Raw genomic sequence first — 105324 nt, 5'->3', positions numbered from 1 at the left:
TATATATATATATATATATATATATATATATATATATATATATAAACTTATAGATATCTACTACATATTATCTATTATATCTATATAGATATAGATATACCTACCATGAGCCAGGTGTATCTCCAAAATGTGTTGAAAAAATCAGTAATTGAGCGAATTCTTATGAACTTTGGAAACTTAAAGAGAAAACAGTGGTTAAAACCCTGGACTTTAAAGTTAGACATACCTGGGCTTGAGAACATTGCTGAACTTCACTAAGATTTCTTATCTGTAAAAGGAGAACAGTAACACCCACCTTTTAGGATTTCTGAGAATTAAATGTAAAATAATGACAGGCTTTGCACACTTCCTGGCACATAGAATGTGCCAATATGTTGTAGCCGTTATTAGCACTGAGCCTTGGGATCATTTCTCTTGGCATCAATTCCTGTAGAACAATCCTATTAATGTTGAAAATGTAGGTGATTAAGTTGAATCTATAATGACACTCTGACATACCCTGAAATTACATCTTTGAATAATCCTTGGGATCAGTTAGTTTATTCAACACGTCTCTAGGGTACAAGAAAATGTTAGTTATTTGAGCTTTCTAAATTTAGAATCCCAAACCAACAAACACTTACTACTTATCCAAAAGAGATTTTGATAGTATTTTCTATTACTCAGAACTGTTGGCAAGTTACTTTTGCTTGTACCAAGTTGATCATTCTCACCTCTAGATGAAAAACAATATCCAAAGATCTTTTGGTTGAAAATAATAGAAATACAACTCAAATTAGCTTAAGTAAAAGGGAATGTATTGCCTCCAGTAACTGAGGACTTTAAGGGTTGATCTAGCTTCACATGGTGCTAAATGCTGACAAAGCTCTAGTTCTCTCGTGTGTTGGCATCATTCTGCAGAGAGCTTCTTCCATGAAACCTGAGGCTAGGACCATAAGCTTCAGGCAAATACGGTTCTTTCAGCTTGAGAACCCAGAGAAAAGGAACTCCTCTCTCTCCTAGAAGCTATAAATCTTACAGAAACAAATCTTAGAGAAGATTCTTCTTGTTTCAGAGTAGGTGGGACACTGTAGTCATTCCACTAGGACCACATGGCCTAGGGAGAGGTGATTCCCAAAAGAAAATCAAGACCTGATTCCTGACGAATGAAGATGGTAGAATGAGCAAGTAAAAACGTTAGATGCCCAGAGCAGAGAGTAAGAGTTGGATTGTCTGATACCAAAGACCTCAGCATGGCCATCATGGCAACTATTAAAATACGCACTATTTCATGGAACCACATAAAAATGTTTCAAAAGGGCATTGGGGTGGGACATTCTTGATTCATGCTTATTCTTCATGCTAAGCTCCACATGTGGTAAACATCTGCAAAAAAAAAAAAAAAGAACAGTTATCCTCATATGTTCTACATCCTAAGCAGTATAGTATGTGTAATTACATGAAAAGGGGGGAAACCTATCTTCCCATATTGAAAAAGCAAGTAAGAGCAGTAATAAATAATAATGTACAGTTACATGAAAAAGAAAGGAAAAAATTTCTCCGGATGAAAAAGCAAATCAGACAATTGATAAAAAATAGTCTAAAATTTTGCCTGTTTCAAAATAAGAACAAAAGAGTTAACATTCTCTAAGCAATTTACATAATACTAAAAAATAAAGTAAAAGGAAGACATTAGCATTACTTGCATTAGCAAATGACTATTGACTAAATTTTTCTAAGTGAAACAGAAATACATTTGCAACAGAAAATGTTATTTTGAATATTAAAAAATACAAAAAAGGAAAGCCCTATCTCCTTTGTTTAGTCCTGATGGTGAAAATAACTTTTAAACTCCTGATTTCATTCTTCAGCATTTCAGCACATGAATGCATAAAATACTGATGCCTCTCAAATTAGAAGATTCTTGCTGAGACCTCAGTGTGCACTGCAAACATGAGCTCATCTTTTAGCTTGGTTATGTTCCAAATCCAGGAGTGAGGGCAAGTTTATGATCAGGGAGGAGAAAAAGGAAAATATTTACATAAGCTCCATAATACAACTTTTTTTTTTAAGCCCAAAAGAAATCCTCTCTCTCTATATACATATATATATATAAACTCTCTGAACTTCACATATGGGGGTACACAACCCAAACAGGGAATAGTCACAAAATATGGGGAAAGAGATAGAAAAAAGCAAAGTCATCCTCTGCAATGGAAACACAAAAAGGAATGAGATGAGCCATCTGAAGATATCTTCCCAAGAGTGACACACCCAAAATTTGAAACCTTATTACTGATAACATTAGAGTATCTTCCTAAATCACCAGAATATTGCATAAAAAAATCTCATCTGATCCATTTTTATATTGATTTCTTATTTTACAATAAAACTTTGCTACCAAAAAAAAAAAATCTCATCTGATGCCAATCTCTTAACTTGAAGTTGTGTAGAAAACTGTTCTGTAATGAGGGATCTTCACTGGGGAATTGAGCAGGATTTAATAAGTCTGTGTTTGTATTTTGCCTTAACAACCACAACAAAATCTCATCTGGAAGGCATCAAATTCAAACATTAACTAATTAATTAATATGTAATAAACTGGCATCCGAGAAATGAAATATCGTCAAGACTTTTTTGGTTTATATCCAAAGCCCTTTTGAAGGAGAATGGACATGGTATGCCATATTATACGTGGTAGTTAACTAGAATCACTTTATTAAAATCTAATTTTTCCTCTAATATTCTTAAAATATTTACTAAGTTCTATCATGAGAGTTTCAGGAACTCACCTGTGCCATCCTAATTTACCTAAATAGGGTATAAGTGTAATATCCTTCAGTGATGATATTCATACAACCAAATGTGAAAAGTTGACTGTGCAGTCTATTCAGTCAATATAATTAAGATAGATATTTATTCTATTCTGGATAATTCTATGTTAGATCTCTGTTTGAATTATCAAGTTTCTTCTCTAAACATTCTAATTTCATTGTAAACTCCCTCTTTCATTTTTTATTTAGATTGTTGAATTCATTTAGATTTGGCTTAAGATCCAATCTGCCTTTTTTCACTTCCAATCTCTTGCAAAGTATGACGTGTCCCCCACTTTACCTAGCACACAGCCACTTATGCACAAGGTGTTCAGAAAGTTTGACTTAAATGAATGAGTAAAAGCTCTGAAAAGTTACCAAAAGGAGATACTGTCCCCAACACATATTTTCAGCCAGCATTTACACTGCTGCCAACTCCCATTTTGCTGTGCAAATGTGAGGAAACCATTTTTTGTTCTTTCACTGGAGCATTTAGGAAATGCTCATGACTCACGCAGAGAACTACTCCTTTCTGTTACCTTCCAGGTATACTCATTATAGATCCTCACTTCACCCACCCAATCTACTACAGCCAGTCTCCAGCTGCAGTTTCCTTTCTTTAAGTCTCCTTGAGTCAGATCAACGAATTTAAGGGTTGGAAAGAAGGGGACAGCCCACCTCACTGTGCATCCTACTGGGGATTTTCCTACTAGGGAAGAGGTTGTCCCAGCATGTGTGATGTTGTCCCAGAAGTAGCAGTGCTCCCTCAGTTGGCCCCTCTTTCCATTTCCTTTGGGTGACATTTACTGAAGAAATCAGTTGAAGTCTGGCCTCTAGCGCGCAACAATCTCAAGTTTGAATCCTGACTCTACTAACTGTGTGACCAAAGGTCACTTAACTTCTCTAAACCTCACTTTCCTCATCCATAAAAGTGGGATAATAATTGTTGCTGTGAAGATTAAATGATACATTGCATTTCATTTAAAGCACCTAGCACAGCACTTATTAAATGTTAGTTATCATTAGAATCTGTTGTTAGACATTAATTTAAAAGTTGATTATTATTCCTATTTTGGATTCAAATTTAAACAGATGTACGGTTTTCATTTAGCCCTAGCTTGGCACAGTAGAAAGCTAAAGGCCAAGGTCCAGACTTCAGCCTTGCTACCTATTAACAATTTGTATTCAGAGAGGTCTCCTCCTTATGAGGAATTATGAATTATGTCCGATCATACCTGCTTCTCTACATATGTCAAGTACCTGGCTCATAGTAGATACTAAATAAATGTCAGTTCCCACTCTCCAGTTCAGAACAGATCACTCTAACAAGGTTCTAAATTTAAAGTAAAGTGACTAATAAGATCAAAGGGTATCAGATAAAACATCAAAATATATTACCAGCTCTGCCACTAACTAGTTAGGTAACAAACATTTTGGTTTTCCTTTGTAAAATACAGAGAAAAGCATAATTTTCTAAGATGTAGACAAACTCAATCATAAAGAAAGTTACCACTTATACGGCAAACTTTAAGTGAGCTAACAGGATGAATTTCATATTTTTTTAAAACAAGAAAAGTAATATATTGTAGTATAATATTTATCTCATAGGTGTTCTTGAACTTAATCCATGATGAAATCTAGGGATATTTTAATAACATGTGATTGATTATTGGATTAAGAAAATATATGGTTAAATGTTAAGCATTTCACTTCCACCTAGCAGGATAGAAGATCTCTGAGGCTGGATTTTAAACTCTTTAGTTCACTTCTGTATCCTCAACACCTTGAACAGTGGCTGATATGTAGGAAGCACTTAAGCACTTGCTCAGTTAGTGAATAAAAGAGGGATGAAAAATGGTTCTTTATGACATGCTGTCAGAAATCCTATTTCAGATTGCCTGATGTTTAGAAGTTGTTATCCTTCCACTTCTAGGCATTCTCTTCAATCTTTAAATGGTCTGTTAGGCTAGAGTGTCTACGTCTCTGTAAACCTAGTAACACAGGTGAGATCTGTTGAAGTACTGTTTTTTTTTTAAATAAACTTTTGTAGGTACAAATTATAGTGCAATTTTAACAAGAAGCAAAGATTTGAGGCTTTGACTCTGCAAAGTCAAAACAACTAATTAAAAAATATACTTTTAGGGACTTCCCTGGCAGTCCAGTGGTTAAGATTCCACGCTTCCAATGCAGGGGGCACAGGTTCGATCCCAATCCCTGGTCCAGGAGCTAAGATCCCACATGCCCCACGGCACGACCAAAAAAAACAAAAAACAAAAGACAAAACTTTTAGTTTTAAAAAGATGGCATTAGCTTATCTCAATCAAATGCTTTGACTTGTAGCTCTACTAAATGCCTTCTTGTTTGGGCAGGGCATTAAAACTACCTTAGTTATGCCTATTTTGAGACTGTTAACCCAAGAATTCTATTTTGTTTGAGATAAACAAGATGTCTTGTCATCCAGAAGACAAGACATCTTGTTTTTCTGTTCAGGCAATTATGGATAGGTAGCCTGCTATTTATCCTCCAAATACTTTAAATACGCCCCAAACAATGAGATCTATGAAACTGGAATGAACCTTTAAAAAATATGAATAGTAAAGATAATTATGATAATAGATTCTGTTGAGTACGTTTTCAATATTTTCTCATGCACACCTTTATTTTTTAAAGTACTCTACTAAAAACACACGCTTGAAGTATCAAAAAATATCAATTAAGACAAAAAATAAGCACTTTCATTTATTTGCCTTTTTACATCCACAAATACATAGAAAATACAGCATCCACATACAGAATTTTTTAGAGGGATGAAATATGTTCGCAGTGGAATGTCTCTGATGTTTACATTAAAATGAATGCAGATACCAATCTCTCAAACGTTCTCAAGACTTCCTTTATGTCCTAGACAAAGAAGAATCCTCTGATTTAATATTTAGTTTGTTCATTAATCATCATAGTTCCGCATTAAAAAAAAAAAAAGCCCAATATATTTTACAAGGTAAGAACTGCTCATTCTTGTTTACTTAAAATACGGTAGAAACAAGCATGAACAAATCATAGGAAATACATTTTAGTGATCAAAATATGAAAGATTAAAAACATACTCTGGCTACATTAATAAAACTTTCAAAGGGATTGCAACCAATTCTGTCAAAGCCTCAGAAGTTCCTGTTTTGGCAGTTAAAAGAGAAGAACATGAAACATTTTGTGAATCTTTTTTCTTTGTGGATAATTAAACACAAGCCATGAGAAAACAATTGTACAGATGTACACCATATTTTCATCACTCTGCGGACTAGAGCCATGTATTGGAGACTTAATATTCAAAAGAAAGAGCATTTGAACTACATTTGAGATGTCACTGGCTTTTTTCCCCTTAATTAATGTTTTTTGGTAGTTTTATCACGTTTAGCCCCTGTGTTCTTTTTATTTAAAGTGATTGAGTTTGGTTATCATCTTCTTTCAGGGAGGCCAAACATTCTCAAATAACCACTGCACATTGTTAAGGTGTGAGGGCGGGGTGGGGGGGGGCAGGAGGGCCTCCAGAGGCTAGGAGGAAAAGCAAGCCCTTCACTGGGCTTTCTTTTCGTTCAAAAGTGACTGTCACAGAGCAATTCGTCCTGCTGGTTGCTATCAAAAAGCGACTCCATTTCTCCTGGGACCAGCAAGAATTTCTCTCCTTTCATTCGGGGGTGTGAACTGATGATCATAAGTGAAAACTGATAGATAACATTATGCTCCTTCCTGCTGTCTGGGAATGAGCATTCTCCCCGAGCAAACAATCAGACTCAATATTATTACGAATCACTTTTCAAACCCTAAAAAGCCACATGGAAGAGACCCATCCTGACAATTCTTAGAATTCATCTAGCAGCTCAGTAATTAGTGGCAATATATGTCCATTCATTTCATCTCTTCAGCCAACGTACAATGTGACCCTGTCACAGGCTAAAGGTGGCTGGATGCTAGGGATGCCACTATGAACGAGCCACCTGCCCTGGTGAAGAATTAAGTCTAGTAGGGAGAGACATTAATCAAATAATCTCACCAAAGGACTTCCCTGGTGGTCCAGTGGTTAAGAATCCCCCTTCCGGTCTTCCCTAGTGGCGCAGTGGTTGAGAGTCCGCCTGCCGATGCAGGGGACGCGGGTTCGTGCCCCGGTCCGAGAAGATCCCACATGCCGCGGAGCGGCTGGGCCCGTGAGCCTGTGCTCCGCAACGGAAGAGGCCACAACGGTGAGAGGCCCGCGTACCACACACACACACAAAAAAGAATCCGCCTTCCAATGCAGAGGAGTCGGGAAACTAAGATCCCACATGCCTCGGGGCAACTAGGCCCACGCGCCACAACTAGAGAGAAGCCTGCGAGCCGCAAAGAAGATCCCGAGTGCCACAACTAAGACTCAAGGCAGCCAAAATATAAATAAATAAATAAGCCCACTAACAAAAATGCAAATATATTTTTAAACAATTATTAAATACACAATTACAACTATCAAAAGGACTAGGCAGAAAAGGTATACAGAGCTATAAGGCTGAAAATAGGGGGATTTGATATGGTGGGTAGAGGGAGCAGTTAGGACAGCTTCCCTAATGAAGTGTGTGATTCTGTGTTGGGGCAGGGGCTAGGGGCGGGAAGGCCTGTAAGGGAGTGGGAGGTGGAGGCAGGGAGAACATTCCAGACCAGGGGGCAAGGAGAGAGCTATGGAGCTGGAAAAACTGAATGAAAGTCCTGCAGCTGGGTCTCAGAGAGCAGAGTGTGTAGGGGCGGGAGATGATATGAAGCCGGAAGTACAGAATAGTTAGATCAAGCTTTATAGTTGTTTTATCCAAGGATTAGTGGGAAGACACTGAAGGGTGAGAAGCATGCTTCATGTTGAAACCCTCCCTCCAATAGCAGAGCTAGCAAGAAGGTCCAGGGCTGGTGGAGGGGCTGCAGGGAATCTGGCCTTGTGTGGGTATCTGATGCGGTACCTCAGGAGTCCCAGTGGGCTGGTGCTGGACTGATGATGGTAGCCTTGGAGACAAGAGGAGATAATATCAACAGGCCAGTGAAAGTAGCCCTTGCCTTGGAAAGAGGAGAAACTTCAGAACAGCCCTTACCAGAAGGCTGCAAAGTCCATGCCATAGATTTCTTCTTATAATTGTGGAAAACCATCTGCTGTATACCACTGGTGTTTCTCTGACTTCTCATACTGGAGAAGGGCATGTCAGCTCCGATTCCATCAGGGGTACTCCAGGGGGTGAGGGAAAGAAGTTTGAGCATGAGTTTTAGGTAGAGAAGGGGAGAATCTTTCTCTCGCTGCTTTCCCCCTCACTGGCAAAGCACTGGAGCAGTCATGGCCAGGCTTCAGGGTCCCTGCGTTCTCTGATTGCCTGTTTGTACTCAGCTGGCCCAGCTTAAGCCCCAGGCTTTATGCCTTTGTTCTCTCATACTCCTATCACCACCGGGTGGTAACCTGCTCTGAGGAAAGCATCTGATTGATAAACAAATTCTCACTGAGGTAGATGTAAAGAAAAAGGTGGTACATGACTTCTCCAAAAGAATATTTACATTTTAAGACCTAAAAAATCTCTAATCATGGAAGGCCAGCCATCAGTCAACAGATAAATTATTTGGGAAGGCATAATGGCATTGTTTTGCCCTGAAGTTACACTACCATCCCAGTCAGCCATGCTCTTCCTATAATTTTCCTCTCTTGCAGCATGTGGGCAGTAGAGGTGAGAAAAGAAAAAACATAAGGCAAATATTGAGAAGTTTCCCACAGATGGACTGAACTATTGCATGCAGCCGTTCACAAATTTTTCGAGGTTCTACAATATGCTCTCTTTCTAAAATAATGCATCAGTTTCTGTGGTTTAAATGTAATCTGTACGCTGACGAGTTTATACCTTCCCTCCCAATCCTTCCTCTGAGCTCCGGACTCCTCCATCCAGCTACGTACCGACCTATCTCTGCTTGGACATCTCACAAGCATTTCAAATTTAACACATCCAAATTAGAACTTTTTTTTTTTGGATCATATGATAATTTTATTTTTAATTTTTTGAGGAAGTACCATACCGTTTTCCGTAGTGGCTGCACCATTTTACATACCCATCAACCGTGCACAAGAGTTCCAATTTTCTACATCCTTGCCACTACTTGTTATTTTTTTGTCTTTTTTAAAAAATTGAAGTCTAGTTGATTTACAAAGTTGTGTTAGTTTCAGGTATACAGCAAGGTGATTCAGTTATACATATATATATATTCTTTTTCAGATTCTTTTCCATTATAGGTTATTACAAGGTATTGAATATAGTTCCCTGTGCTATACAGTAGGCCTTTGTTGTTTATCTATTTCACCTAACTAGAACTTTTGATGCCCCCTGGACCCCCTCCAAGCCCATACGTCCGAAACTCAGTAAATATCAACACCAAACACCCAGAAACCTGAGGGTCATCCTGGACACCTCCCTTTCTGTGTTAGTTTCCTGTGGCTGCCTTAACAAATTACCACAAACTTGGTAGCTGAAAAACAACAGAAATGTATTCTCCCACTACCCTGGAGGCCAGAAATCTGAAAACAATGTGTCAGTAGAGCTGTGCTCCCTCTGGAGGCTATAGGGGAGAATCCTTCCTTGCCTAGTCCAGCATCTGGTGGCTCCAGACATTCCTTGTGGCCACATCACTATAATCTCTGACTGTCTTCACATTGCCTTCTCCACTTTTGTCTGTGTCTCTTATAAAATCTCTTGTCATTTATGGCCCATGTGGATAATCTAGGATGATTGCATTTGGAGATCCTTAATTACATCTGCAAAGACCTTTTTTTCCAAATAAAGTCACAATCTGAGGCTCCAAGGATTAAAACATGGATGTATCTTTTTGAGGGTCATCATTCAACCCACTACACTCTCCATTACCCCTCACAGCCAATTCATCAACAAGTTCTGAAGAACCTACCTTCAAATCTTCTCCCTCAGCCAAGCCCATCTATCTTCATTGCTTTGAAGATGCGATGTTTCATTGCTTCATTGCTTCATTGCTATGACCCTAACTCAAGGTACCTCCGTCTTTCTTGAGAATTTCTGCCATGGCCCCCTAGCAGCACTGGTCCCCCTGTTTCCACTCTGGTCTCCTCCCCCCTCCATAGTTCATTCCCTATAGAGCAGCCAAGAATGGCTTTTACAGTTTTTACGTCAGACTATATCACTAACCTATAACTAAACTTCCAGCACACTTAGAACTCCCTTTGCACTTAGAACAAAGTCCCGCATTACCCAACCCAGCTCCCTTCCCCAGCCTGTCCTCCAGCCCCACACTAACAGTGTTCTAGCCACGTGGGCCTCTTTACTCGCTCAGAGAGCCTGCCCCTGGCTTCCCTGTGTAACAAGGCATTCTCCCCTGCTCTCTAAGGCAGCACACTGTCCAGGACTTCCATTGGCATTTCTCAGTTTTTATTGACTTACCAGTTTATTGTCCATCTCTCCAAACTAGATTAAACGCCCCCCGAAGGTAGGGACAGAGCCCCTTTTGTTCAGCACTATATATCCAGTGCCCAAGTGAACACAGCGCACGGTAGATGCCCAATAAACCTTTGTCAAATACCTGAATGAATTGCTTAACTAACGGTTCTCATTGATTATAGGATTAAGAACAAACCTTGCCTGGTATCCCAGGTCCCTGGCCTCTAGTCCTCACCTACCACCCATCCTCCCTCGTTTGCAACTTCTCCTTAAGGGGAAGCTTTGGTGCCTGCAATTTCCATATTCTTATCTTCCTCCCCTCTTTGAATTACGCCATTTTCTCCTGCAATACCTATTCCCTCCTTTTGTTTACCACATCCTAGTTGTTTTTCTACACCCAGTTCAAATCTCTTCTCCTGCAGGAAGCCCTCCACCTCTGTTATTCTCTCTTACCACTCTGCTCTCTCCCACAATTTCATCGCTACTCACCCCTCCAACCATACTAAAAGGTACAAGAGTAACTCTCCGTTTTGCATTTCTTTGTATTGACATTACAGGAATTGAGACAATGAAATGCCCTGGAAACCAGCCACTGGCTATTTTCTAGTCTCAGCTGCCCTCACAGCTAACCAGGTGACCTCAGCACTTTACCTCATCTCCTGAGTGTATTTTCTTCATGAATAAAACAAAAGGGTAGAGCACATTAGTTAAAGACTCTGCTAGCTCTGATACGCCAAGATTTTAATAATCAATCAATTTTAACAAAGCCACTTCAGAAGTAGGTATAGAGATTAAGTCAGTTATTATGTCAGGAACTTAGACAAGCGTCGGGCACTTAGGAAGTCCTCCATAAATGAGTTGTTGATTATTTCACCATCCACCCCTACACACACACACACATGAAAATGGAGGCTCAGCAATTTGAATAAAGTAACCCAAGGTCAACAGCTAGTAATGACAAAGCCCAAGACCTCCAGTTTTATTAAAAAAAAAAAAAAAAAAAGGAAAGAAAAAAACCCCCAAAACAATGAAACAAAACGAACAAACAAAAAAACATGCTTTCTCCCTGCCTCTCTGATAAAAACAATAACTTTGTATACAAGGCTTTTAGTTTATAAACCTTTTTCATAATTACTATCTCATTTCATCTTCATACTGCCTCTGTGAAGCAGTTATTATACTCATTTTACACAGGAGGAGTGAGGTTTAGAGGGGCTGAATCACTTGCTGAAGATCACACAACCACTAAGTAGCTAAACTAGAATCGCACCCCAGAATTTAGCCTCAAAGCCTAAGTTATTTCTAATATGCCACATGGCACTGTAGCAAGGTGCAATTAGTAAAGGAGACTTTGTTACATCCCATTTCTGTCAATAGAAATCTGTGCTAAAAATACACCAGTAGGTTGCTTATGATAAAGCTAAGAGCAATATTTAATGAATTTAAGTGATACTTTTTATGTGCAGGTGATTTTTTTGCTATTCCACGAGTGTTCTTCCAGATCCATCCAGGGCTCAACACATGTGCAGTTCCCATTGATGCTAATGGGGATCACACACCCCAGCTCTTCACAGAAAACACCCCCCAAACCACTCAACCATTTAGGAGGCAGAAACTTCCAAGAAGCAGGCACATGTTGTCATGTGCCTAGGCGCCCTGCTACCCACCGAGACTGTCTGCTGACACAATGTGGAAGCTTCATAACTTAAACTATTTTTTCCCCTAAACGTATTTTGAAGTCTGGGGAGATCCAAAAAGAGAAGCATTTCAGGATCTATCCCAAGTCAAAAGGGAAGGTTGGGGGAATTCCCTGGTGGTCCAGTGGTTAGGACTCAGTGCTCTCACTGCTGGAGCCCCGGATATGATCCCTGGTCGGAGAACTAAAATCCCATAAGCCGTGCGGCGTGGCCAAAAAAGAAAAAGGGGGGAGCGGGGAAGGTTGGAAAGCTTTTATGGTTCATTTACTTTTTAAAAGCTGGAAATTATTTGTATTTTCAGGCTCTTTCATCACGGCAAGTTTAGACCCAACAGCAAATTTCCAGGACTCAAATTTCCCATCTTTGAGTGGAACTGTGAAAAGATCCCTGGACTAGGAGGCCCAGGATATGGGTTCTAGGCCTAGCCCTGCTCTTTACTCCCTTGGGCAAATCCCTTAAACTCTGAGCCTCAGTTTTCCTATTTAAAAAAAGGAAACGGGGCTTCCCTGGTGGCACAGTGGTTGAGAGTCCGCCTGCCGATGCAGGGGACACGGGTTCGTGTCCCGGTCCGGGAAGATCCCACATGCCGTGGAGCGGCTGGGCCCGTGAGCCATGGCCACTGAGCCTGCGCGTCCGGAGCCTGTGCTCCGCAACAGGAGAGTCCACAACAGTGAGAAGCCCGCATACCGCAAAAAAAAAAATTAAAATATAAAAAATAATAAAAACATTAATAAAGGAAACGGATTAAAAGTAAACAAACAAACAAACACCTGTCTTCCCTATTTCACAGGGGCTTCGTGAGATAGTTTTTGTGAAAGTGTTTTGTCTACTATAAAGTACTCTTCAAATAGAGGAGATTAGTATCGCTGCTCCCTAAAGGTGAACCCGAAGACAAACTTCCATTTTCAAAGTATGTGTGTATATTCTGTCACCTAGTGGCCACACAAAGAATTCATTTTTAACTATGCTAATATTAAGAAAATTAATGAAACAAATCTTGTTATTATTTTTAGGAACTTTGAATCAGTCTTCTCAATTTATCAAATTTTTATCAACTTTTACTGACTTGATCAATGCTGTATCACAGAGCCAGCAGAAAAAACAGCACCAGCAACATAATTACATAAGTGTAATGTACTCGAACTAAAATTTGTGATCTAACACCACATTTTTTCAAGTCAGATCTGGGTTTTTTTGTTGTTTTTTTTTTTCCAGCACATAGTCATTTAACATGCGAGTAATTATTGGGTGCTACTTTGTGCCACAGTTACAGCAGAGAAACAAGCCAAGTTCCTGCTTTCAGTGGAGCTTACGGTTGTAGTGGGGGAGAAAATTAGTAGATGAATATGAAATATATTAGTTGATGATGAGTTCCATGAAAAGAAATAAAACAGAGTCGAGGGACTTGAGAGTGAACAGAAGGGTGATGTGTGTTCCACTTCAGGTAGGGTTATCAGGGAAGGCCACTCAATAAAGAAAATCCTGAAGGAAGTGAAGAGGCAAAGCATACTGATATTTGGGGGTCAAAAGTATTTCAGGCCAAGAGGACAGGAAGTACAAAACCCTGGAGGTGGAATATGTTTGATGTCATTGAAGAACAGCAAGGAGGCCCGCGGAGCAGAGAGTAAGGAGGCGGTAGGTATCAGGATCAGAAAGGTGGTAAGGATGACAGCTCCATATAGGCCATGGTCAGGAATTCACATTTGGCATTGGGAACTCTGAGTGAGACGGGAAGGCACTGGAGGGTTTCTTTGTTGTTTTTTTTTTGCGGTACGCGGGCCTCTCACTGTTGTGGCCTCTCCCGTTGCGGAGTGCAGGCTCAGAGGCCATAGCTCACGGGCCCAGCTGCTCCGCGGCATGTGGGATCTTCCCGGACCGGGACACGAACCCGTGTCCCCTGCATCGGCAGGCGGACTCTCAACCACTGCGCCACCAGGGAAGCCCACTGGAGGGTTTTAAGTAGTGGAACGACCTAATAATTCTGAGTAACTCTCTGACAAAACAACATAAAATACCAAATAACCTGACACACAAGTTTAATGGAATGCCTGGGGAGAAATGTTTCCCATAAGAACATAAATTTTTCAAAACGTTTATAAAGACAGTTCTTTTAGGGGAACTCACAAGGAGGGTTATAGAGGAAGAAAGCATAGTATCTTTACACTGAAACAAGTTAACTCAGGCAAGCCAGAGCTATGCTATTTTTACTAGCTTGTCTCAAAAAAAAAAGCTTTCATAACAATGGTACATAAATTCTCAAGACACTCTTCAATGAAGAAACATTTACTGAATGTCCACTATAGGCAGGTGACCTGGAAAGGTCGGTTTGGGTTACAAGTCAGGGCTCTAACCTTAAAAGCACTTAAGATACACCTGAGGAGATAAAAATGCATGCACATAAAAAGGTAACACAAGGCAACGTATAAATGCAGGAGAGCTGGAGCCAAGCCCATAGCATTTGGGAGAAGAGGCTGTGCTCATGTATGAGCCGCAGAGGGACACACGTCAAGCAGGAACTGAGGCAGGGGAAACAGGGCAGGGGCAGGTTCCAGGAGCTGTGGCCTGGCTCTAGGACAACACCCAAGAAAGTCAAAAGGTTATGCCTGGGATTGCTGACTCAGAATTTTAGGTCTGAAAGGAACTCATCATAAGGAAAACATTTTTGTAACTATGTATGGTGACGGATGTTAACTAGACATCTTGGGGTGAACGTTTCGCAATATTTACAAACATTGAATCATTATGTCGTACAGCTGAAACTAATATAATGTTTCACGTCAGTTAAAAAAAGAAGAAAAGAAAAGAACTGGAAGGAAATTTGGAGATGATTGAATCCAGTGCTCTTGTTTTACAAGAGGAAAATCAGATCAATTAAGGTCCCACTGGTTAGTGAAGCTGGACCTAGAACAGAGGCCCCTGTCCATTGCTTTTGCACATCACCATCAGGAAAATGAGTGAGCCTATGGGATTCCTAAAATTACTAACCAAATTGGGATGGAGCCTTATGGAACCATGGGACCATGGTTTAATATAGTCTAATACAGTCTTTAATATAGTCTGATTTATCTACATTCTCTTTTTATAGATAGTGTTTTTTATATCTTAAGACATTTTTCCCTCAGATGACCTATATTTTCTATTAAAGTTTTGAAGTATTGTTTTTGAGATTTAACTTCTTAATCCATCTAGAGTTGATTTTTTTTTTTTTTTTTTTTTTTTTTTTCCCACACTGTTTGACGTGGGATTTTAGTTCCCCAACCAAGGATTGAACCCGTGCCCTCTGCATTGGAAGCTCGGAGTCCAAACCACTGCACTGCCAGGGAAGTCCCTAGAGTTGGTGCAAATTAGAGATCCAATTTCATCTTTTTCCAAATGGACAACCATTTTTCCTCAGTTCTATCTATTTACTAATACACTTTAAAACCCTCTTATTAAGTTCCATAAAAAATTTTTTGAGATGTTGATTGGAATTGCATTGAAACTTCAGAGCAATTCGGGAAAAAACGACACCATTACTATACTGATCCTTCTTCCTTTCTGTGGGCATGTTTTATCTCTACACTTATTTGAGTCTTCCTTCCTTAATGTCTCTTAGTAAAGTTTTATAATTTTCCCTTTAGCAGTCCTATATGTCTTCCCTAAGTATTTAATATTCTCTGACACTATTGAAAACAATGTCTTCTTTCAAAAACATTTTCTAGTTGCTTATTGCTGTTGTATAGAATCTTGTATTCAGACACCTTGCTAAAATCTATTATTAATAATGACAGATTTATTTCCTCCTTCCCAGTCCTATGCCTCTAATTTCTTTCTTTTAGCATATTTCACTGACTATGCCCTACAATGGAAGTGATGGTGAGGACATTATTATCTTGATGGGGTCCAGGACATGCTACCACAAAATATGGCACCTTGGCACATTGAAGATCTTAAGCTGAAGAAGTTTGAGAAGAAGGCAGAAGAAACAGGAAAGTCACGCTAACTTCACCCTCTTGCCCTTCTTCCCTGAAACAGGTCTTAAAACTCCCAAGTGAAATGTACCCTCCCTCTACCAGGAGGAAGGGAGAAATTCTTATCACCAGAATCAGGGAATTTGGGGCCAAGAAATCTATATAAACAAACCTCTCATTAAATTAACCCCTGTCCTCCTAGTTACTTCTTCACCACTTACTACCCCTAGCTCAAACCCCTTTGTCTTGTCAATTCTACACAAATTTCTGGTTTCTTTGTCTAAAGGTACAAAAGCTTCCTGCTTTGGTCACTTCCTTGGGTTTTCACTCTCATGTGAAGGCTCCCATGTACATGTAAAAATTCGGTAAAATTTGTGTGCTTTTCTCCCATTATCCTTTGTCATTTTAATTTCCAGAACAGCCAGGGACCCTAAATCGTGGATTGAATTGCAACTCCCAAAAAGATATGTGTAAGTCTTAAGCACACACAACCCCCCATATCTGCAAATGTGACTTTATTTGGGAATAGGGTCTTCGTAGACATAATTAAGAGGTAACATGGAATGTCCATAAGACAAGGAATGCCAAAGATTGCCGGAAACACTAGAAGCTGAAAGAAGAGCATAGGACAGTTTCTCCCCTGGAGTACGTCCCTGTGGACACCTTGATCTCAGACTTCAATCCTCTAGAACTGAGAGAACACATTTCTGTTCTTTTAAGTTACCCAGATTGTGGAACTTTGCTATAGCAGCCCTAACAAACTAATGCAATATCTTTTAAAAATAACTATCTTAAAAAAAGTAACGACTGCACAAGCCAGAAAAATTCCCAATTTACTTTGAAATTACCATTCCTAGCTTGCTATATAAAACATTTCATTTTGTCAAATAAATGTCACATAAATAACCTTAAAGATCAACCAGACAAGAAGAAAACATCACCTTTATTTATGGACTCACAACTTAAATTTACTCTTTCTGAGGAGTGTTTTAACCTACTGATAATGGCTTTTATAAGGTCTGCCTTAGAAAGTACTATTGCTTCGTCTTTTATTCCTGATAGTGTTTTATATCCTTCTCCACTTTAAGAAAATTGTTATGTTATGGACATTTGCTAGCCAAGTACCAATCATGGTAAATCAGTTAAAATTAAAGCACTTCTTTTGATTATGGTTCATATAAAACACTCATTCTGCTTTTGTTTTTTTCTTTTCCTTTTTTTTTTTTAAATTGAAGTATAGTTGATTTACAATGTTGTGTTAGTTTCAGATATACAGCAAAGTCATTCAGTTATACATATATATACATATATATGCATATATATATACATATATATGTATATATGTATATATATATGATCCTGCTTTTAAAATGAACTTTGCTTGGACAAAAATTTCTGAATCAGTGAAAGGTAGACAAATCACTACAGCTGCAGTTTCATGTTACATAGCCACTTGTTAACTTTCACACCCAAGAAGACAGATAAAATTTAGAGGAGGAGGACCTTTCATTCACAAAACCATGACAAATTTTGTATTTTTTAAATGAAATTATGGTACAATAAAAATTAAATACTTGGTCTTTGTTCCAGTTCCTGGCACAGAAGTCCTAAAACCCTTGGAATCTCTGGATTGATAAGAGTATCTTTTGTATGATAATGAAATATTTCGGGTGGGTGCCCCTAGATAGCTCCAAGATGGGGTGCTGATCGACAGAAAAACCAACCAGGTGGCGAGAGGGTTAGAAATTTCAGCCCTACTTCCCTGACTCCTGGGAAGGTGAGAGGGATCTGGAGTTTGAGTTCAATCATCGATGGCCAGTTATTTAATCAGTTATGCCTGTGAAATGAAACCTAGTTAAAAGCCCCTAAATGATGGGATTAGGGAGCTTCTAGGTTGGTGAACACGTTGATATGCTGGGAGGGTGGTGTGCTCCCTACCACCACACTTTGCCCTATGCACCTCTTCATTTGGCTGTTCCTGGGTTGTATCCTTTAGAATAAACTGGTAAACATAAGCAATGTTTTTCTGAGCTCTGTCATTTAATAAACGCTCTTCCTATTTATTAGCTAGGGTGGATTCTGTTCTTTATAATTAGAAACCCTAACTGGTGCAGTGAGGTATCCTGGGCATAAGTGGGAGCTAACAGAGGTACACTTACCCAATTGTTCACTTTAAGTACATCACAGTTGCAATTTACGTGGGCCTGGTTAAGAGTCATATAGAGTATTACGTGGTACAATATACATATTTATATAGTATATATATATATAATACATATAATATATATTATTATATGTATTATATATATATAATAATATATATATTTGGTCTTTTTCTCCCATTCTTAACACAGAGCACCTAAAACCCTTGGAATTTCTTCAGTGACAGAAGTGCCTTTTGTTACTCACAAGAGGCCCCTGGGACCACACCTGAGTCTATGCTAATAAGGTGGCTCAGGGTGAGGCCCCTTAGATCGCTAGGAGCTGGTCACTGGAAAGACCAAACACTTGATGAGAGGGTTGGAACTTTCAACCCATCCCTGGCCTCCAAGGACGGGAAGAAGGACTAAAGATTGTATTCCTTAAAGACTCTTAAACAAGGAGATACAGAGAGCTTCCCTGTTAGTCAAAAGGTGCTGGGAGCATGGTCACTGGGAGAGGGCATGAAATCTTTGCGCACCCCCTGCAATACCACAAGTCCCCATATCTCACCCTATGCATCTCTTCCTTTTGACTGATCCTGAGTTGTATCCTTTATAATAAACCTTTAAACTTAAGTGTTTTTCTGATTTCTGTGAGTAGTTCTAGTGAATTACAAATCTGAGGAGGGGGTCATGGGAACCCCCAAATTTGTAGTTGGCTGGGCAGAACTGTGGGTAGCCTTGGTCCCCTATTTGTGGATGGCATCTGATATAGAGGCAGTCTTGTGGGACAGAGCCCTTAACCTGTAGGGTCGGTGCTAACTCCAGACACTTAGTGTCAGAATTGAATTAAATTATTGGAAACTCAGTTGGTGTTGGAAAATTGGAGGACTGTTTGTATCAGGAAACCCACACAGTATATTATCTAGTGTGACTTTAAAGTTTCCTGCAAAGTAGACACATATTGAAAATAATAATAATGCAAACAGAAGCTAATAAGAAAATGACAAAACTGACATATTATGAGCTTTCCATCAGGCAGGCAAAAGAGTGTGTCAGTCTAATTAGATATTACAAGCAGTTATCCAATGAATAAGAAAACATCTGCTTTTTAAAAGAAACTCACGTTATTGAAAGAACATTTGAAAAGTGATGTGTGAAATTATTTCCGTTGTTTGGTAATTTTTTCCCCCAAAACAATGTAACTATCTAAAGCTCACCTGCATGGTAAAAAGACTTGGAGACATAATTTATCATTTGTTTAGAAATTTCAATGGGTTTTGTTAAAAATATTACAACCTATTTGTTAAAAATATTAAAAATGGGGCTTCCCTGGTGGCGCAGTGGTTGAGAGTCCGCCTGCCGATGCAGGGGACACGGGTTCGTGCCCGGGTCCGGGAAGATCCCACATGCCGCAGAGCGGCTGGGCCCGTGAGCCATGGCCGCGGAGCCTGCACATTTGGAGCCTGTGCTCCACAACGGGAGAGGCCACAACAGTGAGAGGCCCACATACCGCAAAAAAAAAAAAAAAAAAAAAAAAGCACAATCTCCCAGTTCACAAAAATATTGATTGACACCAAAAAAGAAAGAAATTTACTAGCCAGATTTTAACAAAACCTGAAAAATTGGTGAACTGAAGAATGAGTATCAAGATTCAGTAAGTACAGACAACTGTGTATTTCCATTTGACTCTTTGTATCTTGATGGGATAGCTTTATCAGCTAGGGCTGTCATTAAAACTAAATACCAAAGCTGACTGAACTAGATCTTTATCCCAAAGCATTAACCAAAAAAAAATTTTTAACTAGCAAATATGTGTAAATGCTACATTGCTTTCACTATATCACTCATTACATTAAATATTGTGGGTTTTGCTAAACTTATTTTTACTAATGGGGTATTTGATCATGCAAAACAATATTGTATTTGTCTAGGCCAGGGTTTTCCAAAGTGCAGTCTATAGACCTCTACACCAGAATCCCCCAACAGTACTCCTTAAATGCTGTTGCCTGAGCCTTGTGTTCAAGACAAACAGCTTTCAACAAACGGAGGTATTCTCCTGGAGGTATAATCAGAATGACTGAAAGAGAAACGTGGAATAATTTTATGACCATGTGATTCCCTGTAATTTAATGCTTTGTCTGTGACGCATTTCAAGGCAATGGTGAAATGCTTCCCATAATTTAATCCAGATTTGCAGCATTTCAACATAGACTTCATGATAAATTAAAACCAGCATTAGTGAAAAACCTGGATTTCATACCACTGGCTACTTTATTTAAGGGGTTTTGTCTACTTAGTGAACTGGAGGAAGAAACTAGAGGCAGAAGACATGGATGGAAGGAAATGAATGAATATGGCCAGAAGGAAAGCAGCAGAGATGGCCCTTCTACAGGAGACTCTTGCGTCCCAGTTTCTGAATTCCCTAAAAAGAGACTTTTATTTCCACTGCTTTTTATCTACCTCCCTTGTGTTACTGAACCAAACTTGGCTCGCCCAATGCACAGCAAAGCCAATCTACTGACACTGGGTTGTGGTGAAGGAAAGTATAGCACTTACTGCAAGGCACCCCACATGGGACCAAGCATGGAGAATGAGCAGCTACTGTTCAAAAGACCCAAACTCCCCTATAGGTTTCAGGGAAGGATTTCTAAAGACAGTGTGAGGTAGAGGGTCACAGGGTGTGTGATCAGCTTGTGCACAATTCTCTGATTGGTTGATGGTGAGGTAACACGGTGATGTTTCCGGAATCTCAATCATCAACTTTCTGATTCCACCTGGTCTGCGGTCTACTCGCTGGTGGTCAGCAAGCAGTTAACTTTTTCCACCTAGTAGGGGTTTTAGCATCTCCAAAACAATTCAAGGATATTGTTCAGGATATTATTTACAGCCCTTGAGGAGGAAATAAAGGTCCTTGACTTTGTTTTATGGCTAAACTATTATTATTTTGTTTTGTTTGACTATTTTCCTTTGTTTCTGCATTTTCTCACTTCTCTGATTAAATTTGTTCTTTAGAAATCAGGGGAGGGGGCTTCCCTGGTGGCGCAGTGGTTGAGGGTCCGCCTGCCGATGCAGGGGATGCGGGTTCGTGCCCCGGTCCGGGAGGATCCCACATGCTGCGGAGCGGCTGGGCCCGTGAGCCATGGCCGCTGAGCCTGCGCGTCCGGAGCCTGTGCTCCGCAACGGGAGAGGCCGCAGCAGTGAGAGGCCCGCGTACCGCAAAAAAAAAAAAAAAAAAAATCAGGGTAGGCCTAGGAGGCTAAAGCTTTTCTACAAGCAAGAGGGAGGGGACACAGTGGGTAGGTGGGGAGGTTGTCCCCAGGAAGGCCCCACAGGGTCCTGCTAGCTGTTTCAGTTGGACTGGTCCTCACTTAGAACTGCATGACCGCCAGGACCTCAAAGGGAGCTTTCTTCCTCTGTTCACATCCCTCTCCTTTCCCCACTCCCTCAAGCTTTTTTTTTTTTTTTTTTTGGGGTGTTCTAACCACTGGACTGCCAGGGAATTCCCCCCTCAAGCTTCTTGAACAGTTCTTTCCTCTCATAACTTATGGTCCCTTGCCCTTGTCTTTCTATCCACCCAGCAGGGCAATCTCATTTCCGGTTTCCCTTTCCCTGACCCTTAGCCTGGAAGGGATCTAATATTGGGAAAGGTTATAGAACCCTGTTCCAACTGCTTCAGAGCCCAAAGCCCTTCATGCTAGTGACCTCATTATTTTGTGCAGAGTGCCCTGCAGGTCCTGGTTAGAGGTTTCCAACGTTCCCAGGACAGACACTTTGGCAGGGGCACAACCCAGGGACATGATCCAAAGCTCTAAAAATTGAAACCTCCCATCTGGAATTCTAAGATGTTTTTTGAAATTGACCTTACTAAGTTACTCGAATGCAATCCAAAAGCATAAAAAGGTAGGTATACCAATTAGATTCTATACTCAAGTATTCGTTAAATAAATTATGGTGGAAAAAAACACCCAAATTATTCATTCTTCAACAATTGTATTGAAGACTTACTTTTATAAAAGAGACAGCAACAGCATTAAGTAAAATAAATGGAAAGGCACATGTTTTCCAGATTAGTAGCATTGGTAATTGTATCTCTGAATATTACATTACCTTACTGTGCTTTTGAGAGACAATTTGTTTATTAACCTAAGAGATGTTATAACACATTATCTCATCACTTTTAATTTGAATTGCATCATTTTCTGGTGAAACTTATGACCAAGAAACATAAGCATTATTGATTCTGACTTATTTGCAAATCCCAGCCTTTCTAGGTAAATAAATACATAGAAGTTATATGTTTGAGGTTTTAGCTATACAAAAATTTTTTTAGTCAAGAAATTTTATCATGTTAAATATGGTCAAAAATCTTTTCACCACTAGTAACATTTTAAAATTTACCTATGTGTTAATAATCATCCCTCAAAAGTACAGTAAAACAAATTCAAAGGAAAACAAAGCAAAATGAATAAGAATTTCTTCCCCTTTCATGATCTGTGTTCCAGCTTGTCAAAATAAAATTCCCCTATTGCTTATTTGTTTCTTAGGAGCCTTCATGTACATTATAAATTTTACCTATGTGTCAACAACAATTTAAGAAATGGCCAAGTTACATGTACAATTCTCCAATAGAAATGCATCCTTAGAATTTGTTAAGCCTAAACAAGGGGTCAGAATTCACTAAAATTAACAACACAAAGCCTCCTAAGAAACAAATGAATAAGCAATAAAAGAATTTTGACAAATTGGTTTGCTTTCCTTTGAATTTTTTTTTAAACACTGTAACTAATTTTGCTATCATGCCTCTTTTTCTGATTTGGTCAGGGGAGATTTTTCCCCCTTATGAACCACTATTTTAGTTCTGATCAAAGAATTCAGACATTGGAAGGACTCATTGGATTACTGAAGGAATCTTCTTCTTTTCCATTACATGGATCATGACTGCCAAAAGCAGCCAAAAGACAAGGTCATTGCTCCATGTGTAAATTTTTCCTTTGGTTTGTTTGCTTTTTCAATGCAATAGACAATATATTTGCCAATTTTCAGCCAATTATTAGAAGTTTAGATACATAGGGTTTATACAATTTCAACAATATTTGAAAGCTAGTTGCCCGTTTAAATTGCTGGGCAATCCCAGAAAATATATAGGAGCTCCCTAATCCACTCTTCAGTACAAGAATATCTCTTCTGCAGTCAATATAGAGCCTTGTCAGGGAACTTCAGGCCTCTTCTCAGGCCAGTTAAGGGCACTGTCTCCTACTTTTCACTTTGGCAAGAGGATTTCTCTGTTCCTTTTACCTCTTTTGTCCCCTACATTCTCACCTTTGGTGAAGGGTGGGTCTTTACCTGAAAAGACATTTTTCCAAAGAAGACATACAGATGGTAAACAGGTACATGAAAAGATGCTCAACGTCATTAATCATCAGGGAAATGCAAATCAAAACCACAAATCTCACATCTGTCAGAATGCCTATCATCAAAAAGACCACAAGTAACACATGTTGGTGAGGATGTAGAGAAAAGGGAACCCTAGTATACTGTTGGTGGGAATGTAAATTGGTGCAGCCACTATGAAGAACAGTATGGAGGTCCCTCAAAAAATTAAAAATAGAATTACCATACGATCTAGCAATTCTACTCCCAGGTATACATCCAAAGAAAATGAAAACACTAATTCAAAAAGATAAATGCACCCCAATATTCATAGAAGCATTATTTGCAATAGCCAAGATATGGAAGCAACTTAAGTGTCCATAAACAGATGAATGGATAAACAAGATGTGGTGTATAAACACAATGGAATACTACTCAGCCATAAAAAAGAATGAAATTTTGCCATTTTCAACAACATGGATGGACCTGGAGGATATTATGGTAAGTGAAATAAGTCAGACAGAGAAAGACAAACACTTATAAGTGGAACTGAAAAAACAAAACAAACAAATGAATATAACAAAACAGAAACACAGATATAGAGAACAAACGAGTGGTTACCAGTGGGGAGAAAGGTGGGGGGAGGGGCAAGATAGGGGATTAAAAGTTACAAACTACTATGTATAAAATAAGACACAAGGATGTATTGTACAGCACAGGGAATATAGGCAAAATTTTATAATAACTTTAAATGTAGTATGATCTATAAAAAATATTGAATCACTGTGTTGTATACCTGAAACTAATATAATATTGCAAATCAACTATACTTTAATAATAAAAAAGAGGAGGTCTTTAGGAACAAATCATTTGTTCATTATTAGATCACTATTAACTGAACACCTGCTATATGCCAGATACTCTACTAGGTTAGTGAGCAAAACGGACAAAAATCCATTCTCTGAGTTTCCATTCAAGGAAGAGATAGATATTGAACAAACAAACAACTATATTACGTGTCAGATGGCTATATATGCTATGGAGAAAATTTGGGAAATGGACAGAGTATAGGGGTGGCAATGGTGCTTGCTCTTTTAAATAGGATGGTGAGAAAAGCTCTCACCAATAAGGTGAGTAGAAAAGTCATGGATTAAGAAATACAGTACAATTGGCCATTAGCGTTCGTGGACATACATTTAAAGGAATACTTAACCGCACAGTTGTGCATTTTCCTTTAGTCAAACGGAGCTGCAAGGCAGAGGGCAGATATAAGCTTAATAAGGATTTAATTTAAGTTTTAATAAGGGTTTAATAAAGGTTGTGACCTTGCCATGCATGAAATGAGGAGGAAGCAAGAGGAGACAGAGGAGCTGAGGGTGATCACAAGAAGGGATTATCATGATTGACCACAGCATTAAAGTTGGATAATAAGGGAAGAGAGGACGTAGGTAAGGGATAGTGAAAATGTGATAGGGTTAATGGATTACTGATCCCAGTGGAGGTGAAGGATTGCTGGATTCTGATTCTCTTCTCGGATTGAAATCAGAAGCACACTGGGGTTTGATCCTCTATTTTTTTTTTTTTTTTTTTTTGCAGAACATCCGTTTATTAATTTAAAGGGATATTTTAATTTTCCAGAAAACCAGATAATGATTGCAGCATGACATAGAATTCTCATTTTCCTGTTTATCTGTGAGGAAGAAATTTTTTTAACATATTTATTGGCGTATAATTGCTTCACAATGGTGTATCAGTTTCTGCTTTATAACAAAGTGAATCAGTTATACATATACATATGTTCCCATATATCTTCCCTCTTGCATCTCCCTCCCTCCCATCCTCCCTATCCCACCCCTCCAGGTGGTCACAAAGCACCGAGCTGATCTCCCTGTGCTATGCGGCTGCTTCCCACTAGCTATCTATTTTATGTTTGGTAGTGTATATATGTCCATGCCACTCTCTCACTTTGTCACAGCTTACCCTTCCCCCTCCCCGTATCCTCAAGTCCATTCTCTAGTAGGTCTGTGTCTTTATTCCCGTCTTACCCCTAGGTTCTTCATGACGCTTTTTTTTTCTTAGATTCCATATATATGTGTTAGCATACGGTATTTGTCTTTCTCTTTCTGACTTACTTCACTCTGTATGATAGTCTCTAGGTCCATCCACCTCACTACAAATAACTCAATTTCATTTCTTTTTATAGCTGAGTAATATTCCATTGTATATATGTGCCACATCTTCTTTATCCATTCATCCGATGATGGACACTTAGGTTGCTTCCATCTCCAGGCTATTGTAAATAGAGCTGCAATGAACCTTGTGGTACATGACTCTTTTTGAATTATGGTTTTCTCAGGGTATATGCCCAGTAGTGGGATTGCTGGGTCATATGGTAGTTCTGATCCTCTATTTTTATTTTAGAGGGTGGGGCTCACCAATACCTCTCTTCAGTTCATTTTCTCAGGAGGTGACTGAAAATGCAGTCAAGCCCAAACAACAGAAATCCAGTTGACTCAAGAGGGCTAGGAATTTCTGAGGACATCCAGATTAGGTTATAGTGGTTTCACAGAGACATTTTCTGTAACTTTCTACTGTACATGATTTATATTTTTTATTGTGGATAGAAATTCTCTGTGTCATATAGTTTTACCATTCTATATGCAATTAACTTTCTTTTAGTGTTTTCCAGTGTTATTGTGCTATTTACAAAATCTTGATATACAGGATTAATGGGGAACAATTTTACAAATAAATTTTCTTAGGCTGATTAACTAAATTCTTAAGTTTTGTGGTAGTACTATACAAAATTTTTGGCTTCTCTTTTCACAGATGGAGCCCCTGTCTACTGCCCAGCCTCCCAAAATTATTTATGTATAATCTTTACTTATTTGAAATGAATATATTAGAATAATTATTTACTATACATGTTAATTCGCATTCAAATTTGAAACTTCTATACTTTAAGCTCTACCTGAGGAGCATTATTTAATTGTATTTAATACTATTTCCAAAATAAATAAATTTGTTAGAGAAAATTGTAAGCTTATATCTATTGGTAAATGTCATACATTTTATTGTCAAAATAATTTAAAAACTGGTTTAATTTCACTTTTTAAAAAATGAATGATATATAAGAGCTGAAAAGCTGCTAATAAAAATATTAATGTCTAAGGCAAGTAAGAAGTCAAAATTTTAAACCATGAAATTGAATAGGCAGAAAGCAAGACTAGGATTACAAGTCATGTCTCCCCTTGAAGTTAGTATATGTGCTATTTGACTCAAAACCTTTTTTTCATGCTTTGTCAACTAATTGGCTCTGTTTCTTCAAACATTTATGGAGGAACCGACGCATCACAAGTATTATTCTTCTGTCTTCTCTCAAAATCATATTTGTAATTCTTAGCATTTTGCATCCCCCAAATTTACTTATTCTTAATATATGACTCACTAAGTAGGTCTACCCAGGTAAACTTACCTATGATGATGTATATATAAACACAGGTTATCCTAGTTCTTTATTTCAACTGTCTTTTTTCCTGTTATATGGTCATAGGTACATATCTTCTTTCTGTGATAGAGAAGAACAATCCAAACATGTATTAACTAATTCAATTATCAAATAATTATTAAGGGTCTGCTATATGCCAGGTAGTTTTAGGTACTTGGGACACATCATGAACAAAATTGATAAAACTCCTTGTCATTATGGTGTTTACAATCTAATAGGGTAAGGAGACAATAGATAAGATAAATAAGTACAAATATACAGTATGTTAGTGACTAGAATTAAGGAGAAAAGTAAAGCAGGATGGAAATAAGAAATACATGTATGTGTACCTATATAATGCTTTAATTTAGATAAGCTAGCTATGGAAGATATCACTGAAAAGCTGACAAGATCTGAAGAATTTGAGGGAGTAAGCCATTCAGCTCTCTGGGGAAAAGGCCTCCCAGGCAAAGGGAACACCTAGAGCAAAGGCTCTGAGGCAGGAGTGTGGGTAGGGTGTTCTAGGAGCACCAAGTCTGGCTGCAGTGGAGTGAGCATGGGAGAGAGTAGCAGGCAATAAGATCAAGTATTAATGGTGGGGTGGGGGGGGTAGGAAGGAGGAGGATAAAGAGCAGTTAATGTTGAGCATTGAAGACCATTGCAAGGACTTTGTTTTTTACTATGAGGGAAGTGGGAAGCCATTAAAACATTTTGAGAAGTGGAGTGACATGAATTGATTACCAACATCATTCTATGGCTGTGTTGAGTCTAAACTGAAGAAGGCCAAAAGGAGAAGCAGAAGCATTGGAGATTAGTTAGAAGTCTGTTGCAATAAACTAGATGAAAAATTATATAGACTCAGAATAGTTTGGATTCTGGATAGGTTTTGAAAATGTAACCATAAAGATTTGTTGATGAATCAACTCTTTTTGGACTTCATTAGCTGTCAGAGGTGAGAGAGAGAATGACTGAAATTTTTGGCCTGAGTAAGTGTAAGATTGCTGTTGTCATTTACTGAGATGGGGAAGACTGAGAGGAGAAGTTCGAAGGTGGATATCAAGAGCTCAGGTTTGGATATACCACGTTTAAGATGCTCTGTAGACTCTCCACATGGAAGTATCCAGTAGGCAGTTGGGTGTATGAGTCTGGAGTTCAGGAAAACGTTCAGGCTAGAAAGATGTAAATTTGGTAGCCAAGAGCAGATAAACCTTGGGACTGGATACACCGACAAATGTATCAATTGGGAGAAGGTCCAAGGACTGAACATTGGAGCATTTCAACACTGAGAACAAGGATGAAGAAGGAACCAGCAAGAACTGACTTTTAGATTTAGCAACACAGAGGTAACAAATATTTTTATTTTTAGTGATGAATCAACTCCTATGTCTATATGTATTTTATTGCCTCCAAATTCCTATACAAAACCATCTGTAAATTTAAATTCTTTTAACTCTGAGTTCTGGGGATACTTGTGAATCCATGGAAGACCAGAGAGCTAGGCTTCCTCTTGTTGAATCTGATGCTAGAATGAAGGATGGAAACTTTAAAATGTCTTTTAGCTATGTTCATGTGATATCTGGATTTAAACTAAAATGCATATCTCATGGAACTACATTTGATGCTTTTCTTAAAAAATGTAATTACAACTATTTACATTTGTCATAGAATAGTCCTGTGATATCCTAGTTTTACTATACTGGTCTTCAGCCACTTTCTTTTCGATATTTTAGAAGCTACTTTTCTCTACATGTCTATGCCACACATCCCTGGCAAATCTCAGTGTTGGATAAAAGCAACTATCTTACTTCTCCATGAACAGTCACCAATTTCTGGGTCTCAACTGTCTCAGATATGTCTTACTAACACCTGTCCCCAGTCAGCTTTTTCTCCTGTTCTCTATAATTATTTTAAACCTTTTTCACCCTCCTAACCTCCTTCTTGCATTCCTCTCCCATCTTCAGCCTAGATTGTATTTTGAACTCTATAATAAACTCCCTATTCAAAATCTCTACCCAGATATCTTACAGGCACCCTGAATTCATCATGTTCAAAACTGAAAGATCAGAAGGAGAAATTAAGGAAACAATCCCATTCACCATTGGAACAAAAAGAATAAAATACCTAGGAATAAAGCTACCTAAGGAGGTAAAAGAGCTGTACTTAGAAAACTATAAAACACTGATGAAAGAAATCAAAGATGACACAAACAGATGGAGAGATATACCATGTTCTTGGATTGGAAGAATCAGTATTATGAAAATGACTATACTACCCAAAGCAATCTACAGATTCAATGCAATCCCTATCAAATTACCAATGGCATTTTTTACAGAACTAGAACAAAAAAAATCTTAAAATTTGTATGGAGACAGAAAAGGCCCCAAATAGCCAAAGCAATCTTGAGGGAAAAAAACGAAGCTGGAGGAATCAGACTCCCTGACTTCAGACTACACTACAAAGCTACAGTAATCAAGACAATATGGCTCGGTACTTTGTGACCACCTAGAGGGGTGGGATGGGGAGGGTGGGAGGGAGACGTGGGAGGGAGGAGATATGGGGATGTATGTGTGTGTATAGCTGATTCATTTTGTTGTAGGGCAGAAACTAGCACACCATTGTAAAGCAATTAATACTCCAATAAAGACGTAGAAAAAAACAAGCCTTGAAGGAAAAAGACTGAAGACAGTATATGCAAATCAGATGAACCATTGGATTAAGAAATAATATAGTATGGAATAGGCAAACTGAAACCACCATGGATTAATAATAAACTCTGTGATGAGCAAAAAAAAAAAAGACAATATGGTCTTTTACAGAAAGACCTGTATATTTTTATATGCAGAAATATAGATCAATGGAACAGGATAGAAAGCCCAGAGATAAACCCACGCACCTATGATCAATTAATCTATGATAAAGGAGGCAAGGATATACAATGGAGAAAAGACAGTCTCTTCAATAAGTGGTGCTGGGAAAACTGGACAGCTACATGTAAAAGAATGAAATTAGAACACTCCTAAACACCACACACAAAAATAAACTCAAAATGGATTAAAGACCTAAATGTAAGACGGGCCACTATAAAACTCTTAGAGGAAACATAGGAAGAACACTCTTTGACATAAATCACAGCAAGACCTTTTTTTGACCCACCTCCTAGAGTAATGGAAATAAAAACAAAAATAAACTAATGGGACCTAATGAAACTTAAAAGCTTTTGCACAGCAAAGGAAACTATAAACAAGACGAAAAGACAACCCTCAGAATGGGAGAAAATATTTAGAACCAAATCAACAGACAAAGGATTAGTCTCCAAAATATATAAACAGCTCCTGCAGCTCAATATTAAAAAAACAAACAGCCCAATCAAAAAAATGGACACAAGACCTTAAAAGACATTTCTCCAAAGAAGACATACAGATGGCCAAGAGGCAAATGAAAAGCTGCTCAACATCACTAATTATTAGGGAAACGCAAACTGAAACTACAATGAGGTATCACCTCACACTGGTTAGAATGGGCATCAACAGAAAACCTACAAACAATAAATGCTCGAGAGGGTGTGGAGAAAAGGGAACCCTCTTGCACTGTTGGTGGGAATGTAAATTGATACAGCCACTATGGAGAACAGTATGGAGGTTCCTTAAAAAACTAAAAATAGAATTACCATATGACCCAGCAATCCCACTACTGGGCATATACCCAGAGAAAACCATAATTAAAAAAGACACATGCACCCCAATGTTCATTGCAGCACTATTTACAATAGCCCGGTAACGGAAGCAACCTAAATGCCCATCGACAGACGAATGGATAAAGAAGATGTGGTACATATATACAATGGAATATTACTCAGCCATAAAAAGGAACGAAATTGGGTCATTTGTAGAGACGTGGATGGATCTAGAGACTGTCAAAGAGAATGAAGTAAGTCAGAAAGAGAAAAACAAATATCATAGATATATGTGGAATCTAGAAAAATGGTACAGATGAACCGGTTTGCCAGGCAGAAATAGAGACACAGACGTAGAGAACAAACATATGGACACCAAGGGGGGAAAGCAGGGGGTGGGGGTGTGTGATGAATTGGGAGATTGGGATTGACACTAATTTGTATAAAATAGATAACTAATAAGAACCTGCTGTATTAAAAAAATAAAATTAATAAAAATCAGTAGAATGAATGGGAAGATAAAGTTAAGGAGAACTCTTGAAAGTAAATCTGCTAAATGATAGAAATTCCACTAAGAACAGAACAGAAGGAAAAATAAACTGCCCCCCCCCAAAAAAACTGAACTAATGCTCTCCCCGCTCCACCAGACTTGCTTTCCCCTCCTACAATCCCCTTCCCCGTAAATGGTGCCTTCTTCAAGCCAGAAACCCCAAGTCATCTTTACATCCCATCTAACACCAAATCCTGGGGAGTCTACTCCCAAATAAATCCATTCTCCATATCTTTTCAATTTTGCAACCATTTTAAGTTTTTCAAAAACTCAAATCTGGTTTTGTCACACTTCCTTTCCCCACCCATCCCCACCCTTAATTCAAATGTGATTTTGTCACAGTTCTTAAAACCCAGCAGGATCAAAGGATAATATACTCAATGATAATACACTTTAGATGCTTTTGATACCTTGCACTCATGGTGCTTACTGCCTAGTGGGGAAAATAAGACATGAAATATAACCCCAGCTATATAAGTACAATTTAGTAATAAGTGCTATGTAATTAAGTTGTAATGAGAGTATAATGAGTGTAAAAGGAAGACCTAATCTAGTGGAGGCCTCCTTGAGGAAATGACTTTAGGTTGACACCTGAGTGTGGGATGGAAGAAGAAGAGAGAAGAGCCCAGCACAGAAGCAGAGAGAGAGAGGAAACAGGGTACTGGGAAGAGCTGAAAGGTAAGTGGCTGGAGATGGCAGCATTGCTGGAGGGGTGGTTGCCGCTGAAGATAGATAAATCACGCAAGACCCTGTAGTTCATCCTAAGAGTTTTGATCTTTATCTTTAAAATAATGGAAAATAATTGAATGGTTTTAAGAGTGTTAACATGATGAGATTTAGCTTTTTTAAAAAGATTACTCAGGCTTCTCGGTGGAGTGTGCCTTTATCCCTTCCACTGGTTCTCAGGAGGAGAGCCAAAAAGTTGACAGTGAGCAAGATTTGCACTGTCATTCCTGGGTTTTATTTCCTTTGACCTCCCTTAGCTCTTTTTTTTTTTTTTTTAAACATCTTTATTGGAGTATAACTGCTTTACAACGGTGTGCTAGTTTCTGCTTTATAACAAACTGAATCAGCTATACATATACATATACCCCATATCTCCTCCCTCTTGCATCTCCCTCCCACCCTCCCTATCCCACCCCTCTAACCTTTAGCTCTTTCATGGTGTGATGGTAACACCAGAGGTCTGTACCTAGGTTACACCCTAAGCCTTACCTTTTCCCTGCATAATGAGATTTTATACAACAAAAACAAGAACACAAGTATTAAATCTAAATAAAGTAAACGCTATGGTATTAACTCTTCCACACAATTCTTGGTCATTGGGTTACTTGGAAACAAAGACCTTTTGTCCTTTCTTTCACTAAAGAAAAGCATTTTCAGCTTGTTGAGTAAGAAAAGTCTCTCTAATGTAAAAATGCCTGCAGCTAGTTATTTATGTTGACCTCTAGTAGTGTGTGGCTTTCTTGTGAACACTTAGTCCTGAGGACCTCTTCTATCACATAAAAGCGACTGAATCAAGCCATGCCAAGCTGTTAATGACCCTCAGATTTGCGCTTCAGGAAACTGGAGGTTGATTGGTTTTTGACGGGTTTCTCAAGCAGTTTGTCATCTGTTTTTGTCCTCCCCTCCCTCTTCCACCCTTCCATCTAGGAATGAATATTAACGAATTTAGAAACGTTGTTTGCAGTTGGGTCCAAAAGACAACTACTGTGCTGAATACATTTTTCTAATTCACATCCACAAATAATGATGAGGTAGTGGTCAAGACTCTCAAAATCCAAACTCAGTCTCCTTACTCAGCTGTTGTGAAACAGATCTTAAGTGCTATTTTAAACCCAATGAACCATGTTGGCTCCAACCTCAGCTGCTACCACATGCTGAGTACTCACTACGTTCAAGAGAATGGAGCTTTAGGGAGGGTGGGAGCAAAGTATGAAAAACATGACAACACCGCAAGGCAGAACTCACGAATCCCCTAAACGACATGGGGGCTAATCCACTGACTTGTTTTGACGGTAAAAGCCTTCAGGGCGGCGCTCCTACTCCTAAATCCTCAGCTCCCTGTACGGGGCCTGGCATTCAGAAAGCACACAGCAAACGTGCACGTGGTGAGTGAACGATCTGCGATCCACGCTCAAGCCTGGGGCCGCAGAGCTCAGACCTCAAGCACCTTTCAGGCGGTCGAACTCCAGGCCGGGCCACGTGACACCCTCCAGCCAATGGGCAGGTGGCCCCCCGGAGGATCGCCAATAAAGGCGCCAGTTGCTGCCCACTAGCGGCCGCCATTGGGGCGAGAGTTGGCAGCGACGGATGGTGGAAAGGTGCTTCCCTGCAGCGCTTCATCTCGTGAAAGCTGAAGGGGCCAGTCAGAGAAGGTCCTTTACACAAGGGGTAAGGGAGCCCCTTGGGGGAAGCACTACTCTGGGATCCGAGCCCTCGCTGTCACCCTGGGTGGGGAATAACCGTTTTTTCCTCTCCTCCCCTCCCCCATCAACATTGTGCGACAGCAGAGGCCGTTAGAGAGGCCATCCCGGCGTGTGCCTTTAGCCCAGGTGAGCTGCCGGTTGCTTTTCTTTGGCCTTACCAGCTGCAAGCTCATTGCCCCAGTGGACCCTCTAAAATTTTTTTGGCTTTTCTCTTACGCTTGGTGGTGGTGGTGGTGGTGGGTTTTTTTTTTCCAAGGAAGGGGTGAGAAGAGGAAGGTTGGTCCAAGGAATGGCGGTCCAACCACCTCCCCGTTTGAAAAACACTCATGGCCTTTGTAGTTCTCTTAGGTCTTGGATTGATGGATCGCTGCTTGTACTGTAGTTTCGGGAATGAAGGAGAAAGCACGGAGCTTTAGCTGTAGCTGACTTTTTTTGTTGTGTTTATTCTGGGCTTGATCATTTGGGACAGGAAATTGCCCATCCTTGATTCATTTATTCGTTCAACTAACATTAAGCCCTTGGAACATATTAAACCCTCTGTTGGGTGTTGCGGAATCTGGAGTTAGGGCAGGCCTCAAGGCGCTGGATTGTGTTAAGAATTAAAATGAGGTATGTACAGGGTGCTTTGGGACCTGTGGGAAGGGCCCGGGTGGTTGGAAGGGAGCAAGGGAGGGTTCTGGGTAGGCAATAACTGAGCTGGGTCTTGAGATGAAATAGAAGTTAGTCTAAAGAGTGAGGGGAGCTCTGGTGAGGAGGGGAAATTTTCCAAAAGCATAGGCGTGAGAGCACAAGAGTAGGTGGGACAGTGGAAAACTGGCAGATTTTTGAACATGGCTGGCACCGTGTTGGGAGAGTAGGAAGAGATGAGTCTAGTGAGATAGGCAAGGGGCCATAAGAGGGTTTGTTTATTGGTATGTCATGAAGGGCTATAGGTTTAGCAGTATGATCTTAAGTTGCTGAACAAAAATCACAGCATCACCATTGCATGAATTCAGGTGGGAGATAGCAAGTGATTGAACAAAAGGAGTGGTTTGGGAGATGGAAATTAGGAACACCATAAGTATTCAGAATATGTAAATTTATATTCAAGAGTCAGTTGTTTAGAGGTATTTGATGCCTTGGAGTGGCTGAGATCTGCGGAAAAGTAGTAAAGAAGACAAAGGAAAAACTGTGGAGGATATTAATGGGTTAGCAGAAGATGAGATTATGGATTCCTCTGGAATTCTAATCTGACCCACCTATTTGTTCCCTTAGCACCCTCTTAACCTCTGTCACAGCAATAATTATATGTATCCTGTTGGAATTGCCTATTTTATAAGTCTCTGTAAAGAGATGATTGTATCCCCCAATTCCTGGCTCAGTTCTTGCCACCATTGTAGGTGCTTTGTAAATATTTAGTAAGTGAACAAACAGAATCTGGGGAAAGTGGTATCCTGGAAACCAGAAAAGAGTTTCAAGAGAGTCACAATAGTCTAGTGACAGATATAGCTGAGAGGTCAAGTAAGGTATAAGATTCAAAAAGAATCCATTGGATTTAACAAGTAAATATCGTAAGTATTAACCTTAGTGTAAGGGGAGTTTTAGAGGAATGGCAGGAAAAAGGCATGTGTGATGCGGGGAGTAAAGACAGTGTCATTTTTTAGGATGCTCTGGTGTGAGATACTGAAGAGAGAAGATTGAGACTACAAGGATAGAATAGGATCAAGAGAGGAATTTTTAAGGAGACTTGAGAAAGTTTATATGGAGGGTAAGCTAGTATAGAAGTATTGAAGATACAGGCAGAAGAGAGCAAGGACCTTCAGCAGGGGTGTTATCTAGAGTATCTGGGAAAAGAGTTCGGACAAGAAGATTGAGGGAGGAGCAGATGAGAAGATTGAACCATTGTGAAGAATATACATTTTCTACAAATTACCTGTTTGACCTTAAATAAAGCCTGATTTTATTTCAAAGAAACCATTTTCTCCCTTGAACTGGAGATGGCTAATTTGATGGTGCAGGATTTGTAGTCAGTATTTGAGCTCATCACAGGGCAGATTGCTTTTGATCTTTCTGAGCCCTAGAGGGATCTGATATTCAGAATCCAAACTTTTTTTTTCACCTCACTATCACCACTTTTATTCAGGATATACAGGAGATAGGAGTATTTGAAAAGAAACTAATAAGCAGACTTTTACAAACCTAATAAATACACAAAACCCAAATAGAAAAAAAGAGAATGCTTTGAGAGATATAACACCAGAGGCTTTTAAGAAAAAATAATTTAAAACAGGGAAAAAAAGGTAAATTTCAGGAAATGTTAAGTATACGAAACCAAACTAAATTAGAAAATCAGACGAGACCAATAGATTCTTAGACAGTGGGTTTTTTTTTATTGTTTTCTTTTTTCTTCCAGTTTTATTGAGATATAATTGACTTACAGAACTGTATACGTTTAAGGTGTACAGCATAATGATTTGATTTACATATATCATGAAGTGATTATCACAATACATTTAGTAAATGTCCATCATCTCATATAGGTACAAAATTAAAGCAATAGAAAAAAAAATTTTTTCTTGTGATGAGAACTCTTAAAGAATCCAAGCTTTTTATGCTGTACTGCTTCCCTGCATGTGTAAGATCTATGAACCCAACCAGAAGTGCCACCACACGGCAAAATAACTTATATGTTTCTTGTAACATTTTGGAAACATTTTTTAGCTTGTGTGTGCATTTCAGGAAATCTTTGGCCTATATGTATTTGTCAGGGATGACTGAAACATTCACAACAATCCCAAAGGCTCTCTTTTTCTTAGAAGTTTAAAATTTCGCTCTATAAGTTGGAATAACCTATAGAGAACAATTAAACATCTAGCAAAATTTAAATGCATTGGCCCAGAAATTGCCAATAGAAATAAATCCAGTAGGCCAGGCCAAAAGAAGAAAAGGAAGAAAGGAAGAAATATATCCAATAGGTTTTGGCATACATATGCAACAATATATTTACTTATTAATGAGTAGATATTCATTGCAACATTGCTTATAATATCCATATGTCCACATCCATAAGATTACATACTACGCAGGCATTAAGGAGGGAGGGGGCTGCTCTGGGACATTTTCTAAGATGAATTAAGTGTAAAGAACCAGTTTCTAAAAGGATACCCAAGAAATTTCTAAGAGTAAGGAGGGGGATCTGGTTGGCTGGGGGACAAGAATGGGAAAGGAAACTTTGTTGTATACCATTCAAACCATGTAGATGTTAAAATTCAAATAAACTTGTTTATTTTTTGAAATCCATAAATGATATATTATCTTTAAGAATTTCTCCAGAATTCCCAAGATTATTTTTTAATGAGCTATTGTGTGGACAAAAGGGATCTGATTTTCAGGCAACTTGCCCATGGAACCGTAGAATAATTGACAAGGTGATGCTACATTATTATGTGATTATCTTTATCAAAGTAAACCAGAATTTTTTAAAAATTAATTAATTTATTTATTTTTGGCCACGTTGGGTCTTCGTTGCAGTGTGTGGGCTTCTCATCGCAGTGGCTTCTCTTGTTGCGGAGCACCGGCTCTAGGGATGTGGGCTTCAGTAGTTGTGACTCGCCGGCTCCAGAGCACAGTCTCAGTAGCTGTGGCACACAGGCTTAGCTGCTCTGCGGCATGTGGGACCTTTCCGGACTAGGGTTCAAACCTGTGTCCCCTGCATTGGCAGGCGGATTCTTAACCACTGTGCCACCAGGGAAGTCCCTAAACCAGAACTTTTAATAATGATTTATGATACATTGTTTTTGAGCAGTTGTAACTGGTGGTTGTTGCATAACATTCAATTCTTAGTGACATTAGATTTCATCTGCCCATCCTATCTTTCTTTTTAGAAATATATCCATGGGTAAAAAATGTTTTGAAAGCAGAAATAACAATAAAATGACAGCTCATCATAACCATTAGAAACAACAGTGGATTTTCACATAAGCAGTATAGGCCACGGATTATGCATAGTTCCCAGTAGTTCAGTATGTTGGAGTGAGGTAATTTTAGAGAAAATCTTGAAGTAACCAATTTTTTAAATGACAAATTACCTCTGACACCTTACTAATTGTGACCTACCATTATGCCAATTAAGGTGAATCTTTTAGAGGGTATGTTGCTGGACCATGATGCTGGCATTTTTTGTTTATTCTTAATTAATAATTAAGAGTAAAAGCTAAAAATAATAAAAGTCTTTAGAGAATGTAAAATAAAATAGTGAAATTGGCAGCTATCTAACAGAAATTTGCCAAATATCTTTTAAAGCCACATAGCTCCTTTATAAAAAATTTTAAATAAGAAAGAAAAGATTAAAATAATTTGAACAGTAAGACTGGGGTAATTACAAAGAATATTTTATAAAGGGGGTAATTCCTAGCTCTCTATTGCTGGACAGAATTTCACCTCAAAGAAACCAGGGCCTGTAGCTAATGCAGAGCACTTCTGAGATCATCGTCAGATTACCAAATATTAGCTACTCTTTTGCCCAATGATAATTATCAGAGCTCTTGTCCATGGTCAGTCCATCTGCTGCCTTCAGTCGCAGTGCACTTTAAGTTTATTATTAAACATTTCTGACATATAGAATAACGGGTAAAGTAGTACAAAGGACACCTGTATAACTACCAACAATTGTCAACATTTTGCCATGTTTGCTTGTTTATATAGGTTTTTCCCCAAAATCATTTGAACATATTTCACAGATGTGGCTATTCACACCAAATTTTTTGAGCATGTATTTCAACTTTTTTTTCCTTACATAATTACCCTACTGTTCCCACACCTATCAAAATTCCCTCAATTTCCCTAGTTGTCCCCAAAAATGTCTTTAATAGTTGATCTCAAACCAAGATTTGATATAGGATGGTAAGTTGAGTTCAGTTGTTATGTCTTTTTTTTTAATATTTATTTATTTAGCTGCATCGGGTCTTAGTCGCGGCACACAGGATCTTCGCTGCGGCATGCGGGATCTTTCGTAGTGGCGAGTGGTCTGTTCATTGCGGCGTGCAGGCGTCTCTCTAGTTGTGGCGTGTGGGCTCCAGAGGGCACGGACACTAGAGCGTGTGGGCTTAGTTGCCCCGTGACATGTGGGATCTCAGTTCCCTGACCAGCTGTCGAACCCGCGTCCCGTGCATTGGAAGGCGGATGCTTAACCACTGGACCACCAGGGAAGTCCCCAGTTATTATGTCTTAATTCAGAGCAGTTCCTCATTTTCTTTAACAATCTTGCTTTTTATAAAAGATGGGCCATTTGTCTTATAAAATATTCCATATTCTACATTTGTCTCTTTCCTTATGATTTTCGTTTCATTTGTTCTAGCACGTCAAAAAACTTTTCTGCAATGATGGCAGTGGTCTATAGCTGCACTGTGCCGTACAGTAGCCAGTAGGCATATGTGGCCATTAAGCACTTAAAATGCTGTTGAGTTTTTAACTTAGGTAATTTTGGTTAATTTAAATTTAGAGTTACATGTGGCTAGGGACTTCCCCTGGCAGTCCAGTGGTTAAGACTCCATGCTTCCAGTGCAGGGGGTGTGGGTTCGATCCCTGGTCATAGAAGTGAGATCCCACATGCTGTGTGGTTTGGCCCAAATAAATAAATAAACAGAATTACATGTGGCTAGAGGCTGTCACATTGGACAATGCAGCTGTAGCCCTTGAATTTTCTGTTACAGAAAAGTTAAATCTAGAAGCTTGTTACACATTTTTGGCAAAAAGCCTTTATAGATGCTATATAGATTGTATTTTGTCTTATCAGGAGATATATATATATATATATATATATATATATATATATAGGCTTTTAACCCAATATATGCTATTTTAAGTTCTTTCTAGTTAGTATTATTTTCCTAAATACTACAAAAACTTCAGTATTGGATTTGACTAATTTGGTGCAGATATCTGATCAAAGTACCAGAAGCAAGAAAATGTGGACTAGTGTGGTTGAAATATAACGGTCATATGATGAAGTGGTATGAGTAGCTAAGGATGTATGGGATGCAGAGGAAAACAATTTAAAAGTGTTGCTAACCATTTCAAATACTACAGAGGAGTCTGGGAAGATAACTTAGGAACACCAGTGAGGGATTTGGAATATTTCAAGTTATTAGTGGTCTTTGGTAGAGCAGTTTCAGAAGAGAGTTGGAGAAATCAGATGGATGTATTTGACCTTTACAAGATTTTTTGCACCCAAGTTTTGTTTGCTTGTTTGTTTGTTTTAAGAGCAGTTTTAGGTTTACAGCAAAATTGAAAGGTACAGAGATTTCCTGTATATCTCCTTGCCCAAAACATGCGTAATCTCCCTTGTTACCAGCATCCCCCAACAGAAGGGTACATTCGTTACAATAGATGAACCTACAATGACACAGCGTTATCACTTAGTCTGTTGTTTGCATTAGGGTTCACTCTTGGTGTTGTACTTCCTAAGGGTTTGGGCAAATGTATAATGGCAGTATTTTCACTGCCCTAAAAATCCTCATGCTCCATCTTTTCTCCCAGCTCCTGGCAACCACTGATCTTTTTACTGTCTCCATAGTTTTGCCTTTTCCAGAATGTCATATAGTTGGAATCATACAGTATGTAGCCTTTTCAGATTAGCTTCATTCACTTATTATGCATTTAATATTCCTTTATGTGTTTTTGTGGCTGTATAAATCATTTCTTTGTAGCACTAAGTAATATTCCATTGTCTGGCTATTGTGTCACAGTTTATCCATTCTCCTACTGAAGAACATCTTTGTTGCTTCCAGGTTTTGGCAATTAGGAACAAAGCTGCTATAAACGTCTGCGTGCAGATTTTCGTATGGAAAGGTGTTTTTAAGAAAAAAATTTTAAGACTCTGATTACAACATGTCTGTAGGCAGAGATATCAGCAGAAGCTAATAATGTAAACAAGTATAGAAAATGAAGCCTTAAGACAAAGCAGGAAACAGAACTATGTGTTGCATAATCTTTAAATAGAGGAAAGGCTTCATAAACCTAATAAAAAAGAAACATACAATAATGGAGATAAAGGAATTATTAATGAAATAATAGGTTTCTGGAAAAAGGGAAAGAAGATCCTTATGGAAAAGAGGTGAGGCACTTATTAAATAAGAGGTAATAGAGTAGGAAATAAAAGAAGCTAAGAAATTAATTTTTAAAAGTTTCTCATGTAAACTAAGATGAGATCCTCTGCAAATGGGTATAGTGGGCCTGAGGTTTTGAGGAGTGGAACAGGTTTGGAAAAAGCATTTTATAATTGATGTATATTCATTCATTCATATATATATTTTTTGAAGGCAGATTCCTGAGCAGTAGGAACTAACTTAAGAGTAAATCATCCTTGATTTCTCTCCCTACTTCTCCCTGTATAAACAAGTCACATCTGCTTTATTTCTAACATAAAATTGAACCTGAACACTTAAATTCAGCATATGTAGGCTCTGTCCTATGCATTGGATCAATACAAACAAGGTCCATGGCCGGCATAGAGTTTACATTCTGGGAGTTGGTGGGAGGGTGGGTTGGGAGACAGACAGTAAGCAAGTAGGTAAAAATATGTTGGTGAAGCAGAGAAATGGCTGATGGATTGGAATTGGGGAGGAGGGGTAAGTATGCCTATTTAAAATGAGGTTGTGAAGAAAAAGTCTCCCTTAGGAGCTGATGATTTTGAATCAGTCTGAAATAAGAGCATTTCAAGCAGAGTTTAAAGGCCCAGAGACCAGAACTGGCTTGATGCAAAGAACTCAAAGAAGAGGATGGTTGGTGTGAAGTGATTGAGCTGGGAGAGTAGGAGTGGAGGTGGAAGGAACAGAACAATGAACCAGACCTTGGGAGGTTTCAGATCAGTTTGGAGGCGATGGCATTAGTCTTTGTTAGAGGTGATAATGACTGGGGCTAGGGTCATAGTGGTGGAAGTAGTGAGAATTTGAGATTTATTTTGGAGGAGGACTCATCAGAGAAATACAAATTAAAATCACAATGAGATCCCATCGTACGCCCACCAGAATAGCTAAAATGGAAGAAGCTGATAATACCAAATATTGACAAGGATATGGAATAACTGGAATTCTTAGACTGCTGTTGTGTATATAAGTTGGTACATTTTGGAAAACTGGTGGTGTCTATTAAAGCTGAACATATGCATAACCTATGTCCCAACAATTTTACTTCTGGGTTTATACCCAGCATAATGCATGTACGTACACACTAAAGCATTTCATAGTATTATTTGTCATAGTCAAAAACTGGAAACAACCCAAAAGTCTTAACAGGAATGGATAAATTTTGGTATAATTTTACAATAGAATACAGTATAATTTTACAGTATACAGAATAGAATACAGTAATGAAAGTGAAAGTGAACAAACAACATAGGCAAAAACATGGATAAATCTCAAAAACAATATTCGTGAAAGAAAGCTAGGCACAGTGTAATACATAGTAAATAATACTATATTTATGTAAAAGTTCAGAAACAGTCACAATTTAATGTATGGAGATAGAAGTCATCGTAGTGGTTATCTCTGTGGAGAAGGGAGGGTGTAGTGATTGGGATATTCAAAAGGTAGGCTAGCTTTAAATAATTGCAAAGCCAGGATAAGAGCCAGTTGCAGTTGCAACACTAGAATAGCACCTTCTTTCTTCTCAATGACTTTTTAAAATTTATTTATTTATTTATTTATCTGTTTATTTATTTGTTTATTTTGGCTGTGTTGGGTCCTAATTGCTGTGCGCGGGCTTTCTCTAGTTGTGGTAAGTGGAGGCTACTCTTCGTTGCAGTGTGGGATCTTCCTGGACCAGGGCTCGAACCCGTGTCCCCTGCATTTGCAGGCGGATTCTTAACCACTGCACCACCAGGGAAGCCCCCTCAATGAATTTTTTTTTTTTCTCAATGACTTTTTTTTTTCTCAATGACTTTTTATTGAGTTCTAGTTCATATTTGTATAAGATGAGGAGAAAAGTGAAATGATGAGATAAAATTATAAGTCATCTCCAAGTTAATTCATTTTAATGTAGTGGTTTGAAACCTGACTGCACATCAGGATGTCCAGGGAACTTAAAAAAGAAACAAAACTGATTCTCAAGCTGTATCTCCAGAGGTTTGGACCTAGGCATTGTTTTTTTGTTTTTTTGGGTTTTTTTGATAGGTAAGAAGTGGATTTATTTAGAGAGATACACATTCCATAGACAGAGTGTGGTCCGTCTCAAAAGGCAAGAGGACCTTGGGAGATGGGCCATCTCAGAAGGGCATTGGTATTTTTTAAATGATCCACAACACCTCACACCCATTACATTGGCTACTATTAAACAAACAAAGTAACAGGTGTTGTGAGGATGTGGAGAAACTGGAACCCTGTAGATGGTGGGAACGTAAAACAGTGTTGCTGCTGTGGAAAACAGTATGGGATTCCTCAAAAATTAAAAATAAAATTACCGTATGATCTAGCAGTTCCACTTCTGCACCCTGGGGATATGTCTCTAAGTATTAAAAGCAGGGTCTTGAAGAGATATTTATACATCCATGTTTGTTTGTTTTTTTACATTTATTTATTTTTGCTGTGTTGGGTCTTCGTTTCTGTGCGAGGGCTTTCTCTAGTTGTGGCAAGCGGGGGCCACTCTTCATCGCGGTGCGCAGGCCTCTCACTATCACAGCCTCTCTTATTGTGGAGCACAGGCTCCAGACGCGCAGACTCAGTAGTTGTGGCTCACGGGCCTAGTTGCTCCGCGGCATGTGGGATCCTCCCAGACCAGGGCTCGAACCCGTGTCCCCTGCATTAGCAGGCAGATTCTCAACCACTGCGCCACCAGGGAAGCCCCTACATCCATGTTTTTATAGCAGCAGCATTCACAATATCCAAGAGGTGGAAGCTACTCAAGTGTCTGTCAATGAATGAATGGGGAGACAAAATGTGTATACGTATAATGGAATATTATTAAACCTTAAAATGAAGGAAATTCTTACATATGCTACAATATGGATGAACCTTGAGGACATTGTGCTAAAATAGATAAGCCAGTCACAAAAAGACAAATACAGTATGATTCTACTTATGTGAGATTCCTGGAGTAGTCACATTCATAGAAACAGAAAATGGATTGGTGGTTGCCAGGGGCTGGGGAGACGGGAGAATGAGGAGTTGTTTAATAGATATAGTATAGAGTTCTGGTTTTGTGCGATGAACAAGTTTGGGAGGTTAGTTACTCAAAAATATGAATATACTTAACACTGCTGAACTGTACACTTAAAATAGTTAAGATAGTAAATTTTATGCTGTATGTAGTTTGCCACAATTTTAAACGAAGGATCCACAAGTAATTAATATGCAGCAGGAGCTGAAAACTAACACTGCTTTAATGAAAAAAAAAGGTAAATTGGCTAAATGTTAACACTGAAAAATGGACAATTTATTTAATAGTCATACTTTGCTGATACACTTGGTAGTACCTTTGCTCTTTTATCCTTAAAGTAATAATGTTGTCTAGGAATGTTAGATACCATCTTTCTGAAATACTCGTGAAGCTTTAAAGTATTTTATTTTAGGTATAGAAATATTCACTAAAGAGTAGCATATTAACACTTGTCATTTTTCTTCCTAATAATTCGCTTTTAAAATAAATCACTTTATTTACATTAGCCAGAAAAATTCCTTTGCCTTTCTCCCTTCACTGATTAATAATTGTAGAATAACTATGTACTCAGATAGTTATTCTTTAACCATCTCTTTAACATTCCCTGTTATTTCATTTTTGCCAGGAATTTATAGACTTTTCCTGCTGAGACCTCAATTTGTATCTAAGAAAGACAGAAAGAAATTACTGTAAAAGATTGGAATAACTTAAATCATCCAAAATGGAGGCATACATAATGAAACAACTTTTAGTACTTACATAGAAAAAGGTTCGTATTTGTTTACAAATAAATTTATCATTTGCCTTAGTCATGATATGCTTTAAAATATGAAATCTGCTACTCTTGAAGAAAACATTTCTGTTCCTATAAAAACCATTTTAAAGGTGCTTTGAAAATAACTCAGTTTTTTTGTTGCTTGTTTTCTGGTTTCTTTTTTTTGTTTGTTTTTTAGGGCATATACCTATAGACAACATTAGAATATAAGGACTTGAAGCAGTTGAGAATGTCTCTGCCAAGTCGACAAACAGCTATTGTTAACCCTCCACCACCAGCGTATATAAATACTAAGAAAAATGGGCGATTGACGAATCAACTGCAGTATCTACAAAAAGTTGTCCTGAAGGCTTTGTGGAAGCATAGTTTTTCCTGGCCTTTTCAGCGGCCTGTGGATGCTGTCAAACTAAAGTTGCCTGTGAGTGTATCTTATAATTATGTTAGTTTAAAACAAGTAAAACCCTGTAAATATCCTCTGATAGAAATATTATGAAATATATTTAACTTAATAAATAAATTATTCAGCACCACTAAAGAATATCCCAATGAGTATTTTTTCCTAAAACAAAAAACTCATTTTTCTGAGCATTGAAATTCTCATTTTAGCAAGTTGTGATAAATTTTAAGTATCAACATATGCTTTCTTGTTTATAGCATATGTCCCTTGACCTTTTGGTGTAAGGTTGTCATAAGTGTTCCCTTCTCCAAGAAGTCACTCTTGACACGTCCTGACAGACTTAGGTGTTTCACATACAGAATTCAACTTTAGGTCTTATATTAAGAATTTTAGCCATCTGATAACAGAATGGTTAAGTAATTTGTAATATAACTAGTAAACTGTAGAGCTGGGATTGTACTCTGGGTTTGTCAGACTCCATAAATTCTAGTTTCTTTTTCTTCATGCCCTTGTTATTTTCCAGGATGGTTCTACTCTTATATTATTTCGTTATTCTTTCTTTATTGGCTTTTTTTTTCCTTCTCTCTGAAGAAAAATGCCATGGTAATCAACTTTGTTTCTCATCGCAAAAGGTTTTGGTTTCTATATTATTGCTTTTAATCAGTTGCTCTCTCTAGTTACAGGTGTATAGCTTCTTAAATTTCTTTGTGTACCAATTGTTGTAGTGAATTCATTCTTACTACTAACATTTAGAATTTCTTCTTACACCATAGGATTATTATACCATAATAAAAAACCCAATGGATTTAAATACAATCCGGAAACGCTTGGAACATAAATATTATGTGAAAGCTTCGGAATGTATAGAAGACTTCAATACAATGTTTTCAAATTGTTATTTATACAACAAGGTCTGTAAGCCTTATGCTATACTTGCTAATTCTTTTCTCTTACATACAGAGCAAAGAGATATGTATAAATAAGTGTGCTGATTTCAAATTTCAAGTCTTGATTTGGGGTACATTCCATATTTTTAAAGATAATGTTTTTTACTTTATTTCCTAATTTTCATGTATCAATATTTGTTCATTTTGCCATATTTTTTGCTATATTTTTGTCTGAATAGCTATAATGGCTTATTATGTTTTTAAAAATAAAATACTAATGATTGCTGGTTTCTGTGAATAAATTGTTATCTCAAAATGTTCTCTACTACACTTCTGCCTTTTTAGTTAAAATATGAATGATAAATCTTATTATACACTAATCTTGGTTAAATTTTTATGGCATGGATCTCTAGTTATAATCTAAGAAGCCAAACAACTGACATACTTATTTTTTCTTTCAATAAATTTATTTATTTATTTATTTTTGGCTGAGTTGGGTCTTTGTTGCTGGGCGCGGGCTTTCTCTAGTTGCGGTGAGCGGGGCGCGCGGGCTTCTCATTGCCGTGGCTTCTCTTGTTGCGGAGCACGGGCTCTATAGCGCAGGCTCAGTAGTTGTGGCGCATGGGCTTAGGTTGCTCTGCGGCATGAGAGATCTTCCCAGACCAGGGTTCGAACCCGTGTCCCCTGCATTGGCAGGCGGATTCTTAACCACTGCACCATCAGGGAAGGCCAAATTACATACTTCTAAACTTCATACAAGTTAACTTAAAGATCAGACACATTGTGTTATATCTCAGTAGTAGTTTTGCATCTGTGTTAATGTGTTAGCCTGTATGATAATATATGTGGACATTTTGAACTTAATCTTCACTTTTGTCTTCATCCATAAAATTGGATTTGTGTATTCAATTTTCCTCCATATAGGATTCCTGTTTCCCTAAGTACTGCATCCTTTTCAAGCTGTTGTATGCTATGTAAAATTTTTAAAACTTATTTTCCATTTATTCAAAATCACTAGTGACACTGAAATGTAATAGAAATGTTGGTTTAGTTTCCAAGGTAATCATCAGTGCCACCTTATGTATAATAGATTTAAGACTATTAGCTACTATGAATTTTTTAAAAATCAGAGCTAATGGTATTCTGAAAGTACCATTGGCAAATTCATTTTAATTTAATAACTGTAAAGAGTCCTCTTACATTTAATATTTTAAAACAAAATTCAGTAATTTTCCTGAACTACCTAACTTAGAAATAGGTGTCTGCTTTAGGCTTTGCTTTGTAATTTAGTTTTTTCTCAGTAGTCAAGTAAAGCAAGATGAAGACTTCTAAGCCGATAGTTAAGATTTAAAAACTTAGCTCTACAGTGTCACTTTATTGCTTAGTTAATTGAAAATTGAATCACATCAAGTCAAACCATGAGGTACTTTTCACAGCCATGAACAAGTTTTACTTTATCCTATTTGTAAGGTAGAAATTCTAATTTCTAATACCTTTTTGTATTAGTAGGATTGGTTGGATTTTAACCCTTAGTGCTCAGAATGGCATCCTCAGTCCTTTTTAGAAGTTATAGGGGTAGGATGTTAGAATTTTAAAAGTGAGCTGCTATACTTAATTTAGAAGCGATAAATACTGTTTAGTAAATACTGTCTAAGAGTACTGTGGCACTGCCTTCACTAAGGTAGCCTGAATTATAGAAATTTGATACAGTGACCATACTGTGTAAACTTATGTTACATTTTATATATTTTCTAGCCTGGAGATGACATCGTTCTTATGGCACAAGCTCTAGAAAAGCTGTTCAGACAGAAATTATCTCAGATGCCACAAGAAGAGCAAGTTGTGGGTGGTAAGGAAAGAATAAAGAAAGGTAAGCAAGAAAAGGTTTATGTTCTCTTTCTTTCTCTTTTCCATATATATTTGAATGTGTGTATAAGTATAATGACTATAATTAAATAATAAATCCCTGGGAATTCCCTGGCAGTCCAGTGGTTAAGACTTGGCACTCTCACTGCCAAGGGCCCGGGTTCGACCTCTGGTCGGGGAACTAATCCTGCAAGCCATGCGGCATGGCCAAAAAAATTAATAAATAAAAATAAATAAAATAATAAATACCTGAAAGGAGGTAGACATCTAGAAGTCCTTTTACATCTAAAATGTCCCTTTAAACAATCTGCTAAACCTTGAGCACAAGGATGGCTATCATACAAGATTGGGAGGACTGTATAGATTATGGCCTTGGAGCAAAGTTTCCTATAGAATAGTGCCATTCACTTAGTAGGCACCAAGTAATTCACAGTTACTATTACTATTGTAGTAGATCATGTATCTGTGCTATACTAATTAAGAGGGCCAAAATTGCCAGCATTTCTCTGTGTCAGAAGATCCCATAGCTAAGAATGAAGTGTTGCTGGCGGGTCTGAAGATGCTCTTTTTCTAGATCTTAACTCAGAACTTTAGGGGGAGATGTTTTACAGCTAATAATCCTAATATTTAAATATGAAGTTATAAAATTAATCTTAAGTATTCAGATGGGTTTATTGTAGAGGTTAATCAAGATTGTCATAGGTCAAATGTTGGTTTATCTTTGGGTCACTGAAGCTGTAAACCTTGGTTAAGTTCCTTAATCATTCCATGTTAGTTTCCTCATCTATAGTATCTGGAAAATATTTAGCTTTCATGGTTGTAAATTTTTGTAAAGTATATGTTAAGTGGCTGGGACATATGAGACTTGTACCAATTCAGGTGATGGTTGAGGTTGTTTTATTGATAGTATGATGTACTTTTTTGCTGGTTGTTAATAGATCTTTAGGATGGGTCATGACTTATAGCTTGCTTTCCATCCATCCTGTGAGATACTCACTGTTTAATAAAGTTTTTATTTTATTATTTTTGGAGAAGATTGATCGTAAGTCTGACCATATAAGCATAGATTTCCACAAGAGGTTTAAAATAAGCCCTTGTGAGGCAAAAAACACATAGATCGGTATGTTACTTAAATTGTTAAAACAAGGTGATAATTATTGCTGACTTAAAATATTATCTCTAGCAAGGTGAAAATTACTTACCTTTAGAATTTTTTCCTTTAAAACAACACTTTAACAGTTTCTTGATGGTTAAGTTGTAGCTGCTTATTTCAGGTGCTCAGGTTATTGCTAAAAGCATAGGTTTCCCTTAGACAAAAGTTCTTTGACCTTGTTTTTCTGTCAGTACCCACTTGGATGTTTGTCCCTATAAGGCACGTACTTTGGGACTACAAAAAAGTATAACCACCCTAACTCTCAGTTTAAATTTACATTTAAGTTAGAAATAAAACTTTTTAAAATAATAAGGCAATGCATTACAATAAGTGTCAGGTGAAATTACACGTGGTGTGTGCTATGGTTCAAGAGTGAGAAATTGACTTGCACTGGAAAAGCTGGGAAGGGCTTTAGAGGTGATAGAACTTGAGTTTGGCCTTGACAGATAGGTAGGATTGGGCTTTGGTGTGAAGGTCTAGGTTTCCAAGTAACTTTTAGTAGGAGCTTTCTACTGCCTAAGTCATGTCATTTTTCATGCACAGTGGTAGGGAAACTGCCATGTGACAGTAGCTAGTCTAAATAATGTGGTTACATGTTGATACTTTATGGCAAAGAAAAAAAATTTTTTAAGTAGTACTTTGAATTGAATTGGTGTTGATTTACTGATTGAACAAATATTTGGGTACCTCTTATGTACCAGAACACTGTTCTGTATTCTTGGGATACATCAATGAACAAAACAAAAACTTTTGCTATCTCGGAGTTTACATTCTAGTAGTGAAAGAGAGACATACGTGATAGGTTCAAAGTAGGCCTCATTGAGAAGTTAAGATTTGAACAAAGAACATTCCAGGCAGAGGGCTCAGCTAGGGCAAAGGCCTTTTCCCTTCCATCACTTTGGGCCATCGCCTTCATTTATGACCTGGATCTTGCTTCCCTCCTTACCTTCTTAAGGATTTTATTCCTTTGGTTATCCCCTTTGTTTCATGCGTCATTAATCTTTCATTCTCTATCAGGTTAGTTTTATTATACTATAAACATGCTCTAGTATCTCATCTTTAAAACTCATCTTTTCCCTATATCCTTCCAGCCACTGTCCTGTTTTTTGCTTTCCTCTTACATACTCATGAACTCACTTCAGCATAGGTTCTAGCCTTACTACATCACTAGAAAGGCTTGTCAGTAGTCTTTATGTTGCTAAATTTAAGTAATATTTTTCTGTTCTCATTTTACTTGATCCCTATCAGTTGCTTCAGAAGGCTGCTGTCTCTTGAAATGCCGTTATTTCTTGGTGCACACTAGTTGTGAGGGTTTACTTCCCATTCTGTAGCCTTCTTGGCCTTATCATCCTCTTCTACTCAATCTCTAAATATTGAGGTATTTTTCAGGGCTTGGTATTAGATATTTTCATAAAATCCATCTGTGTTCTATTAACTCCCAGATTTATAGAATTTGGAGAGTCAGGGATACTATATGTTGTATGTCAAATATGATAATGACATGGAAAAAATAAGAGAACTAAAGAGTAGTGGAATAGAGAGGGTTGCTTTATATAGGGTGGCTTGAGAAGGTGACATTTGAGTAAAGCCTGAAGGGAGTGTTGAAGTGAGCCATGAGGCTGTCTCCTGCCAGGCAGAGCAAATAGTCTGCTTATGGTTACCAAACTTGAGGACAGCAGGCCAGTAGTCTGGAGTGAAATAAGTGAGGGGAAGGGTGATAGAAATTGAGGTTGGAAGGAGCACAGAGGTAGGGGGAAAAAGTAGAGAGGTCACATGGTTCCTTACAAGCCATTGTGAGGACTTTGGCTTTTACTTGGAGAGAAGATTAGAAGCCACTGGACATTAAGCAGAAGTGTCATGATCTTATTTGAATTTTAAAAGATCCCTTTGCTTGCTGTTTTGAGAATAGACTATAGGATGTAAAAAGCAGAAGGGGGGTGGCTTCCCTGGTGGTGCAGTGGTTGAGAGTCCGCCTGCCGATGCAGGGGACACGGGTTCGTGCCCCGGTCTGGGAAGATCCTACATGCCGCGGAGTGGCTGGGCCTGTGAGCCATGGCCGCTGAGCCTGTGCTCCGCAACAGGAGAGGCCACAACAGTGAGAGGCCTGTGTACCGCAAAAAAAAAAAAAAAAAAAAAAGCAGAAGGAAAGAAGGCCTTGTAGGATGCTACTGCAGTAATAATTACTGCAGTAATTCAGGGTTATTACCACCTATAATAATAGTTGGATTCTGGATAAGAAGATAGAGCAAAAACGTTTGCTAATGGATTGGAAATTGGGTTTGAGAGAGGGTGGAGTCACAGATGACTCCAAAGTTTTTGGCCTGGGCAATTAGAAGAATAGAGTTGCCTAGATGGAAGGATGGGCTTTTGAAATACAGTCATCCCTCAGAATCCACAAGGGACTGGTTCCAGGACCCATCCGTGGATACCAAAATCTTCGGATGCTCAAGTTCTTTATATAAAATGGCATAGTACAGTGTCCCCCGTATCTGTGGGTTGCCTCTGAGTGTTGTATCCAAGGTTGGTTGAATCCGCAGATGTGGAACCTATGGATACTGAGTGCTGACTGTAATAGATTTCAAGGTGATGTGATCCAAATGTCTCCAGTCCTAGCACTGTTTGGGAACATATAGGGCAAAAGAACATGCACAAATGTTCCTTTGATAAGAGAATTATGTTCACATCTGTTGTTCTGTGTTAGCCAGTGATGGACTATCTGAAACAAATGTCCTAGGATATTTAGGCAGAGCATTCTGAAGACCTCACGTAGTACCATATAGTTATCACCAGGGTGTCTGAAATTTTTGCTTGGGTTTACAGCAATCTGAAGCTAAAATCACAGAGCTCTGTTAGTCTGAGTTTAAGCCAGGTACCTTTTTGAATAAAATTGATAAACCTACCATTAATATAACAGGTTTTGAAGTCTCCAGTATTATATCTAAATCAGTCTAACTGTCAGCAAGTATGTGTGGGAGGGTTTCAAAGGGGAATGGGAGTGTAAACTGTGTTTATATTTTTAAAAGCTGAACTAAATGTATTAAAGTAGAATGCTAAAAGAAAAATAGTTTTATGTTTTACTCAGATACTGACTCTGGTTCACACTTTACTAGATACTCAACAGAATGCAGCAGTTTCTGTTAAAGAAAAACAATCCCTCAAAGCACTGGAAAAAATAATTAAGCAGCAAGCAATTCCCTCTGTATTTCCCGAAACATCTATTTCTCCTTCAAACATGGCACAAAGTGCTCCACTGAACTCTGCCTCACAAACAGGCACCCAAGTAAGTTTACTGTAGCATTAAAATGTTTCAGTGTAAGTTTGATGTGATGTCTGTATCTTTTTTTTTAAACATCTTTATTGGAGTATAATTGCTTTACAATGGTGTGTTAGTTTATACCTTTTTATAAGTTGATAAGAAAATTGATCTTCAGCATACAGCAGTCAGTCTTTTTGTCTGTGTACATTTTGTGAACAGAGACCTGGGAGGCAAACCAAATTTTAGAGATTCCTTAGGTAGAATTTGAACTGATTTAGTATCTTTGTAGTATTAATATCAGTTGTCTAACTACTTTTTTTTTTCTTTTTTGGGTGATATAACTTTTATTGGCTCACAACTTGGTGGGTTGATAATTTTCTTTTTTAAAATTGTATACCCTAGCTGGTTTCAGGTATTCAGAAACTTTTTGATGTAACCGTGACTTTTTCCCCCCATCTTTCATTGGTCTCAAAGGTTTGTACCAGACAGTTCTTTGGGATGTGGGAAGGAAATATCTGAACTATTTATTTTACCTATGAAAGAAAAATTAACCTTTACTAATACTTAATACACGGAAGACTTGGTGCTAAATATCATTTCCATTTTTTAACTGATAAGGGTAATGATCAAAGTGTGGAAACTGTTGCTCTGAATGTCACCTTATATATAGTTTTCTTTTTGTTTTTAAATTGTTTTGTTTTAGGTTACAAAGGGTATGAAGAGGAAAGCAAATACAACAATTCCTACAGCTTCAGTAGTTAAAGCAAGTGGTGAATCTTCCCCAACACTTACTGAAAAAAAATCAGGGAAAATGCCACCTATAAAAGAAAATGTGCTGATGAATGTTTTGACGGATTCTCAGCAACAATATAAAGTTGTAAAGAATGTTCAAGTAACCGAACAATTAAGGCACTGTAATGAGATTCTTAAAGAAATGCTTGCAAAGAAACACTTGTCATATGCATGGCCCTTTTATAATCCTGTTGACATTAATGCTTTGGGACTGCATAACTACAATGATATTGTGAAAAATCCAATGGATCTTGGAACCATCAAGGTAAATGTTGTGTTAATAGGAGGAACTTCTTTTCTTGATTATAAAAGTAATCTTGTCATCATAAATTTAAAATTCAGAAAAGGATAAAAGAAAAAATCACCAGCAGTCATACCACCTGAAGTAAATCATGGGAACATTTTAAAGTGTTATGTTTTTATTTTTTTTAGTTCAAACACATTCATGGTTATTTACCACAATGTTTGAGGTACAGTATGTAATACAACTCTACCCTGAATTTTTACTTTGTAGATATTTTCTTGTTATATATTAAAAGTATTTTTAATTTGCATAATTATAACGCAAAAAAGGTTCTTTTGGCAAGGCATTTATGTGGTTTCTAATCCTCTCTGCATTTTTTGGTCTTCTGCCAGATTGGTAAGTTTTCTTTATTGCTGATTTGGAAGCTTTAAATTATTGGAAAAATTTAATTATGTGTATTCATTTTAAGGGAAACTACTAAAAGAGTAGAACTGTAGCATTTTCAGAATGATGCATTATCTCAGTGTTCCTCCTGAATGACTACTCATTGTACTCCTTGTTCTTTATTATTGTCTAGAAGTTTGGTTCTTTTAAACACAGTTTTGTTTTATTATTTCATCATCAACATTGTTTATTAACATGTTACTGATTTTTGTGCTCACCCTCATTTCTTGCTTCTTACTCTTTCCCCTCTTAGTTTGTTTTTCTTTTTGCTGAAGTGCCAACTTCAGTGGTTCTTCCATGAGCATTTATAGGTAGTAAACTCTTAATAGCCTTATCTCTGAAAGTATCTGTATTTTGTCTTTATTCTTGAATGGTTCTTTAACTGACTATAGAATTCTAGAACAACCAGTTATTTTCCCTCAGCACTAGGACAATATCCTTTGGCATTTATTGTTGCTGCTAGGAAGTCTGCTGTCAGTCTACTTGTCATCCCTTTGTAGGCAGTCTGTCTTTCCTCTCGCTGGTTGTGAATTTAATTTTATTCATCTTGATTGGAAATTAGCACTTTCAATCTGAAGCTCATGTTTGAAGTTCTAAAAAAATTTTAAGCATTATCTCTTCAAAATATGCTTTTCTACTTTCCCCTAATACTTACATGAGAGGTCATGAAACAATACCTGAAATAGGTAAACCTGAGCTGAGTCTTAAAGGATAAGTAAGACTTAGTAAGTTATAGCATCGGTCCCCAACCTTTTTGGCACCAGGGACCGGTTTCGTGGAAGACAATTTTTCCACGGATGGGTCGGTGGGGGGATGGTTCAGGTGATAATGCAAGCGACGAGGAGGAGCAGATGAAGCTTCGCTTGCTCACCCGCCATTCACCTCCTGCTGTGTGGCCCTATTCCTAACAGGACTGGGGGTTGGGGACCCCTGAGTTATAGGACATTCCAGGCAGGGGGAGCAACTTGGAAGGCCCTCAGATCATAAAAGCATCCAGAATACAATATTTAAGGCAACATGAGACACAATATGAAGCAGTGAGTAGGGGAAAATGAGACTGGATGGAAACTGGGGCTTGAACATGAAAGACCCTCATTGTAGAGGCCTAGAGCTGGCATTAAACATGAGGATTATGTCCTCATATTTGATTCCTACAGTAACTTCTGTAGCAGCAATGTGGAGACTGGGTTATTTAGGAGGCTATTATAGAATTCCAGGGATAAGAAGATAGTGACTTTATTTAATTTAGTTCTCCGAAATCATTCCCAGTTGCCAGTGATCTGAGTGGTAGAAAATTATGTTTCTTGTTTTAATTTTGTGTTTCTTTAATTACAAATGATGTCTGGCATGCTGTATTTGTTTATTGGCCTTTTGTATTTATTCATGGATTGTCTGTTAATATACGCTTGTTTTGCCCAAGATTTGCCCAATCTTGTTTTGTCAAGATTTTCTTGACCGCTCATTTTTCTTTTTATAGTGGCTGCCTACCTGGCTACTCTGTATCCTCACTTCTATCCACTTTATATGCAGCTACCTAAAAATGTAACCCATCCTGATATTTCTCTTCTGTTCAATTTTTAATGTCTTTTCATTCCCAGGAGAATTTTAATACAGTATAAACCTTTCATTTAGATGTTCAAGGCTCATTTAAGGAGTTTATTTATTCACTGTTTTCCCACAATCAAACTGGTCTATCCAAGATTATCTGGAAACACTGTTTTTTTCCTGCTTTTGTGGTTTTGTTCCTGTTCTCTTCTTTACTTGAAACACCCTCCTTTGTCTCTACTTGTCAGAATTCACTGGATTTTTTCAAAGTCTAAAAATACAAAACAAGCGTAGCAGAATTTTAATGTTTGTCACATCTGGATGGTGGGTATCTGGTTTTGGTATTATCTATTATTCCTCTGTATGTTTGAATTATTTCATAATATAAACACTTAACATAGGTGCTCAAACAATTATTGAACTATATTGTTGATGAATCCTGTAATTTTTCCTTAATTTAGGCAAAAATGGATAACCAAGAATATAAACATGCGTATGAATTTGCTGCAGATGTTAGATTAATGTTCATGAATTGCTACCAATACAGTCCTCCAGATCATGAAGTAGTTACAATGGCAAGAATGCTTCAGGTGAGTTTTTACTTGTGCTCTGAAAGTGAGTTTCCTCTGAACATAGTTTAAAAATTTTAGAACCATAACTCAAGAGATAAAGAATACACTCCCCACCCCCGCCAAGTAATAAAGCATAATTTATACTCTTAAAATTGTGGGGGTGGTTTGTTTTCTGAGGCACAGCATCCATTCGTAGTAAATCTGTTAATGAAGCTGCCCTACATATAGAAGGTAGTGGGGAAATAGTAGTGAAGAGAGGACAGTAGGTATCTGAGAGAGGGTTGACTGCAGTCAGTGTCCCACTGAAGGGAAGGCTCAAGGACTTTTGAGGCTAAGCCATTGGGAGGTAGTAGAATGATGCACCAGCCACAGGGCAGGAGATCTTAAAAGGACTTCCCCTATATAATCTGAGAGGTCTGTCTTACCTGGAAAAATGGAGAAAAGTTGCTAAGGTTGGTAGGCAGGGAAGCATGAGTCTTATTATATTTCTGGTAAATCTTTTTTTCCTCCAGTTTTATAGGGATATAATTGACATTGTATTAGTTTAAGGTATACATTATGATATATGTATATATTGTGAAATGAGTACCACAAGGAAAAATAGAATTCTCATCAAAATATGACACTGAGGGGCTTCCCTGGTGGCGCAGTGGTTGAGAGTCCGCCTGCCGATGCAGGGGACACGGGTTCGTGCCCCGGTCCAGGAAGATCCCACACGCCACAGAGCGGCTGGGCCCGTGAGCCATGGCCGCTGAGCCTGTGCGTCCGGAGCCTGTGCTCCACAATGGGAGAGGCCACGATAGTGAGAGGCCCGCGTACCGCAAAAAAAAAAAGACACTGAGGGAATTCCCTGGCAGTCCAGTAGTTAGGACTCTGTGCTTTCACTGCCGAGGGGCCGAGTTCAGTCCTGGTCGGGTAACTGGGATCTGGCAAGCCGTGAGGTACAGACAGAAAAAAAAAAAAAATGACACTGTAATGTACCTTTTCTTAAAAGATGTTATTGCTGCATTAAATCAGAAACGCAGAAGACCTTAAGAGTCTGATTTTCCATTGTAGGATGTTTTCGAAATGCATTTTGCAAAGATCCCAGATGAACCTGTTGAGAGTATGCCTGTATGTTACATCAAAACAGATACCACAGAAACCCTTGGTAGAGAAAGGAGTAGTGAAGCTTCCTCTGCAGATAACTCTTCTAGTGATTCTGAAGATGAACAAGCTCAGAGTCTTGAAAAGCTTCAGAAGCAGGTAGTTGTTTATATTGTTACAAAGTTTTTATATTCTTTCTATGAGCTGCTGCTGCTGCTGATCTATTATAAAATCCTATTTGTAGATTAAAAGCTGTTATATTTAGATCACGTATTAACTGTGACTTTATTTACTTATGGGCACATTTTTAATGTTTAATAGTCTTTTCCCACTCAAAAATATATACATCTTAAAATTCTGTTATTTATATTCCTAATCACAATTCCTAATCACAATAAATGCCTAACCACAATTCTCATTGAAACAATTTATATGACATAACCTGGATAGTTTATGGATGAGATCTTTTTTTAATATTTGTTACCTTTTGTGATAAAATGTTAACCTGCTTTGAGCTCAATCCTGAAAAATCAATGATTTAAGACTTAAGACTGCCTGGAAAAATTAATGATTCTTGGTCTGTTTTTAGATTACTATTTAAGTTTATGGGTTGAGTACATGGTAGTCTTTGAAATTTAACATATGCCTTTCAAAATAATGAATTTGTGAAATGAAATATCAACCTGAAGGAAATGAATTTCACAAAGGATAATGTTGACTTTTGAGTGCCTTCATTTTTTTCTACTGTCTTTAATTATTTAGAGCCATGAATGTTTAAAGAATTTTTCCTTTTTCAGCTTAAAGCTGTTCATCAACAGCTACCGGTTCTGTCCCAAGTACCTTTCAATAAGCGAAAGAGAAAGCATGAGAAGTCTAAAAGGGAAAAGAAAAAAGAAAAGATTGATAACAGAGATGAAAATCCAAGGAAAAAGTTTAAGCAAATAAAATTAAAGGAAAAGTCCAAGTGCAAGTAAGTATCTTTAATGATGCCTTATTAAAATAACATTATCTAAAATACATTTGATTAAATTTAACTTTTGTTACAGTCAGCCAAAGAAGGGGAAACAACAGGTCTTCGCTGCGAAATCTGAAGATAAAGATAATGCTAAACCTATGAACTATGATGAGAAAAGACAGTTAAGCTTGGATATAAACAAACTCCCTGGAGATAAACTTGGGCATGTCGTTCATATAATACTGTGCAGAGAGCCTTCACTGAGAAATTCCAGCCCTAATGAGATAGATATAGACTTTGAAGCACTGACAGCATCAACACTGAGAGAACTGGAAAAATATGTTGCTGCATGTCTGAGAAAAAGACCAGTAAAACCTCATGGTATGTATTTCTTTATATTAGTAGAAATCAGTCTGGTGTTTGTGTTAGTTTTTGGTTGTACTCACTCTTTTTTTTCCTCCTAAATCACACAGGTAAGAGAATAATGAAGTCCAAAGAAGAACTTTATTCACAGAAAAAACAAGAATTGGAAAAGCGGTTACAGGATGTCAGTAATCAGTTAAAATCTAGAAAACATCAAACAAAACGTAGGTACCGGTTTTTAAAATGTTCCTGTAACTATTTAATGTCTGGCATTTTAAAAAAAAATACATTTATTTATTGATTGATTGATTGATTTTTGGCTGCATTGGGTCTTTGTTGCTGCACACAGGCTTTCTCTAGTTGCGGCGAGTGGGGGCTACTCTTCGTTGTGGTGCGTTTGCTTCTCATTGCAGTGGCTTCTCTTGTTGTGGAGCATGGGCTCTAGGCACGTGGGCTTCAGAAGTTGTGGCACACTGGCTCAGTAGTTGTGGCTCGCGGGCATCAGTAGTTGTGACTCGCCAGCTCTAGAGCACAGGCTCAGTAGTTGTGGCACATGGGCTTAGGTGCTTCACAGCATGTGGGATCTTCCCGGACCAGGGCTCAAACCCATGTCCCCTGCACTGGCAGGTGGATTCCTAACCACTGCACCAGCAGGGAAGTGCCTAATGTCTGCCATTTTTAATGTCTTTTCGTATTCTGTAGCTGAGAAAACTCAATCATCCAAGGCCATTGGAAGTGGTTCCCGACTGAGTGAAAGCAGCAGCAGTAGCTCATCAGAGTCTGAAAGTAGTAGCAGTGATTCAAGTTCTTCAGACAGCAGTGATTCCGAATCAGGTTAGCTGTCCCCTTAAGTATACCTCTGCTTGTGGGAAAATATTTTTCTTGTAATATTGAGACTTATCGTTTGAAGAAATGTTCGTTACTTACCCAGAATCTATGGTTTGGATGCCACACTTATTATTTAATTGCATGTTGACAATCTGAACTATTTTCCTTAAAAGAGATACTGTGTAAAGTGAAACTTCATATTATACGTATGTGACTTACAGGCTTGTAATGTTGAAAATAATTTACTAAAGGTGGGATAGTCTGATATATAATATCAGGTCCTAATACCAAAAAACAGCACAGAATAAAATGCTGATTTTCACTTTTTAATAAAAGATTATTTGAGGACATCTTTCACTTTATTCTCTGATATATCAAATCACTCTAATGTTGCAAAGTTTGCTCTGTTGTGACAATATATTCTGAATTGAATAATCATTTTGAATTAAGAAACCAGTCATCCCAGAAAACGTGTAAAGCAGATTTTTTTCACTTCAGTGTTTTCTTCACTGTCGATTATTGTCCATTTATAGAAAAATGTACTTTAAATTCAGATTCTCAGTTGTGCTAAAGTACCATGTTACCTTATATAGTTTATCATCAACTATATCAAGCTTAAGGCATTCGTGTTTCCTTTGTACTCTTTCACTGATGGTTGTGTAGTTGACAGCTAATCCCTGCCCCAGGTTTCAGACTTGGCAGAGGCATTCCATCATTGTTCACCAAAAGGCACATTCAAATACAGGGCACTTCCGGGCCTAAAATTTTGCTTTATTTTAAATGAGACATTTCTTGTTTGTCATGAAATTCAGCTCTCTTTAAAACATCCCACACAGAATATTGTCACATTAGGAATTCTTACTGTTTGTAAGAATATCCCTCCTATTTCAGTCTGGTAGTAAGGGTCTGCTCCGTTGCAGTACATTGTTTCACTTTTGGTTCTCTTTAATTTGTGGTGCTGATGTCTGCATTTTGTTTTTACATTTCTGAAGTATATAGTCGTAAACATTTTTGTTAGAATAAACAGAATTTTTACTTTTGTTGAAATTTGTCACACTAGAAAATTTTTAAATTAATTTAGGACTCAGATTATACATTATTTTCTTATAGTTGACTTTTTAAGCATAAAAAAGTACTGAAAAAACTCTAACTTGCATTTAGTATTTTAAATTGTGACTAGCATTTGTAATTTCATCTAATAAAGAATTTATGGCCTAATAAGTTAGAGCACTTTGTCTTTTATTTGTAGAATAAAACTCTTATTAAATTATCTAATTATATATTGACTACTGATCAATAAATACCTTGAGTATTAGCAGAAAGGTACTTCAGAGTGCTTCAGTGAAGTACCTTAATTTTAATTTGAATTATCAGTTTCTGATAGAATCTTCCAATATGTTGCTTGAAGGAAAGTATGTTTTTCATCTATTGTGTTCTTAAAATAGTATAATATATATTATGTTTTCCTAACTTTCTAGCAGAATAACTCAGCCTCAGAATTCTGATTTTAAAACACTATTTAATTTTTATTTTATGACTATTTTATTTTATTTTATTCTTGTTTGATGTCATCTTTTCCAAGTAACTGGGGATGTTTTTAAAAACACTGTTAAAGTCAAGGTAGCGAATTTTTATATTTCAATCTACTTTATGGATAATGTATAGGTTTGTGACACTAAGGTCAGTTTGTCTACTAATATGATAGGATAGTATGAGTTATCATTTATCTTTGAAATTTTCATTGTTTTATGAACCAACTACATACTTCATTGGAAAAACACTGTATATGTAGGTTATAAGTTGCAAATGCAATGCTTACCTTAACGGGGAAAGAACAGTTATCTCTTTGCTTAATAAAATAAATTAGTAAATGAAGCAATGGGACCTTTTCTCCTGTTAACTTCAGTTGTACCCATTAAAATACTGTAAGGCTCTTGATTTCTAGTGTGTAAGCTAACAGCATTTTTTTAACTTTCCTGAGAACAACAAAAACTATAAGTAAAAGGACTGCAAATTGTGAAAAATAATTAATTCAGACTATATCAATAGCTATACCTATTGTAAGAATAAGCAAAGCATCTACCATTCTTAATAATGCACATGACGTTATCAAGAAGCAGATGACAAATCCCAAGTCTAAGTTTCAGGGTGAGGGGAAATGGGGCTGTGGAGAAAATATAATTTGTGAAAATTAGATATATTAGCAAAAACTTTGTTACATAAGTAAAAATTAACTGAAAATGTAAATAAGATTTTGTAACTTTAAAATTTATTACGGGCTTCACTGGTGGCGCAGTGGTTGAGAGTCCGCCTGCCGATGCAGGGGACATGGGTTCGTGGCCCGGTCCAGGAAGATCCCACATGCCGCGGAGCGGCTGTGCCCGTGAGCCATGGCCGCTGAGCCTGCGCGTCCGGAGCCTGTTGCTCCGCAACGGGAGAGGCTACAACAGTGAGAGGCCTGCGTACCGCAAAAAAAAAAAAAAAAATTTATTACAATTTGTCAAGAGCTGAAACTTAAAATAGGAATATCTTGATTATCAGAACTCTGATTAAATAAGAGTTTTGATTATTTAAAATAGGACATATGCATATAATTTCATTTCCCCAAAATTTTAATAGTGGAATCTTTTCTGAAAGCTTCTGTGAGAAATTCTTTTCTGATAGAAGGATTTTGATCTTTAGTAATTTTTCTTAATCTATTTTTTAATACCTGTCTTCCTGGATTTTTTAGCAACTTGAGACTGTATGCAGTTTTCTTAACAAAGTCACAATCTTTTATTTAGTTATTTTTTTTTTGTCACAATCTTTCATAATTTCTGTTATCAAGGACAGCTCTCTAAATTAACTTTTCGAAATTCTTTAATAGTATTGACTCTTAAGGTTCTTCTGTAGTTTTCTTGTATTATGAGTTTCTCTCTTTACTGCAATATTACTCTGTTTAGGTATGCTGAAATGTTTTAAGGGTGACATCTGTGAAAAACACTTAAATGTTATAAATAGTGTTAGAGCTGTTTACACATTAATTATTATGTTCTATGTAATCTTTAAACTTATTTTATGCGTGTTTGAAAAATATGGAGTAATTCTGCTTCATTAAATGGGATTAATTAAATGGCAGGGGAGTAAGTTCCAAGGAAAGATTTATTTTAAAATTTCTTTAGTTATAATTTCAAACAAGATACTAAATCAGTTCCAAGATAGACTTGTAATGAAATCCCAAATCTTTGAAAACTATAAGCAAGAAATCTGTGGGCTAGAAGCAGTACTTAATTGCAAATTTCAATGTGATTCGATTTTGCCGTTTAAATTATCTTCTTGAGTTACATTGGCATATGCAAATTGTCATGTGCCAAGAAATCAAGAACAATGATTGGGAATTCCCTGGCAGTCCAGTGGTTAGGCCTCTGCGCTTTCACTGCCAAGGGCCTGGGTTCAACCCCTGGTTGGGGAACTAAAATCCCACAAGCCGTGAGGCGCAGCCAAATAAATAAGTAGATAGATAAATAAATAAAATAAAATCCTATCTAAAAAAAAAGAACAATGATTAAACATTGGTATAAATATAAAACCTTTCTAAACTTTTTCATAACCCAAAATATCATTAAATGCCAGATCAAAGATATAAATGAGGCTTGACAATAAAATGAATTCCAGATACATATATCCTATGTTAACTAGGCTGTGCTAGAATGTACACACAAGCAATTGAGAGTTTTCTAATGCTCAACAAGGTTGGCTATCTTGAGTGATATAATAGGGAGGAATATTATTAACAGATTTAATACTATTACTGAGAAACCATCAAATGGAGCAGCTCATAGGTAATAGTGCTTTTTTGATTCTATCCTTGTAGGAAATAACTTCAGGAACTGTCTAAATGTTAGCTCAGATACTTGATTAGTGTGGAATAGAATATTTTTCAGGAATGATTATCATTTCAATTCTTGCAACAGTTATACACAAAGAAATTGAATGGTTATGGCATCAATTCTTTACCTGGTTAAGACAAAGTGAATTTGTCACTTCATATTTTGGACTTTTTGCTTTTATTGGCTTCAGTGTAATGTTCTAAAAGTGATATTTATGAAATTCTTTAAGTACCAATTGTTCCTTTTTTTTTTTTTAACTTTCTTAATTATGGTGACTTAAAAGTAGGAGTAAAATAACCGTTTCTCTTTAGTACTACAACCCACATCTTCTGTAGAAGTGACAATGATGCATTTTTTTTTTCATGCAAGGGAAAAAGGACAAACTTTGTCCAAATTTAGATTTTATTTTACCTTTTAAGGGGGAGAATGGTTTAGTAAATGTAGGAAGTATGAAATGACAGTTTGGAGTACTTTTCATCATTCAAGCTAGAAAGTTTAAGAGAAATGATTAGTACTCATCATTTAAATATTTTAAACTTTCATTAGTTTCTCATCAATTAGAGTGTTTTTAAAGCCCCAGAAAGATAAATTCAAGGACTCGGGCTTGATTAAAAACTTGCATATATTGAGGTCTGTACTTGAGCTACGAGTCTTAGAAATAGGGGTAAACTTTGTCATGTGCATTTAAAAATTTTCTGTTCAAACTGGGTCTTACTGAATAAACAGGCTGTCTAGAATAGTGTTTCTCAACCTTGGCAGTACATTAGAATCACCTGTAAAACTTTAAAAAATAGTGTCCAAATCTGAATTGAATGGAGGGTGGGGCCAGGTAAATGTAGTGTTCAAAGTATCCCATGTGTGGACTTACCTGGCAGTCCAGTGGTTAAGACTCCACACTTCCAATGCAGGAGGCCCACATTCGATCCCTGGTCCGGGAACTATGATCTCATGTGGCGTCGCCAAAAAAACCCAACAAAAACAAAACAGTGTATTCCATGTGACTAATGTGCTGCAGTGTTTGAGAATCATCAGTCTAGGTGTTTTTTTGTTTCCACTTTCTAAACTCTAGTTAAAATTACTTTGGTAAAAGGAAGAGGCAGCTTATAATCGGTTTGTTCTTCTATATTACATAAGCACCACACACTTAAATCAAAATACCAAAACATTCTTTAAAGGGAGCAGATTTCTTTCGTTCAAAGTACTTGATTTTTATCAATAGGGCAAATCATTCAACATCTCTGGACATACTTTCTTTCCTATAAAATAAGGTAATAACTTCCAATCACTTTTCTGTACCCTGTCCTATACAACAGAAGTGTGATTTGTTTTTCTAATTTAAAAATCTTCAGTAATTTTTTCTGCTGTAATGGCATTACATTCTGGTTTTACATTATGTATGGTATTATATTCATATTCAATTTATCAAATTTTTTAGTCAGTACTGGCTTGCTGATAATATTTGGTGTCTCTGGAGCATTGATCTCAGTGCTTTGATAGGTGATGATTATTAGCAAACCTTTCAATCAAATATTTGATGCCAGATCTCTTTTTCTTGATTCTGTGATTAAAATTTTTGCTTAGTTTGAAAGGAAAGTTTTCCAATCAAAGTTTTATATTGAGGTTTTTGGGGAGCTGTGAAAATAAAACACATTATATAATGTGCAAAATATTCATTTGTTTAGTAGTTAACATATTTTATCCAATTGGATCCTCACAAGGTAGGTATACATATTATCACAGATCCCTGGTGAAGTTAGTTGACAAGCGTGTATGCTGTCACTATAGTGCTCAGTTTTATTAATGTTTGTAAGACCTGGTAGGGCTTCTTCATTTATTGAAATGTGGTCTTAAGCTTGATAGTGAAAATGTGTATGTTTGCCTTTTAATTCCAAAGGCCAGGAACTCATAAATAAACAGAAATATGCAGTTTTATTTTACTATGTTCCTGGAAAGTCAGCTACATAAGAGTAGAATGAGAAGCAAAATACTGAGTTTTAGGCTATCATTATTCATCTATTTATAGTCTGTAAGACTTTTTTGAGGCATACTGTATTTGGTGTTTTTGATTTTTTTTTTAATTAAAAATCTTTGATGCCTTTTTCTAGTGTTTTTTAGATTTTGAGGTGCTAGTTTTTATAATAGTCCTGAGCTTTAGTTTTATGTCAGAGAACTAAGATAATGCCGTTGAATTTTTCGTCAGAACACTAATGTGGTATGTTGTATTTTTACTGTAGTTAAGAGTTTATATCATTGAATAATTTGTTTAGGTGCATATTTGGATAATTAAGACAGATGTATATCACTAATCATTAGAGAAATGCAAATCAAAACTACAATGAGATGTCATCTCACACTGGTTAGAATGGCCATCATCAAAAAATCTAGAAACAATAAATGCTGGAGAGGGTGTGGAGAAAAGGGAACCCTCTTGCACTGTTGGTGGGAATGTAAATTGATACAGCCACTGTGGAGAACAGTATGGAGGTTCCTTAAAATACTACAAATAGAACTACTGTATGACCCAGCAATCCCACTACTGGGCATATACCCTGAGAAAACCATAATTCAAAAAGAGTCATGTACCAAAATGTTCATTGCAGCTCTATTTACAATAGCCTGGAGATGGAAACAACCTAAGTGTCCATCATTGGATGAATGGATAAAGAAGATGTGGCACATATATACAATGGAATATTACTCAGCCATAAAAAGAAACGAAATTGAGCTATTTGTAATGAGGTGGATAGACCTAGAGTCTGTCATACAGAGTGAAGTAAGTCAGAAAGAGAGAGACAAATACCGTATGCTAACACATATATATGAATTTAAGAAAAAAAATGTCATGAAGAACCTAGGGGTAAGACGGGAATAAAGACACAGACCTACTAGAGAATGGACTTGAGAATATGGGGAGGGGGAAGGGTAAACTGTGACAAAGCAAGAGAGAGGCGTGAACATATATACACTACCAAACGTAAGGTAGATAGCTGGTGGGAAGCAGCCACATAGCACAGGCAGATCAGCTCGGTGCTTTGTGACCGCCTGGAGGGGTGGGATAGGGAGGGTGGGAGGGAGGGAGACGCAAGAGGGAAGAGATATGGGAACATATGTATATATATAACTGATTCATTTTGTTGTAAAGCAGAAACTAACACACCATTGTAAAGCAATTATACTCCAATAAAGATGTTCAAAAAAAAGACAGATGTATAGATGTACATATATTATATGATCGTATTAATGAAGTCTGTTTTTTTTGTTGTTGATCAAAGCTGAAATCATAACTTTTCCCCTAAATGTGAAAGCTACCTGGATCTATACCCTCAATCTTTGCAGTCTGTCTTCTTCCCTTCCCCTTTCCACCTAACCCCCAACACTTAAAATAATACTTAGTGGAGTGACATTAAGATGGTCCATGTCATTTTAAATACTTGAATTCTTTAAATTAAAGCACGTCATTGAGTGGCACTTAGCAATTTTAACAGTGTCCAGCATCAGACATTTTAGGAAAGAACAGTAACACATCCAGCGGAAACTGATGGCATTTCAAGAGGCAGAAGGTAATTATTAAAATTAGAATGTTTTAAGTTTGAATAAGACCTGGTGTTGACCAGCCTTGGTGCCCTGAAGCCTGAGGCAAATAATGCTCAGGAGGCTCATGAAAGCTGGCTGGAGAGGTGAATCAAGGCATTAACTACCAGTTTGGTGCTTTACCACACTGACTTAGGCTTCTTACTGGGGAGGATAGCACCAGAATCAATTGTAGGATCAAGAAAGAGGAACCTATGAGCACCATGTCAGAGAGATCTCTTTTTATATCTACTCTACTGCCAGTGTCAGCTGTAAAGGCATTTCTAAAGATAAAGGAGGTACTATAAAACCCATTTGTTTCTATGTAGTTGAGGCTGCCAGATAGCTCGGAAGTAAACAGAGTATTAATTAGATGGGATCTTTATTATAATGCTTAGCAAGCAGAGCAGACTTTATCATGTATAATCAAATAGCTTCACTTTTAATAAAAGACTGTATCCTCTCAGATAATGACATACCCTTCTCTTGTAAATTCTCAATTATTTTAATTAAGCCTCTTAATGGCTACTTGGTTAAAGATGATTTTAGTATAATTGGTACTGCTTGTTTAAACCCTTATCTCTGTTGTAACTTGTTTCTTTTTAAACTGTTGCTTATTCAAGCTCTTTACTCTGAAGTAACACATTGTTCTTTTTGCCTAATAATCTAAATTGAAATTTGTGAGGGGATATTTATTCCATTATGTGGAAAAGAAAATATCCCTTTTCAAAGCAAGTATCCCTTTAGAAATTTTGACTGATTGCAAGAGGGCAAAAAAATTTGTAAATAAAAGAATTTCTTGAGTTAAGAAGTTGACCATTTTCTTAAAATCATCACTTTCATTCTAATGTGAAAAAATCTGTCATTTAGATGATGGTAATTTTTTAAGTTGGCAAATATTAAAATATTTATATACGTTTGCAGAAATGTTTCCTAAATTTACTGGAGTAGAACAGAATGATTCTTCTTCTAAAGAGAAAGTAAAGGTAAGTTAATTCTTCATTTTTACCTTAGAATTTTAAAATTATGTAGGTTATAGCTCACTGGTATAGTAGTAGCTTTCTTTAAAATTGTTCTTGATTTTATTTACATGAAGAGTTGTCACTCATTTTAATTTGTCAACTAAATGTTCAAAGATTTCTTTGTAAAGAAGATTGAATAGTGAAATGATTTGGTTACATTTTTCTAACAAGATGTGACTTTTTTATGATTTAGTCAGACAGGTAAGTTGAACAAATTATAGAAATTTCAGCTTAGTCTTGAGAGTCTAAATACAGAGAGAAGGTCTTGGTGTCCCCGTGTGCGTACCAATTACCAACTATTCATTTTTAGCACATCTATGTTTGATTAGTAGTTGACGTGCTTTAAAAAGAATAAAAGTAATTTTATCTTTTACTACTAATCCTCATAAAACTTTTAATCCTTTGTACCCATCCCAAATATAGAATTACAGGTGTATACCTTTTATTAAATCATAAACTTACTTAACAACATCTAACTCTAGGTTAGGGGAAATACAACATAAATAATACTGTCTTGAAGGATCTCTTAGTTGTGAGAAGAGAGATAATCATACAGTTAAGAGATTGTATGATTAGTGCTATAATCATCTATATTCATAATATATTGAGAAAATAAAGGAGGAATATATATATACTGCCTGAAGGAGGGAATGCTTAAAATGGGTTTTAAATTACAGGGAAAGGGAAGAAATGGTTAGTATATTGACATGCTGATTAGGGACTTACTTTTTTAAACAGAGGTAGTAGCAGTAAGAGGGTGGGGGGGAAGCACAGGAGGTGTGTTCAGGGAAATATGGTAGCAGAGGGTGTTTGTATGGGATTAGTTGGCTTTGGAGATATAATAGGGAAGGCTTTGCACACCTAGATAAAGTGTTAATATTTAATTTGTTAGGTAGGCGTGAGCTCTCAAAGGTTTTTGAGTGGAAGGAAGATCCAGATGATCTGTCTGCCATAGGTATTAGTGGAATCAGAAAATTATGTCAAGTTATGAACAAACTTTGGAATAATTCTCAGTACATAGCACATAGAATGCTATGTTTATGATCTGTTTGTGACCAAGTTTTTTCCAGTGTCACTCACTGAAGAAGAAAATGCTCATTTAAGACAAAAGAGGAAATATATTTATAGGATCATGAATAAATGCACATATTTGTGTGTTTCAGAAAGTGTTGTTTTGCTGATTTAAATCTCAGCATTTGCCTTTAAGCTTTGGGCTTGGGTCTGTATTATTGTTGGGATAAACATTTCTATGTCCTTTGTTTTATTCAAACTAGCATAGGTATTCATACACTTGCCTTATCGGCTCACTCACTCTAACGCCTTTATTAAATGGAGAAGGAAGATTGTCTTATTCATCTCTTTACTATCTATAACTCAGAGCTTAGTAGACAAGGTACCTGGGCTTTGGTACTGTAACTTAGCTTGCCACTGAATAGATGAGAGATTTTAGGTTAAGTTACCTTCCTTATATCTAAGTCCTATTGTAAACTGTAAATGGGGATAATAATTATACCAAACTCATAGGATTAGTGTGAGAAATTAAGAACTATATAAAAGGCTTACCCTGGTGCCTTGCACATCGTGTTAACTAAATATTAGCTATTATAATACACTTTTTCTTAATAAGTAGTTAGCAGTTTGGAATCAGAATTTGTTGATAGTCTATGGCTCAACCATCATGTTATTCTTTTTTTAAACACCCCCTCCTTTTAGATCTATAATTCACTAAGGAAAAGGGGGTAAAGAAAGTGGATTAGTCTCTAGATTTGGTATAAAAGCTCAGTTTTTATTTTCAGTAGATCACAGGGAAGCATTTGAAAATAAGCAACACTGTTTAATAACATATGTATAAGTCTATGTGTACTAGCAACTAAGATCACAGACTTTGACTCTGCTTATAAGCTATATAATGGCCAAGTTATTTAATCGTTCTAAACCTTAGTTTTCTCATTTGTAAGATAGTGATATTTATACCTTATAAATTTGTGTGACTTAATTTAATATCATATTCAAAGACAGTATTAAATTATATTCTATCCTCTTATGTTTCTATTTTCTTAGTTATACTTCTTGTGTGGTTAAGCTCTGAAAGATAGTTTTGTTTAACTTTGTCTTAGCGGATACAATCATCTGTGCAATATACAACCTCTGGGAAAACTAGTCTGGTTCATCAGACTACATGTTCAGGTGGAACACCACCAAATCCCTACCAGTTAGTATTTAATTATCAAGAATCAGAACGTTTACAGAGTGTGGAAAACATTTCACCTTTACAAATTCTGCCTCTTTCAGGTAAGAAATTAAGAAGTAAATGACTGTGATTGAACAACTGACTTCTAAATGAAAATGCCAAGATTATCTTAAATGTTATGTATCTGGAATACTGAAAATCATAACTAGTAATTTCCAGGTTAGAAATAATCCCTGAAGCGTATTGCTTTATACCCCAAGGTACTCATTACATTTGAATGAAAGAAAATTGTATGTGCAGTTCACACACAACTTACTTTCATACAGATTATATACATTGGCATGTGAGCCATGCATAAAAACCTGTCACTACCATAGCTCATAGCAAGCTCTGAGCAGACTTGTGAAATGTTGCTCTAATTTCCATGATGTCTGTGTGGGTTGGAAAGGTAGATTAGAATAGGGAAAAGATAGAGATTCTATAGGTAGAGAAATGAAGTTATAAACATTAAAAACAGTTTACAGTTAAAGAAACTTGGGCTAGAAATACTTGCCTAGTGGTGGTTCCTATTTACTAAAAACATCTTCTAAAACTGGAAATTTTTGTATTGTTAGGTTCATTTGACTTTATAAATGTCTTATCTGTTAGTCTTATCAGAAGTGAACGTATCACCTTTCTCAGCCTGGTCCTCCTGGGGATGTGTGGCACAGGAGCATACTTCTCTGATAGTGATGAGCCCAGCTTATGGAGTACCTGAACTTTGAGACACAAATGTATTCAGGCCTAGACAGAAGCAGATGTGAATATTCCATATCCATGTCTCCTTCTGTCTAGACTGCTCCCTGGCCTTCCAGTGGCAGGGGTTTCTCCAAAACAGAAGAAATTTCTAAGCTGTTTTACTGAAGCACAGATTAGGAGGAACACAGAAGTTTTGATCCTCCTTTATTGCTTCCAGTAAAAGCTCCCTACTATTCTGTGTTTGAGTATTCCGTTTTGCATTTAACTCGAGTTATAGCTCTTGACTCTGGAGAAGGAGTGGAGATCAAGAGAAAAAATATCTGAGGCAACACTGAGGGGCATCCCAGGAAGAAGTATAAACAAAGATCCAAAGTATGAAATATTTAAAGCCATTCTTTTCTGGAAAAATATTTTCAAGGTACTCAGGAGAATAACTGAAGATGTAGTTGTTCTAGGTCATAAATTACCTTAAATACCAGTGCTACATTTGGATCTTTTATTTTGCACACAGAAAGTAGCTTCAAACAAGAGCATAACAAAATCAGATTCTACATTAGGAAGAGATTGCTGCTTGCTGTATAAGGGATGGACTAAGATGAAGATGCTCTGATATAATTGGGACCAAGTAAGGAAGCTGGGTGCTATAGTCTAGGAAAGAAATTATGAGGACCAAAACTAAGGCAGTACGTACAGAAAGGATGTGGCTAAATTAGATATTTTTGTGGCAGAATTACTAAGCTTTATTAGAATAAGTGTCTTACCAGAGTATTATCCAACAGTTGGCTTGAAAATAAGAGACATTGTTCATTTTGGACATGTTTAAGATGCTGCAGAATATCTAATTGGAAATGTATAACTAGAAATAGGTTTCTGGAACTAATAGGGTGTAACAAGAACTACAGTTAGGAATTACCAATATGTAGAAGCTACTTGAAGCCATGAGAATGAAGGAAAATGTACAGAGCAGGAGGAGAAAGGTCAAGGACAAAATTCTGGGTAACCAAACTCCCTCTCAGTAAAAGTAGAAAAAATTAATAAGTTAAAAGAAGATGTAATCAAAGCTAAGAGGAAAAGGAAAAATGGTATAATAGAAGCCCAGGAGATACGTTTTTCGAAGGAAATCATCATCACGAGTATCATGTCCTACTATATACAAAGCCTTAAAGTACCATGAGGAATGAGGAGAGAAGATTAAAATTGGCAATGTGAGATTTTTTTGCTTTTACAAAAGCTTCTTTTATGGCTATTGTGATTGAGATGGAAACAGATTCTTGTAAATTGAGAAGTAATGGAATCTGAATGTAAACCAGTCTTTCAAGAATTTTATTGAAGAGGATGGGAAGATAGCTGTGGCTTTAACAGGAAGATAGGTTTTTTGTTTTTTTAAGACTGGGAGAGAGGTTGTTTTGCTTTGAATTTTGAAATCGGCGAGATTTGATCGAGTGTGGAGGTCAATCGCAAAGAACCAGAGTAGGGAAAAGTTGCTGTTTTCATTATAGTAAGTTCCTAGGAGAATGATAGGGATAGCTTTGAAGAAGAATAAAGACATTGAAAAATAATGGAAATAATGCAGTCAAGATGGTCTTTTGTTCCTATTTTAAGAAAACGTCCTATCTATGAAAAGTCAGGCTTTAAATATCTAAATCTTCGGTCGGGATCCGTTTCTTGTATTCCTTCAATTTCTGTTTATACGTGATTGTGAGTAACAGTACTGTGTAAAGGGGAAGTTTGGATGATGCCGAATGGCTGTTCTGCTGCACTTAAGCAGATTTTTCAGAACCAAAGTGGTTTGCATTTGCCAACTGTAGGTGGCACTATGCCCAAGGGAAACTGCAAATATATATAAGCTATAAAATGTATATAGAATTTTACTTTTCTGGAATGTAATCTTGGTGGAAATAAATTAGAGTACTAAATTAGAGTTACACAGAGTACATAAATGTATGTTAGAGTACATAAATATTTAAGAAGTTGAAGTTTTAAGTATTATCGGTTTTCTTCAAAACCTCTGCCATCATCTCCACATGAACTGGAGGATGTCTAATTTTTTTTCCTTAAAATAAGTTGAAGTTTTTAGTCATGAAGGATTACTAAACTTTATAATTGATCCTTCCAGAGCTCTTTAAAATATCTTCACTCAGTTGCATTAAGAAATTTTTTTAAAAAAAACTTATGCTGTCACATCAATGTGAATTAACATGGCAAATGAGAAGGTAAATCAAGGAGTTTGCCATCTAGTAGGAGAAGTAAACAACTGGTATATAAAGTAAAAATAGGGACTTCCCTGGTGGTGCAGTGGATAAGACTCTGTGCTCCCAATGCAGGAGGCCCGGGTTCGATCCCTGGTCAGGGAACTAGATCCCACATGCATGCTGCAACTAAGAGTTCACATGCCACAACTAAGGAGCCCACCTGCTGCAACTAAGACACCAAATAAATGAATATGTCTGTGGATATGTGTGTGTGTGTATGTGTATATAAATTTTTTTTAATTAAAATAAAGTAAAAATTATGTGCCCTAAAAGAACCCAAAATGAAATTTAAGGAGATGAGGAAGGCAGAATTACCTGACCTCTTTGAAAGATGTGTATTGATGTATAGTAGGATCAAAAGGCATTTTGGATAGAGGGAACAACACGAATGAGTGTATTTAGGTGACCAGTAATTCAATGTGATTAAAGCTTTGCTTGAATAAATAGGAATACAGGGAAATAAATTTGGGAAGGTAGATCAGGATCAGATCATAAAGAACCTCAATACCTAGAGACTTTTGGACTTAATTATAATAGTATAGTCAGTGGGGAGCCAATGAAGATTTTTTGAACGGAGTGTGCTTCAGTGTAATTACTCTGCCAGTATTGTGTAGGTCAGTTGGAGAGATGGGGAACAGAGACCAGAGGAGGAAAAGACCAACTGGGCTGTTGCAGTAGTACAAAAAAACTAAGTGATGGAAAGAAAGAAAAAGGTATAGTTGAAAGAAATCACAAGAGTGGAGTAAGCAGGTCTGCAAAAGATGAATATATGCTGGGTTTTAATAACAAAGGGGTGTATAAGCTTTGGTGGCTCAGAGGATAGTGGCTGGATACTGGTCCAGGTTGACAGACCTGGAACACAGATGAAGAACAGATGTCTGAGGAAAGATGAGTTTTGTAGTGTTTTGAGGTGCCAGAGGGCATCCATATGAAAATGTTTTTCAGAGAGTCGGTCCCTTGACACACTTCCCTTGGCTTCTGTGACACTCTTCTCTTGATCATCCCATCTCTGAACGTTCTTTACAGACACCTACTTTATCTGCCTACCTTTAATGTTGATAATACTCTGAGTTATATCCTTAAGCCTCTTTTTACTTTACTCCAGGCTTTTCTAGCCGTATTCCAACGCATAGGCTTACTGAGCTAGGACCTCCCCCTCAACTCTCATAGCAATAGGCTTGGAGCAGACCTCCCATTTACCCAGGTATGCCATACATTGATCATTTTCTACTTACTATGGCATGTAAAAGGTTGGAAGGCAGCAATCTATACATCCTTCCTGGATGATCTTCTTGGAGTCTTATGACTTCTAGTCTCATTTTTACAACTCAAGCATCCAAGCCCCAGGCATGTTTATACAACTCTACTGAATACCTTAAACAGCACATAGGCATGTCAAATACAGCATGTCAAAACTGAATTTCCCCCTTTTAATTCCTACATTTAAATCTTTCCTCTTTAGTTCTTGATAATGGCACTGTCACCACTTACTAACTTAGAGTCAACAAACTGAGCTGTTTAGAATATACTTCTCTTGACATGTATACTCTTTCTACTTCTTAAATAATATCTGATCCCAGGCAGAGAGGGGATGTAGTTCTGTACTTAGACTTTTTCTCCCTATTTTTCCATTACCTGTTGAACTGAGAAAATAGGTGCATTGGGCCACATAGGAACACACAAATTTAAACTTTGTTCCGTCATTCATCCGTCCACTGACTGTTTTGTCTCACCCTCCTGTGCTCACTCCTATCCTTTAGTGTTCCTCCCTTCTTCAAGCCTCACATTCAACTAGTGTGATTTAGCCAGAGAATCAGAGGAATTGATGGGTGATAGAAGCTTAAATGTAAGTTCCTATAACTCTAAGTGGCCAGGATTTTATGAGCTTGAGCCAATTAACAAAAAGATAGCAACTCAAGTTTTCATTTTTCTCCTCTGTCCTTTTGCTACTAGTGAGTACCTATAGACAAGAGCTGGAGAGACCTGAAACAGAAATGACCTAATTAAATTTCATACACCAGGATGCTTTTGGTCACAAATGCAGAAAATTCAGCTCCAAACTGGCTTACACAAGGAATTTTGTTATCATACATATTGTAGTCCAGAAGTAGGTCAGTCATTTAGACATGTTTGACAAAGGCTCAAGCTCTATTTCTGAAATTATTTTCACCTGTAATAAATGAAATATCTGTATGAAAGCTTTACAGTCAACAGGATTGTGTGGGCAGTTTAGGTGTCTGGTATCTTCGTTCTTCAATTCTTTGTATTTTCTTTGTTCTCAATTTGGCTACCAGGAAGCATCTTTCCTTAGAAGCCCTACAGTGGCTTAGGCCTCCTCTTTTCTAAATGATTCACTGGTGTGGGGGGTAGGATTACCATAATTAGCTTGGACAATGAAGACCCATCTCTGGAGCTGAGGTCAGTTTACAAGCTGAAAGACTGCTATACCATGGGGAAAGCTAAAATAGGTCTTGGTAGGTGAGCCACAATGTCAGCTATACTTTATGCTGACAAAAAAAAAAAAAAAGAAGAAGAAAATGAGAAGAAATAAAGGAGGTAAAATTTCAAGTGAAAATGTTTATTTTACAGTATTACAATTCTCCAACTAAGAATACTCCAAAATTAAGCGTAAAAAAACTAGTTATTTTATTTTCATAGTTTCTGACCTGGCGGGGGGGGTGGTGGTGGTGGAAATGTCAAATTCTGGAGAATCAAGATGAAATAACTTGACTATACTATTCTAAAAATGTGTGCATCAGATAATCCTGAACAACGCTTGAATGGCCTAACTGTGATGCATCCTTCCGGTGATAATGACACAGTGGTATTAGAATCAGAATGTCAAGTTCCAGTGCAAAAGGTAAGAGTAAAGTTATTTTTTCTCACAAATATTGAAGGGATTTAAAATTGAATATAGAAATGGCACGGAGGTATTTTAAGCCCTAATTTGAATGAATTTTGGATCTCTAAGCCTAATTTTTGCCTACTTATTAAAAAAAAAAAGTTAACCTGTGAGCAACACTCTTTCCCACCCTCTACCTTCAGTCCCCATATTTGTGTTTAATTGTAAATTAAATAATTCTATAATGCTGGTATTTGCCAGCTATCCTGATTTTAAAACATGTTATAAAACTATCTTTTAGAATCTGTTGTAGGTGATTTCCTCATGGAGTCTTTGGTGCACTTAATCTCAAACCACACATTGATCAGTCTTTCAACAAGTATTCTAGATGTTTGGGATACATTAGATACACCAGGTACTATTCTAGACATTTGAATCTAGTAACTGTCAGAAATGGACTATGAATGGACTATGAATTCACATATCCCCTCTTTTTTCTCTCCCTCCCTTCCTTCCATTCTTTCCTTTCTTTTTTCCTTGTAAGTACTTCAGAGGACAAATCTTACTGCTTGGGCACACTTAGGAATATCTGACATTTCACCATGAGGAGCATATTGCTTTGGCCCTTGTTTTTTCTTATTCTTAGAATCTTTGACTTTCTTACATACTGCTCTGCTAATAATTATTATCATCAAAGATGACCTGTGTTTAATATGGGTGTTTTGTTATTGATAAGAACCATTTAAAAAGTACCTTTCCTGGGAATTCCTTGCTGGTCCAGTGGTTAGGACTCCTTGCTTTCATTGCCGAGGGTGCGGGTTCAATCCCCAGTCGGGGAGCTAAGATCCTACAAGCAGTGTGGCCAAGGGGGAAAATAAAAAAACAATAAATTTTTTTTAAAAAGTGCCTCTCCTGATATCCAGCATAAATTTTTTATTGTTATTGTTTTTTGTTTAAACATTGGAAGTGTCATCTGTCCCCTTTAGGATGCAAAGAATAAAGCAGCAGAGTTTCTCAAATATTTGGTTTACTGTGTACTAAAATCTTTGTTTCTCATTTAACAAAACTGTAATTTTGACTGACCCAAAATAAATTTTTAAAACAGTAAGAAAATTTTCAAAAGGGCAAAGAGATTACAGCAAAAATAAGCAGCAAAACATCAAGTATACGTCATACCATTGAAGTTTGTGTTAAAGGTAAAAGTGACATAAGTCTACTCTCTGTTGATTTCTAATGTCTAGCATATAGTAAGAACTAAAATGTTGAAAGCTTGAGGAGGAATGGGATTGTGTGGCTTGTTCTCTTCACAACAAACCGTTTCCATTCTTTTTTTTTTTTTTTCCTTGATTTTAAACTGTTTCCATCCTTGACATTATTTCCTGCCGTTGCTCACTCACTATCAGGAGTGTTATTACCACTTACTGAAAAAAAAAAAAGGCTACAGAATTTTGGTGCTAGAACAGATCTTTGAGAATTAGTCTTTATGAACAAACTGTGGTCCAGACAGTTCAAGCATCTTGCCCAAAGAAGAGCTGATACTAAAATAAAACATTTCAACAAGGTCCCAACCTCTGTTGTTTTACTCAGAGCTCTAGCTTTGCTGTTCGTCTCTTACTTACCTCTGCCTCAAGAAAAGGTATCCCTTCTTGCCAAGACTTCTCTATCTCTCTTCTTCATTTTCTTTCATTTAACAGATTTTTGTGGAGCTCTCCTGCCATCTCTATAGTCTCTATTATTCCTTTTGTCTTATTTCTCCACTACTTGTTTACATTTTAAACCAGGCTTTCTCAACTATAGCACTATTGACATTTTGGGCTGGATAAGTTTTTGTTGGGAGTAGGCCTGTACATTGTAGGATGCTTAACAGGAACCCTAACCTCTATCTACTAGATGCTAGCAACACCCTTTCCCTTACCACTACGTGACAACAAAAAACTTTGCTGACATTGCCATAGGTCTTCCCTGGGCAAAGGAGAATCACCCCAGTTGTGAAGCAGTACCTTAATTTTACCTAGAATCCAGCTGTTCCCTTATTCCTGTAATTTGTCCTATCAGAGGAACCAATGATGTCTAAAAGTGCTGCATCCCTCCCAAAGTCTTGATAGGGTAAGGAGTCCAGGGTCTTCTACTACTACTCTCTGGTTGAACATCCACTGTGGTGATTTCAGTTACAGTCTCTCTGCAGATGACTCAAATATATAGTTCTAGACCTGACATCCTGTGAGTTTTAATCATTTTTGATTTCTCAGTCCCGTACAGCCAAGGAATTGCTAAATTCTTTGCGTTTTACTTTCAACATGTTTCCTTTTCCACTTCTGCCTCAGAGACCAGACCTCATTGCTTTCAGTCTGAGCTCTTTGTAATATTTATAACTGGTCAGACTAACTTGAAACCTTCCTTGTTCTAATCCATTCTGCTTTTAACATTCTTACACTGTTCCTCCTGATGTATTGCTCTGATCATATTACTAATATGTATGAAACCTTCAGTAGTTTCTAACTTTGACTCCAGAGTGAAGATTAAACACTTTTACCTTATGACTCCGATCTAGCCTTTCAGTCTTAACTATAAGCCTTGTAATTCACTGAAATTGAACTCTTCATTTCTCCCCGGATATATCTAGTAATATCTTTAATTATGATTTTCTTTCTTCAGTGAGGAATGCTTTCCATCCTCATCTCTGTCTGTCAAAAGTCTTCTTATTCTTCTCTGTGATGTCTGAAAAACTGTAGTGTACTCCAAACCCAGTTATGAACTTTCTTGTTTTAGGATCTGCCAAAATTTTATTGCAATTAGATAGACATTTCCAGGATCAAGCCAGAGACCAGGGTTTCATCCTCCCTTTATTTCCTAATTAAGTATACTACCAGGTATTACCTGTTCTGTTTCAAATCTCTACCTGAAGGCAAGATTCTTTAACTAACTCAGTAGAAAAATGAAGTCTGGAACTAGTATTTAGCCCATTCCATGGGTAAGAACGAAAACAGGTTTTATTGGCAGCATACAGGAAAGACTTCATAAACACAACTGGGTGACCTATGGTGAAGGTCTTGTGTGTACAGTAGGGGTGAGATTACTTCAGGATGGAAATTAAAAAGGCTTATGGAAAAGTCTTGTCATAAATTTTCTTTTGCTTTACCTGGGACCCTGGACAAATTTCTCCCTAATATTTCATGGAAATAATATGAAAAGAGGAATCAAGCATAATTATTAAGGAGACATTTATCAAAAAAATTTAAACAGAGGATGTTCAGGTATTGCATTGTCGTCTTTCCTTACCCCATATAAGTAGGCTAACTCTTTTTTTTTTTTTTTTTCTAACTCTTTTTTTTTAAATTGAGGTATAACTGATATATAATATTATTAGTTTCAGGTATACAACTTAATATATTGAGAAATGATCACCACAGGAAGTCTATTCTCTCCCTCTCCCAACATAGTTAAAAATTTTTTTCTTGTGATGAGAACTTTTAAGATCTACTCTAAGCACATTTCAAATGTACAATGGAGTATTATTGACTATAGTCACCATGCTGTACATTGCATCCCCAGGACTTACTTATTTTACAGCTAGAAGGTTGTACCTTTTGACCTTCTTCACTCATTACGCCCACTCCCCACTCCCCCTCCTCTGGCAGCCATCACTTTGTTCTCTGTATCTATAAATTTGGGGGGTTTTGGGGGGAGTGGTGTTTCTTGGGGTTTTTTTAGATTCCACATATAAGTGAGATCATATGGTATTTGTCTTTCACTGTCTACTTATTTCACTTAGCATAATAAATGCCCTCAAGTTCCATCCACGATTTCCTTGGTTTTTTGTGGCTGAATAATATTCCATCATGTATATATGCCACATTTCCTTTTTCTGTTTATCCATTGATGGACACGTGGTGTTACTTCCAAATCCTGGCTATTATGAGTAATGCTGCAACGAACGTGGGAGTGCAGATATTCTTCAAGATCCTGATTTCATTTCCTTTGGCTATATACTCAGAAGTAGGATTTGTTGCATAATATGGTAGTTCTACTTTTTTTTTTTTTTCGGGTATCTCTATGCTGTTTTCCATAATGGCCATACCAATTTAAATCCCCACCAACACTGTACAAGGATTTCCTTTTCTCCATGTCCTTGCCAACAGTTGATAATTGCCATTCTTATAGGTGTGAGGGTGATATCTCATTGTGGTTTTGATTTGCACTTCCCTTATAATTAATATTCCCTTATGATTAGTGATGCTGAGTACCTTTTCATGGACTTGTTGCCCATATGTTTGTTCTCTTTGGAAAAATGCCTATTCAGGTCCTCTGCCCATTTTTTTTCAGTTTGTTTGTTTTCCTGCTGTTGAGTTAGTTTTCTAAGTTCTTTATATATATCTCTTATCAGACATATGATTTTCAAATATTTCCTGCCATTCAGTAGGTTGCCTTTTCATTTTGTTGTTGGTTGCCTTTGCTAAGCAGAAGGTTTTTTAGTTTGGTGTAGTTCCACTTGTTCATTTTTGCTTTTGTTGCCTTTGCTTTTGGTGTCAGATCCAAAAAATTATCACCAAGATGGATGTCAAGGAGCTTACCACCTATGTTTTCTTCTAGGAGTTATAGTTTTGGCTTTAGGTCTTATATTCAAGTCTTTAATCCGTTTTGAGTTGATTTTTACATATGGTATGAGATAATAGTCTAGTTTAATTATTTTGCATGTGGTTGGTCAGTTTTCCCAATACCATTTGTTAAAGAAACTGTCCATTACCCATTTTACATCCTTCACTCCTTTTCGTTTGTTTGTTTTTGTAGGTCATTTTCCTTTATTTTAAATGTAACAGAAAGTTAAATTTTCCAATGAAATAATAATGAGGCTACTGGCTCTCTCCCACAAGACTCTGAGGCCAAGCCAAACTATATGAAGGCTAGCCTATCCACACTATTTTCCTTCACTGCTCTTTTAATTTCCTCTTTCCCCATCTTCTTCTGCAGCAGCACAGGGACTACTCACTCACCAGAACACGTGCCCAAGTATGAAATGAGTCCTTCACTCCTTTATTGTAAATTAATTGACCATAAGTGCATTTGTTTATTTCTGGGCTCTCTATTCTCTTCCATTGTGCTATGTGTCTGTTTTTATGCCAGTACCATACTGTTTTGATTACTGTAAGTTTGTAATATAGCTTGAAATCAGAAAGCATGATACCTCCAGCTTTGTTGTTCTTTCTTGGAATTGCTTTGACTAGTTAGGGTCTTTTGTGGTTCCATACATATTCTAGGATTGTTTGTTCTATTTCTGTGAAAAATGTCATTAGAATTCTGATAGGGATTGCATTGAATCTGTAGATTGCTTTGGGTAATATGGATGTTTTAACAATAGTAATTCTTTCAGTACATGAACATGGAATATCTTTCCATTTCTCTGTATCTTCTTCCATTACTTTCATCACTGTTATAGTTTTCAGTGTACAGGTCTTTCACCTTGGTTAAGTTTATTCCTAGGTATTTTATTCTTTTTGATGCAATTGTAAATGTGATTTTTTTCCTTAATTTGTTTTTCTGATAGTTTGTTAGTGTATAGAATCACAGTGGATTTTTGCATATTGATTTTGTATCCCGCAACTTTACTGAATTTCTATATTCTAATGTTTTTGATGGAGTCTTTAGGGATTTCTATATATAATATCATGTCATCTGCAAATAGTGACAGTTTTACTTCTTTCTGATTTGAGTGCTTTTATTTCTTTATCTTGCCTGATTGCTCTGGCTGGGACTTCCAGTACTATGTTGACTAGAAATGGTGAGAGTGAGCATCCTTGTCTTATTCCTGATCTCAGAGGAAGAGCTTTCAGCCTTTCATCACTGAGTATGATATGAGATGTGGGCTTGTCATATATAGCCTTTATATGCTAGGATATAGTCCCTCTATACCTACTTTGCTGAGAGTTTTTATCATAAATGGCTGTTGAATTCTGTCAAATGCTTTTTCTGCATCTATTAAGATCATATTTTTATCCTTCATTTTGTTAATATGGTGTATCATGTTGTTTGACTTGCAGGTGTTAAACTATCCTTGCATCCCTGGAATAAAACCTACTTGATCATAGTGTATCATCCTTTTACTGTATTGTTGAATTTGGTTTGCTAATATGTTGTTGGGGATTCCTGCACCTGTGTTCATCAAGGATATTAGTGTGTAATTTTCTTTTCTTGTGATGTCCTTATCTCATTTTGGTATCAGGGTAATGCTGGCCTAGTTAAATAAGTTTGGAAATGTTCCCTCCTCTTCTATTTTTTGGAAGAGTTTGAGAAGGATTGGTATTAGTTCTTCTTTAAATGTTTGGTAGAATTTACCAGTGAAGCCATCTAGTCCTAGACTTTTTGGAAATTTTTTGATTACTGATTCAGTCTCCTTACTAGTAATTGATTTGTCCACATTTTCAATTTCTCCATGACTCACTTTCGGTAAGTTGTATGTTTTTAGTAATTTATCAGTTTCTTCTAGGCTGTCCAGTTTGTTGCCATATAATTGTTGATAGTAGTCTCTTACAATCCTTTATATTTCTGTGGTATCAGTTGTAATATCTCCTCTTTATTTCTTTTTTTTTTTTTTTTTGCTTTTTTTCTTAGATTGATTGATTTTGGCTGAGTTTGGTCTTCATTGCTTGCAGGCTTTCTCTAGTAGCGGTGAGCAGGGGCTACTCTTCGTTGCGTTGCGTGGGCTTCTTATTGTGGTGGCTTCTCTTGTTGCGGAGCATGGGCTCTAGGCACACAGGCTTCAGTAGTTGTGGCACGCAGGCTCAGTAGTTGCAGCTTGTGGGCTCTAGAGCACAGGCTCAGTAGTTGTGGTGCACCGGCTTAGTTGTTCCATGGCATGTGGGATCTTCCCGAACCAGGGCTCGAACCCATGTCCCCTGCATTGGCAGGTGGATTCTTAACCACTGCGCCACCAGGGAAGTCCCTTCTCTTTCATTTCTGATATTGATTTGAGTCCTCTTTTTTTTTTCTTGGTGAGTCTAGCTGAAGGTTCGTCTGTTTTGCTTATCTTTTCAGAACACCAGTTCTTATTTTCATTGATCTTTTCTGTGGTCTTTTTATAGTCTCTATTTCATTTATTTCTACTCTGATCTTTATTGTTTCCTTCCTTCTTCTAATTCTGGGCTTCATTTGTTCTTCTAGTTCCTTGAGGTGTAAATTAGGTTTACGTGAGATAGTTCTTGTTTTTTGATGTAGGCATTTATCACTATGAACTTCCCTCTTAGGACTGCTTTTGCTGTATCCCATACCTTTTGGTATGTTGTATTTCCATTTTCATTTGTCTCAAGGTATTTTTTTTAACTTCTTTTGATTTCTTCTTTGACGCATTGGTTGTTCAGCAGCATGTTGTTTAAACTCCATATTTATGAACTTACCAGTTTTCTTCTTGTAATTGATTTCTAGTTTCATATCATTGTGGTAAGGAAAGACACTTGATATGATTTCAGTCTTCTTAAATTTATAAGACTTGTTTTGTGGTATAACATTAACTATCCTGGAGAATATGACAACTATTAGAAGGGCCATCTAGACATGTAATATCCAGTGTCCAGTATGGTAGCCACTAGCCACATATAGTTATTGAGCCCTTGAAATGTCTAGTGCAACTGAGAAACTTAGTTTTAGAACTTACAATTAACTTAAATTTAAAAACTTATACTCAGTTCAGTTATTGGAGAGTGTAAGGATGTTTGGAACAGTTTGTTTATGCATATCTACTTTTTCAACTGTAAGTTTTATGAAGTCTAATTACAGATCAATGATTTCTAATCAAAGTTAAGCATTTGAATTGAGATGTGCTATAAATGTAAAACACCAATTTAGAAGACATTACAAAAATATAGGGAATTCCCTGGTGGTCCAGTGGTTAGGACTCCAGGCTTTCACTGTCAAGGGCCTGGGTTCAATCCCTGGCCGGGGAACTAAGATCCCACAAGCCGCACAGCACGGCCATAAGTAAGTAAGTAAGTAAATAAATAAATAAATAAAATTATCTTCAGTCTTTTATATTGACTGCATGTTGAAATAATAATGCTTTGGGTATATTTGGTGAAATAAAATATATTATTAAAAGTTTTAGTTTAAAAAAATTGTGGTACTAGAAGATTTTAAACTATATATATTTCTATTGGGCAGCACTGATCTAGACCTTGGCATATCACAGTTAAGAACAGTGATCACAATCAGTTAATTTTTTTCTTCATACCGAAGAAAGGAAAACATAGCTATGTCAGAGGGTTCTCAATAAACACTGTGCTGTTCTTCTGGCATCGTCTTACTTTCCCTCTGATTAATCACTTGTATATTTGCTTTATTTTTCTCATAAGATCATAAATGTCTTTTTTTTTTAAGTTTTGTAACTTAATTTTTTTTATTGAGGTGTGGTTGATTTACAGTGTTAATTACTCCACACAGCAAAGTGATTTGGTTATACATATATATATATATATATATATTTTTAAATTCTTTTCCATTATGGTTTATCATAGGATATTGAATATAGTTCTCTGTGCTATACAGTAGGACCTTGTTGTTCATAAATATCTTGATTACAGTGACATGGGGATTTTTATATTCTTAACAGATTGTCATACACTTAACATATATGTTTCATATTAAATTGAAGTAATTGTCAAGCATGCTATTTTAATTTGATCTTAGATGAACAGTTGAATTTAGTTAATCTGTTATCCTATTTTTTCTATTTTAGTAACCTTTAACTTAAGTTTAGTAAAGTTATGAAGCCTTTGGAATCTTTATTTTTGATCTATTACTATATCAAAAAATATTGCTTTTCTTCCAAAATTTAGTTGACATCTGTAGACATATACTGAATCAAATATTTGTTTTAGGATATAAAGATCAAGAATGCAGATTCTTGGAAAAGTTTAGGCAAACCAGTCAAAACATCAGGGGTAGTGAAATCATCAGATGAGCTCTTCAACCAATTTAGAAAAGCAGCGATAGAAAAGGAAGTGAGAGCTCGAACACAGGAACTAATACAGAAACATCTGGAACAGAATACAAAGGAACCAAAAGTATTTCAAGGAAATCAAAGGTCTGTAATTTACTGGATTAATGGAGGCTTTGAGAGATACAGACATGTATTTAAAATAAATTTCGTTTTTGTAAGTGTCTATAATTCAGCTATTTAGTAGACCACAAAGCAAATTATATTTAGAAAAAGTAAATTTTTATTGATTTTTAAAAAATTGGTAAGTAGTATCTATTTTGAAGGGGATACAAATAATCAAGTGATTGAAGAAGCTATTAAAGATACCAATATTGCTAAATTATAAAGACATCATTATTTTCCGGAAATGTCTTAATATTTCCATTCTATGTGTAAGAAGATGATGGTAAACCTTGGTCATAGTTTTCTAAAACCTTCTCTTCATTAACATAGATTGCCCGATGTAAAATTTGACATCAAAAATACTAAAAATAATGTCATAACATACAAAAAAGGGTATCTAGAACATTGCTTTATATTTGTCATTTAACAACGTATCTTCATAATAAAAACTTTTAAGGAGCTTGAAACCTACTTTGAACTTCACTGTTTCTTTAAGGGACCATGGCTTCACTCTAGAATCTTTTCCAAATAAAATGCAAAACAAGTGTCTTGGAGAAGAGCAGAAAGAACATCAGCAGTCACTGGAAGCTCAAGATGGAGGCAAACTCTGGCTTCTCAAAGACCGTAATTTAGCAAGGGAGAAAGAGCAAGAGCGGAGGAGAAGAGAAGCAGTAAGTGAATTTTAGTTTATTAAATCTAATGAACAAAGGAAAGATTTAACAGAGCAGTGTCTTTACGTGTTCAAAGATGTATTCTGGGTGGTTCTTCAGTGACAGTTACCTCTTTGGTGAGGATCAGGTTCTAAAATCAGAGAGTAAAATTAAAATTTCATAGTCAAAAGACACAAGCATAGTGTAATAATAGAGTATCAATCCTGGAGGCTACTAGACTTTGAGTTCAAATCCTGGTTCTTCCATTAACTAGATGTTGGAGCCTGGGCTATTTAACCTCCCTGTGCCTCAATTTCCTTATTTGTAAAGTATGGATAATAAAGGTAAAAGGTGAAATGAATTTACATGTATTAAGCACATCTGAAAATGCCTGGCACAGAGGTAAAATCACTTCCTGTTATTACTGTTGAAAAATCCATAAACTGCCTATGAATTGTGGCTAAAAAATATGCCATCTGTCCCTAGTCAGTGTTTATTTAGTTGAACACTAGATGAAGAAGTTATATGTCAATTATATCTTAACAAAACTGGAAACCAAAAAAAAAAAAGACTTGTGTTTAAGGAGTCCTTAATATTTAAAAACTGATGTTTTAAAAAGTAGAATTAATTCCTTTTTTTTATTGAGGTGGATTATTCTTTTATCTGTGGACTATTTAGAAGTGTGTTATTTAGTTTCCAAATATTTGGAAATTTTCTGGCTAGTGAAAATAATAGAAAATTAGTGATTTCTAATTGAACTCTATTGTGGTCAGAGAACATACAATGTCTTGAATTCTTCTGAATTCACTAAGACTTGTTTTATGGCCCAGATTATGATCTACCTTGGTAAATATTCTGTGTGCACTTGAGAAGAATGTGTATTCTGCTGCTGCTGGGTAGAGTATTTATTAAACAGGGCAAGTTGGTTGGTAATGTTTTTCAAGTCTACTAAATTCTTGCTGATTTTCTGCCTGTTTGCACTATCAAATACTGAGAAAGGACATTGGCACCTACAATGGTATAATTATAGGTTTGTCTTTTTACCCTTGTAATTCTATCAATTTTATTTCATGTTATTTTGAAGCTGTTATTAGGTGCATAGACATTTAGAATTGTTACATCCTCATGATTAATTGACCCCCTTTTCATTACAAAATGATCTTTTTTACTCCTGGTAATATTATTTCCTGTGAAATATAACCACTTCACCTTTTTTATGACTAGTGTTGGCATGGCGCAAAAATTTTTTCCATCCTTTTACTTTTAACTTATCTGTGCTTTAAATTTATTTTCTTACAGGCAATATGTAGTGTAGTCTTGACGTAAAAAAAAAAAAACCAATCTCTGTCTTTTTTAAGGGGTTTTTAACCAATTAATTTAAAATGATTATTGATATGGTTACATTCGAGTCCCTCATCTTTTTTCTCTTTTTTTTTTTTTTTTTTTTGCGGTACGGGGGCCTCTCACTGTTGTGCCCTCTCCCGTTGTGGATCACAGGCTCCGGACGTGCAGGCTCAGCCGCCATGGCTCACAGGCCCAGCTGCTCTGCGGCATGTGGGATCTCCCCGGACTGGGGCATGAACCCGTGTCCCCTGCATTGGCAGGCGGACTCTCAACCACTGTGCCACCAAGGAAGCCCCATCTTGCTATTTTTTGATGTGTGTCCTCTGTTCTTGTTATTTTTTTTTCCCTGCATTCTTTTAGATTAATCGTTTTTTATGATTCCATTTTATTTCCTTTATTGGCTTATTATCAATAACTCTTTGTTTTGTTACTTTAGTGGTTGCTTTAGCGTTTACAATATATACTTTAGCTTGTCACAGTCTTCTCTTAAGTTATATCACACCACTTCACATTTAGTGTAATAGCCTTGCAATAGTGTACTTCCATTCGCCCCCTCCTAGCCATTAGGCCATTGTCTAAGCAGTCAAATTGTCTCTAAAAGTTTTAAATGACATTTTTTAAAAAACCCTTGTATTTACCTACGTAGTTACCATTTCTAGTGCTCTTTATTGATTTGTCTAGATCCAGATTTCCAAATGGTATAATTTTCCTTTTCCCTAAAAGGACTTCCTTCTAACATTTCTTGTGGTGTGGGTCAGCTGGTGATGAAATCTTTCAGCTGTTGTGTACATGAAAATATCTTTATTTGGCCTTTGTTTTTCATTAATAGACTTTATTTTTAAAGTGTTTTAGATTCACAGCAAAATTGAAAGTATAAAGAGTTCCCACATATTCTCCCCTTTGCCCCACCAATTCACAACCTTCCCCACCATTAACATCCCGCTTTAGTGCAGTACATTTGTTACACGATCTGTGAACCAACATTGCCACACCATTATCAATCTTATTTTATCAAGGAAAGTCCATAGTTCACATCAGGGTTCACTCTTTGTGTTGTGCTTCTTACGGGTTTTGACAAATGTATAATGACATACACCAACCATTATGGTACCATCAGAATACTCTCCCTTTCCTGAAAGTCCGCTGTGCTCCTCCTGTTCACCCCTCCCTCCTGAACCCCTGCCAACCACTGATCTTTTTACTACCATAGTTTAGCCACTTCCAGAATGTTGTATAGTTGGAATCATACAGTATATATACCTTTTTCAGCTTGGCTTCTTTAACTTAGTTATATGCATTTAAGTTTCCTCTATGTCTTTGTAGGTTGCTAGCTTTTTAGTGCTGAGTAATATCCCATTGTATAACTGTACCACAGTTTATCCATTGACAGACATCTTGGTTGCTTCCAAGTTAATCACTGGGTTTTCATTAATTGTTTTCTTCATGTTTCTTGTGCTTTGTTGAACTTACTGGAGCGATGTGTTTATAGTTTTGATCAAGCTTGGAAAAATTTGGGGCATTATTTCTTCATATTTTTTCTGTTTCCCCCTTTTCTCCTTTTTTTAAATTTGTTTATGGCTGTGTTGGGTCTTCGTTTCTGTGCGAGGGCTTTCTCTAGTGTGGCAAGCGGGGGCCACTCTTCATCGTGGTGTGCGGGCCTCTCACTATCGCAGCCTCTCTTATTGAGGAGCACAGGCTCCAGACGCTCAGGCTCAGTAATTGTGGCTCACGGGCCCAGTTGCTCCACAGCATGTGGGATCTTCCCAGACCAGGGCTTGAACCCGTGTCCCCTGCATTGGCAGGCAGATTCTCAACCACTGCACCACCAGGGAAGCCCCTCCTTTTTATCCTTTTAGTGACTCCAGTTACTTTTGTATTAAGCCACTTGAAGTTGTCCCATCTCAGACATTATAGTTGTCATATCTAGAAGGTGATTTGGGTCTTTTTAATGTTTTTAGTATCTCTATTAAACTTTTGAACAAATGGAATACAGTTATCATAACTGTTTAATGGGTTCTCTGCTAATTCTGACATTTATGTCACTTCCAGGTTGGTTTCGATTGATTGATTGATCTCCTTTACAGATAGTGTTTTTCTGCTTCTTTGCTTACCTGGTAACCATTGATGCCAGATGTAAATTTTACCTTATTGGGTGCTGGATATTTTTGTAATCCTGGAAAACTCATGTGAATTCATAGGACATACAGAAACATTAGTTCCAGAAGAAAAAATCCACTGGCTTTGGCTGTGATATTGATTATGACACAAGTAAATTTCCTAGGAAATAATATAAAAAAGTTTTGTCAGCCTCTTATCTATAGTATGAAGGCAGAAACAAATTGCATTTAGCAGTGTTGTAACATATGGTGGAGTTTACTTTAGAGCAATATGGTCTTATAGAACTTTCTACAATTACAGGAATGTGCTTTATACAATCAAATATAATAGCTGCTAGTCACATATGGCATTGAGCACTTGAAATGTGGCTAATGCAACTAAGGAACTAAATTTTTCATTTAATTTTAATTAATTTAAACAGCAAATTTTTTATATTGTTTTATTTTTTTGTTTGTTTTTTAGGAGTTCTTTATTAAAGTTTAATTAGTACTTTAATAGAAGTATTTCTCTAGTGACCTAGGAGTTTTTCCTTTTGGTACTCACAAGGGCCTGACTTCAGTCACCCACAAGTGATATCTCAGCAACCTACCTGCCACCTAACAACCCAACTAGGTAACCTGATATAACTTCTAAACCCCAAGCATTTTTCTGGAACCCACTGAAATGTGACTAAAAATGCCACCTCTAGCAGCTTGACATTTGAAAACCTGACTTTGGAGCTACCTACTATCATTCTTGACAACCCAGACTCTCATGCTGCTGCTACTTGACAGATCCATATTGTAAACAGCTGCAAAAACTTGGCATCTAGCATAAGCTCCCTACCAGAGCTTATTGCCAGTTCCTTTGACCCAATTTTTGATCTTAAATTTGAATGGCTGAAGTGTATATTAGGACCACTGAAAAAAGGAATATCCAGGTTATGGTGTCAGCTGCAGAGAGCCTTAATATTTAAATCGTGGTATCTAAGGTTAATTGGTATAGGCAATAACCAGTTAGATATCAATAAGTATTCCACTAGTTCAGATTTAGTCAAGATGGAAGAGAATCTAAAATAAAGTACTTTTATTTATTCATTTTTTTTAAAGTTAGTTTATTTTTTTAATTAATTCATTTATGCATTTTTGGCTGTGCTGGGTCTTTGTTGCGGCACTGGGTCTTTGTTGCGGCATGTGGGCTCAGTAGTTGCAGCTCGCAGTCTTAGTTGCAGTATGTGGGATCTTAGTTCCCCCACCAGGGATCAAACCTGGGCCCCCTGCATTGGGAACATAGAGTCTTAACCACTGACCACCAGGGAGCTCCCAAAGTACTTTTACTTTTTATTTAAAAATTTTTTTTTTATTGGAGTACAATTGCTTTACAATATTGTTAGTTTCTGCTGTACAATGAAGTGAATGAGCTATATGTATACCTATATCCCCTCCCTCTTGGACCTCCCTCCCATCCCCCCCCATCCCACCCATCTAGGAAGTCACAGAGCACCGAGCTGAGCTTCCTGTGCTTTATAGCAGGTTCCCACTAGCTATTTTACGCATGGTAGTGTATATATGTCAATCCTAATCTCCCAGTTAGTCCCCCCTCCTCCCCTCCCCCCCGCCCCATGTCCACAAATCCAGTCTCTGTGTCTGTGTCTGTATTCCTGTCCTCAAGTAGGTTCATCTGTACCATTTTTCTAGATTCCACATATATGCATTAATAGACAATATTTGTTTTTCTCTTTCTGGCTTACTTCACTCTGTATGACAGTCTCTAGGTCCGTCCACATCTCTACAAATGATCCAATTTCATTCTTTATTACAGCTGACCAATATTCCATTGCATATATGTACCACATCTTCTTTATCCATTAATCTGTTGTTGGACATTTAGGTTGCTTCCATGTCCTGGCTATTGTAAATAGTGCTGCAATGAACATTGAGGTACATGTGTCAAAACCTTTTGAATTATGGTTTTCTCAGGGTATATGCCCAGTAGTGGGATTGATGTGTCATATGGTAGTTCTATTTTTGGTTTTTTAAGGAACCTCCATACTGTTCTCCACAGTGAGTGTATCAATTTACTTTCCTACCAACAGTGTAAGAGGGTTCCCTTTTCTCCACACCCTCTCCAGCATTTATTGTTTGTAGATCTTTTGATGATGGCCATTCTGACTGGCGTGAGGTGATACCTCATTGTAGTTTTGATTTGCATTTCTCTAATAATTAGTGACATTGAGCATCCTTTCATGTGCCCCTTGGCCATCTGTATGTCCTCCTTGGAGAGTTATCTATTTAGGTTTTCTGCCCATTTTTTGATTGAGTTGTTTGTTTTTTTGATATTGAGCTCCATGAGCTGTTTCTGTATTTTGGAGATTAATCCTTTGTCTGTTGTTTCATTTGCAAATATTTTCTCCCATTCTGAGTGTTGTCTTTTCATCTTGTTTATGGTTTCCTTTGCTGTGCAAAAGCTTTTAAGTTTAATTAGGTCCCATTTGTTTATTTTTGTTTTTTTATTTTCATTACTCTAGGAGGTTGGTCAAAAAAGATCTTGCTGTGGTTTATGTCAAAGAGTGTTCTTCCTGTGTTTTCCTCTAAGAGTTTTATAGTGTCCGGTCTTACATTTAGGTCTTTAATCCATTTGGAGTTTATTTTTGTGCATGGTGTTAGGGAGTGTTCTAATTTCATTCTTTTACATGTAGCTGTCCAGTTTTCCCAGCACCACTTATTGAAGAGGCTGTCTTTTCTCCATTGTATGTTCTTGCCTGCTTTGTCATAAATTCAGTGACCATATGTACATGGGTTTATCTCTGCTTTCTATCCTGTACCATTGATCTATATTTCTGTTTTTGTGCCAGTACCATATTATCTTGATTACTGTAGCTTTGTAGTACAGTCTGATCCTCCAAACTCCTGAGGGTCCCTCCAGGCGTGGGGACCCCTCCCCTCTCCCAGCCACCCCTCAGGAGCGCCAGTCCCATCCAGTCTCCACTCCTCCCCACTTGCTCCCCTCCACGTCCTACCCGGTCACTCAGGGGTTCCTCCCATCCCCTTGGGTGTCAAGGTCCCCCACCAGTGTCTGGTATGTGCCCTAGTTGTGGGGAGACATGAACTCTGTGTCTTCTTACTCTGCCATCTTGACTCCAAATTTCCCAAAGTACTTTTAAACAAAACAAGTTTCATTACATATTTTTGGAATTTTGCAGTATGTTTGGATATTTCTAGGAGTATCAGTGATATTTAAACTAGGACAGTGTATCCAACTCTCATTGGAGGGTTAAAATAGAACTTTTAAGAAACTATTTGGGCTAGATATTTGGTATCCTAAGAGCTGGCATTAGGAAAATAGCCTGGGCTAAGATCTAAGAATTTACCCTTTTGTCTCTAAGGCATGTTTAAAGAAATTTTCATAGTTTTTAAGAGTCACACATAGCTTCTTAATATCCTTTTGGTAGCTAAGTCATAATTCCAAGTCTTCTTCCACATAGCCAGAGAACACTGATTCCCATCCAGGAAGTCAACCAACTGGTTGCAAACTGGTGCTTTTACCTACTACTCTGGGCTGCTACTCTTCACTGATTTCAAAAAACAAAACAAAACATTTTTTGAACTTTCCTAGTTGGTATCATTTCAGATGTGGCAAATACTGTCTAACTTGTATCACAAGGACTTTTAGAGAAGGCTTCAGAGTATAGTAAGAAACATTTGTTTCTTTTGTCTTAATTAGCTTTTCCTATACTTTAGCTTATTTTATTTAGCTTTTTAGCATTTAATAAACAACATTGTACTGAGTGTTATACATGCAATCTGGTTGCTCTTCATAAATATCTGTATATAAAATAAACTTGGTTAGATCATTTGCCTTAGGTTACACAGTAATTGGCAAAATCATGGAAAGCCCTTGGCTTTAAACATAGTATAGTTCTCTCACATAGGTAAGATACTGGTTCATTCAGAAAATAATTTTATGTGTCTAGCACTGTGTTGGCTGGAGAGATACATGAAACCACGTAATCTCAATTCATGTTTATATATTAACACTGAGAACTTTATTGGAGAGATAGGTTAAACTTGTTCTTTGTGTTCTTGTAAGTTTTAAACTTATTTTTATTTATTACATGAACAGTATTTTAACAAAAATCAGGTAGTATTTGAACAGATATTAAAAGTTATGTATAAACTCATTATGTTAAATAAATTGCATTCATTTTGTATGTTCCAAATGTTGCATTACCATTTTTTCATATAGATGTAACATAATGAAGGTATAAACTTTTTAAGTAACATTTACATTTTCTCTTCTTTTCTGCAGATGGCTGGTACCATTGATATGACTCTTCAAAGTGACATTATGACAATGTTTGAAAACAACTTTGATTAAGACTAGGTTTTTTAATTAACCATCAACTTAAATGAATAATACAAAAGATTAAAATGCAAATGGTAAAATGATTGCTTTCAGACACCAAGATACCAGTCTTATACTGTATTTTGACTGCTCTAAGATGATTAAACAATTTTCACTTAACGTTTTTTAATAGCTATATGTTCATTTTTTTAATGACATAATTTACAGGAAATTTTATAGTTCTGGATCCCTAAAAATTGAATAAATTCCCAAATGTTATTCATTTTACAAATAGTCTACTATATATTATAGGCCCTGTCTAATCAATGAAAATCCTAAAGAGATGGTGTCTTCCTGTTTAAAATATGAAGACTATACAAGGGTATCAAAAATATAGTTCTTGTTGAGTTTCTAATTTTGCTTTTTAGAGGGAGTTGTCATTTAATGGAGTTCAAACCTTATTTTATGGAGTGATGGGCCCTTTTGTAATGCAGATGTTTCAGTATTTTATTTATTTTTTAAAATTGAAGTATAATTAACCTACAACACTGTTATTTCCAGGTGTACAACATAGTGATTCAATACATCTGTACATTACAAAATGATCACCATGAGTTTTTAACTTTTAAAACAAATATTTGTCTGCCTTCAAAAATATTTAGAACCTCTAACAAACCATACTTGGTTTCTTTGAGTGTCAGGTTACATAAGATTCTCTATTGGTTCTATATTCAAAATTTATATTACCGACGGTTTGAAAGATGTTGAATTTGAGGCAAAATAGCAGTAGATATTAATTATGTATGCAAGTTTTTATAAGAATCTATACATTTCTTAATATGCATATGTGATAGCAATGGAAATCTAAAGTTTTACTTTACTAAGTATTTAAGTCTGTAAAATATTTTTGTTTCATCATTCTCAAGTTGGAATTATGTATAAGTCATGTATATCAGCTTCATGTATTTTAAAATTTTGGACTCTTGAAGTGTAACATTCAGGCACTATTCCAGTATCATCTAAAGTGAAAATTCAAAGTGTATGTGTATTGTAGAAAAAGAAAGTTTTCTTGGCTTCATTTATTTTTATAATCAATATGAAAATTTTTTGAAATATCTTTAAACTATTGACCATTTTAAAAACATGATTAACTAGTAGCTAAAATGGTGATGATACCTTCATGAAACATAGCCAGAATTAAAGTGAAAATCATACCTATACCTATTAAACTATATTTTTAACCAAGAAATTAGTATGCATATACTAAACAGCATGCATTGTTTTTCCTAAAAGATCATATAGATATATATTCTAATCTTTATTTATATATATAGTCTTAGATACTTCAGAAATGCATAGTGGTTACCTCTAGGTGATGGGATTACAGGATTTTTTTTTTGCTTTTTGGTTTTTTTCCATTTTCTGTAGACTTTTCAGTATTTTCTGGTTCATTTAAATATTGATTGTGTAATGCTTTTATGATCTGTGGGAAATTTTCCATTTTGAAGAGAATAAAAATAGTAAATAAGAATTTAGTTCTGTCACATACACATTAAATCTTTCAACAACTGCCTTTCGATAACTAATAAAACTGCTCAATGAATGATCTTTGTCTATATCTAAAAAGAAAGTTCAGCTTCATTAACATATCCTTTTACATTAAATGGCTTACTTGAGGTTTTCCTATAAACATTTGCAGCAGTCCTTATAGAGAGCTGTGTTATGGTGATCAGTGTTTAGTTTAACCAGTTTCACGCTTGAACCTTCGCTCAGTCTGTAAGGGGCCTGGCACATTGCAGATACTCAACAAAATTTTGGTAGGTTGATTGAAGGCAGTTCTGCAGATAAATTATTGATGTATGACTGATCCTTCCTATGTTACGCATTATTTTTTAGTATAAAATTGTTTGGCTTCTCTTAACTTCTTGCATGGAGTTTACTTGTGTTAACAACATTCTCTATATAATCAACCTTTTTGCTTTCTTTTCCTTTTTGTTCTTGAGTTGTTCTGAAAGTGTGGTCCATGGACCAGCTGCATCAGCATCATCTGGGAACACGCAGATTCTCAGACTTCAGACTTACTAAATCAAAACCTCTTGGTTTGGGGTCCAGCAACCTATAGTTGACCCTCCAGGTGATTCTAATATACACTAAAGTTTGAGAATCACTGCTCTAACTGAACCCTGGCTCTCTCCTACAGGCTGTCGTTTAGTACTTGTTTTTCCACTAATGGTTTTCTTATCTTGGGAGTGCTACTTGCAGACCATTCTCTCCTTCCCTAAATATCCCAGCTTTAAGTTTTTCATGATCATCAGACTATACCACCCATAGTCATTTAGCATCCCTGGTTCACTCCTCCTCGTTCCCCAGAGATTTTAGTCTCTGTTTCACTGTCACTCTCTAATTGATGCTTCTCAGTCCCTTGACTTCTCTGCTAATGACCTTAATATCTAATCAACTTTAGCAACTCCTTTGTCATTGCCAACAACTATAACTCTTCCTTAATCTCAGTTTCAAGCATCCTAGTCTCTCACTATTTACTCCTGTCTTTTTCTAGCTTAATCTGGAAAGGCCCTGACTCCAGCAATCATTAGACCTCACTAGGATCTACGATCCTTTAACCCTAGTGCCTTTTCACAGTACCTCTCCCCTCACACCCTCACATCTCTCCTTATCCAGAGTCTGTAGTACATTATCATTTATAATCGCTCCCTTGCATACACTGTCAACTCCATTGTTCCTTTCTTTGTTGAATTCACTTGGCAAAACTCCAGTCTTTATTAATCTGCCTGCTTGGCACCAATGAAACTGGTTAGAGAAAGACATACACCTCTAGCAAGAATAACAAAAAGAAAAAGACACAAATCACTACAGATCCTATAATCATTGAAAAGATAAAAGGGGGGCTTCCCTGGTGGCGCAGTGGTTGAGAGTCCGCCTGCCAATGCGGGGGACGCGGGTTCGTGACCCGGTCCGGGAAGATCCCACATGCCGCGGAGCGGCTAGGCCCGTGAGCCATGGCCGCTGAGCCTGCGTGTCCGGAGCCTGTGCTCCACAATGGGAGAGGCCACAACAGTGAGAGGCCCGCGTACCGCAAAAAAAAAAAAGATAAAAGGGAAATACTACAAATAACTTTACATTCATAAATTTGAAGAAATGGACCAATTCCTCAAAAAACATAAACCATCAAAACTCAATGTGAAATAATCTAAATAGCCCTGTACCATTAAAATTTTTTTAATTCATAATTTAATGGCTTCTGAAAAAAATCTCCAAGCCCATATGATTTCACTGAAAAATTATACCAAACATTTAAAGAAGGATTAATACCGGTGTAAAACAATCTCTTGCAAGAAAAAAATCTATTCTAGAAAATGCCTCTTCCAGAAATTGGCCTATTCTGTAATTTTTGTCAACAGGACAAATTTTATCAACAGGAACAGGGAATACTTCCCAACTCATAAGGCCAGTAATACCAATACTACAATCAAAGACAGTACCAAAAAAAACAAAACAAAAAAGCTGCAGACCATTATTTCTAATGAACTTAGACACAACAATCTTCAACAAAATACTAGCAGACCAAATCCCATAATGTATGAAAAGAATTCTACTCCAAGTGTGATTTATTTGAGTTATGCAAAAAAAACCCAAGTTATACAAATTGGAAATGAATAAAACTTTTTGGTGGTTTTTTATTTCTTTAGCTATAATTTCCCAAAATGTTAAATAATAGAAGCAATAGGAGTCATTTATATTTCCAATTTTAAAATGGCTGCAGGATTTCACCATAGGCTATTTTTGGGGGGTAACTATAATGTTTAAACAGTTTCTAAATTAATCTTGCTTTAAGGAACAGCTGCTGAATTTTTGCACATGATTTTCTACACAGAAAATCCAAGAAATCTAAAAAAAACTACAGCTAATAAGTGATTTAAGTAGGGTCACAGGATACAAAATCAACGTACAAAAATCTGTTCTCTGCAGGCTAATGAGCATGTGAAAACAAAAACAGTAACGTTTATAATCGCTCGAAAGAATATGGAATATTTAGGTATACACTTAACAAAACGTGTACAGGATCTGTATACTGAAAAGTACAAAATGCTTATGGAACAAATCAAAATAGAAAGACCTAAATAAATGAAGAGGCACACTGTGTTCATTAATTGGAAGACAACATAGTAAAGATGTCAGTTCTCCTCAAAATCACATCCTATCAAAACCCCAGCAGTTTTTCATAGACCTAAACAAGCTTATTCTAAAATGTATGTGGAATGGGAAAAGCACTAGAATACTTAAATAATATTGACAAAAAAGAATAGCATGAGGAATCATTCTGTGTGACATTAAGGCTTACTAAAAAGCTATAGTGAGGACTTCCCTGGTGGTCCAGTGGGTAAGACTCTGAGCTCCCAATGCAGGGGGCCCAGGTTCGATCCCTGGTGGGGGAACTAGATTCCGTATGCATGCTGCAGCTAAGAGTCCGCATGCTGCAACTAAGAAACCCACATGCAGCAACAAAGATCCTGCGTGCCACAACTAAGTCCCTGTACAGCCAAAATAAAATAAAATTTAAAAAAACTACAGTAATCAAGAAATGTATTAGTGAAGAGGTAGACCCAGAGATCAGTGGACTAGAACAGAATAGGGAACCCAGAAGTAGAACCATAAAAATATGCTCAATTGATTTTTGACAAAAGTGCAATTCAGTGGAGGAAGGATGGAAGGATAGTCTTTGTGGGGTTTTTTTAGTTTATTTTTGACTGTGTTGGGTCTTCGTTGCTGTGCAAGGGCTTTCTCTAGTTGCGGCGAGTGGGGGCTACTGTTTGTTGTGGTGTGTGTGCTTCTCATTGTGGTGGCTTCTCTTGTGGAGCACAGGCTCTAGGCGCACGGGCTTCAGTAGTTATGGCACATGGGCTCAGTAGTTGTGGCTTGTGGGCTCTAGAGCACAGGCTCAGTAGTTGTGGTGCACGGGCTTAGTTGCTCCGTGGCATGTGGGATCTTCCTGGACCAGAGATTGAACCCGTGTCCCCTGCATTGGCAGGCGGATTCTTAACCACTGTGCCACCAGGGAAGTCCTGGAAGGATAGTCTTTACAACAAATGGTACTGGGGCAACTGGATATCCATAGAAAAAAAAAAAAAAAAACAGACAATCTCAACCTAAGTCTCACATCTTATACAAAAATTAACTCAAAAATGCATCTTGGACTTAAATGTAAAATGTAAAACCATAAAATTTTAGGAAAAAAAACAAGAAAAATCTTTAGGCTCTGTGTGTTAAGCAAAAAGATTTTAGACTTGATACCAAAAGCATGATCCATAAATGAGAAATTGATAAATTGGATCTCTTCAAATTAAAACTTTTGTTCTATGAAAAGATAAACTACAGATTAGGAACAAGTATTTGCAAACCACATACCTGACAAAGAAATATCATATACAATAAAGAACTCTCAAAACAATTGTAAAAATATTAAGAAATGGGCAAAAGACATGAACAAAATTTCCTCAAAGAGAGTATACCTATGGCATATACACATGAAAGCATGTTCACCATCATTAGCCATCAGTGACATGTAAATTTGAACTGCAATGAGATATCACTGTACATCTATCAGAAAGGTTAAAATAAAAGAATAATGACGACACAAAACGCTGGCAAGGATGGAGAAAAACTGGGTCACTCAGATATTGCTGGTGGGAATATAACGGTAGAGCCACTCTAGAAACCAGTTTGCAGTTTCTTACAAACAAAACATGCAAAGCCATGTGACACAGCAATTGTACTCTTGGGCATTTACCTAAGATAAATGATAACTTATGATCACACAAAAATGTGTACACAAATGTTCCTAGCAGCTTTTTTCATAATAGTCAAAAACTGGAAAACATCCAGATGTCATATAATAGGTAAATGGTTAAACAATTTGTAATATACACATACTGTGGAATACTACTCAGAAGTAAAGAGGAATGAACTATTGATATATACAATGACTTGAATTTATAGGGAATTATTATGCTGAGTAGAAAAAATCCCCAAAGATCATATACTATATGATTTCACTTATATAACATTTTTGAAATGACAAAATTTTGGAAACAGAGGATAGATTAGCAGTCACCAAAGGTTAGGAATGAGGTGTAAGTATGGTTATTACAGGGCAACATGAGGGATACTTGTGGTAATGGAACTGTTCCGTATTCTTGATTTTGGTGGTGGGTACACAAAGCCACATATATGATACAATTAGAAAGCGTAAAGTACACTGGATAAAGTATACACAGGTTCTATTATTTCTCTTATAACTTTGTGATTGTGTCACTTGAAATGTCAATTTTAAAAAGGTAATACTCAGGGCTTCCCTGGTGGCGCAGTGGTTGAGAGTCCGCCTGCCGATGCAGGGGACACGGGTTCTTGCCCCGGTCCGGGAGGATCCCACATGCCGCGGAGTGGCTGGGTCCGTGAGCCATGGCCGCAGGGCCTGCGCGTCTAAGTACTAAACTTATAGTGGTAATCATTTCACAATATATACAGATATCAAATCATTATGTTGTACACTTAAAACTAATACAGTGTTATAAGTCAATTATATCCAATTTTTTAAAATTAGGGAATCGGGCTTCCACTTAGGATCTAGAAAACTGGAAAAAGCATTTCTCCCATTATTACAATGAATTAAAAAGCCAGAAAATCTTTAAATTCACAAATTAATCTGAGGGCTGACATTGCAGGGTAACCCAAAATCTAAGGAAACACAAATGCATCAAAGGAGAGACATGACATAAGCACTGGCTTACCTGAGGTCGGTACCACCAAATGCTATATAATCTGGCAACAACAACAATAAAAAATTATCTAAAAGTTCTAACAAATTGCTAAAGGCTGGTGTGGGCTAGCTTGAGAATATAGAACCATCGGGAGCACAAGAGAAATCTGCCATCACTTTCTGGCTCTTCTCCACAGACCTCATCAGTACTTAAAAGAAAGATTTGGGGGTGAGGGTGGGGCAGGATGAGCGTTCTGAGAAAGCCATCCTCTTGATGCAGGCCTAGAAGAGAAGAGCAGCAGATACAGGAAAAGCACAAAGGCCCTCCAGATCCTTCTCCCCCATCTTCCCTAAAAAATATAAGCCTTAAGCTTCCGGAGGAAGAACAGCAAACTCTATCAACTTTAGGGCATAAATGAAGACCCACTGCAACTGGGGGAAGGAAATAGAAATAAAACTTCTAATCCTGGGAGAGGGGTAGGAAATACATTGTGGGTCCAGACCATTAGAGATACCGTGTCACTGGGGGCAGGGAAGGATCATTGAGAAGGTCCCACTCTGATATCCAAAGACACACTGCCTGCTGATGAGGCTGCATTAGGACAGCAGAGAATGCTCCTCTCTGCCCTGCCCTTCTTACCACCAGGGTAAAATGCAGTCAATGACAAGTAAAAGCAGTCTACTGCAGTCAGAGGTGCAAGAGCATGGAAAGAGACTGTAACTAACACTAAGCATAAAGAAGGACTTAAAGATGAGCATGTAGCAACTATTGAGAAAAATTCACTGGCAAACCAGGATCCACCCTCATGATTCACACCAGATCCACACCAGAGAAATTTGAGAATCTGTGGTGTACAGAGGATAACCATAGCAACAATAAAATCCAAATCCAGCTCAACTTCTGACTAGGTTGACTCAACCTCCAGACTTCAAAGGCCTAGCAAAAGAAAAAATGTCAATTTCCAGGCATAAAACGTATATACTTTTGGGCTTTCCTGGTGGTGCAGTGGTTGAGAATCTGCCTGCCAATGCAAGGAACATGGGTTCGAGCCCTGGTCTGGGAGGATCCCACATGCCGTGGAGCAACTAGGCCCATGAGCCACAACTACTGAGCCTGCACGTCTGGAGCCTGTGCTCCGCAACAAGAGAGGCCGCGATAGTCAGAGGCCCGTGCACCACAATGAAGAGCGGCCCCTGCTTGACACAACTAGAGAAAGCCCTCGCACAGAAACAAAGACCCAACACAGCAAAAATAAATAAATAAATTACTAAACTCCTACCCTCAACATCTTCAAAATAAATAAATAAATAAATAAAATAGATAACCAACAAAGACCTACAGTATAGCACAGGGAACTCTGCTCAGTATTCTGAAAAAAAAAAAAAAGTATATACTTTTGTCTCTATTGTCTTACACAAAATGTCTTTCAAGAAAAAACTATGAGGCATACAAAGGAGCAAGGAAAAAAAAAATCACACTGTCAAGAGACAAAGCAATCAACAAAAATGGACTTAAAGATGACACACAGTTGCAACTATCAGAGAATTTTTAATTACTATGATTAATGTATTAAAAGCTGGAAAGGAAAAATGGACAATGTGTGATCAGATGGATAATTTCAACAGAGAGATAGTAACTATAGGAAAAAATAAAATGGAAGTGCTAGAAAATGAAAAACATGGTAACAAATCAAGAATGACTTTGATGGCCTCATCAATAGAATCAACACAGCCAAGGAAAGAATCAGTGAAACTAAGTATAGATCAAAAGAAATTACCCACACAAAAAGTGGGGTGTGGTGGGACCAACAGAACAGAACATCCAAAAGCTGTAAGGCAGCATTATAATCTAACATGTGTCTAATTGGAATCTCAGAAAGAGAAGAGAGAGAGAATGGGACTGGAGAAATATTTGAAGGGACACCAGCTAAGAATTCTCCAAAATTAACTTGTATTGGAGAAAAAAAAAACTCCAGTTTTTCCTTCTCCTGAGTAGGGAAAAACCCTCAGTTCTTCCTCCTGTGTGTTTCCTTTATTATTCACACAGAACGCTTCACTTCTGGTCACCAAATGTGTGGGGGATTTCCCCCAACCAAACAATTCTCTGTGACATCATCTAGGTGTCCTACAATTTAACTCAATTCTAAAAGTATCTACCTGGAGATAGTATCAGATCCCACAGGTTAAGGGCTCAGTCCCACAAGACTGATGCACCTTTCAGACACCAATCACAAGTAGTAGATCCCCAGATTATCCACAACTTCTGTCTGACTTAGACAAATCAGAGGTTCCCATGACATTTTCCCCCTTAGATTCAATTATTTGCTAGAGCAGCTTACAGAACTGAAGGACACACTTATGTTTATCGGTGTATTAAAGGATGTAGTAAAGAATACAGATGAAGAGCCAGATGAAGAGATAACATAGCGCATGAGGTCTGGCAAGGTCCCAAGCACAGGAGCTTCTGTCCGTGTGGAGTTGGGAGTGTGTCACCCTCCTGTATGTGGATATGTTCACCAACCTGGAAGCTCCCCAAACCCCATACTATTGGGATTTTTTAGAGGTTTCATCACAGAGGCATGATCAATTATTAGCTCCATTTCCAGCCCCTCTCCCCTCTGGAGGAGGGAGGTGGAGCTGAAGATTCCAAGCTTCTAAACATGTCTTGGTCTTTCTGGTGACCAGCCCCCATCTGGAGCCATTCAGGAGCTCACCCAGAGTGAACTCATTAGAACAAAAGATCCTCCTGGGGCTCTTATCACCAGGAATTTACAAGGGTTTTAAGAGCCCTGTATCAGATATGGGTCAGAGACCAAATATTAGAATAACAGGTGCTCCTAGTTCTCTTATCACTTAGAAAATTACAAGGGTTTCAGGATCTATCTGTCAGGAAGCAGGGCAGAGACCAATATATATTTTCTATTATCTAACATAGTGACAGATCCAAAACCACAAATTCAAGAAGCTCAGAAAATGGTAAGCAAGATAAATAAAATAAAAAAAAAAATCCCACACACTTAGATATATCACATTTACACTGCTGAAACCAAAGTCAAACGTGACACAATAAAAACAGAGGAACAAAGAAAAGAATATGGCAAACTTCTCATCGGAAACTGTAAAAGTCATAAGACAGTGGAATGGCATCTTTAAAGTTCTAAAATGAAAATCTTGTCAACCTAGAATTCTATATCCACTGGAAACATTTTCAAAATTGAAAGAGAAATAAATACTTCTTCAAACAAACACAAAACAAAGTATTTATTTCCAGCAGACCTGTATTACAAGAAATGTTAAAGGAAGTTCTTCTGGTAGAAGGGATGTGATTCCAGTGAGAAACTTGTATCTATACAATGAATAAAGAACACTAGATATGGCATAAATGGAGGTAATTATAAAACTCATTTTTTATTATTTATAAATGCTCCAAAAGATAACTGGCTAAAGGGGAATTCCCTGGCAGTCCAGTGATTAGGACTCTGCACTCTCAATGCCAAGGGCCTGGGTTCAATCCCTGGTCGGGTAACTAAGATCCCACAAGCCACGCGGTGCAGCCAAAGGGAAAAAGAAAAAAAAAAGATAACTGGCTAAAGCAAAAACAGTAGCATTGATAGATCTAAAAAGATAAATAGGCAAATCCACCATTACAGACAGATTTCACCATTCTTCTTTCAGCACTTGATAGAATGAGTCGGCAGAAAGTAAAGATCTAATAGTCCTGAACAACATTGCTAACCATCTTTACCTAATTGACATTAATGCCACACTCTAGCTAACAACAGCAGAATACATTTTTCAAATGCAGCTGGAACGTTCACCAAATAGACCATATTTAGGGACATAAAGCAAACCTAGACAAATTTAAAAGAATAGGTAGTTTATAAGATTCCATACCAGATTTAAAGTAGAAATTAATAATAAAAATATATCTGCAAAATATTTGGAAATTAAGCATTTCTAAATAACCCATGATAAAAGAGGAAATCACAATAAAAATTAGAAAATATTTTGAATTGTATGAAAATGAAAATGCAACACATTAAAATTTGTGGGATGCCATGAAGTGGTAATATTTAGAGGAAAATTTTTAGCACTCAGTGTTTATATTAAAACAGAAGGAAGATCTCAAATCAGTCATTTAAGCTTCTACCTTAAGAAACTAGAAAAAGAAAATTAAGTCTAAATCAAGCAGAAGACAGGACATAATAAAGAACAGATATCATTTAAACTTAAATGAAATGAAGTTTCATTAAAACAAAATAAAAAATAGAGAAAAAAACCAATAAAACCAAAAGCTGTTTCTTTTTTTAAAAAGACAATAAAATTGATAAGCCCTCTAGACAGACCTACCAAGAAAAAAGAGAAGACACAAATTACAAATGTCAAGTGTGAAAGGGAGAATATTACAGATCCACAGACATTCAAGAGATAATAAGGGCATGTTATGAAAAATGCTAGGGCCATAGATTCAACAACTTATATGAAATGGATAAAATTCTTAAAAAATACAAACTGCCAAAGAGGAAACAGATCACCTGAATAATCCTACAAATATTAAGTAAATTGAATTGTATTTTAGAACCATTAAAAAAAAAAAAAAAAGCAAAAACAAAAATAAACCCAGGCATACATGGCTTTTTTGGAGAATTCTACCTAACATTTAAGAAACAAATTATACCAATTCTATATAAATTCTTCCATAATATATAAGAAGAACAAATATAAATGCAAAGATCGTCAACCAAACATTAGCAAATTGATTTCAGCAATATATTAAAAATACACTACTTCATGATCAATTGGGGTTTATTCTGGGAATGAAAGGCTGGTTCAACATTCAGAAAATTTATATGTAATTAACCATATCAGTAGGTTAAAAAGGAAAAAACTGTGATTATCTCAAGAGAAGCAGAAAGCCCTTTTTGAAAATTCAACCCCCATTTGTGAAAAAAAAAAAAAACTCTCAGAAGCTAGAAATAAAAAGGAACTTCCTCAATATGATAAATGACATCTAAAAAAATCTTCAGGGAATTCCCTGGTGGTCCAGTGGTTAGGACTCCCTACTTTCACTGCCAAGCACGCAGGCTCAATCCCTGGTCAGGGAACTAAGATCCTGCAAGCTGCGTGGCTCAGAAGAAAAGAATCTTCAGCTAATATTATGCTTAATAGTAAAAGACTAAATGATTTCCCCCTATGATTGGGAACAAGGTAAAGATGCCCATTCTAACTCCTACTCAGTGTTGTACTGGAGGTCCTAGTCAGTGCAATAAGGGAAGAAAAAGAAATAAAGGGCAAACATATTGGAAAGGAAGAAATAAAACTGCCTCTATTCACAGATAACACGATGGTCTACACAGAAAATCCCAAAGAATTTTTCAAAAAGCTACCAGCACTAAAAGGTGAGTTTAGCAAGGTCTCAGGATTTGAGACATAAAACAAAAAAAATCATGTAAGCACTAGAATCAGCAAGCAACTGGAAACTGAAAAATAGCATTTACAATAATATTCTTTAAAGAAATACTTAGGTATAAATCTTACAAAATCCATGCAACATCCATATGTTTAAAACTATGAAAAACATAAATCAAAGAAGATCTAAATAAATGGATAGATATGTTCATGGATTGAACAACTCAATATTGTTAAAATATCAGTTCTCTCAAAATTGATTAATAGATTCAATTCATTCCAATCAACATTTTTTGCCA

At 36.9% G+C, this 105324-nt stretch overlaps 1 protein-coding gene across 1 annotated transcript; it reads left to right on the top strand.

Moving 5' to 3' along the window:
• The first annotated feature begins 44669 nt into the window (after nt 1–44669).
• BRDT (bromodomain testis associated) lies at nt 44670–92874 on the top strand. The gene is made up of 17 exons (XM_029226983.1): nt 44670–44864; nt 45617–45754; nt 47486–47600; nt 51860–52029; nt 52709–53062; nt 55492–55620; nt 56659–56847; nt 57486–57658; nt 57735–58024; nt 58117–58230; nt 58709–58840; nt 67198–67259; nt 69413–69587; nt 75236–75336; nt 84183–84388; nt 84903–85077; nt 92806–92874. Exons 1-17 carry the CDS (start codon nt 44676–44678, stop codon nt 92872–92874), a joined length of 2781 nt encoding a protein of 926 aa, XP_029082816.1. The 5' UTR covers nt 44670–44675.
• Nucleotides 92875–105324: the final 12450 nt, after the last annotated feature.

This window comes from Monodon monoceros, unplaced genomic scaffold (assembly GCF_005190385.1).
Source record: "Monodon monoceros isolate NGI ecotype Baffin Bay Population unplaced genomic scaffold, NGI_Narwhal_1 Super_Scaffold_18, whole genome shotgun sequence".
Classification (NCBI taxonomy): Eukaryota; Metazoa; Chordata; class Mammalia; order Artiodactyla; family Monodontidae; genus Monodon; species Monodon monoceros.
Note: the sequence above shows the minus strand (reverse complement) of the source record. Positions and strands in the feature narration are given on the sequence as shown.

Excerpts from the sequence above, each read along its gene's own strand:
- BRDT (XM_029226983.1), top strand. The coding sequence starts at position 44,676 with ATGTCTCTGCCAAGTCGACAAACAGCTATTGTTAACCCTCCACCACCA. Across the intron at positions 52,030-52,708 it reads CCTCACAAACAGGCACCCAA|GTTACAAAGGGTATGAAGAG; the intron begins GTAAGTTTACTG and ends GTTTTGTTTTAG. Across the intron at positions 75,337-84,182 it reads GTCAAGTTCCAGTGCAAAAG|GATATAAAGATCAAGAATGC; the intron begins GTAAGAGTAAAG and ends TATTTGTTTTAG.